At 38.5% G+C, this 144,179-nt stretch overlaps 2 protein-coding genes and 1 pseudogene across 6 annotated transcripts in view; all 3 read left to right on the top strand.

Moving 5' to 3' along the window:
• ANXA4 (annexin A4) overlaps positions 1–42,962 on the top strand; it is a 64,251-nt gene extending 21,289 nt beyond the window's left edge. For 2 of the 4 annotated variants that reach the window (XM_007476253.3, XM_056813431.1), the window contains exons 2-13: positions 4,821–4,875; positions 6,708–6,795; positions 12,744–12,838; positions 16,054–16,167; positions 19,501–19,591; positions 21,555–21,634; positions 26,423–26,479; positions 27,960–28,053; positions 31,865–31,960; positions 33,598–33,656; positions 35,564–35,686; positions 40,841–42,962. In XM_007476253.3, the coding sequence (XP_007476315.1) occupies positions 4,873–4,875; positions 6,708–6,795; positions 12,744–12,838; positions 16,054–16,167; positions 19,501–19,591; positions 21,555–21,634; positions 26,423–26,479; positions 27,960–28,053; positions 31,865–31,960; positions 33,598–33,656; positions 35,564–35,686; positions 40,841–40,900 (960 nt within the window). In that variant the 5' untranslated portion in view covers positions 4,821–4,872 and the 3' untranslated portion in view covers positions 40,901–42,962. Of the gene's footprint in view, positions 1–564; positions 837–4,820; positions 4,876–6,707; positions 6,796–12,743; positions 12,839–16,053; positions 16,168–19,500; positions 19,592–21,554; positions 21,635–26,422; positions 26,480–27,959; positions 28,054–31,864; positions 31,961–33,597; positions 33,657–35,563; positions 35,687–40,840 lie in introns of those variants that run through there. The other 2 variants (XM_007476254.3, XM_056813430.1) reach the window with 2 other exon arrangements.
• Positions 42,963–50,657: 7,695 nt separating this feature from the next.
• GMCL1 (germ cell-less 1, spermatogenesis associated) lies at positions 50,658–99,697 on the top strand. 2 transcript variants are annotated; one of them, XM_056813429.1, is made up of 14 exons: positions 50,658–51,110; positions 53,097–53,220; positions 55,861–55,957; positions 57,055–57,152; positions 58,652–58,764; positions 59,480–59,545; positions 60,688–60,772; positions 65,140–65,230; positions 65,992–66,129; positions 72,509–72,578; positions 73,507–73,582; positions 74,529–74,674; positions 75,511–75,598; positions 99,452–99,697. In XM_056813429.1, the coding sequence occupies exons 1-14, from the start codon at positions 50,851–50,853 to the stop codon at positions 99,680–99,682; spliced, it is 1,683 nt and encodes a 560-aa protein (XP_056669407.1). In that variant the 5' UTR covers positions 50,658–50,850; the 3' UTR covers positions 99,683–99,697. The 2 variants fall into 2 exon arrangements, with proteins under 2 accessions (XP_056669407.1, XP_001381661.2); XM_001381624.5 differs by lacking the exon at positions 99,452–99,697 and adding an exon at positions 78,226–82,035 and having other exon boundaries at positions 50,661–51,110.
• Positions 99,698–99,733: 36 nt separating this feature from the next.
• LOC100618262 (rRNA-processing protein FCF1 homolog) lies at positions 99,734–118,231 on the top strand (annotated as a pseudogene).
• Positions 118,232–144,179: the final 25,948 nt, after the last annotated feature.

Raw genomic sequence — 144,179 nt, 5'->3', positions numbered from 1 at the left:
GTCTTTCTTTTGAGAAACCCATCTGACATTAAAAGCACTAGCTTGTACCTCCTCATGGTAGGACATCAACTTTTCATATGTGGATTTGTAAAGTGCACTTTTTTTCCTTCCTTTTAGGTGAATTTCTCCCCACAAATTCCCAAATAAATTTCTTGGCTAGAATAAGCAATGTCTAAATAGGAGGCATCTATTCCCTTGGGTAGATTATATTTTAGGCTCACAGAACTAGAGCTGTAAAAGACCTCAGACGCTATTTTGTACAACCCTTCATTTTACATAGGAGAAAACTGGGATTTAGGGATGGTAAACCACTTGCCTAAGGAAGACAAGTAGCAGAGCCTAGGATTCCAATGCAGGCCTTCCACTTCCCAACCCAGCCCCCTGTCCCATGGGCTGATGCGTTCTCTTCATGTATTTCTTCAGGACTTCAATAGATGGGTGATCCCATCGATGTGTGGGTAGATCCTCCATAATTAGAGATTACAGCCTATCAAGCAGGATAGAATTTGGCGCCATTTTTGCCTGTGCTTCCCCAGAGGACCCGCCTCCTATACCGGAAGCTCCGTGTGTATTTCCAGGGGGGCCTCTGCAGCGCTTGGGCTGCCCAACCGTCATCTCTTCTCCTTGCTCTGTTGTTGGCCCACCTCCCAATTCTGTCCGGACTTTCCTTCGTGAACCCTTTGAGACACCTTACAGCAGGCCCATCATCATCGGAAACCATCCTGGTCCTGCCGGTGCCCACCGCCGACTTCTGCATACGGCGCTTTCTCTTCACCTGCACTCGGGAGAGGCATTAACTCATTGCGCAGTGAGGGGCATAATTTCAGATTAAAGGGGTAACAACAGGGATGATCTACATTTGAGATTAAATCAACCAACATTTATTAAACACCATACTGAGATGTGATGGCTGCATAGTCTCGTAGGGGGAGAAGATACTAAGACGGATAATTGTAATATAGAATATACTCCTGCCTAAAACCCCTTTCCCAATAGAATATAGGCTTCTGGAGGGCAAGATTTGTTTTCCTTTTTTTTTTCTGCTGGCCTTTGCCAGTATTTATTTAGTGTGAATTTAATAAATGTTCATGGATGAATGATGAGTGCATTGTTGTTCAGTTGTGCCCACATCTTCATGACCCTATTTTGGGATTTTCTTCACAATAACCCTGGGAGGCAGTTTATAATCCCCATTTTATTATTAATTAATTAGTTAATTTTAAAGTCCTCCCCTCCCCCCCTTTTTTGTTGATTTAACAAGGTTAATTTTATTTTATTTTTTAAACCATTATCTTCCATCCTAGAATCAATACTGTGTATTGGTTCTAAGGCAGAAGAGCGGTAAGAGCTAGGCAATGGGAGTTAAATGGCTCGCCCTGGGTCACCCAACTAGGAAGTATCTGAGGTCAGATTTGAACCTGGAACCTCCCATATCTACTGAGTCCCATAGCTGTCCCTAACCATCCATTTTTTTCTCTGGAGATGGATAGCATTTTTCAACACAAAGTCCTTCAGTCTTGAATAATTGTATTGCAGAGAATAGCAATGTCACAATTGATCATCAGACAACATTGCCGATTCTGTATACACTGAACTCGCTGTGAGCCTTACCTTTTGAATAAGGCTTTTATTGGCCTAGTATCCAGTCTCTGATCCCTGTGAGGTCACATTTCCCTCCCTGAAACTAAGTTCTCCAACCACCATTTTGTTTTTGTTGTTGTTTAGTTATGTCCTACTCTGGGTGACTCTGTTTTGGGGTTTTCTTGGAAGAGATACTGGGGGGTTGCCACTTCCTTCTCCATCTCATTTTACAGATGAGGAAACTGAGGCAAACAGGATTAATTAAATCACTTGCCCAGAGTCACACAGCTGGTAAGTGTCTGAGGTCAGGCTTGAACTCTGGTCTTCCTGACCCTGCAATACATGCCCCTTATTCTTCAGATTCAGGGGTAGAAAGAGAACTTAACTGGCCCGGAGGCAAATGAGGGTTTGGCTCCCAAGAGAAACCTGACTTATCAGGCCAGCTTGGCAAACATACACTCTGCAGTAGCCACACCTTCTGTTTGCTTAATGTTGGCCTTTACTAAATGCTTTCCCTCTATGATCTCACTTGATTCCCACAGTAACCCTTTGAGGTGACCAGTTTTATCATTAAGGTTCAAGTTCAGGGGTCTGGTGTTTATTAACTGGATGACTGGGCAAGGCTTATTTGCTTTTTGTATCTCAGTTAACTCATCAATAACATGGAGATAATGATATACTATTGACCTTAAAGGGTGGAAGTGAAGAAAGTGACTTCCCTATACTCCACATCCCCTAAATCCAATCTGTCCCCAGTGCCTTAGAGTTTGCCTTCAGACTGTCTCTTGAATATGCTCCCTTCTCACCTCTGATACCACCCATCATCCTGGCCTGGGCCCTCATTACCTTGGGCCTGGACCATTCTAAATAGTTTGTTGGCTGATTTCCCTGATGCTGTTCTTTCCCTATTTTAGTCCATTCTCTGTCAGTGATTTTCTTAAGTGCGGGTCTGAACTTGTTATCCCCCTATGCAATAGACTTTTGTAGCTTCTATTACTAACAAGATTAAATGTAAAACTTACTTTTATATTTAATAAATATCTATATATGAAATTATAGTTTATATAATTTATAAATAGGCAAATTTATGTCATAATTTATAAACACATAAATTTATATTTCTAAATGTATAAATTTATATTTAATATATTTATAAATATATAGATTTATATTTATTATAGTTTATAAATATATAAAATTATATTTCATGTATTTGTACATGTTTATATTTCATAGATTTATATATCTATATAGATTTATAAATATAAAATTCCTATTTAATATAGTTTATAAATATATACATTCCTAGTTCATATAATTTATAAATATATAAATTTGTATTTCATATAACTTAAAAATATATAATTTTATATTTTCTTTATTTATAAACATATAAAGTTATATTTCATATAATTTATAAAGATATAGATTTATATTTAATACAATTTATAAATATACAGGTTTGCATTTAATATAATTTATTTATATATTTATTCATAGCTAAAATTCCTATTTCATATAGTTTATAAATATATAAATTTGTATTTTATAAAACTTATAAATATATAATTATATATTTCATATATTTATAAATGTATACAGTTATATTTCATATCATTTATAAAGATATAGATTTATATTTAATATAATTTATAAATATGCAGATTTGCATTTAATATAATTTATATACTTATTCATAGATTTAGAAATCTATTTTATAGATTTTATTGAATTCATATTTTATTTAATATTTATTTATATATTTTAAATACATAAAATATATTTAAAAATAAAAACATAAACATTCCTATTTCATGTAGTTTATAAATAATATACATTCACATTTCATATAATTTCTAAATATATAAATTTGTATTTCATTTAATTTATAAATATTTATATTTACATACATTTATGTTTACTATATTAAATGTAAAATCAGTTTGGCATTCATAACCTTTCATAATCTTGTTCTTCCTACCTTTCCAGTCTTTTTACAACTTAAATCCCCCCTACATACTCTATGATCTAATGACATTAGCATCCTTACTGTTCCTAACACAAAGTTTTTTCTCTTCTGACTCCCGATATTTTCATTGGCTGGCCTTCATGCCTAGAATGCTCTTCTTCCTCATCTCTGCCTACTGGCTTCCTTGGCTTCCTGCAAGTCCTAGCTAAAATCCCACTTGCTACAGGAAGCCGTTCTGAGCCCCCTTCATTCTAGTGCCTTCGTTCTGTTCATAATCTCCAGTTTCTCCTGTGTAAATAGCTTCTTTATACATAGTTATTTGCATGTTGTCTTCCTTGGGAGCCTGGCAGCTCCTTGAGAGCAGGGATTATTTTTTGCCTCTCTTTGCATCTCCAACCCTTAGCACATTGCCTGACCCATGGTAGGTACTTAACAAATGATTATTGACTTAATTATTTTCTTAAAGTCCCATATTAATGTGAGTTATTATGAAGATCTATTGTCTTGTGACATAGACAAAGAAGAGTCTCAAGGCTAGTATTTATTTTCTGTTTTCTCTAGAAACAATCTTAAATGGAGATTAATATTCTGTCAAATCTTATGATCAACAAAATAATCTAATGCAAATGGATAGTTGTGAAAATGTGATGTATATTCATAGATATTTCATTCTATTAAGCAGACTGTGGCAAGGCACTTCCCTGTTTGTGGGCTGTGGTGGAGAAAGCTCAGGATTTGATCCAATAGAACAGGATGTTGGGTTCAGTTCCCATCCAGACAGCTATGCCATTTACTATCTGTATGACCTTCAACAAGTCACTTAGTTTCTCTAGTCCTCAGTTTCCTAAACTGTAAAATAAGGAGGTTGGATCTCTGAGTCTCCTCGCTCAGAAAGTATGAAGCCTGGAACTCTGCTCGGTCTTGACCATTTATCGAATACTTGATTTTGAGCAAATCCCCTTTGGAATAATCGTACTTCTACCGTGTACCTCCCTGAGTCATTGTGAGGAAAAGACAGTGTCTAAGCGTGAGCCGCCACTCTTGCCTTCTTGGCTCTTGGTCACAAGATGGATGATGGCTGCCATGGGCTGTCCGGCTTCTATGGCGGGGAGCTCAGCACCTCCTGAGGCAGGGATGGGTAGGGGTGGTGCTCATCCTTCCTCCTGGAGCCAGGAGGTGCCTGGCTCCTTTGTCATTAAATGCTAACTACAGGTTATCTCCCTTAATGATTTTCCTTTATCATAGTCATTTCCTGTTTGATTTATTACAGAGAAACATCTGTTTAGACAGCTTCAACCGGGATCTCTCCAGAGTCACCAGCCATGGTAAGTCAGAGGTCAGCCTTCCACCTCCACAGTTCTTGCCAAATCCTGGATGTTCTATTAACCCAGAGGTAGAACTCTCTCCCGGGGCTCAGCGCAGGGAGGGGCCGTGGAAGCTGGCTGTTGGAGAGAGGTGTGTGTCTCTCTCTTGTTTTCTATGGGCCGGAAAGATCTTTGAGGCAGATCCTCTCCTTGGAGTTGTAGCAAGTCATGCAGTTAGGTCCAGCCTTGGGTGCCTGGCCCGAGATGGGCATCCGGCTCTGGTCCCTGAGAGGTTGGCTCTGCAGTCTGATTGTCAGGACGGGAGATGGGATCCTGGAGGTTCTCAGAGTCGCAGGTGGTCTAGCGTGTGGTTCCCGCCCCACCATGGGCTGACCTCGATCACGATGGTTCCTGGTTGTCTTCTGAATACGGTCCAAAATTCTTGAGTCCAGAAGACCTCCGTTCAATCGTGCCTCTGAGGGGATCAGCTCTTTGTTCTGTGATGCGTCATTTAACTCCTGAGCCCTTTTCCCCATCTGTCAAATGGGATAAATGATAGCTGTATTACCTTTTAAAATTTACTTATGATCAATTATATGTAATAAATTGCCACACACGTTTTTCTAAGTTATATGATGGACTTATTTCCCTCCCTCCCCTTCCTTCCCCCTCCCAGTGCTAGCAGGCAATCCAAACTGTATTATCCTATTTCTTTAGGGAAAAAACCCCTAACTTTCTGTCTGAGTATCAGTCCTAAAACTGAAGAATGGCAAGGCCTTTGGGGTTGAGTGACCCCCCCAGGATCACACAGCTTGGGAGTATTTGAGACCAGATTTAGACCCAGGACCTCACTCTGCTACCTCGCTGCCCTTCCATCCCTTCATTTAAATCTTTCTCATGTTCATTTTGGAGACTGACTTGAGTTCAAAAGGCATTTCTGCACACCCTAATTCCCAAAAGCAGATCAGAAAGAGGTTTGGGGGCAGCAAGATAAGTAGCTTGTAAGTCCCCAACTCTGGTCCCCCAGCTAGGGGAAGGAGAGGGACAGGGGCTCCGCTAATCCTAGAGATAACCTTTTCAAAGATAATTTTCCCATCACCTCAAAAAACACATTCAACCATATTGAAGTATAGAGAGAGAAACGTCCCATTCTTCACAGAATGAAGTCTTCATTTCGTTCTGCTAAGGGCGCTACCATTTTGCTCTATTGCTATTATCCTATGGGTAAACCGTCACTCATAGGAGATGCAGCATAAATGCTTTACTGAACTGTTCTCCAACTCAGTGACCACACAGTCTGCCCATTCTCTTTTTCCATTTACCATGATAAAGTAGCTTTATGATATCATTTCAAAGATTACCACGAACTTTATGTCAGGATCTTACAATGTCCATTTCCTTAAAATAATAAATCATTTTAGGTCACTTTCAAAGGTTTATAGAATGCTTTGTGGCCATCGTCTCATTTAATCTTCATGACAATTCTGAGAAGTAGGTGCTTTAACCATCCCCATTTTACAGATGTGGAAAGAGACTCTGGTTAAGTGACTTGCCTAAAATTATGTAGCTGAGAAATGTCAGAGGTACAATTTGAATTTATCTTTCCTGATTCCAAGTGCAGAATTTGTATATATTCCCTTTGTCAGCAAGTGAAATTATTGGGGAACCCAACCTACAAATGGCTAATCCCACTTCCTACATGAGAATTCTTGGGAACTTGAAATAGGACAATTGGCACTTGCTGATTATATTAGTGTACTTTGGGGGCTGATCTTCCTTTACTTACTATGTGTGAAAAAATGGAGTTGCTTGGCATAGTTCTTTCTAAGTTATTTGACTTTCTGTGTATTTAGGAAAGGAAAGGAGGTGCAGTGAAGGCTGCCTCGGGTTTTAATGCAGCTGAAGATGCCCAGAAACTGAGAAAGGCCATGAAAGGACTTGGTAAGTAGGTGGCCTACCGTAATGTATGGCATAGTAAAGATGTGTAGAAATTTAGGTTTTGTAAGCCATCTAAATCCTGTGATGACTTCATGCTTTTAAAATAGGAGTGTCTCCTTTGGCAATCCAGGGGAGACTTTCTTTAAGATGATCTGTGTATCAAAACTTAGACTTTGTGAAACAAATAAAGTCCGGAATAATTATTTTAGGAAAAGATTTTTTTCAAAAGGATGACCACATATCTTAAATACATGGAGAATTTTGTCACATTTATAAGAATATAATTTGATATAAGAATATCTAATTGACAAATAGTCAAAAGATATGAACAGTTTTTGGATGAGAAAATCAAGGCTACATGTAGTCACATGAAAAAATGTTCTAAAACATTACTGATTAGGGAAAGTAAAATAATTCTAAGATATCATCTCATACCTATCAGATTGGCTAAAATAATAAAAGGAAAAAATGACATCTGCTGGAGGGGACATAGAAAAATGAGGACACTAATACACTGTTGGTGGAATTGTGAACTGAGCTCACTATTTTGGAGAGCAGTCTGAAATTATTCCCAGGAAGTTAGAAAACTGTGAATCCCCTTAGCAATGTCACTGTTGGATCTGTTTCCCAAGGTGAAGAGGGAAAAAGGAAAAGAACCTATATATTCTAAAATAGTTATAGCAGCTCTTTTTGTGGTAGCAAAGAGCTAGAAATTGAGGGGATGCTCATCCGTTGGAATGGCTGAACTGTGGTGGCATGTGATTGGAATGGAATACTACTGTGCTGTAAGAAATGATGAGCAGGATAATTTCAAAAAAATATGGAAACATGGTGGTTCAATGGCTGGAGAGTCAGACTGGAGTTGGGAGGTACTGGGTTCAAATTTAGACTCAGACATTTCCTAGCTGTGTGACCCTAGTCAAATATCTTAATCCCAATTGCCTAGCCTTTACTGCTTTTCTGCCTTGGAACCAATATGTAGTGGCGCTTCTAAGACAGAAGGTAAGAGTTTTAAAAAACAAAAGAAGATGTCTGTGAAATTATACAGAAGCAAAATGGGCAGAACCAAGAGCATATTATATATAGCTACAGAATGAATAGTGAGAGAATAACTTGGGAATGTCCACCTCCAGAAGAAGAACTGATAAGTAAAGGCTTGAAAGATATAGTTTATATATCCATATATTTTTAGGTGAATGATGCCTTCTCTAGTGTAGGGAAAGCAGGGGGGAAAGGGGAGATGGAATTTTGATGTAACTACTAATAAAAATCACAAAAAAGGCAACCACTACTGCCTGCCCACCCTCCAAAATTTTTTAAATTATTAGAAAAAATGTTGGTGGGATGGAGAGACCGGAACTGTGATTTTATCTTTGTAGGGAGCTCTTGGTGAGGAATGTTCTCTCCCTTACAGATCACAGACGTAGCACCTATTCAGCAATTTATCATCCTAAAGTAAGGGTTCCTTCCATTTGGCGGGTCAATGGATAGATTTCAGGGGGTCCATGAATTTTGAAGGGGGAAAAATACATCTTTATTTTCACTAACCTAAATGAAATTTAATTTCTTTTAAATTTATAACAACTCTACTTAAAATAACTAAATATTTAAATTAAATTACATATAATATGTTATATAATATATTATGATTAAATAAATTAAAAAATCTTTTAATTATATATTATAACAAAATTATTCTGAGAAAAGATCCATAGGCTTCATTAGACTGCCAAAGGGATCCAGGACATGTCACTGCCTCATGTACAAGCAGACAGACAAGGGAACTCAAGGAGGGCATAGACCCAAGTCCCTGCACTAAGGGAGCCTATAGAGATTCTCCAAAAGTCATTAGAGTAGAGTTTTAGCCAGATAAGCCGAGTACAGTAGAAAGAGCTCTGGGCTTAGAGTTAGAAGACCAGGTTTCAGATATCACCTCTTTTACTTATATCCTGCCTGCTGAAGGAATTATGATCTCTAATGACCCTTTCATATCGAAGTCCTATAACCTATAAAATAAAGCGCTATTTTTAAAAAGCTCTCACCATGATACTTTTATTATTTGTAAATTTTATTTTATTTATTTATATGATTTATTTGAGATTATATATGAAATATATATGAAGTTATACATATGATTTATATATTATAATGTCAATTAATAACACACTATTTAAATGTTAGTTATTATTATTTTTAAAATGAGCAAATAATTACCCATTTCTAAACAGAGCATTTTTATTTAGTCTGTATCTATACCACATTTCCTCCTTTTTCCCTTTAACACAAATGAAACAAAAGATCATTGACTCAGCAACGGGTCTGAATCTGTAGATGCACTCGAATTTACAAGTGTGGGCACAAATGCAAACCTTTAGAAGCTGAACTTGAGGCCAGCCCCTTCATAAGCACAGGCAGAAAGAACTGGGAGGCCTGCCAGCCAGGTGGGTGACTCTTTTCCTGAAAGCAGATGCAAATGTATATTTAAATAAAATAGGTACAAAATTCACAGAACCTCAGCAATGGAAGGGCGTCTGGAGGAAAGAAAGAAAATTGGATTTGGGTTTGGTCAGAGTACTTGTTTTATATTGAAGTTGTAGCTGCCATTTCTTGCATGACTGCGCCAGATGTTTAAACGCGGTAGATCTCAGTTCCTTCATTTCTAAAACGAACAAAATTGGACTGGACCATCATCATAGGTGGAGGGCTAGCAGGACCCCAGAGGCCATTGGGCCCAACCCCATAATTTTCTATAAAATGGATTCCCAAGATTCCCTTCTAGATCTAAATCAACGGTTCTAAGAACCTGCTATGTTGTTGGAAATCTGTAGAAATGCTGATGATGAATGTGGGTTTATTTTGTATCTTGCAATTTTGCTAAAGTTATTGATGATTTACACTAGTTGGGGTTTTCTTGGCAAAGATGCTGCTGTTTCCTTCTCTGACTCATTTGACAGATGAGGAAACTGAGGCAAACTGGGTTAAATGACTGGCCCAGGGTCATACTGCTAATAAGTGTCTGAGGCCACATTTGAACTTGGGAAGAGGAGGAGTCTGACTCCAGCTCTAACTGCTGTCCTAGCTCACTGCCCTCAGAAAGGAACTTAGAAGCCAGTTAAGTCTCCTCCTGGGTTCAGAGATGAGGAAGGGATGCCCTTAGGGAGTAAGCCATGGCCCAAGGCCACATAGGATGTCAAGGAGGGATCCTGTTTCTTTTGTGCACAGTTTAAATGGGGGAGGGGTGGCAGATGGAGGGATAGGAATTATATAAACATATGGAACTCTTTTGTGAAACAACCTTCAGTAATCCTTAAGATTTTTTATCCCTGTTAACTAAAAATGAAACAAATCCAATGCTCAGGATTATATCATTACTAGTGAGAACTTAGAGTTCTCTTAGTATTTTTTCTTTCTGTCAGTAATTCCCTACTAAAAATACTGAAATGGGGGCAACTGGGTAGCTCAATGGATTGAGAGCCAGGCCTAGAGACGGGAGGTCCTGGGTTCAAATTTGACCTCAGACACTTCCCCGCTGTGTGACCCTGGGCAAGTCACTTAACCCCCATTGCCCCATTATACCCCTCTTTTGCCTTGGAACCAGTGCTTAGTATCTATTCTGGTACCAAAGATAAGGACTTATTTTTTTTTTAAAGTAAAAATAATTTTCTTCATGGAGCCTACCTTGAATGCTTCTGGGATCATAAGGTTTACTTTTGGTATTTCCTTTTGTAATAATTAAAATTATGAGACCTGTTGTCGCTTAATAACTATTAAATGTTTTAATTAATTAAATTTAATTTGAATGTTTGGTGCAGTCAGGCAAGAAATGGCAGCTACAACAAATATAAAACAAGTCCTCTGACCAAATCCAAAGTAATTAAATTAATTAAAGTAAATTAAATTAATTAATATTCAGTATTAAAGTGGTTGTAGGAGAGAGGGAGAGAGGTATTGCCCTTTCTAGTCTGTGGCCTCCATCATGGGGCTCCTTCCTACCCTGTGCCAGCCCAACTGGCCAAAGACTAGCCTCGCTTCCTCCTGGGCATGGCTTAGACGCCCTTCTCTCCACCCCCTCGCTCTCAGGCACCTCTCTCCATCCCACCAAAAAGCAGTGCCTGGAGGGTGACTCTCCTGTCTCCAGATGTTTTTTTTGACTCTCGTTGCTTCCTGTCTGTTTGGTTCTTAATTTCCCTTTTTCTGGTGGCCCCTTTATCTTTACGCCAGTGACGCAGGAAAAAGGAGAAATTTACTTTAGATGCTTTCCTTTTAGGTTTTACCTTTGGGAAGGAAACCCCTTGGTTTCTAGGGGAGAAGGCCCATAGAGTTATATTGTAATATGTACTATATACCATGCTACAGCCCCCAATCCCAAATCATTTGACTTAGAGCTAGAAGAAGCTTTGAGATCATTTAGTTTGACATGACCATTTTGCAGATGTGAACACTGAGACCCAGAGAATGGAGCTGACGTCATTCCATCAGCTCCTATTCTTTGTCTATTAAAGGCCAGGCTCCAGGGTCACTCAGCCAGTCAACAAGCTTTTATGAAGCTCTTGCTACTTTCCAGGAACAAGGAAAGGGAAACAAATAAACCTCGGCAGTGAGAAGGGCTCTGGAGGATAAGCTTCTCCCATGTGGACCTGTCCAGCAGCCCATGATGTGTCTGTTGCCCGTGGGGTAGCTAAGCTAAGTTGCTAGAGGTTCCCCCAAGCTCAAAACCCACTAATAGGGTTTAAAGAAAGAAAACTCACCTTCTGTCTTAGCATTGGTACAAATATTGTTCTAAGATAGAAGAGCAGGAAGGGCCAGGCAGGGAGGGTTCAGTGACTTGCCCAGGGTCACAGCATTAGGAAGAGGTCAGATTTGAACCCCAGACCTCCTTTGTCCGGCTCTCTATCCACAAAGACCCAGATTTATGGTGTATTGTCTTCCTGTCTCACTTTTTTTTCCTTTTTCTTTTCTGAGCTTGTATTTTGGTCCTCTCTCTTGTTGAAATATTTTTCTAGCATTCGACTTTTTCTCTCTCATTTGATGGTTATTTTTTCTCTTGATTTTGCTTGTATGCTGAAGCTTACTTCTGTTCCCCAGGGGTGGAGGAAGCTCTGTCCCATGCTTGTATAGTGCCCCCTGGATCTCACGCTGAGCACTCTGCACTGTGCAGAGGCAGCCTCTTTGGACTGCCCTGTGGAGGTTTGCAGCGGTTCAGTCCCACTGGTTGGAGTTGGTTCTGCCCAGTGCTACAGAGGCTGGACCTTGTTGGACTGAGTTCCTCTCCTCTTTGCCTTTGGTGTGTTGTGCTGGGCCTCTATTCTGGCTGGATTATCCAGGCCTGCTTATTTTTTATTTGCTTATCATTTTATTTATTTATATTATGATTGATTAATTTATTTGCTTATTATTATGTTGTTTCTGCTCTTACCCTCTGAGGCGGCTCGGAGCCAGCTGTTCTCTTTCTCCTACTGCTTGTACCCTCTTGTGTATGAGCTCCTTCCTCGTACCCCAGTGAGAGAAGTCCTCCTAATACTATCCTCATCTGCAGTTCCCCCAGCAGCACAGTGCTCAACCTGTTTTCTACCACGAATGATGAATTTTGTCACTTCTCATGATTTTTTCCAGTTTGATGAAAATAGAGTGGCTGTTTCAGAGTTCTTTTGAAACAGAAAATCAAGCCATCAAGGAAATATGAGATGAAATTACATCAAAGAAGCCTTTCCCCCACTTCTTAACATTTTTCTTCCCAAGATAATTTTTACCTGGAAAGACACAAGGAGGATGACATTCCTTGGAAACCAGGAAGATAATCAATAGTAATCCTATTGTTATTAAAAAAAAATATGACTTCCCTACTTTTGGCTCACTAAACTTAATTTTATAACTCTAGTGAGCCCGGAAGGAGCCAGGCATTTATTGTCTTTTCCCTCTGTCAATAATCTCTCTTTCCTTTTTCCCTTTAGGGACAGATGAAGATGCCATCATTGATGTGCTTGCCTACCGTAATGTGTCACAGCGCCAGGAGATAAAGACAGCTTATAAGTCAACCATTGGCAGGGTAGGTCACAATTCAGTTCCTCTGGAGACCAAGAACTTGTCTGGTCCACACTATGAGAGGTGCTCTACTCTACACGAACACACGGATGAATGGAGGAAGGAATGAGCCTTTTTCCCTTTGCCAGCTCAAAGAGGATAGTCTTAATGGACTGTTTTGTCCCTCTAGTATTCTTTTTCTGTGATGTCTCACCCACTGTGAGGACTGCCTGGTCCTAATGATGGAAGATGAGCACTGAATCCGGCGTCCTCAGCCCCACATCCTCATCACAGACACAGCCCCAGGGAAGAGCCCTCTCTCAGCAGTCTGGGCTTTCTCAGCATAGTTCCCACAGTGTCTGGCTGGGAAAGGTGATGCCGTATTCTCCTACCACTTTCAATTTTGGTCTTACTGGAGGTGATTTAGTGGTCAAAGATAAAATAATTTAAAATATTTGTTTTAATGGGCATTTAAAAGCAATTCTTAGGGCCATAATTCTGATTTATACTTAGTCCAGATTATATTGTAATGTCCTTCCCTTTAGTGGCATCCAGGGAATTAATCATTGTTCCCAGCCTTTCCCATCCTCCCAAGTCTTGTTTCAGATTCTATTCAGAACTACATCTTTTTCATAGGCCCTTTATTATTCTCAGAGCATCATGCACTGGCATATGCCCATTTGGGCAGCTACTTGCTTAAGAAGAGTGGAAACAGCCTAGATTTTGGAGTCAGGAGATCTGTTTGAAACCTGGCTATGTCACTTATAAAATATTTTCCCCTATTTCCATATTTCATTTTCTTTTCTTCCTCTCCCCTCCCCCGGATCCAGTAAGCATTTCCACTGGGTTATACAAATGTTATCACTTATCCCTATTTCCATATTATTCATTTTTGCAATTTTTTAGGTTTTTTTATTAATTTTAAAATATTTTTCCATGTCTACATATTTGACTCTGTCATTTATATGTCCTTGTATCCACTTCATAGATTAAAAGCTGGGAGGAATCTTAGAGTAAATCTAATATAATTCTCTCATTTTATAGATGAGGAATTGAGGGGTAGAGAGATGAAATGATTTGCCCAGGTCATATAGGTGGCAAGAGATGAAAGCTTTCTAAGTTCAAATATTTTTCTATTTTATTATAATTAATCTGTTTGAGCCTCCATTTCCTGAAAGGTAAAATGATCACGTCAAAGAGATGAGCTCTAAAGTTCCTTCCAGTTTTAAATCCCATAATCTACCCAGAATGTACAGAATGTGGTGGGGTTTTAGAAATAAATGTGTTATATGTTGAATAGGTCCTAACCTTTCAACATTTATTCCTTCAACATTATGTCCAAACCACCCCTTTTTTAGAATGTGTTCCTTAGTCAATCAGTTTATGTATAATCTTGGTGTCTTGAATAAAGGGTAAGGTATGAGATGAGGATCTGAATTGATTTTCCAACAATATTATCTTTGCCAGGTTTTTAAAATTATGACATTTTACTTTGTTAAAAATGCCAATTTTAAACAAAGTTTTTATTTCTTCCCATGTATTGGAATAATCTATATTAGTTTAGAGATGTCTTTGAAAATTTAGGGAAATTTATCTGTTTTCTCATCTGGGTTAAAAGTTGATTCATATTGTGTTCTTTTTAATAATAACTCATTGATGGCTCACTTTACATTTTCCTCTGAGCTTCATTTCTTCTAGTTCTCCTGTCTCAATTTTGGCAATTAAAAATTAATTTCCATAAGCAATGATCCCTTTCTTCTATGATTGAGCTCTGACTTTGACTGAAATTTCTTGATTGTCATTTTGAGGGCTTTTTGTGATCTATTTTTTTTTTTATTTTTAAATTTTGTCATTTGTGATTTCCTTTCTCTCTTTGAAATCTATTGCTGATAATTTGTCAGTCTTTTTGGTATTTTAAAAGAACCAACTCTTGGTTTTATTGATTAGTTAAAATGTCTTTGCATTTCCTTATATTTACTTCTATACTGGTCTTTATTTCTCCTTTTCTATATTCCCTTATATTATGCCTTGTTACTTCCCTAATGCTTTTAGTGATAGATAATTTAATTAGCCTTTCTTTTTCCTTACTTGACATTAGAAACAGTCAGCAGTATAATTTTGCCTGTAAGAATTGTTTTGGCTATATTCCATAGATTTTGATATGTGATTAGAATTATCTTTTAAAAAAATTTTTTTCCCATGGTTACATGATACTTGTCTCCCTCCCCTCTTATCTCCCCACTCCCAGAGTTGACAAGCCATTCCACTGGGCTATACATGTATTATCATTTAAAACCTATTTCCATATTTAAATTATCTTAAAAAAATTTTTTTGCTTTAATCAGCTGAGATATACCTTCTGACCCTCCCACCCCAGCTTTTTTCCCCATTGAGAATACAAGAAAACCCAAACCTTTCATATATAGGCAATCAAAACAAATTTCTACATTGGCAATGTTCAAAAATAATTTTTGTTGCATTCTGCATTCTGAATCCTTTCCCTTTCTTTCAGGAAGTGACTAATATGTTTCATCAGTATTCCTCTGGAATCCTGGTTGGCCATTACTCTGATAAGAGTTCAGCACCCTCATATATATATATAAAAATATATATATATACACACACATATATATGTAGACCATAACTTTTTCAGCCTTCCTTAGTTTATTGGCATTCCCTCAAATTCCCATCTTTTACTACCTGAAATAAAACTCTAAATATTTTTGTACATCCTTAGAGTTTGTTTTGCTTAGGACTCATCCTTGATCCTTCAATCTCCCCTTTCTTTAATTTCTCCTTCCCCCCCTTTCTCTTCTATTTTTCTGTTGAGTAAAACGGATTTTTGTATCCAACCATGTGTGTTTATTTTTGTCATCTTTTAATGAAAACAATAGCTAATATTAAGTGTTATTGTTGTCTTTTAAATATTCAGTCATTTGTTGAATGCCTTTAAGTTTATTAAAATTTAGAGTTGCCCACATAGCCTTATATCTTTTATTCATGCTATTATTACTTCTAATTTTGTTGCTTTATTATCTATAAATATAGTATGCATAATTTCTGCCTTTTCACATTCGCCAGGACCTTTTTTATGACAAGGCATATGATCTGGGTATGCTTGAAAAGAATTTGTGCTCTCTGCTTTTTCCTTTTATTTCTCCCTATGGATTTGTTATTGGGAGGCTATCTCATGGGGTGGTTGTTGAATTAAATTTAGCCCTCCTCTCTTTGCCACTGCAGGATTTGGTCAGTGACTTGAAGTCGGAACTGAGCGGAAACTTTGAGAAAGTGATTCTGGGTATGATGATGCCCACTGTGCTGTATGATGTGTCTGAGCTGAAAAGGGCCATGAAGGTTTGTATTCAACTCAGCGGGGAGCAACTTTTGTTTTCTACCTTCAGGAAGGCCAGCTGGGCATTGTATCTATAATGCTATCCATGAAAGCCTTCAGAAATGTATTTGAGGGGAAAAGCTCAGGTGTGCGGGCATTTAACTTCCTAACTTTTGACAGTTCAAAAATGTTATCAAATCAGTAAAATAAACAAAGAGACTTTTATTTTTACTCTTTTCTAAAAAGTTACAGATTCATAGGGTCTTACTTCAAAGAGACCTGGAAATTATTTCTGACCTCCCTCCCATCATGAGGAATCTCCTCATGAGAATCTTTAAAAAATAAAAAAACCAAACCATTTTATTTGTTTTACTCAAATGCGGAAGGGGTTCTCTCATAAAAGCAATGAAGTTATCCTTCTAATTCAGTAGTGACAGTGACAGGCTCTGTTTCTGCCTTTGGCATATCATATCTCTGGACATTTTGGGGTTATTTTGCTTTGTTTCAATCTCATTTGAGGCCTATAATTTTGTGATTGAGGTGTAGCAACGCCTACAATATGAAACTGGTAGAAAATGGTTCTTACGTGGTCTTAGCTTAGTACCAATATCATGCCTAGAGAAGAATGAGCTTGCCGAGTTCTAGCCCAGGGAGTGCTCTCCCTTTTTTTTTTTTAACCCAAACTGTCCTTTTAATAGTGTAGTTTTTTACCTGATGTGGATGCTTCCACCTGTCAAAGTAAATAATGTAAATCAATACCTGCTTGATTGTTAGAGGGAACCTTACACATTGAAAGGATAGTCTGGGTTAAAAAGATTATTATATGGAAGGTTCCCTCTATCAACGCAGATCAGTCATGGCTAGGTGGACATCCAGGTGGCACTGTGGGGAGAGGGCCAGGCCTCCAGTCAGGAAGATTCATTTCCTTGAGTACACATTCAGCCATTTTGACCCTAGGCAAGTCACTTAAATCTATTTACCTCAGTTTCTTCATCTGTCTAATAAGATGGAGAAGGAAATGAAAAATTAACATCTTTGCTGAGAAAACCCCAAATAGTGTCAGCTAGGTAATATAGTACAAAAAGTGCTATGTCTGGAGTCAGGAGGACCTGAGTTCAAATGTGGCCTCAGAAACTTCCTAGATATGTAACTGGGCAAATCATTTACCCCTGATTACCTAGCCTTTGTCATTCTTCTGTCTTAGAATTACTACTAGGAGAGAAGGTGAGGGGAGAAAGAAGGAAGGAAGGAAGGAAAGAAAGAAAGAAAGAGAGAAGGAGGAAAGAAGGAAAGGAAAAAGAAAGAGAAAGGGAGAAGGGGAGAAAGAAACAGAAGAAAAGAAAAAGAAAGAAGAAATAAAAATAAGAGAAAGGAGGAAGGAAGAAAGAAAAAGAAAGGTAGAGAAAGAGGAAGGAAGGAATGAAGAAGGGAAGGGGAAAGAAAGAGAAAGAAGGAAGAGAAAGAAAAGAGAGAAAGGAGAAAAAGAAAGGAGGAAAGAAGAAAAGGGAGAAAGAAAGGAAGGAAAAAGAGAGAAAAAAGAGAAAGAAGGAAGAAATTAAGAGAGAGAGAGAAAGGAAGGAAGGAAAGAAGAAAATCCCAAATAAGGTCACAAAAGTGGGACGTGATTGAAAACAATTGAACAACCACTACCTGCTTGATAACTAATATGTTTTTAGAAGGTTGCCTAGGATCATTGACCAGTGAAGTAAGTTTCCCAGAGTCACATAGCCAATATGTGTCTGAGTTAGAACTAGAACTAGAACTCAAATCTTGACTCCAAAGCTTGCTCTCTATCCACTATGCGACATTGCCTTTCTGGTCAGTTCATTTTTAATGGTTCAGTCTCTAATTAGAATATATTTATCATTATTGGCATCTTTCCCCAACCTCCATCCTTAGGGTGACTTTCAGAATATATGGGTTTTAGTTATGTAGCTGTGGGCAAATTACTTTCCTGAGCCTCAGTTTTCCCCTAAGCAGGGTATTCTCTAAATTCTTCTTTATGTGTATATATATATATATATATATGTGTGTGTGTGTGTGTGTGTGTGTGTGTGTGTGTGTGTGTGTGTGTGTGTGTGTATATGTGTATATATATGTCTATAGTTCTAATTGAACATTTATTGTGTGACTGCCATGTATGGGGCATTGTCCTAGACACTGGAAATAAAAAGTAGAAGGATATTCAAATCCTGTTATCTAATGGTTTATGGGAAAACTTGGGTAATGGTTAGGAGAAGCTGAGCCAGCAGGAAGGTCTTCAAGAACAGGTCTTATACACTTTTATTTCCACAGATCACTAGAGTTGAAGTCAGGAACACCTAGGTTCAAATCCCAACTCAGACACTTCCTATGGACAAATAACCTTTTTCCTCTCTAGTTGCCTCATCTGTAAAATGGAAATAATACTATCTGCCTCACAGGATTATTGTGAGAATCAAATGAAGTAAAAGTATGTAAAGCACTATATAAATTTTAGCCATTTATATATCTTCTTAATAAAATGATGGTTTCTAAGATCCATTCAGATTGAGATCTATAATTTTATATTCTGTTTCTTTCATCTATAAAATGAAGATGACCTGACTGGATAGTTCCTAAGTTTCCTTAGGACAGCTATCCTTCCAGTTACCAAAAACAGCTAAACAAGAAAAAATAAGTTTCATTTAATTCTGATACTTATATATGCTAAGATCATTGGATTATAGACTTAGTGCTAGAATGGACCTTAAAAGTACATTTAGTCCAACTTCCTCATTTTATAGATAATAAAATTGAACCACCAATTAAAAAAAAAACTTACTGAAGGTCTCACAGAGAGTAAAATACTGAGCTTTGAACCTAAATCATATCAAGTTTAAGTCCTATCTACTACTCCAGGGATGTCAAACTCAAATAGAAATGAAGCCTTGTGGGCTGTATATTGACTTAGAAAACTACATTTTAAATTATCTATGCCACATTTTATTTTTATTTATTTTGTCAAACCTTTCCCAAGTAAATTTTAATCTTGCTCCAGCTGCACTTAGGTGGTCATGAATTTGACACCTCTGCCCTACACCATGATCCCATTAATGACCATATTTTAAGATTCTCTATTCAGTTTCTTCATCAGTAAAATGAGGAGGTTGGGCTAGATGAAACTCCAAGGTCTCTCCAAGCATCACATCCCATGACCCTATGAAAATTTGGATGATTCCATTAAAAATGACTTCAAAAAGAAAAAAAGAGACCCTATTGTCAATTCTTCTTTCTATTTTGGTGTGATTAGCCAATTACTAATACGCCACCATCTCTTACACTCACCAAATTTGTGATGTTTTACAACCTACTTTTTCTCTGGATTGTTCACTCAGGGTGCTGGCACAGACGAGGGTTGCTTGATTGAAATTTTGGCTTCCCGGACCCCACAGGAGATCCGACGGATCAATGAGGTCTACCAACGGGGTAAATAGCCTATTAAAGTAACCCCAATTGTGATTATATATATGTATGTGTATATAAGTATATGTGTGTGTGTATACACATATAAAACCCAGTGGAATTGCTTGTCAACTCTGGGAGGGGAAAGGGAAGAAGGGAGGGAGACAACATGAATCTTTTAACCATGGAAAATTTTTTAAAATAAAAAAGTAACTTCAATTAAGGTTTTGCCTTAATCTGAGAAGAGGGACTAGTTGTGGAGGCTAATATACGAGGGGACTCTCTTCACAGAATCAATGAGCTTGAAGGGATCTTGGGAGATCATTTGGTTTCTTTCTTTTTCTCCAGACAATTCAATGTTTTAATTATCCAGGACTAGACACTATCTTTAGCTGGAGACTCATAAATCAGATGAACTTATTTTAATATCTTTAACCTATTGAGAGTTGAGAAAATTATTCCTTAATTTCAGAGTGAAGGCTAAAATTAATTCCAGAGACATTTTGGTCTCTACTCTGTGGAGGGCATAGTGCCAGGTGCTTCTTCGGGAGGTGATGCTGTGGAAGAGATTCTCTTTGGAGCATAGATTGCATTAGATGACTGCTGAGGTCCCTTACAACTTTGGAATTCTGCATCTCTATAATGAGGGACTGAACTAGAACAGCCCCAGTAGAAATCAAAAGTGGGAAGGGAAGAATGGCAGATGTTGTACAGGCAGAATAGACAGCTTTTGCAACTGATTGGCTAATAGAAGATAGAGGGGAAGAAAGATGCTATCAATGGAGTTAGCCTTGACAGCAGCAGATCCTGAATGGGGACTCGAGTCCTCAGATAGCAAGTCACTTAACCTCTGTTTGCCTCTGTTTCTTTATAAAATGGAAATAATATCATCTGCCTTATAGGATTGTTGTGAAGATAGCTGAGATAGTGTTTGTAAAATGCTTGGCATGGTGCCTGGTATATAGTAGGCACTTTATAAATTATTTTGTTAATAAAATAAAAATAAAAAACTTGTTACATATTGTGAAACTATCAACAGACAAGGGGGAAGTAGGTAGGAAATTGCTTAATGAATAGATGCTTAATAAACACTAAGTGGATCAGGGGTTAAGTTGTGAGGAAAAGATGATGAGTTCAATTTTAGAAGTGATGAATTTGAGGTGCTAGCAGGAATTGTTTTTATTTCTCACCGTTGTGTCACTAGCTCTCTATGGAATTCCTTTTATATAATGTACTTTAAAAAAATGTTTGTCAAGTCGATTTGAAGAATGCTTTCAGGACTTTTTGAATAAGCGAAGCCCAAAATGACATTAGGATGTTTGGAGATACTCTCTGGGAGTTGTCTCCTGCAGTGCCCCTCAGTGCTGCCTTTAAGGAAACTCTGGTGACTTAATTTTGTTGATTTACTCAACAGATAATGGGCTAGAACCAGCCATTGAAACCAAGATGGTGAAGAAGTCATTTCTAGAATCAGATTCATTGAATGCCATAATCATCCTCCTCAAAGGAGAATCTAGTCCATCCCTGTCCCTCTGTCCTCTACTCTGTAGGCCCTGGGGGAATCCCCCACTGTCTTAGGAATTAGACATCATTTACACTAGAAACCAGTGAATCAGGTGGATCTACATTGCTTGGCAGCGAGGTGGCTCAGTGGATAGGGCACCAGGCCTGAAGTCAGCCCCTAGATTCAAATCTGGCCTGACATTTACTAACTGTGTGACCTTAAGTAGGTCACTTCACCTTGTTGACTAGCTCTTGCCTTTCTGTCTCAGAGCTGATACGAAGATAAAAAGTAAGGATTTAAAAAAAAAATGAATATCTTGACTTTTTAAAATTCTTACGATAATTAGGCTATTTCAGAAGGTAGTAGAGGTTGGAGAAAGAAAATAGATGTGCCTGGGATGGCAAAGGAACTGTTCATTAGTTGTTTTTTTCCCCCCATATATCCAGTATATAGCTAATGATTATTATTTTTTTGGGGGGGTAGAATATGGAAGAACTCTTGAAGATGACATTTGCTCTGATACGTCCTTCATGTTCCAGAGAGTACTTGTATCTCTTTCAGCAGTAAGTCAAATACTTTATTTTTTAAATCTTATTTTTATTGTCATGCAAAACATAGTTCCATACCAAAATTCCAAAATAAAACCATAAATACACTGATGTGAAAGAGACTCCAGCAGGTCTTTCTCTGGAGGTGGAGAGCATTTCCTATCCTCAGTCTGTCAGGATTGCCCCAGATCATTGCATTGCTGAGAGTAGCCAAGTTTTCACAGATAATCATTTTACAATATTGCTGTTACTGGGTACAATGTTCTCCCAGTTCTGTTTATTTTACTCTGCATCAGTTCCTGTAGGTCTTTCCAGCTTTTTCTAAAATCATCTTGTTTCTTGTTCCTTAGAGCACAGTAGTATTCCATCACCAACATGTACCACAATTTGTTTAGCCACTCCCCAATGCATGGACATCTCCTCAATTTCCAATCTTTTGCCACCACAAATAAGAACTGCTATAAATATTTTTGTACAAGCAAGTCCTTTCCCTTTTATTATTATCTTTTTGGGATACAGGTGCAGGAATGATTTTGCTGGATCATAGGATAGGCACAGTTTTATAGCCTTTTGGGTATAGTTCCAAATTGCCCTCCAGAATGGTTGGATTGGTTCACAATTCCACCAACAATGCATTAGTATCCCAGTTTTGCCACATCCCCTTCAACATTTATCACTTTCCTTTGCGGTCATATTGGCCAATCTGCTAGGTGTGAGGGGGTACCTCAGAGTTGTTTTGATTTGCATTTCTCTAATCAAGAGGAATTTAAAACATTTTTTCACATGATTATTGACGACTTTGATTTCTTCATCTGAAAACTGTTTGTTCATTTCCTTTGACCATTTGTCAATTGAGGAATGGCTTATATTATTATAAATTTGACTTGATTCTCTATAAATTAGTAAATCACCTTAGAGGAAAGGGATGCAGTTTTGATTGGAAGGGATACTTTTCTTTAAAAATATTCTTACAAGGGGCAGGTAGGTGGCTTAGTGGATGGATAGCCAGACCTAGAGATGGAAGGTCCACAGTTAAAATCTAACTTCAGACACCATCTAGTTGCATGATCTTGGCCAAGTCACTTAAACCCCCATTGCCTAGCCCTTACTACTCTTCTGCCTTGGAATCAAGTATTAATTCCAAGGCAGAATTTAAGTTTTTTTAAGCATTATTTTATTACAAATCTATATTCTTCCCAAATGAGTAAACCAAGTATTTGGTGAAATATTATTAACTCTTCTTAAAAGTTCTCCTGATGACTAACCGTGCCATGGAGATGACTTTGTATTCTCTCATAGCACTTAAGCTCCCTGAGGATGGGAATTATTTTCATTTTTGTCTTTATGGCCTCAGAAGCTGACATTTTCCTTATCACATTGCAGGCATTTAATAAATACTTGTGGAATTAAATTTCCAGAGGTGATAGGAGGCATTGAAAGTGGTAGGCAGAGCTAACTAACAAGGCGGTGAGCCTTTGATTATTGGCTGTGTTTGTCTTTGGATGTTTTCCTCCAAAGACCAGCCTGACCAACTCCTAGTATCCTAGCTGCTCCCCAGATCAGGAGCTGACAGAGTCCGGGGCCAAGACCCACACTTGGGAGTCCAAGGAGCTGTTCCTCATTGCCTGCATCATCCCTGTTCATTCTTTCACCTCTGGGGGCCTCATTTCTCTCCTCTATAAAAGGAGAGGGTAAGAGTGGATGACCTTTAAGAGTCTTTCAAACTCTAAATCATCTGATCTTATAAAGGGCTGCCTGTAGGGGTCAGAGAAGGAAGTGCCTATATGGAATAAATCTTGGCTTCTTTATGAATTGAATCTAGTGAATTAATTTGAAGAGGTAGATGTATCTGTAGATGATAAACTCAAACCCTTCATTGGCCTCCTAGCTCTCTGTTTAATAAAGAAGTCATTCATGGCAGAATCTATTGGAGAGAGCTTGGTTTGTCTTGGTTTTTCTGTTACTTAGCTATGTGACCCAAGAACTTCCTGTACCTCCATTTTCTCATCTGTAAAATGAGAATTATTCTTGACCTATTCACCTCACAGAGCTATGAAGTTAAACTCTCCTGTTTGTTGGAGGAACTTCTTGGTATTTGCAGAAGCCTAGAATGTTGCCATAGACATGGAAGAGAAACTTAGAGATTATCTGGTCTCTGCACTAAAGAAATTGAGAAGTTTTTTTTGTGGTGGCAAAAATTTAAAAAACGAGGGGATGCCCTTCAATTGGGGAATGACTGAACAAATTGTGGTATATGTTGGTGATGGAATACTATTGTGCTAAAAGGAATAATGAACTGGAATGACCTCCAGGAAGTGATGTAGAGGGAAAGGAGCAGAACCAGGAGAACATTGTGCCCAGAAACTGATACACTGTGGCACAATTGAACATAATGTACTTCTCTAGCAGCAATGCAATGATCCAGGACAATTCTGAGGGACTTATGAGAAAGAACACTATCCACATTCAGAGGAAGAACTGTGGGAGTAGAAACGCAGAAGAAAAACAACTGCTTGATCACATATGTCGATGGGGATGTGATTGGAGATGTAGACTCTAAATGATCACTCTAGTGCAAATATCAATAATATGGAAATAGATCTTGATCAATGACACATGTAAAACCCAGTGGAATTGTTCATTGGCTACGGGGGAGGGGGGTAGGAGGAGAGGGAAAGAACATGAATTATGTAACCATGGAAAAATTCTCTTAATTAATCAATTAAATGATTTTTTAAAAAACCCTTACCTTCTGTCTTGGAGTCAATACTGTGTATTGGCTCCAAGGCAGAAGAGTGGTAAGGGCTAGGCAATGGGGGTCAAGTGACTTGCCCAGGGTCACACAGCTGGGAAGTGTCTGAGGCCAGATTTGAACCTAGGACCTCCCATCTCTAGGCCTGGCTCTCAATCCACTGAGCCACCCAGCTGCCCCCAATTAAATAAAAATTTTAAAACCCCAATGAAGATTAAAAAAAAAAAGAAAAAGACTTCAATACAACCTATTGTCTTTGATAGAGAATTTTTTTAAAGAGCCATAGGAATTCAGGAGAAACCCAAGTGGGTGAGAGCAGTTTCCAGCATGGGTAAGATAAGGAGACACAATCTTAACAGATACAATTTAATCACAGGTCAACCCATAGCTCTTCTTTCTACAAACTCAAAGTTGTGTCGTCTGTTCTCTTAGTTTTAACCATCGCCTCTGATATGGGTGACTCTCACAGTAGTATATTTAGCTATGACTTCCCTCTGTATTCCTAGACCTGTATTGGTAACTGCCTGCTGGAGCTCAATGTTTCACCAGCAACTCAAACTGAGACTGACCTTAAGCAGTTCTTTGATCTCCCTGTCTCTGCTTTTAATGCCACCATTCTTCCCATCATCCAAATTGGAAACTACGGTATCTTCCCCAACTCCTCTTTTTCTTTTGCCCAACCATGAGCAAGTTCTTGTCATTATTTTTTCAAAAATATCTTTCCCATCCGTCTTTTCTCCATTTCTGGTGTCCATTATCTATTTCAGAAGCCTACTGTTGGCCTGCTTCTAGTTCATGTTCACCTTAGCCCATCCTACATACTGGTTAATCTTTCTAAAATTCATTCTTTCCGGTCATTTCCCCACTTAAAAGCCTCTGACATATTCCCTGTCGCCTTCAGAGTTTAAACTTCTTGGTCTAACATTCAAGGACCTTCAAAATTGAACCATAACTTGTCTTTCTGTCTTTATCTCCTTTTACCTCCATCTGTGAACTAGTGTGCTTAGTGTGTGATCATGGTTTGCATGTTTCCAATTGCCCTTTTGTTCATACAGTTTCCCTAACTTCAAATGCTCTCCTCTTCAGTGCACCCTTCAAGACCCAGCTGAAATCTCTCTTTGTTCAAAGGATTGCCATTCTAGAGCTAACAACCATTTTAGAAGACATGTAGTTCAGTCTCCCTCATTTTACAGTTGAAGAACCTGAAGCCCAGATAACGGAAGTAACTATCTAAGGCAATAGAACAGTCAGGAGCAGAGCTGGGATTTTAGTCTGGGTCCTCTGACTCTGAATTTACCTTCTTGGCCTCAGTTTTCTCATCTGTAAAGGAAGGAATTTGGACTGGATAGCTTTTGAGAGTCCTTCAAGCTCTTTATCCCTGAGCCCATGATCTTTGAAATTCACCTTCCTTCTCTAAACTTTTCATGTTACCCATTTAATATGTCTTACTTACTTGGGTAACTAATTATCTTCTCGTGGGTCATCTCCCCTAGTAGATGACCAGATTCTTGAAGTCAAGGACTATGGTCCATGTAAATTGTCAGATCCTTTAATGAAGGACTATGACTTATGCATAAAACGAAATCCCCATGAGTGCTTTATACACAATATCTCTTTAATAAGTACTCATTCATGTATAAAATAAAGATAATTTTTAAAAGAATATAAAATTAATTAAAAATACTTATCCATGTCCTGCTTTATACATGGTATCCATTTCATACTTATCAAAGAATAAAATAAAGATAAAAAATCTTTTAAAATATAAAATAACCAATCAATAAAAAATCCTTATCCATATACTGCTTTATATATGACATCTATTTCACAAATACTTATCAAATCTGTGGATAACTTACTTCACACTGGAGGCCTTGGTTTCCACATCTCTAAAGAGAAGGGATTAGGTTGGATGATTTCTAATGTCCCTTCTAACTTTTAGTACTATGATAAATGACGTTGGGAATCCAAGAGAAAAGATAAGATAATCAGTTTTGCAAGCTTTCATGAAAATCCATTTCTCTGATAATAGTTGTTTTGTTTGTTTTTAGGCTGGAAGAGATGAAGGAAATCACCTAAATGATGAACTCGTGAGACAGGATGCCAAGGTAGGTAGTTCTCTCCTTTTTCTCTGGACTTGTACCTGTTAATTGGCATGAATAATGTGTTTGCTTCTATTTTACTTCTTCAGAAATAGACTTAGGCAGATTTTGCCTAGTGTTTATCCCAGTGCCTGGCACATACTAAAGTCTAAATAAATGCTTATTGATTAGTTGATTGAGTGATGGGTGCTTCAGGGAGAAGCTGTGATGTGAGAAGTTGCCTTCAGACCAAAAACAGGGAGGAAAGACAAGATAGTTAAGCCACTGATTAGCAGTGAGTAGCATTGGGATATTGCTAGCCCTGGGCCTGGAGTCAGGAAGAGGTGAGCTTCAGGTTCAAAGCTGGCTTCACTTATTAGCTGGGTAACTAGACAAGTTTGCCTCTCAACTATGAAATGGTAACTCACAGCACCCATTTCCTAAGGTTGTTTTAAGGATCAAGTGAGATATTTATTAAGTACTCAGCCCAGTGTCTGGCACAGAGTGGGTGCTACTGCAGCTTTTCCTTTCCCAGATTAAAAAAATTCCTCAAATTCAAATTTGAATTTTTGTTAATTCAAGGCAGCTCATATTCCTACCTGCTACTTTTGAGAGGCAGTGAACAAATGTATTCTTTAATTGATAAGTTTTCAACTAAAAGAGAAGCTGGATAAGCAATGTAATGATCCAGGACAATCCTGAGGGACCTAGGAGAAAGAACACTATTCACAGAGAAAGAACTGTGGGAGCAGAAATGCAGAAGAAAAACATATGATCGATCATGTGGTTTGATGGGGATGTGATTGGGGTTTTGATGTTAAAAGGTCACTCTACTGCAAATATGAATAATATGGAAATAGGTTTTGAACAATGATACATATATAACTTGGTGGAACTGCTTGTCATCTCCAGGAGGGGAGAAGGAAGAGGTGGGGGGCAGGTCATGTAACCATGGGAAAGTATTCTTAATTAATTAATTAATTAATTGGAGGCCAGAGTGAGAAGAAAGTACATTTCAGGCATGTGGAATAACCAGTAGTGAGGTGGGAGGTAGAGTACAATGCATAACAACCAGAGAGAAGGCAGAGGCAGTCCTATGGGGCTAAAAAAGTAAAATTGAAGGGCAGCTTGGGGGGCCCAGTGAATGAAGCACCAAGCCTTGAGTTAGGAGGACCTGGGTTCCATGCTAGACTCAGACACTTCCTAGCTATGTGATCCTGGGCAAGTCACTTAAGCTCCATTGCCTGGCCCTCACTGCTCTTCTGTCTAATAAAAGATAAGAGTAAAAAAAAATAAACAGTGAAATTGAGGCTAATTGATGAAGAATTTTAAAATTTAAATAGTAGAATTTATATTGTATACTATAGGCCATAAACAACTCCTGTGTGCCAGGTGCAGGGCTTCCAATGAGCTCACCTACATTTGGACTCAAGAAAATATATCAAGTAGCCCCAGGATCTTAGAGCTAGAAGAATCTTACCCTTTCATATGTTTTAACTCCCACCAGGACCTGTATGAGGCTGGCGAGCAGAAATGGGGGACAGACGAGGTGAAATTCCTGTCCATTCTCTGTTCTCGGAACAGAAATCACCTACTTCATGGTAAAGCTCTTGGCTCCCTATTTTTAACTAATTAATTTAATGAATTATTATTTATTATTTTATTTATTGTTTAATTAATTATTAAAGATCTGATCCTAAGCATCAACAAATAATTAGACTTACTTAGTGACTATTTACATTTATATTAATTTTAACATCTACAGTGCCATAGCACTTTAGTCACTCCCAAGACTCCATCAGGATTCTTTGTTCATTCTCATTCCCCTCTTCTTGTATGATTGTAGTCGCTATATACTCTATGTTTCTGGCAGTGGCATGGTTTTATTTTACGTTATTTCATAAAGACTTTTCTAGATTTCTCTATACTCCCAACAGTTGTTGGTTTTATTGACATTAAAGTATAGCATTGATGCAGCATAATTTACTTAGCCATTCCTTTGTTGTTGAACATGCAGGGTACTTTCTTTTCTTTCTTTTTATGTGGAAACAAATAAAGGTACTAAGAAAATCTTTGATCAGAAAAATTTCTTTTTTTTTTTAAAGCCTTACCTTCTGCCTTAGAATCACTACTTAGAATCACAAGGGAGCGGTAAGGGCTAGGCAATGAGGGTTAAGGAATTTGCCCAGGGTCATACAGTTAGGACATGTCTGAGGCTGGATTTGAACCTAGGACCTCCTGTCTCTAGGCCTGGCTCTCAATCCACTGAGCCACCCAGCTGCCCCTGCAAAGAAATTCTTTAAAAATTCTTTTTGATAAATCTTTTAAGCTATATTCCTAATGATAGAATTATTGAGTCAAAGAATATGATTCTTTTTATTAACATTCACATTATACTGCAGATTTTTCTCCAAAGGGATTCCACAAGTTTACAAATCTACCATCATGGAATGAGCCTGCTTATTTCTTCAAAACCCTGCCATCATTGAGTTTTATTATTTTTATTTTTTTATCAGACAAATGGGTGAAGTAGCATGCTAAAGTTGTTTTAATTCTTTGATTATTAGTGAGAATAGACATTTTTAAATAGTTTTTGACTACCTTTTCCATATAACTACTCTGAAAAATGAATTTATTTTCACATGTATTACAATTTTTTTCCTACTTTATTCAGCATAGACAATAGTATTATAATGAAATCTTACTGGATAGTTTCTCATTTAGTACATGGAAACTTTAGAATGAATGTTACTATATGAATACTATACCAAGGTGCAGAAGAAGGAATATCACACTTGGAGTCTGATAAACTGGGTTCAAATCTTAGTTCTGCATCTCCTGTACTACCTATATGACCTTGGGCAATTCACTTAATCTCCCTAGGCCTCAGTTTCCTTATCTGTAATATGACGGGGTTAGACCATGTGCCTCCAGAGTTTCTTTCAGATTTCTTTTTAACCCTTTCCTTCTGTCTTAATATCAATTCTAAGACAGAAGAATGACAAGGGCTAGGCAGTTGAAATTAAATGACTTGCCCAGGATCGCACAGCTAGGAAGTATCTGAGGTCAGATTTGAACTCAAGTCTTCCTTGCTCCAGGCCTGGTACTCTTTCACTCCGCTACCTAGCTGCCCCTAATTTCTTTCAGAATTTGTAGTCATTATCTTCAAATCCAATGCAATGCAGAGGTGACTCAAAAGCTATGCCATTAGAGTACAAAATCTAGCAGACCTTACCAAAACTTCTCCTTGGGGGTTTAGTGATGGACTGGATGTATGTTATGTGAACATTAGCCTTGCTCTGTCTGGAGAAACTCATTATCAGGTTGGTCACAAGATGCTGAATTCTTTGGCTATAGCTGGTCTCAAAAATTATCCTTTGAGTTATTGAGAGGTTGTCATCTGCTTTAGAGGCAGGACCTGTACTAATGAAATCATAAAGCAAGAACGGTAGAGAATACAGCATGGAAATTAAAATAGACCTAGAATCAGAAATCCAGTGTCTAGCATTGACTAGCTAGGGGACCACACCGGTATGCCACCTTCCTCCTTGGCACTCCTCGGCACAGGGTTGTTGGGACAAGTGTGCTCTGAAGACTTGGTAGCACTTTCTACCATGTGTTATGTATAGCAAGAAATCAATCAGAATAATGACATTTATTATTCATCGTTAGCAGCATGAATAATATACTCACTCAGAGCTTCTTTAGTATGTGTGTTTATAGGAAACAACCTTTATAGTCAAGTCTCTACTTCGTATCAGAAATCTCAAGACTTAGTATTCTACTTTAGTTATTTTTTAAAGTGTTATTTAATATATAGGAAGGAAAATATAAATGCTAGCATGCTTATTCTTTTTTATTTTTTAAATTAAAAATATTTATTACTATTTTTAAAAAAATTCTTATCTTCCATCTTAGAATCAATAGTAGCAAAAGAGTGGTAAGGGATAGGCAGTGGGGGTTAAGTGACTTGCCCAGAGTCACACAGGTATCCAGAATTTGACCCCAGGACTTCTCCAGATGTAGCTCTCAGTCCACTGAGCTACCCTATAGCATATTTATTCTTGACTAGTACTTGTTTAAAGTAACAGAAGGAACTTCTTTAGGGGATATAGCGATGAAATTAACAGGTGAGTAATTGTAAATTTTTTAACGTGTATTTCTAAATCTCTCATCCAACTGACTAGTACAGATTCTTGTTTGATTTTGGCAGTGTGTCTTTGATTTCTTTGTAGGAAAAGTGCTATGTGATCACAAAAGAATGACTCTAATCACTGTTTTCCAATTTTGAGAGGCAAAAGAAATGTATTTTATTTTTCACTTAAGTCATATAAGACATTAGCCTGTGACAAACTTTAGAAGCACAACTCTATGGTCTTCTAATTATGTATTTTATGTAGCTTAGGGGAAACATTAACAAGTTTGGTAAACTATACACATACACAAACTAAAAAATTGAGTAGAAGCTATCCATTTTGTAGTTTCAAATTATACCACATACTTGGATGCTTCCCACAGATAATAACTGCCGCAAACAAATATTTATGGGTTTATCTGCTTATCTACTTGGAGTTCATGGGTTCTCATTTGCTCCTAGTTCAATTTTTCCATAGCATAAATCTCCCCCTGGTGGTGATGTTCCAGGAAGGCCCTTAAAGGGAATATGTTGGAAACTGGGGCAGGCCTCATAAGCTTGGGGATTGGTGAGTCAGAAAACGTCTGGGTTTGAGGACTGGGAAGCAGATGCTGTGAGAAGCATTTGGAAAGTCTAACACCACCATTTGTTTCCAAATTCTTGATGTGGTTAGATTCAGAGGGAGGATGGAAGCACTAGTAGGAACACCCTAGTGACAGCTGGGTACACTTGGCAAATAATTGAGAAAAATCTAATTATGTCTTGGTCTATTACAAAGAGTTGAAAAGAAGAGCCAGTCCTTATTGAAAAAGTAATTAATGAAAGAACTGAATGGCTTCAATTTTGACTTGTTAAGAGAAAAAAAACTGAGGCTAGAAGTTAATGCCTATGCCAAGAATTCAAACATGCGCACAAACACACATTGACCTGCCCAAGGAAGCAATGAGCCAGCAAATCAAACACCTACTTAATGACAAAATGTTTCCTTCTTCAAAAGGGACAGGTTTACTAATATAGATTTCCTGTTTAGAAGTTACATATCCTCATGTTTTTATTGGTGCTATTTTAAAAATGTAACTTATTTTTTCCCAATGATCAAACATTTATTTTCCCCCCTTCCAGATTACCCCTTCCTGGGGAAAAAAGAAAAAAAAATTAAATCTTTCATAATTTACCAATCAAACAAAATAAATCTCCACATTGGCCAAGTATAGAGATGTGTCTCATTCTACATAATTATTATTAATATTATTTATGGTTTTTGTTTCTGGTTCTAGTGTTTGATGAATATAGGAGGATTTCCAAGAAGGACATTGAGCAGAGCATTAAATCTGAGACATCAGGCAGCTTTGAAGATGCTTTACTGGCAATAGGTAAGGATCTATTCCTTTTGATAACCCTAAAGGGGAAAAAAAGACTGATATTTTCATGTGTTTTTTTTTTTCCATAATGCTAGTAGATTTTTATGGTATGGGAACAGATATTTCTTTCTTCATAGGTTGTTTAAACCATCATTGGTTCCCATCCAAATTTTATACAAGGAGATCGGTTTAGCCTCTGATTATTTCTTTAAGTATGACCTCACTTAAAATCACTATCTGTTAACTTGATTTCTGACTGCACCTTCTTCAATAGGTCAGAAAGGATATGAGAGAATCTTGGAGCTCATAACCAGTCATTTTGAAACTATATTCACCTCTGTTTTTTATTGGCTTTTATGGCCCTTTTTTTTGGTCAAGGATTCTAAATCCAGAATGGAAAGGGATCTTGGAGGTCATCTATTTTAACCTAATAGTTTTATAGATGGGGAAAATGAAGCCTAGGAAGGTGTTAAGTGATTTACTTTAAGTCATAAAGGCAGTAAACAGGACAGGCAGGATTTGAAACTAGGTTCTCTGGCTCTAAAGCCATATTCTTTCCACTGTACCACTTACTAATTAACGAGATTAACTGAGGGGGATTTTTCTCATCTGGACATTTTTTAAATGATTGTTATTTTTAAAAATAATTTTTGGTTAAAAAAATGTCCTGTGACTCCTCCCATAACAAAAAAGTGTAGTTACATAAAGTAAACAAATACACTCACAATGGCTTTGTCACCTTTCTACATTTTCCACTTTCAATATCTCTACCTTGTTGTAAATAAAAGCTGTTAACAGTCATTTTGACTTAGGGGTTAATATTTTATAAACGACGACTACTTTTATAACTCTCATATTGAGTCAAAACCTAAATTTAATTGTTACACTAACAACAGATTCCTCATTCCAGTCCTGTAACCTACAACTTTTTCACCAGGAGGGTGACTTCTTCCTGACAAGTACTTTAAACATGACCTGTCCCACTGATCTATTCATCCCCAAGGAACATTGTAATAAGGATAAAGTTTCTCTTTTAAGGGGGTCAAAAGGTGCTGCTTATTAGCTTGTCCTAGGGAACCTTTTTAAAACTTCACAAAATTTAAAGTGCTATATAAATGTCAGTTATTATGACTAATGCTATTTTTACTATTTTATCCATAATCTCTTCTAAAAAATATTTCATTTTTCACAATTATATGTAAAAGCAATTTTTCCATATTCTCTCTTTTCTTTTTACCTTCCGCAATCCCTCTTCTCTCCTACTTCCCCAAGAGAGAAAGCAATCTGATATAGATTTTACATGAACATTCATATAAAACATTTTTCTATAGTAATCATTTAGTAGAAGACATAAAGAGAAGGAGGAAGAGAGAGAAATATAGTATGTTCTGATCTGCATTTGGTCTGCATTCAGACTATCAGTTCTTTCTCTGGAAGCAGATGGCATTTTTCATCATGAGTGGGATTGTCTTAGTTCATTGTATTGCTGAGAATAACAAGGTCATTCACAGTTGGTTTTCAAAAAAATTACTGTTACTGTGTACAATGTTGTTATGGTTCTGCTCAATTAATTTTGCATCAGTTCATGTAACTCTTTCCAGGTTTTTCTGAATTCTAATCTTTTTCTACTGCCTTTTTTTCTTTCACAGTAAAATGCCTGAGGAATAAATCTGCATATTTTGCTGAAAGGCTCTACAAATCAATGAAGGTAATGAATCAGTCAACAGATACTTATTATGAACCTTCTGTGTATCAGGTGCTATGCTAGACACTTGGAGATACAAAGACAAAAATGATATAGATGCTGCCCTCAAAGAACTTTCTTTTTGCCAGGAACTTAAAACACATGCACATACAAATACAAAAAGTGTATATACTTTTAATTACAGCGTTAGGGGTAGAGGATATCCAATAATGGAGAGAATTTTGAATGACTTCCTGAAAGATGTCAGTTGACCCTTCGGTGGATTTGAGATCCTGATCCTCAATTTCCTCATCTACAGTAATCGAATCTATGGTAGCTGATAAGACTACCAAAAGAGAATGTGTAAAAAGAGAAAGGAAGAGGGCTTAGGACAGGATCCTGGTCTATATCCTAATAGAGGCAGGACCTAGATGCTGGACCAGTGAAGGACACCAAGAAAGATCACCATGACAGGAAACCTAAGGAGGCGAGAGTATCCAGGAGCAGGGAGTTAATGCTACCAAACACCCCAGACACATAAAGAGCAGTAAAGAATGAGAGGGGATCCTTGGACTTAAAATGGATGCACTTGCAAAAATAAAGTTTCTGTCCAGTGGCAGGATTGATGCCAGATTATAAGAGCTGAGAAGTGAGTGGGTGGGAAATAAAGAGCAACAATGACTAGCTAGCTTTTTTTTTTTCCCCTCAAGGAGTTTGGCTATGAAAAGGAAGAGACCTGTACGAGGGTGGTTTGAAGAGATAGTAGGGCCAAATGAAGGCTTTTTTTTTTTGACATTTGGGTATTTGACAACTCTAGGAAAAGGAACCAGTAGGTAACAGGAAGTTGGAATTTAAAGAAAGAAGGGACGATTGAAGGGGGAAACATGCAGAAAAGACAGGAGAGGATGAATTCAAGGGCCCAAGTAGAGGTTTGGCATTGCAAAAAGGGTCTCTCTGTTCTTGTGAGCTTAGAGCAGAGGAGGAGAAGATGGGGATTGAAGCTGTGATGAGGAAGACAGAGAGTTAGCTCTCATTTTTTTCAATGAAACATACATACTTCATTGAAGGATTGTGATGCCCTCTGCTGAAAGGGAAGTGCTGTAGGTGGTTTGAGAAGAAAAAGGGTTTAGAAAAGAGCTAGGGAAGAGTAAAAGGACTGATGGATGACCGTGAGAGAGGGTCACAAATTTGTAGTTGACCCAGATGGTTGTGTGCCTTCTTCCAGCTCAGTCCAGCTTCATACAAACAGGAAAAGATGATGGGATTGACTCAAGATGAGTCCTGGGAAGGGATGCATTTTGAGAGGACAGTGGGGCATGGAATTCCACATCGGAGGGCAATGTAAAGTTGAATTTGTTGACAAAGGGTTTAGATTTTGAAGAGAGGAAATGGAGGCCAGACTTGAAAGGGTGGCCTCAGAAAGCAAGCTAGGTTGGAATGATTGAAGGTTGCATTGAAGGCAGAGGAGGGATGTAGAAGTTCAGGTATCATTTTAACTTAATATTTGGCACTAATAAAGACCTTTGCCCTTTGTAAATCACTTGACATCCATCATTTGTCATACCCTCCCGACACTCCTGTGATCCAGGTGGCGTAAACATTGCCAAAATGAAAAACCCAAGGAAAGGGGCCTCGCTTGTTCAGGTCCCAAAGCTAGTAAGTGGCCTGGGAGGGAAACTTGAGTCCAGGAAGTGTGCCTGAACCTGTGCTCTATGACTACCCAAGAGCTGCTGCTTTGGGGAGAATCTGGAATGGTTGTTATTACCCTCACACAAATAAAATACATATGTTGTCATATAAAACATGGAGTATCGCATAGGCCTGGATTAATGAAGAAGTTTGGGGTTCTCGTTATTCCAGTGTGCATCCTTTACAAGCATCATTTCTGGTTTGGTTGTGGTTTTGAATGTTGTTGCCCTTGTCTCTCTTAGGGCTTAGGCACTGATGACAATACCCTCATCAGAATAATGGTTTCCCGTTCAGAGATTGACATGTTGGACATAAGAGAACACTTCAAGAGAAACTATGGAAAGTCTCTATATTCTTTCATCAAGGTAAGTCTAGGATTTTTTTCTTTTTTCTAAACCCTTATCTTCTATCTTAGAATCAATACTAAGTATTGGATTCAAAGCAGAAAGAAGGATGGTAAGGGCAGGCAATGGGGGTGACTTGCCCATGGGCATACAGCTAGGAAGGGTCTGAGGCCAGATTTGAAGCCATGACTTTCTTTCTCTAGGTCTGGCTCTCTATCTTGAGCCACGAGCTGCCCTGGAAGATAGGTTTCTAACCAGATTCATTTGAGTGCTTATGAAGGGCCCAAGAAACAACTTCTTATCTCCTTGTTTAGAGGAAGTTATCACAGAAGCTCAAGAGTTGGAAGAGACCTCAGAAATCTAGTCTAAACTCATACTTATATAGGCATCTCTTTGATAATATTTCTGTATGAAGACCTCCTTGGAAGGCATCCCATTGTTAGGAAACTGCCTCACACCATGTAGCCTGTACTTATAGGCCCTAATTCTTCCCTCTGGGGTCAAGCAGATCAAGTGTAAGTTCTCTTAGACATGATAGCCTTTTAGGTTATTTCAAGAGTATTTCATGTTCCCCACTAAATTTTCTCTTCAGCTGTTCCTCATTTGATGTGCTCTCTAGCCCCTCTTTGAACCTCTTCCAACTTATGGGTTATCTCTAATTTATCACAGATATAGACGTCTTGTTTCTCCAGTTATTTGCTTGTTGTTTCTCCCATTAGACTGTGAACTTCTTGAGAGCAGTCTTTTGTCATTCTTTGTATCTGTAGCTGCCCTGGATAGCTCAGTGCCTGGAACGTAGTGTGTGCCTAATAAATGCTTGTTGATTCTCCTAAACTATGGTGTCTAGAAACCAGAACAGTCAAGGTACGACAGGATTATCTCCTTGGTCTACAAGCAGTGATTATGAGGAATTTCTCATTCCTTTCACCCTGATTCCTAAGACTTGGCAAGGTTAGAAGCTGGAGGCTGAGGATGTTTTGACTTGTCTGCACAATGACTGTTGTGTGTACAAAGACAAAGTAGAATTTATATTTAGTGTCTTTGGAGGAGGGGAGAGTGGGATGATGTAAATTAGGCCCATATTTACCTACTGTCAATTTTTGCACACTGTTAAATTGCACCAAAATAAAGAAGAAAGTGAGCTAGACAGAAAATATTGGGAAACAATATGGTGGTGCTGATGCTTTGTAACAAAATCAGACTGTTGTAGCTATGGGTCCTTTTTTTAGGTGGGGGTAAGGGGAGCAAAAAAATAACTAGGAATATATAATAGCTTAGTCATATTGGATCCTTATTTTCCAGCTTGTCACCTACTTGAATAGAATAGAATAGAAAAAGCACTAGATTTGGAATCAAAAGACAGGGGTTGAAATTCAGGTTCTGCCTTGAGAAAATAATTTAACTTAACTGGGTCCCATTTTCCTCATCTGAAAAACAGAGGATATTGAACTCAGCGATGTGTAAGGTCTCTTCCAGCTCCAAATCCTATGATCCTGTGGATATAAAAAAGCAAAAGGGGACTAAAAGATGAACCCCACATTTCAATGCTACTTACTGCTAGCATCTCCTCTTCAGGTTGGGGCTGATGACTCCAGTGGTATCTCTAAATCTTCTCGGTATGACTAGCAATTTGGAGAGGCAGCAAGATGGGGAGTTTTTAACCTATATCTTTGTTAAATTAGTAAACCTGAATTTTATTCTTAAATTTGCAGATGTCTCTGTGCAACCAGTGAAGTAGGTTTCATGCCTTATTTATTCAGATAGAAAATATCTTTTAGTAAGATTTTTTAAGAATGAAGGATTTGGCCTCAGATATTCCTTTGCTGGGAGATCCTGGACAAGTCATAACCCCTGTTGTCTAGCCTTTACTGCTTTCATACCTTGGAAGTGGTACTATTGATTCTAAGACTGAAGGTAAGAGTTTTAAGGGAAAAAAGAATGAAGGGTTTCAACTCTAAGATTAACCTTCCATCCATCAAGTTGACAAAGATAACAAAAGATGGATATAGTGGTAGGGGGCTAGAGAATTAGAGGCACAATAATAAAATGTATGCAGTCATGAATTGGTCCAATTATTCTGGAAAATAGTTTGGAATTTTGCTTTGTTAAAAAGTGATAAAACATATTTTTTCACACAGAGGTCCCATTATAAGTCATAAATTCTAAGGAAGTCAGAGAAGGAAAGGTTCCATCTACACCAAAATATTCATCAGTGTCTTTTTTAGTAACAAAAAGCAAAGTAGATGCAAAAGAGAAACAAAGTAGATGCTCATCAGTTTGTATAAACAAATTGTCATGCTTGAATGTAATGGGATATTGTTGCACCATAAGGAATAGGAATTTGGGGTGAGAAGAATTCAGAGAAACATGGGAATATGTAAGTGAACTGAGGCTGATTGAAGTAAACAAAATATATATACTCAGTGGCTCCCTCAAATTTTCCAATGACCTGAACAGTAATCCCATCGATTTGGAAACTCTTCCCAACAATGTAGATCTCAAATCATCTGTGTATGCCTATTCCTCCTATGTGAGTTCACCAGAGGAGTCATCCAGTGGGATGGATTCTTTCCTTACTTTCCCCTGACCTCTACAGGGGACTCGTGGAGTACTCTGCCCATCCTCCTGTCATCCCTCTTCCTTACCAGGTGGCCAATTCATCTTCTTTCTTATCAGACAATTCTTTAATAAGAAGTATAAGTTATATAAATTAATTATCCCAACAGAGGAGACTCAGAGAGTTCAGAAAGTGCCTTGGTCAGCAAAAATCTTGACTTCCTTGACAAATGAAGAGCGGTAGCTGCCAAAGGTGATACTAAATTGGATTATAAACTAGTTTGGAAAATCTCACAATCTTATAATTTTGTTTTTGTTAACAACAATGTTGGAACCTCTACTTTGGGATCTTAAAAGCTGTCAATTGTGGATATGCTTATAGAATAGTCTAGGCAATCAAGAAAACAAGAAATCGAGCCCTAGTTTTGAAGTTTGCTGATTTCTGAGGTATAAATGCTCACAATGGCAATAAAGAAAACATGCCAGACTCAGCTTTTACTGGCTCTTTAAACTAATTGTTAAATTTTCATTGTGATTTCTTTATTGCCTAGACTTAAGAGAATGTTGGCAAAAATGTTAATAATGTAGATTTAAGAATAGCTAAGTGGATAGAGAGCCAGGCCTAGAAACAGGAGATCCTGGGTTCAAATATGACTAGCTACATGATCCTAGACAAGTCACTTAACCCCATTTGCCTAGCCCTTTCTGCTCTTCTGGAACCAGTACTTAGTATTGATTCTAATACAGAAAGCAAAGGTTTAAAAAAAATGCAGATTTAAGCTTAAAAGTGTGTTGTATAGTCATTCATTTCCCCTTTCCCCAAAGAGTCAGTCATTAAACATTTATCAGGATACCCCTTACTATAACAGTGTAATTAGAAAGGAAAAAAACTCCACAACTTGGTCCTGTAGAATTATGACCAAAAAAAAAAAGTCTTGAAGAAAAATGAGAAGAGGTGCCTGCCTCTATTCTTATGGATGTAGAACTCTGAATATACTGTCAGATTTGGTGGATTGCATTGGTTAGTTTTGTGGAATTGCCTTTTAAAAATGTCTTTATGTTAAGAGACGGCTCAGTGGGTACTCAGAGAGGTAGGAAGGCTATCCTGAGAAATGAAGGTGATGATATCAGCATAAAGAATTGAATCTAAGAGATCATCAAATTCAACCCCCTCATTTTACAGAGCAGGAAATTGAAATTTTATATAGTATCCCATTTTTCATTTAGCAACATAGCTGAGGCCAAGGGATAGCTTCTTGGTCATCTCCCATTATCCAGAGAAAGAAAATAACTAGCCCAAGATCATGGAGGGATTAAGCAGCAGGTCTGAGATTTGACCCCAAATCCAGTTCTCTTTCTACCACAAATGAGAAAAAGACATTTTCTTAAAGACAATTTCAAAGAGGCTAGAACAAGTTAGAGTGAATATCTTTCTTGGCCCATCCCTCTAACCATCCTCCTTGTATGGGAAGTTCCCAAATTATAAACAGGGCATGTTCCAACAGCTTATAGGGAAATTGGCCATTTGATTATTGGAACATAGTCCCCAGTTTATAAAAGGGTATATTCCAAAGGCTGATATGGAAATTGGCTATTTGACTTGAAACACATCTCTCATAGAAACAATGTCATATGATATTTATTTGGGGAGATAGGTTTCAAGTTTCAGTTGTATACTGAACGTTCAAAAGAGAATTCTTCATTTTTCTTTTAAAACTTGGACTTCCTCTAAACTTCCCTATTTTTTTTTAATAAAGTCACCACTTTCCTCCAGTTACCCAGCTTTGCAACCTCAAAAGTCCCTCAATATAGGCCAACAAGGTGGAATAGTGAAGAGGGTTCAAATGCAGCCTCAGACACTTCCTAGCTGTGTGAGCCTGGGTGAACCATGAACCTTTGTTTCAGTTTCTCATCTATAAATGAGGAATAACAATAGCACCTACTTTCCAGGGTTGTTGTGAAAATCAAATAGGAGACACTAGGTAAATGTGAGCTAATATTATTATTGTCAGTAATGTTGTAATGAAAAGATTAATGGTTTTGGTGGCAGATATACTAGATTCAAATTCCAGGACTGTCACATACTGTCTATGAGACCCCAAGCAAGTCACGTAGCCTTTCTAGGTCTGTTTTCTCATCTACAAAATTAGGATTTTTTCCAGCTCTAAATAGATGATCCTTTATTCTTCGATTCTTTGACTCGCTGTCCCCCCATTCTTCATATCTATGTGGTTGCTGAGTCTTAATTCTAGCTCCACATCTCTTGTGCCTGTTCCCTTCTCTTCACTCATTCAATCACCATCCTTTCTGCATGGATTGTTATAATTAGCTTCCTAATTGGTCTCCTGTTTTCATCTTTTCCCTTAAAACCATACAACCTAACCTAGGAAAGAGACGTGGTTACAAGGAACAGTAGTATGAGAGGAAAGAGGAATAATAAAAAGGAAGTCCCAATCAGAGAGAGGGAAGAGGGAGAGGAGTTTCCCTGGCCATTGACTGGGCCAGCAGACTGGAGAGGCTGTTTTGGTGGTAGCTATATATAAGCCTTAAATGTAAGTCAGGAACTGTCTAATACTTCTAAGAGATAAAATGTTCTGATTATGGCATTATTTCTTCCAGGATGACACATCAGGAGATTACAGGAAGGTTCTGCTCATCCTCTGTGGGGGCGATGATTAATATTCAGTCTATGCTGGATTGAAATGAGTTAAGAGCCGAAGATTTGTGCTGCTTTTATTATTATTATTTGGCTTCATTTTTCTATAAGGCTGTTTAGAATTCACTCAAAAGGCTTATATTGTCCATTAAAAATCCTGTAGTTATTTCTTACTAGGAATTACTAGCAATTGCTCAGTGATTTTGATGCATTTACAGCTCATTTTCATATTTTTAAGTTTATTAACTCAGAAAAAACTTTCAAGAGATTTTTTTTCTCAATGCTATTTCCAAAGAAATGAGAAGATTCAATAAAAATATTTTATTGATGATTTTTTTGTTTTTCACATAACCATTCAATATTGTTTGAAATTTTCCTGTTTGGTAGATGGTTGTCCATGCAGAAAATTGGGGGCTTGGTAGTCTGCTTTCATGCAGCTTTACATAGCCTCCCACTCACAACCCTCAGCCTCATCCCCAAATTCTACTGCTTCGCCTCGAGAACAGCTTTTTCATTTGAATGTTGTGGTCTAGACATTGGCAAGAAAAACCCCAAACAACCCACCATTCTATCTTTTTCACATTACTATAGAAAGAAAACTCCACTCTTGTTTTTATGGAGGGGTTGTATCTAGTAATAACACATCTGAGGGAGGACCTGGCAGAGTGTCTCCTGCCCGAATCCCTGATACTAGGGAAGGCTGAGGTTGGTGGATCCCTTTAGCTCAGCAGTTCTCAACCTCTCAATTTTAGCAATGAGAATACATAATGCATGTCAGGTATTTGCATTCCGAATCATAACTGTAGCAAAATGACAGTTTTGAAGTAGCCACCAAAATCATTTTTTGGTTTGGGGTCACCGCAACATGAGGAACTGTATTGCGGGGTCACGGCATTCGAAAGGTTGAGAACCACTGCTTTAGCTGGAGAATTCTGAGCTCTAGCGGTGCTAAAGCTGTTGAGGTGTCGGCACCAAGTCTGGCACCAATGTGGGAAATAGGAGGAGAGGTTCAAAGTAGCTTAGGTCAGAACCAGCAGGCCAAAGTTTCCCCACCAATCCATCTGTGGTAGATCTGGGCCTATGAGTGGCCACTTTTCTTCCAGCCTAAATAAAATAGGAAAAGATAGATTGGGGGCAGCTGAGTGGCTCAGTGAATTGAGAGCCAGGCTTAGAGATAGAAGGTCCTAGATTCAAATCTGGCTCAAACACTTCCTAGCTGTGTGACCCTGGGCAAGTCACTTGACCCCTATTGCCTAGTCCTTATTGCTCTTCTGCCTTGGAAACAATACACACTATTGATTTTAAGACAGAAGGTAAGGATTAAAAAAAAAAAAGATAGATTTTTTTAAAAATCTGAGTTATTGTGTTTGATTTTAAAGGCGCAATTTTGAATGTATTTAGTTTGGGAAACTTTTCAATCCAGCAACAATAATAACACAAACAAAAATCATTCCACCTCCAGACTTGTACACACACACACACAAACACACGCACACACACACACACACACAAGTCTGTCTCTGAAGATACTTTGACTAATCTAAATTCTGAGTGTGCTTCTGTCTATCATTTCATTCTGGAATTAGAAACAAATGACTAATGTTCATCAAGATGATGGTTATTTTATGTCTTACTTGATTCCATGAGGAATGAAGATTTTTTCAGAGCCAAAATTCTCAATTTCTTTTTCTTGAGACATAAAGAAAGGGTTGGGGGTAGTGGCAGTCTAGGGGACCATCTAATCACAGATATAGTCTGCCTCTTTTCCCCTTAAGGTTTGGAGAGGGAAGTGGACCTGGGAGAAAGCTCCCACAGCCAGGGAGCCATGGGGGAGCAGTACTATAGCAGCCCAGGAGGTGAACACAGGGACCAAAGTCTCCACTGGGAAAGAGGGGTGCTGCCTAATTTCCCTTTTTATGATCTCTACTAATCCTCTTACATAGTGCCTTTAGACTTTAGATCTAGTGCACATGTCTAGCTTTGTAATACATTTATGTTTTGATATTTTAACATAGAAATTGTTTTTAAATATAGTTTATGGCTTTCTTATATACATTTAATAAAACATGGTGCCTTTATCACCAAGAGTAGTCTTTTTCTTCCTGGGTTACGGTTTTCTGTTCCTGAACTATATTTATTGATCTCTACAAAAAAAACGTTTTTGGAGGGCTGTGCCAAGTTCAACTACTATTAAGAGTGACAGTGGCACCTGGGTGGCTCAGTGGATAGAGAGCTAGGCTTGGAGAAGGAAGGTCCTGGATTCAAATCTAGCTTCTGGGCAAGTCACTTATCCCACTTGCCTAGTCCTTCCTGCTCTTCTGCCTTGGAATCAATACACAGTATTGATTCTAAGAGAGAAGGTAAGGGTTTTAAAGAGAAAAAAAAAACAGAATGACAAGGGAAAATGTAACAAATAACTAGTTAGAATCAAACAAATTTTTTTAGATGCCTGCTGACCTGAAAACAAATGATCAGGGACATCAAATAACCCCCAAGTGGTCTGAAAGAAATAACACATCCACTAAATTAGCACTTAATTTAATCTTTGAACAATAATTACTTATTGGAAAAATCTATTAATCAAGTACATTTGCTTTTTTTGCCCATTTGCTAACACTTATACTTTGGATAGCTAGAACCTAGTGGTTTTTAAATTTTGGCGATAGAAGCATATTAAAGTTACCTAAACTGCTGAAATGTATTTATAGTAAAACATTAATCATTTTATAGATATTTAGAGACATTATGGTACAGAAACTCCAAAACAGCATGTAATTGCTAAACCAGTTCTATGTGGAGGCATCATATCCAGTTAGAGGTGGCAAGCACTCCCATTCCTACTGCCAGGATAGAAAAGGGGGATGGGGGTGTGTGGCAGATATGGGGGTAGTGCCTAGAGGGGCCCCCAGGGCAGTAATGGCAAACTCACTGCATATTGACTTAGTTTGAAAATGTAATATTATCTCCATTTTATTGTATTCTTATTTATTTTATTAAATATTTATCAATTATATTTTAATTTGGTTCTGGCCACAAATTGCCTGGGGTTGGCTGGAAAGTAGAGAAATCCACAGGACAAAGTTGGCTACGATGCCCTAGGGCCCTAAAGATACCTCAAAGACTGACTCCTCCTCTGCCATAATTTTTCAAATATGTCGGGGGTATTCACCAAACAAAAAATACCTTTGGATTGATTTTGGGATATTTATTTTCCTAATCTTGCTTAGAGTCTCACCCAGAACATTACTACCAAACAGTAATGGGCAGTATATAGTATGGTAAAAAATGCAGAGGCTCTAAAATCAAAGGGTCTGGATTCAAATCCCACTTTGGATAAGAACTGTGTGAACTTGGGCAAGGATGCTTAACCTCCACAGACAGAGTTCTTTACAGAGTTCCCTCATCTGTAAAATAATGGGCCTCTGAGGTTCCTTCCAAATTGATGATCTGATAACCACCCTATATGCTGCTAACCAAATCCTATTTCCACTTCTACAACAGTTTTCACATATATTCTCTCTCCTCAGGTTATAGAGCCACTATTCTACATCAAACCACTCAGGTGGTCTATTGAAAAAACTTTGTATATATTCTTTATAGTCTCATAGGTGTACATATTCTCTCCTGTAAAAGTTAAAATTAAATCTCAATAATAATATTATTATATTTTAAGAGATTTATTAATGATCATTAGAAATCAAGGAATAAAGATACAAAATAAAGACCATGTGCCCATGGGTGGTTAGTCATTTTTTAGTCAATGCCACTCACCACCATCAATGCTGATTCTACATAAGACAGAGGGAGCCTCCAAAGTCCACGCCCTTTATCCTCTCTCTATAGGAAGTACAGAGTGACAGGAAGTCAGTGGGCTCTTGGGATATGTCGTTCTTTTTTTAGGGTAACATTTTCAATCATACACTCCCCATTAGAATGTAAGTTCCTTGAAGGCAGGCAATGGTTTTACTTTTGTGTTATCTCCAGTGCCAGGCACAGAGTAAGTGCTTATTTAATAAATGCTTATTGATTAATGGACACCAACCTTCTTTACTAACACACAGTTACTTAAACGATTGGAAGATTAAAAAAAAACAAAACAAAACTAGATCCCAATACAGACCCTGTAAGACCACAGAGACCAAACAGTGAGCAGCCCTTCTAAAAATGTGTATAAATTCTCATTTACATTCCATAATAGGCAAATAGTCTGCTGGGTCTGGGCTCTCCTTTCTCTTTTCATTAGCTTCCTCCTGCAATTTTGTATGGTTCCTATAGAGCAATGCCAGGTATTGCTTTTAGGCAGTGGCAGAATTCCATGCCGAAGAAGGTCTTTCTATGTTGTTGGGTGCAACATGTTGCCACAGCAATGGCAGAGGCCTCCAAGGGCTCTCCTGTCTGGCAAAAGGTAGAATTTCCCCAGGATCAAAGTTCAAATGATGTAGCACCAAACGAGTGACTTCCCTTCCCTGACCCCTGGACTCACAAGAACTTGTCCAGGGAGCTGGACCTTGTTGTTCTCCAGAATCACTGCTACCAGCTATATATTTATATGTGGTGACTTAAAGGGCTATGCTGAAGTCAGCTTAACCTGCATGATTATTAGAATTTCACTGTGAGCATTTATACCACAGAAATTGGCAATCACTACAAATCTGGGCTGGATTTATTGTTTTGTTGATTGGGACTTAAAATGTTAATAATGCAGATTAAACTTTAAAATGTTTGCATACCACTACTAGGTCTATATCCCATAAGAGATTGAAAAAAAAAACAGGGGAGGATCTACTTTTACAAAAATATTTATATCAGCTCTTTTTGTGGTGGCAAAAACATTGGAAAATGAGGGGATTTCCTTCTGTTGGGGAATGGCTGAACAAATTGTAGTATATGATGGTGATGGAATACCATTGTGCTATAAATAATGATGAACAGGATAATTTCAGGAAGAGCTGGAAAGATCTTCATGGACTGATGCAGAGTGAAATAAGTGGAACCAGGAGAACATTGTACAGTAACAGCAATATTGTGGAATGATCAAATGTGTTAGACTTTGCTACTCTCAGGAATACAATGATCCAGGACAATTGAGGGACTTATTAAAAAGAATGCTACCCACCTCCAGAGAAAGAGGGGTTAGCTTGGGAATATAAATCAAAGTATATGTTTTTTCACTTTAGTTTATTTGGGTTTTTATTTTGGGGTTTTGGTTTTATATGAGTATTCTTTTCTAAACATGAACAACATGGAAATATGTTTTTCATGATAATATATAAGCAAGATTTAATTGCTTACCAACTCTGGGAAGGGAAAGGAAATAGAGGAGGGAAACAATTTGGATTATATAACTTCATAAAACTTATGTGGAAAATCATTATTACCTATAATTGCTAATATAAAATATCTTTTAAATAAAAGAACTAGGAAAAAATATATACAATGACAACCACTTTGTTGAGAAAACCAACTTGGAGAGACTAAAACTGTGTGGTCAGTGCAATAGTGAACCATGAAGTTGAAACACAATACTCATCTCTCAACAGAGAGGTGATGTACTTAAAAATTAACAGAAAAACATACATTTTGGGCCATTACCAATGGAATTCATTTTTCTTGGCTATTCATGCTTATGATGAGGGTTTTGTTTTTCCTTTTTTGTTTTTGTTTTTAAATTGAGGAATAGCAATGACAGGTTATAAATGTATGTAAAATAGATTTATTTAAAAAATAACTAGCATTTAAATAAAAGTTTAATGTTTATCAAAAAATTACATATGTGTGTATATATTTATGTTTATGTATATATATATATATATATATATATATATATATACTGGTATTTTAGGTTTAATGCCTAATCTCTGGGTTTATTCGCCTTGGCCTTCTTATACCCTGGGAAGCTAGGGCCATGCAGTTCAATTGGTTTTCATTGATTGACAGACCTAGAAAAATAATTCATATAATTTTTAAAAGGTACCTGCGCACATTTCCAGATCAGCAGGAGTCTAGGAGAAGGCCCAGGTAACAAAGTCATTGCACACTGGAGACGGATAATAACTTGCATTTATTTATATAGTCCTTTTAAGGTTTTCCAAGTGCTTTACACTCATCATTTCATTTGAGCCTCATGATATCGGGTGACTACATACCTTCATGTCCTCCTCCTACCTTTTTCTGGTGTCCCCCAGCAGAGGGTGCACTTTGCATTTGTTTAGAGTTAGGAAAGCATTCCAGGCATAGGCCCAGAGCTGGAAGAACCCTCCATGGCCATATAGGTGGATAGAGTGCTGCCCCTGCAGTGACAGAGACCTGACTTTGACTCCCACCCCTGGCACTTGGCTGCTCTGTGACTCTGGGCACATTGCCTAATTTTCTGGGTCTCAGTTCCTTCTCTGTAAAAGAAGAAGGTTGGACTTAGTGACCTCCAAGGTCCTATCCTGCTCTAAATCCATGAGCCTGGGAGGTTTTGTCAGGTGTTCTCACCCCAGAGGCAGTCTCTTCCTAAATACTTAAGTATCTCTCTTAGACAACTGGAAGTGATTATTCAGATTAACCTGGGACCAGGGTGAAGTGGGGGTGGGGATGAGACGTGGGAAGAGAAGCAGATTTTTCTCTAAGTGGAGGATATGTATTCCCTCAGGGGATATCACTCATTTGGAGAAGGAAGAAAGGAGGGACACAAGATTTCCACTATATAATTAGAGTATGGGAGCATTAAGGAACGTTGGAGATCATATCTAACTTCCCCATGCTACAGAAAAGGAAACTGTAGACTAGACAAGAAGTGGCTTACAACACAGCTGGTAAGTGGTAGGGGTCGGATTTGAACCCCAGGTCTCCTGAGGCCAACCTGGTGCTTTTTTCTACACCACACTACCTATCACTGAGGGCTGCCAAATAGCCTGGTGTATCTGAGGACAAGCCTAGCTAAGCTTCAAGGGGTCCTGAGGGTGGTGTAAACATTAAATTAGTTTCTCTACTAAAAGTATTATATTTTTAGAGGTTTATTAAAGATTATTAGAATTAAGAAATAAAGAAAATACAAAATAAGAAAGCACGTGCTTAGGGCACAGAGCCCTCACAGCCACTCACATCTTGCCTGTGTGTAGAGAGATGCCTGTGCTTAGAAGCGGAAGCAGAGAGAGAGCAGTAGGCGGAGCCCCTTTAAATAATAATTTGTGATCTTGCACTCAGGTGAGACTACAGGGAATTCTGGGAACTGCCAAGGACTTCTAGGGATTGAAGTCTGGGGTTCAAATCTCCATTTTTACATACCTCCGTTTGATCCTTATTGGGAAAGGCTTCCCCAAAAAGGATCATGAAAACATAATCAACTTAAAGATTACAATAATTTGAGGATGAGAGGAAAAAAGGACAAAACGAATAATTGCTAGACGCATTGACAAAAAGCCAGTTAGAGGGCAGTCCCCTTTGGTATGAAAGTATACATACAAATAAATGTTCAATCAACCACATCCAAAGTTCATTCTTGATCTTCTCGTGCAGCTTGTGGTCTGGAGGCATCTTCATGGTGTCTTCTCCAAACAGTTCAGTTTCTGGATTCAGAAAGGTAGCATGTTTCTTAACCTAAAATTCTTCTCAAAAGGAATTTAATTTAAAATTTCATTTAATGTAAAAATGGAGATTTGAACCCCAGACTTCAATCCCTAGAAGTCCTTGGCAGTTCCCAGAATTCCCTGTAGTCTGAATGCGAGATCACAAATTATTATTTAAAGGGGTTCTCCACCTACTGCTCTCTCTCTGCTTCCGCTTCTAAGCACACGCATCTCTCTACACACAGGCAAGATGTGAGTGTCTGTGAATGGGCTCTGTGCCCTAAGCACGTGCTTTCTCATTTTGTATTTTCTTTATTTCTTGATTCTAATAATCTTTAATAAACCTCTAAAAATATAATACTTTTAGTAGAGAAACTAATTTAATTTTTACAGTTGGTCTCTATGACATGAAATGTGGGGGACTCTCAGAACTCATGAAGCAAGTCACTAAAGCATTATTTAAGTGACTAGAGTGGATACAGTGCCAGGGCCTAGAGTCAAGGAGACTCACCTTCATGAGTTCAAATCCAACTTCAGACATTTACTGTGTTGACTATGGGCAAGTCACTTAACCCTGTTTGCCTGTAAAATGAGCTGGAGAAGGAAATGGCAAATCATTCCAGTATCATTGCCAAGAAAACCCTAAATGAGGTTATGAAGAGTCAGACATGACTGAACCACAAAAAGTTTATTAAAGAATTGTGATCTCTACTCATGAGATGAGCATCTACACTGATAAAAATAATGCATCCTTTATGTATTCAGGTAAAAGGTCTAGACAGATATAATAAATCAACAAGCATTTACTAAATACCATGTGCCAAGCAAGCATAATGCACTTAAGTCACTGAAACTCTCTGGGCTTGTTTCCTTTTTCATTAAATGATATAATTGAATTAAATGATTTCTAAGGTTCCTTTTAGCTCTAGAGTCTATGATTCCAACACATGGGGCTTGTCAAGAGAGGCACTGTATTACAAAAGGAAGGAGAGTAGTGAAACCTGGAAACAAGGAAATGATTTTGTCATTTAATTAATAGCTGTATGACTTCAGGCAAGTTACCTTATAGGAGGGCATGCCTTTATGTCTAAGTACTCTCCTCAGCAAAATGAGGAGGTTTGGATGGTCTTTAAGGTCTTTCACCATGAAATTTCATATCTCTTCCCCTTTTTTAGATTTCAATTTCTCTATCTGTAAAATGAAGGGGTATTCGATGTAAAAAAAGCATTGATTTTGGAGTTGGAGGGCATGGATTCAAATTTGTTAAAAAAAACAAACAAACCAAACAACAACAAATCCTGACTTGATGTCACCAGTCTTCTCTTAGAATAAGGCAAGTTGCCTGTAACTAAATTGACCTTTAAGTTCCTTTCCAAGTTTAAAAGCTACAACTATGATGAATTTATAACTATAATTAACCTTTCAGCCCCCCAATCCTATGATCTTATTACCTCATCTCTTGAGACCTCTTTTTTTTTTTTAACCTCTAAAAGGACAGGGCTGGATAAGAACTTCTACAAGGTCCTGTCTATTCTAGGTCCTATAATGGATCATCCAAAGAATTCTGAGTTTGTCTGCCAGGGTAGGATCGCATGGGGGGCAGAAGATGGTCTGAGTTAGGAGCCCTGGGCTCAAGCCTCTGCATGACCCTCAACAACGGTGTCATGGGGGCAAGTCATCCTAGAGGTTCATTGAAACGTTTCTAGGAGACTCATTTACCCCCTGTGTACAACGAGAGGGCTGGGCTTGATGAATTTAAGGATCCTTTCTAGAGGGAAAAATAAATAAATTTTGACTTGTCAATATTATAACAGTGAAGAGCAAAAAAGTCAACCGGCAAAGGCTCCAGAGGTCAACCTAGATCCTTCACCCAAGAGGCAGAGGGCAGCTAGGAAGAAAAGGCTGCCCTCCAGCCTTTTCTCCCTTCCTTGCCTCGTTCCCCTCCCCTCCCCTCCTCCTGGTCAGTCTTTTCCTCCCTCTCGCCTCTCCCCTTCGCCCTCCTTCTTCCCTTTCCCCCCCTCCCTCTAGTTCCTTCCTCTGACCCTTCCCTCTCACCTTCCCTCCCCTTCTACGCCCTGGGCGCACCCCTCCCCCGCCCAACCACTCCAACTCCTCCAGACCAGGCCCGCCCCGGGCTGAAGCTGTGGGTAGAGGTAGGGCAGTGCACGCATGCGTGAGGGGCCGGTTGCGAGGGGCGGGGCGGGGCCGGGCGGGGCCCCGCGGGAGGCGGGCCGAGTTGTGCGCTGCGGGGCGACAATGGACGCGGCGGTTGTGGCCGAGGAGGAGTCTCCCTGAAAGCTCCGGGGTCTGCGCGGCGGGGGCCGGGGCGGCAGGGGCTAGACCATGTCGGGGGCGCCGCTGGGCCGCGCTCCCTGAAGCAGGGCGCCGGCGCTGGAGCCGGCGGTGTCTCCCGGCCTCCTATGGGCTCGCTGAGCAGCCGGGTGCTGCGCCGAGGCGGGACCCGGGCCGTCCAGGAGCGGGGCTCCGAGGCGGGGAGCGCGGCCGGGCCGGGCGGCGGGGGAGCCCCCCGGGGGAGCGCCTGCTATTGCCGGGGCGGCCGCAAGCGCAAGCGCAGCAGCGGCGCCTTCTGCTACTGCGAGCCCGGCTCGGAGGAAGAGGATGAGGACGAGGATGAGGAAGAGGGGGACGAGCAGGAGCGGCTCCTCAACACCCCCCGCAGGTGAGCGCCTAGCCCCGTGCCCCCTCTCTCTCTTTCCCCTTCAACCCCCCTCCCAGGCTCCCCAACTTCCCCTTTTGGCCTCCTTTCCTAGGTGGGCAGATCGGGCTGGAGCTTCCCGGAGGCACCTGGGAGCAGCACCTGCATTCCTCCCAAGGCTGCCTCTCCCCTGGGTCCATGAACTTGATTTTGTAAAACATTTTGACACCTGTATTTCCGGAGAATAGGTTTCCTTTGTAACCTTGCATATTTTATTTTGAGCATTTAAAACCACTGAGGGGGAGGGGGTCTGTGGGCTTCCACTCGGTTGTCAAAGGTGTTTGTGACACCTCCCCCCTTCAATATACTAGCACCTCCAACTTCCTCATTTCTCCGTAACCGAGGCCCCAGAAGAAATGACATGCCTAAGATCATACAAGTCAGTGCCATATCTCCTAGTGTGATGGAAAGAGCACATTTGGAATCAGGATATCTGGGTGCCAGTTTGGTCACTATGGACAAGCCATTTATTTTCTTTGGGCCTCAATTTCTTTATCTTTAAAAAGAGAGAATTGTTCTAAAAATAATTTAGACCCCTTTCAGCTCCGAATCCCATAATCCCATGAAGCTGATTGTGTTTGTATATTATAGAGTAAAGAACTGCCAGGCAGTTATTATAATGTGTTAGTAATTGCCCCAAGCTGAGGGAAACGCCAAGCCAAATCTTCCCATAAAACATTTTAACACCAAACTTGTTTAATCACTATGTAATGTATTTTTGTCTTCTTGGAGTGGGTGTCTGCAGAATAACCAGCTATTCATCCGGTTGCCTTTAATAGTTCACAAATATAATTTTAGATATCTAGCCATGCAACCCTGTCACCCCCTCACTGGAATAGGAGAATCTGGAAGAATTATCCCTTACTAAAGTGCTGTGCTTATGTTGCTTGCAACAATTTGTTAGTAAGTCTCTGAAATACTACTTTTTTTCAAAGCTTCTGGTATTTTAAAGTGATTCTGTATAGGTGTTGTGTGTAATATGTATATGTGTTTATTTCATGATTAGTTATTTTGAAGAACAAATACATTTGTGGTCAACAGCTTAAGATACCAGAAGCTTCCTTGAATGATTGTTTACAAGTAAAGAATATAATGTAAAACAATTGGAAGGGGATGGGAGGATCATCCAACTTTTAGAACTAGAAGAGCTCATGGAAGTTATGTAATCCAACCTCATTATATAGCCCAAACCCAAAGAATTCATAAAGGTCATTGGTGGCAGAACTGATGAGGCCACCTTGTAACAAAATTTTTTCTAAAGAATTATGCTCACCTGTTTTAAAATTTTTTTAATTTCTCAGATACAACAGGAAATACTACATAAGTTGAGTGATCTGAAAGTGATGAAAATAGGCCTCTGCCAAGGCCTCGCCCCTATTGCTTGCATCTATAGGCAGCAAACTCTGGCTATTTGTTCTCTTTTTCCTTCAACAAGGGAATGTATTTTTTTTTAACTAAAAGTCATTTTAATTAGTATCTCCTTTTTTGTTGCAAAAGTAAGATGCAGCATAATTATCAATCAGCAAGTCAATAAGATGCTTGGCACTTTGAATACAAATTATAATAAGTAGTATTGAAAAATTCTTATTTAATGGTCCCCAAGGGAGTTAAAATTGTTGAGAGATCTTGACCTTTTGTACATTTTTTGCTCTTATTCTCAGAGTCTAGAATAGAACTGTTCAAAAAAGAAATCAGCTTCATTAATTTGTAGTTCTTCCCTTTGCTGGAGGTCTTCCAGGAAAGACTCAATGATTACTTTCCGAGCATAGATTATAAAGTAGGTTCTTATTGTAGAGGACTGTAGATTACTTTTTGAGGTTATCAGATGCACGAAAAAATTTCAAAGTTTTAAGACACAGATAGATGATGAGCATGATGTCTAAAGTTTGTATTTGTGTTACATCTATACTTAACTGTGTATGTGGTTGTTTTTTTTTTTTGCTTCCCCAGGAAAAAATTAAAAAGCACATCCAAGTATATTTATCAAACTTTATTTTTGAATGGGGAAAATAGTGACATTAAGATTTGTGCTCTAGGAGAAGAATGGAGCTTACACAAAATATACTTGTGTCAGGTAAGTATTCTGTTTATCCAAATGATCCAGAGTTGATCAAATTCAATTTTTATTTTAGAGAGTGTTCATCTTTGTTTTTTTATAGTAATGATCTTTTTTGATGTATAATATTTATTGAATTCAGTAGTCTGGTTGGAAAACTTGTCTTGATTGAAAAGCTATTTCTTTAAATGTAGTTACTTATGCAGAGCCTTCAAAAAAGTTTGTTTCCACTTAACCCAAAAGGGATAGAGAATTTGAACACTTTTCATTGTTAAACTAATGCAGCCTCTATTGTTATAACAACAATTTGAGGAAGGGGGAAATTTGGAATAGAAGAGCAGGAAGAAAAGTGTTAAAACTAAAGTTAGGGTTGTTAAATATATATATATGTTTGGCTCATTAGAATTCTTGATTCAACATATTTCATTCCTCTTTACATCCCCTATCCCCAAAATGTATTAGATAATATAATATAAATATGTTATAAAATATAGGAAGCTACATTATGAAAATCAATTTATATAAGGCAATTATGTTATCAGAGTACTTTTCTTTCTTTAAAAAAAAATTCTCTTACTTTCCATCTTAGAATCAATACTGAGTTGTGGTTCCACAACAGAAGTACAATAAGGGTTAGGCAATGGGAGTTAAGTGACTTGCCTTGGGTCACGTAGCTAGGAAGTGTCTAAGGCCAGATTTGGACCTAGGCCCTCCCATCTCTAGGCCTGATTCTCTTTCCATTGAGCCACCTTACTGCCCTTTCCAAGTACTTTTCTTAAAATAAAACGGTAAGGTAAATAATACCCTATACCTGTTTTTGGCAAACCTATGGCACATGTGCCAGAGGGGGCTTCTCCTCTCCCCCTGTCATGCCACCTGAGGACATTTCTCACATGACCCACCCCTCTGCCCAGTAGCCCAATGGGAACACTTCCTCCCTCCCCTGTCTGAGGTAAGGGGGGAGCAGCTCACGGGGAGCAGTTCACATGCAGTGTAAGGGTTGCAAAAGGGTATTTGGTCTCTCAAAGGTTCACCATCACCTCCCTAGTCTTATCCCCATTCTACAGGTAAGTAAACCAAACCTAAATGACTTTATCAGGGTTGACACAAGCATTAAGTGTTCAGAGAAAGCATTGGAGCCCAGGTCTTCCCCAACTTTAGTTCTTTATTCCCACGTTCTGCATGGCCTTTCGGTCATGGAAATGGTTTGGCTTTCTATAATGCCTTTCATAGATCACTTTCTCCTGAAGAGAGGATGATCCAGTGTGGCCCGGATTATTTTGATTCCTTGCTCTATGGCCTGGGGACTTTCCTTGAAGAGGAGATGCCCTGGACAAGACATGCTTGGATGCGCAGAGCGGATTTGATTGGGTGCCGAGTGCAAGATACAAAGAGGCAGATTTGGGCTCATTGTTGGGCTGCCCTGGGAGGAGGTGGGCTCCTGAGCTCCTGATTTTGCCATGCTCATTGCAGCTCTGGAATGCAGGGGTACAGATGCTAGGAAGAACATATGCCTGGAAGGATCCGTCAGTAAGCTCTGACATTGGCTGGGTACTGAACTGGCAGACAACACTCACACGACAGATAGCACCCATTTCTGACCTTGAACCACCAGACGGTACTAATGACTTTATGGGTCTTGGGATGCTGTGGCTCCAGCCCAGGAGAAGCAGGCCCTGGCCTGGCATGTCCTCAGAGGCTGGTTGCTGAGGGTGACTGATCTTCCCAAGCCTTGAGGCTCATAGGCTCAGAGTCCAAGGGGAAGGAGGTGGGAGTGGTGGGGCTTGGCCAGCCCCTCCCCTAGGCCTCGGGGCTACCTAAGTAGACTTTGTGGGGACATTGGTAAGATATCTGGACCCTCTTTCCGGGGGCACCATTCTCAGAGGAAGACTGAGACCCAATGGATGGGGAGCTGGCTAGGAGGGTGCTGCCTCCCCCCAGAACTCCTGCCTGTTGGTGGCAGTGAGCAGTTGATGCTGGCCACGACAAGGGGTGTGCCATATGGCCACAGTGACCTTTTCCCTAGGCAGCTAGAGTGGACTCTCCCTCCAATGATGGCCCAAGTCAGGAAGACCTGAGTTCAAATTGAACCTCAGACACTTAGGAATTCTGTGACTCTGGCAAGCCACTTAACCTTAGTTTCCTTCATTGTAAAATGAGGATAACAGCATCTCCCTTTCAGGGTTGTTGTGAGGGTCAAACAAGGTAATCTTCACAAAGCACTTAGCACAGTGCCTAGCTAGCACATAGTGGGCACTTAATAAATACTCATTGCCTTCTCTTCCTTGTCTTCCCCTCTGAGGACTGGAAGGTCTGGGTTTATTGGGATCATGTGGAACTGATACACCCAAAATGGGATCTCTTATGAAAAGAAAAAAAAATGTATTTTTGTACTACAAGAGAATGTGCTTGTAGATTGCACTTAAGTTTTATTTAAGCCAGGATTGAAGGGGAAATGTTTCCCGATTTGGATGCCTTCTTTATCTTCCCCATTAAATTAAGACCCAAAGAAATAACGTGATTTGCCCAAGGTCACATAGAGCCAAGACTGTAACCCAAATCTCAGTGCTTGGTCAAGTGTTCTTTCAATTTACCGTGCCTTTTTAAAAGCAATTGTATGATCATTGAGGTATAACTTGAACTTTTTATATTTTCTAGTCTGGCTATTTTTCCAGTATGTTTAGTGGGTCTTGGAAAGAATCAAGCATGAATACTATTGAACTGGAGATTCCTGACCAGAATATTGATGTAGAAGGTAAAGACATTTTTTTCCCCTGCATATGACCAATTTATTTGAAGCCAGTAAGTAGTTTTAATAATATCTCTTTTCTTGTATGCCTTAGCGTTTTAATAAATGTTTTAGTGACTGGAAGTCTAAACATTCCATTTTAAAAGAGGAGCTTAGTAACCCAAACATCTTCTTAGTGGAAAGTATACATCAACTTATATCCTTCTTCCACTTGCTATCAAATTTTGTCTCCACAGTGGCAAAAGAACAGGTTTACAACTTGACTTCTTTCTTCTGTCTGTGATAGTCTTATTGATGTAAAGGAACTCAAAAGAATGGAGAATTTAAAATTAATATGTTTGAATTATGATGAATTATAATTACATTGGTTTTATTGGTTTATTGGCTACTTTGCTAGTATGCCTACTTTTATCCTTTAATTATATGCATATTTACTGTCCTTTATAAATTGTCATGTTTTGGTCCCTTTTCTATCCACCTCCATCTTTCCAACTCACTTGCTCACTCCTTTCTAATTCACTGGTGGAGAGAGTCAGGATTAGATGGTGATTTGTTCTTTGTGTATGTCTTAAATCCAGACTCCTTGATATGTCCATCTGGTTGAATTTGTCCCATGCTACAGAGGTTATACTAATTTGTACCAAATACTAGTTTACAGATTTGTTCCATGTTTATCATCACTAAAAATAATACATTATTAGCACTTCGGTTAAGACAATTGTTTTAAATGCTTTGTTATATTAGAATAATAATAGTTGACATTTTAAAGTTAGAAAACTGCTTTGGTATATTCTCATTTGATCTTACCCATTCTATAAGGTAGATGCTATTCCTTCCCCCCCCCCCCCCCCCATTTTACAGATAAGGAAATTGTAGCTGAAAAGGGTTTAAGTTACTTGCCTAGGGTCACAAAGCAAGTAAATGTTGGAGGTGGAATTCAAATCCAGATCTTCCTTAGTTACAGTCCAGCATTCTATCTTATCATGCCAAGATTAACTCAGTCACTTACAGCATTTAGTTTTTGGTTGTTTTAAATGTTATAAAACATATTATAGAATTTATCATTGCTCTTTGGCATTTTTGATGTATACTTTTACTTTCAGCTCTTCAAGTGGCATTTGGATCTTTATATCGAGATGATGTCTTAATAAAGCCCAGCCGAGTTATTGCAATTTTGGCAGCAGCTTGTATGCTACAGCTGGTAAGTGGCCCGTTTCAGTGCAGGATCATTTACAATTTCTTTCTTTGCTCTGATGTATATGTTCTAACATAAAAATGTGTGAATGTACTGTCTAAAATTTTCTCTGGTTTAATTAGAAGTAAATAATAGCTTGTTCATAACAAAAGTAAACATATTGCTTGTTTAGCATTAGCCCTAGTCCTAGTTAGTTGCAATAAGGAAAAAATTGTTTATCCAGATTCATAAGTTTTTCATTTCTGGTTTGTCTGAAAACTGTTAAGCATATAATGTGTGGTTATCTACTTGTAATCACAAGCATGTATTCAATCCCAATTCTTTTTTTTTACTAATACATTATTTACATAAACTTCATGTATATTTTAACATCTAGTTCAATTATTGCTATTTTTAAAATTCTAGTAGTGGCTGCATTTTGTTTTTATAAATGACCTTAATTTCTACATTCATTTAACTTATCTTCAATATTAGTGGTTTTCTAAGTGTACTTTACACTGAGGTTCTTTAATTAGAAAAAAATTGTACTTAGTAATTCAGATTTTTATTTAATAAAAAAGCATACTTTATGCTTCTGGCATTCTGTGGTATCTATTCTAAATTTTCTTTCTACATTTAAAAAATATTACTTGTTAACTACTTACATTATGCATTTAAGGTTATTTCAGAAGTTTTTAATTTGAGTGAAAAGTGACAGTAGTATTTTGATATATTGAAGAAAGTTAATAAGCAGTTCATTTTAAACTTTTTGTATTAATTTTTTTAGCTGAAAAAGAATGTATTTAAGCTGTTTAAAACAGTAATTCTCTGGCTTTCAATACTTCAAAAAATAGTTCAATTACATCCCTTTTTTATCAACATGGATTAAAAATGCTTTATGACCAAATCAGTGGATTTCATAGGTTGTGAGAGGCAAAAAAAATTTTTTTAACCTAACAGCCAGTGCTCTTGACATGAGCTTCTCTGAACTTAACTAGCTGGTCTTGGGGCTTGTACCTTCCAAGAAAACTTCAAGGAGCCAGTTATTTCCCTGCCAGTTAAGGCATCAGAGAAGGACCTTATTGGGAGTGGGGGAAGCTTTATAAAAATGCATCTTGCAAATATTGATGGGGATTTTAAATTTTGACCTCCAGCCTACCATACTACCAACTATTGCATGGGGAAGAGCCCAAATTTTAATATAACAGTTATGAGAATATAAGATTTGGGGAGCTGGAAAAGAATTAGAAAGTTTATGGGGTGCTCTGGTCATCTGCTTATTGCTTCTCCCTTTCCACCCTTGCTTCCCTTCTAATACTTGAAGTATTAAAAGGAATATTTGCTGAATACTTTAGACAGCTCAAAAGTAGGATAATGAAGTATTTGCATTAATCTTATGCCTATTGTCACTCTTAATAGATTTTTTCCTTTTAGTGGCTTAAATGTGCTAACATTTAAGAGCAGCACATATTTAAGCTTGTTTTCCCATGTGAAATGGGCTTTCCAGTGCTTATTTATGTTTACAGGATGGTTTAATACAACAGTGTGGTGAGACAATGAAGGAAACAATTAATGTGAAAACTGTATGTGGCTATTACACATCAGCAGGGACCTATGGATTAGATTCTGTAAAGAAAAAGTGAGTTGTCTTCTCTCCTCCAATCCCCTACCCCCTTTGGGATATCAGCTGCTTTGATCTCTTGAAAAGATGCTTAGTTGGTAAAGGAATGAGGAGTTGACATAATGATAGGAAAGTAGAATTGCATCATATCTAAGAAAGTGGTACTTAACACATGCTCCTCCAGGGTCATCTTTTTATTTTTATTAGTTTAAAATACAAGATGACCTACTTTTTATGAAAATATTTGTGTATGTTCAAAGTTATGGTTGCTCTGTAAGACACATTTTTACTAAAATTTGTAAATAATAGAATAAAGGAGCTCATTGTAAAACTTAACAATCCATGCTTTTTAACCCTTCAAAATTGAAATACTATATTCACATTCAGTTTTTAATGGAAGCAATGGAAATGTGTGAGAGTCATAACTGATCTGCTCTTTCTTAAGTAATTTAATACAAGCCAAGGAAAAATGCTAGGAACTGAATTTTCTCACTCAATGAAAAATGCTGCCATTAATTGAGTCAAGGAAAACTCCCTTAAAAACTTCTGAGAGTAACAGTACTAAATTTCTAGTTGATAGACTAAATGTTAGCATCATGTCCTGTTAAAAATACTATTTTATGTTTATATAACCTCAGGTTATACTTCTCAAAATTGATAGCCCTTAATGAGATATTTACTATAAAAATAAATATGTAGCAGTGTACTGATTACAGATTTTAAATAATTTCAGGTGCCTTGAATGGCTTCTAAATAACTTGATGACTCACCAGAGTGTTGATCTTTTCAAAGAACTCAGGTATTTGAATTTTAATTAACTTTAAGGATACTAAAGCATGAATTGTTCTTTATATTAGTATATAGAACTTTTTTATTTAGGCATAAAGACATGTTATTTGTGAACAAATATAATATTTTAAGGGAATAAATCTTTACTTCCTTCTTGAACCGTATAATTGGTATGGAAATTCTTTTTCCACCTTTTTAAGCCCATCAAAGCTGCAACAGTACTTTAGGGACTCTTCATCCAGCTTCCCTCTCTTCCTCTTTCTATTGCTCAATTCTGTTAGGTGTTTTCAAGTCTTATCTCTTGAAACTTTCTCCATCAAACATTTTGTTAAATGACTTGAAAACTTCTGCTAATTTGATGATATTTTAATCAGTTTTTTAAAATTTTAATTTAATACTTTTATATTTATTTTACTGCTTGTGGAAAAGCTCCTAAGTTAAAAACACTGGAAAATTTAAGATTTAAATTCAGAACAGCACTAAAAAGCTTGTAAGATGGTTTAATAACCTGAACGTCAAGTTCAGAAGATTTCAGTAGATAAGAGTATTAGGCTGAATCTAAAAAGATGAATGTAAAATCTTTCATTTGAGTTTTTAAAAATTAGCTTCTAAATATAAGATGTGTTGAAGAAGAGAGGCAAGATAGCATTTGAAGAAGATTTGGGGTTTTAGAGAACTCAAAGCATAAGCTGCTTAAACAGCATGTTGATGACACTTAAAGCTAATGATGATCTTTACTTCAGCCCTCATTTTACAGGGGAGGAAACTGGGTGCCAGATAATGTCCCCTAGCTGTGTGCAAGGTGCTGTGCTGGGGGCTTGGCCTTGCTTGCATTCTGGGTAGCCGAGTGACTCACTCAGGTTCCTAAGTTGGCCAAGATTTGGACCTGGGTTTCCTAACTCCCAAGTCTAGCACTTTGCTTTGATATTCCATGCTACCAGAATGTCTTCCTGAGATTCAGTGGGAGAGCAATTGTGTCAGAGCTGTTTGGGGTACCATGCTGTTAAATGCTAGTGAAAATTAGTTTTATTTCATTAATCATTTTGTTATTATAAAGTAAAAATAGAAAAATTGTTACTAAGTCTTTTTTATGTCTTCTATTGTGTAACTATTTTTAAGAGTGGTTTGATATGGTGTTTTCTTCTTTTCCAGTATAAGCCTCATGAAACAACTGATCTGTTCTTCTAATCTATTTGTAATGCAAGTCGAGATGGATGTATACACTGCCCTCAAGAAGGTACTGGCCCATTTAAGTATTCCAGATTCCTAGTTTTGCCAGTCCAGGTACTCTTCTCTTCCCAATCAAGCCCTGGGGGACTTAGGTGCTCTCTATCATCAGAGTAACCTAGATGGCCTTTCAGCATTCTTTGTCTTTCCGGCCTGTGTGAGGTTTTCCAGCTAGGTGTGAGGAGCTTCTGCCTGATGTGATACAATTTAATTTTTACACTGTCCTATAGTGCTGCCTGGGGCAGGCGAAAGGCAGAGGCACATGGGGCCTCCTGGGTCAGGAACAGGATTGGAGCTCAGACCTTCCTGACACAAGGCCCGACTAGATCACTCTTTTTGCCTGACTGTGTCCAAAAAATGGATCAGCCTTTCTCCAGCAGGTGGGGTGAGCCTCAGCTTTCTTTACTTTATGTGGACATCTAGTATACCGTCTATTACCAGGCCTATATAAGGAGCCTGCACTGAGGGGTGAGGGGAGAGCAGCGGTAATCCCTAGCTGGAAGGCTGCTTCTCCGTTTTGGGCATCCACCTTTCACCTAATTCTCACCTCGGCTCCAAGAAGCGATAGCATGCCCATTGACCATACACCAATAAGACCACCTTGAAAGAAAAGGTAAACCAGGTTGAGGGGAATGCAAGGACTTCAGATCCATGGGCGAGGTTACCCCAGGCACATGAAAACATCCTGGGCCGGAATGGGCAGATGAGAACACTTGGTTCCAATGGCCACGAAGGTGGCTAAAGCAGGTGCTGAGGAACACTTTGATTTTGGACAGACAGAGAAGATGCCGGGGTCACCCATCACCTCTGTAGCCATTGCTGTTCTCCCTGACTTTTGCCTCACCACTGGACTCTGATGACTCTGGAAGAGACAGTGAGGCAGATGACTTGGGGCAACCCTTCCTCCCTTCAATCCAAATCATGCCCAGGGGAAGCTGTCTAGCCTTTAAGAATCTGGGCTCACATCCATATAAGGGAGACCTTTAGTATAAGACTGGCATCATGTGTATTTAAAAGGTAGAATGCAGTGATTTACATAATTCTAGCATTAGAATATTGTATGTAACTTTTAAGAACTTCATTATGATTTTCTGTGAAATGCCTCTCTGGGTTGTTGTAAATGCATCTTAATAGTGATCACCATCTTATATTTAGATGGTATAGTAACTTGCAGAGCACTTGCCATAGGGCATTTCATTTGGTCTTCACAGTAATCCTGTGAATGTAATATTCATTTTCCTAATGAGGAAATTTAAAAGAAAAAACCTAAACAGTCAGCAAGAATATATTTAACACCTACTTTGTCAAGCATTGTGCATCCCTGCCTCTGAGAGTCTCGATTCCATCTCTGTAAGTGTCCACTTGGCCACTAAGTGGCAGAACTCCAATAAGAACCCAAATCTGTTCTTGGTGCCAGATTTCCTCCAGGACTGTGGCCTTGGGAAGGGAGGCACTCATTTTAAATGTTTATAAAAGATGCTCTAGCAGTCAGATGTAGATCCTTTGGAGATGGCTGGCACTATTTCTCTTGCTTTTGAGGAGTTCTATTACTCATCTTCTATTTGAGGAGTGAATTCTTGGTTCTCTTGCCAAAACAGGTATATCAAGTCTTCTGTCAATGCTGAAGACTCCTGTGCTGGGAGGAGAGAGAGAGAGAGAGAGTCTTAGTAATGGCATTAGACCAGAGCCCCATGAATTTTCTCCATGTCAAAATATTTCTTATGCAGTATACAGAATACTAATTAAATTAATTGCTAAAGTGTTAAAATGAATGAGATTTTTAATTCTAAAAATTTTTTATAAAACTTATAAAAATTATACCAGAATCAAAGACTTCTATTATTTGGAATAATAAATTATTTTAGATGAAATGTTAGTGGTAGTCTCTTGGTGACCGAGAATGACAATTGTCTTTGTGCATTATCATCTATTGATGTACCCTCATGTGGCTTTGAAGTCCAAAGGCTGAGGTGCAAAGTTTGTGGCACATGGGGCATGGGACGCCAGTTGTTATGGGAGATGCGGTTGTGGCCTGGTGTCGGCGTTCACGCACAGCGGCAAGACGTCGACGTCGCTCATCTTCAAAGGTGGTGGCGGCATGGTGAATGTGGGTTCGCCAGCTGCTTCTGTCAGAGGCAGCGAGTTCTAGTTGCTTTGGTGTCATGCCAGCCCACTTCAAGTTGGACTTTAGCTGATCCTTGAATCTTTTCTTTGGTCGGCCTTGTTTCCTGAGTCCAGCTGACAGTTCACCATAGAATACCTGTCTTGGTATTTGCTGTGGGTCCATGCGGATGACGTGTCCAGACCATCGTAGCTGGGTTTTGAGGACCAGGACTTCGATGCTGGTGGAGTTGGCTCTGTCGAGGACTTCCTGGTTGGTGATTTGGTCCTGCCATCGGATCCTCATGATTGACTGGAGGGAGTGTTGGTGGAATTGCTCCAACTGCTTCATGTGCTTCCGGTACAGTGTCCATGTCTCACAACCATACAGGAGCGAGCTGAGGATCGCTGTGTTATACACTTTGAGCTTCGTCGCAGTGCTTACACCTCTGTGTTGGAGGACTTTGCAGCGCAGCCGCCCGAGTGCCTGGCTGGCCTTTTGGATCCTGGCATTGATCTCATGGTCTAGAGATCCATCGTTGGCGATGGTGCTGCCCAGGTACTTGAAACTGTTGACGTTAGAAAGCTGCCATCGATTGTAATGCACGGCTGGTTCGTTGGCCTCCCTGGTGCAGGTTGGAACAGCACCTCTGTTTTGCTGAGGCTGATAGTCAGGCCAAACCGTTTTGTTGTGGTGGAGAACCTGTCCACAATGGTTTGGAGATGATTTTCCTGGTGGGCCATGAGAGCACAGTCATCTGCAAAGAGAGCTTCCAGGATGAGTCTCTCTGTTGTCTTTGTTTTTGCAGTCAGGCGGCGAAGGTCGAATAGTGAGCCATCCAGTCAGTATTTGATGTAGGCGCCCAGGTCTAGATCCATCACAGAATGTCGTAATACTTGGGTGAAGGATAGGTTGAACAGTACTGGAGCGAGGACACAGCCTTGTTTCACGCCATTGGAGATGTTGAAGTGATCGGAAGTCTCTCCACCAGATAGGACTTCCCCTGTCATGTCGACATGAAAGAGCTGGATCAGTTTGACGAATTTTGCTGGGCAACCGAGCTTGCTAAGGATCACCCACAATGCATCCCTGTTCACTGTGTCAAACGCCTTTGTCAAGTCTATGAAGACAATGTAGAGACTCAGGTTCTGCTCAAGGCATTTTTCCTGCATTTGCCTCACCATGAAGACCATGTCGATGGTGCTGCGATCTGGTCGGAAGCCACATTGTGATTCAGGCAGGTTCTGCTCTGAAACAGATGACAGGAGTCTGTTGAGTATAACACGGGCGAGGATCTTTCCAGCAGTGGAGAGTAGTGAGATGCCGCTGTAGTTGTCACAGGCTGCTTGTGAGCCTTTGTTCTTGTATAGGGCTACGATGGAGGCATCTCTGAGTTCTGGGGGCATGTCTTCCTCTTCCCATATGCTGGTCAGCACTATGTGGAATGTCTGGAGCACCTTTCCATTTAAGGCCTTGTACACCTCGGTTGGGATCCCGTCTTTACCGGGTGCCTTGCCTGCACTCATTTGTTTAGGCTTTTTGGACTTCCTCTATTGAGGGAGGGACATCAAGTTGTTCAATGGTGCGGTTTTGTGGGATCTGGTCAAGGGCGCTTTGGTCAACTGAAGAGGGTTGGTTGTGAATGTAGGATTAAGAATTAATGACTTATGGTTTGAGTGCTGGTTTTCCAATGACTGTAGCTTTGAATAGTTCATTCTTTCCCAACAATGTGTTACATATAGTAAATCAGGTTTTTCTGGAGTTACAATTCTACTGCACACTCTTTCTCTGGGATACACGTGTTCAATGTATCTTGTACAGTTTTTCCTCCTCACCCCCTTCATTATTCTAGAACCTTCCCTTGAATTAGACCACCTCAAGGTTTTACCTTGTTGTGAATGTGATCTGTGTACCTAACCTGAAGCTACCCTCTGCCAATTAGGTATCCATTACCTGTTTTCTTCCTATTTTGAAATAAGGTTTATTTTTTCAAAGGCCTAACATTATCTCCAGTATGCCATCCAATATCCATTTGTTAATTAGCAGACATAAAGAATAGCCCAACCAAGTCAGGTCTTTTTAGAAATTCTTAGTTTTATCATGAAAGGAATGGAATTGGGTAACAATAATTTGTCTCATTTTTAAAATGGAGAAAAATGCCTTTCTTTTAGTGTTGTTGACTAGTTTAATGATTGGTAAGTACTCTTAAAATATAAAAACATTGAATATGTTGAATACTTAGGACTGAGTTTTTCATGTAATTTTTTTTCATCCAGTGGATGTTTCTTCAGCTAGTGCCTTCTTGGAATGGATCATTAAAACAGCTTTTACCTGAAGCAGATGCCTGGTTTTCCAAGCGTAGGAAAGGTATGCTTATTCTATTTTGTGTGAACTTAGTTTTTATCCTACATACCAGACTAAAGCTAAAATAGGACCTTCATTTTTAGAACAAGAAAATATGATTTTCCTTTTATTTACTTAACCATATTTATTTTTCCCAACATAAGCTGTACTCAATGTAAGTGGGATGATAGGAGGAATGCACAAGAATCAGCTTGCTCTAAGCAAAAACAGCATGAAACTTCAAATTTACAAAAATAATAGTTGTTTTTATGGAAGGATTGTGTTTGGGATTTTTTTGCAGAGCAAGAAGTGCTTTTAAGCCATAATACAATTTGCATACTGCTTTTTAAGAATCTTATAAAGCAGGGTATACTGAATATTCTCTTAATGCCAATATTTGTTTCTCCATATATGAATGAATGAATGAAACATTTATTAAAAGCTTACTATATGCAAAGCAGTGTTCTGAGTGCCAGGGGTACATATAGAAAGGTAGGAGTTCCTGTTCTTAAAGAAGTTCTCATTTTAATGGCTGAGAGAGCATACATGGAAGGTGTCCACTATAAGTCAGTTGAAAAAGTCCCATGATTCTTAGGGTGCAGCAGCAAAACAAACATTAATTCTTCTTTAATGTCTAATGTTACTATTTCTGGTCAGTGACCCCTTGTATTTTGTACAACTGAAATTTTGGCTTTTTTTTTTCTAAATTACTAAATGGAGAGCTACTTATAAAACCAAATTAATTTTTTGAAGAAAACAGAAAACTATTAATTTTCTGTGTGCAGATTTTGAAGAAATTGCCTTCCTTGAAATTGATCAGGGAAAAGCTTTTGTACCGGTATTCCGACACTTGAGGTTGCAGTACATCATCAGTGATTTAGCTTCTGCAAGAATCATTGAAAGAGATGCTCTAATACCTTCAGGTAAGAGAATACAAAAAAATTAATTTAACAGCAGCTCTGAATTCAATATTGTTTCTTCATGCTAGCTGATTTATAGAGTACTGTAAATTCTGTAAAGTTGATTATCCTAAATTAACCATTCTTAAAAGTTAAATTTCAAGAAAATTTATTGGTTTATTTTTGAGCATTGTAAAATTGCATGTGAAAAAATATATATCTTTGGAAAATAGAATTTTAAACATTTTGAAATTGTTATTTAACTCCTGCCTCTGACATATACTAGATCTGTGAACTTGGGCAAGTTCACTTAAACCTCTCACTACCCTAAGCAACTCCCTAAGTTTGTATGTTTCAGAATAAATGCCAGTCTACATTAATGCAGGGAATTTCCACATTCGGAAAGTTTAATGGGTTATAAAAAGGTAAAAGTGGTCCAGAAACTTAAAAATAAGTGGCTGTTTTTCAGCTTTATTTTCTCAGGTTGAAAGTAAAGTTGAATATAGCATGTGAGCTTAGGGCACCCCTACATAATGGGATCTCCTTGCAAACAAGAGGGATAGATGCTCATTCTAAAAATAATTTGTAAATTATTTCCCATTACCTTTGTGTCATCTTCACCCCAACCAATCAACAGAAAACCATTTTACATTCTTAATATACAGGAGAAGATTTCATTAGCATGAACCAGAAAAAAAAAGTCTTTGGTTACTCACTTAACATATGTCGTAATAATTACTACTTAGGTAGCTCATTAGAGGGCATATACACAAACCATCTGGGGGGTTTAAGCCTTTTCTTTTGCCATTCCCAACTGCCACTTCTTATCCTGTCTCCCTTTACCCCTACATGTATTATTCAGTCTATATCCAAAGTTTTATCCAAAAATTTTATGCAATGTACATTGTTATCCTGGAATTCTTATAGTGTCTAAAATGTTGTAGGCCTCATTATAAAATAATTCATGATTACCTGGTGTAAGATATCCTACAAATTCTTTCAAAACTCATAATTACAAGAGAAACCTGACACCACAGTTAAGGTGAATATTAGTCCTACCCTTAGCACTGCTATTATAAAGAAATTCTTTTATATGATTATTTGGGTTTGTGTACCTAATTATACCTATAGCAGAAACTTTTAATTTCTACCCAGTGCTATGGGAATGTACTGCCTTTTTTTATACTTAACATACAGTGGTTACAGTATGGCCCATTGTACTCTTTTTTTTTTTTATGTGCCCAGAATGATGAATCAATATTAAGCCATTTACTAGATCTTGATTTATCATTTATTTTCTAATTCCTGGCCCTATTGGTGGAATAATGTAGAGTTACTGTGAGTTTGTGACATGATGCATGTTAAAAATTTTTTTTTTAAGAAAAGCCATAAAAATTTAAATATAATATGAATCATTGACTCATAGCAAGAATTTATGTCTGTCAGGTTTTAATATATTATTTAGACTTATACTTTAAGTATTAAAGCATACTTGAAATTTTGCTTGAAGTATATAAAAAATCTTTTAACCTGATAGTAGATGTGAATCATTTATTAAATTTATTCAACTAAAAACAGCACATAAAATTAAAATTGGTTTCTTATATTAATAATTAATATTATTTCTTAATATTAATATTAGATGAAAAATTTCCAAAATCTTTTCCTTCACTTTGGATGTTACTTCTAAGTGTAGCTACTTAAAACTAATGTTAATTCTTTTTTAAAAAAGAATTGTTCCATTAAAGTTCCCAGGTATTTCCCACTATCCCTGTATTAGAAAAGACATCATTTACTCCACCCCAGAAGAGTGGTAAGGGCTAGGCAATGGGGATCAAGTGACTTGCCCAGGATCACACAGCTGGGAAGTGTCTGAGGCCAGATTTGAACCCAGGACCTCCCCTCTCTAGACCTGGCTCTCAATCCACCAAGCTACCCGGCTGCCCCCACTATAAGCTTTTACTACTGTTTGTTGTGTTTTCTTTTTTTTCTGTTCCATTGATTTACTTTTTTACTTCTTAGCCAATACCAAAAAGTTTTGATAATTACCACTTTATAATATAGTTTAAAATTTGGTACTGCTCAATCTCTTTCCTTTCCTTTTTCCTTTTCATAATTTCTTTGTTATTCTTGACCTTTTGTTCTTCCAAATGAATTTTATTATTCTTTTTTCTAGTTCAATAAAATAACTTTTGGCGGTTGGGATGGCATTGAATTAATTAGGATCTCAACAAAAGAAATTGTATACTTATTAATTCAACAACATTTGATCTAAAGGATGAAAGTGTAATGGTGAGAACCTTGAAGAGAAACCAAATTATTTTCTCTATATGAGAAATATTGGCCCTCTTGTTTGACTGAGAAATATACATTGCCCACTGGTTAAAGAATGAAATTATGTCACCATACAAATACTTAGTAGATTATTTTAACAGTTACCATGAGTAAAAAATTTGTTAGGCTACAAGCAGTCGGGTGATAAACCTTTGAATTTAGCTAGACCAGTCCTTGAACAACAGATAAGAGTTCAGTCAGTGAAGTTTAAAACCTTTTCAGCTTGTTACAACCTACAAAAGCTTACTACATTCCATTAATCCAAACCTTTTGAGAAAGCACATAGAGGAGCACTTGAGATGAGATGGATGATTCTGTAGAGAGCTTGGTTATCAGTTTTTAAAAGGTCATACCAATATGATTGTATTAGAGTACTGTTGTGCTATGAGAAAAGATGAGCAGGATGATTTTGAGAAAACCTAGAACGAATTACATGAACTGATGCAAAGTAAACTGAGCAGAACCAGAGAAGATCATTGCATATAGTAATAGCAATATTGTATGATGATCAATTGTGAATGACCTAGCCATTCTCAGATATACAGTTGATCCAAGACAATTCTAGAAACTCATGATGAAAAAAATGCCCTCAGAGAAAGAATTGATGAAATCTGAATGCAAATCAAAATGTACTATATTTCACTTTCTTTTTTTTTCTTTGAGATCTCATCCACAAAATTTCTACAAATTGTGTAAAGTCTATACTAGATTGTTTACCTTCTTCAGGTTAAGGGAGAAAGGAGGTAGAGAATTTAGAACCCAAAGTAAAAATAAAATCATATGAGGAAACCGGAAGTTGTCAATCACCTTGATTATTACAATATTCCTGAAATGATAAAGTTTTAAAATATCTTTTTCCCCTTGAGTGGTAGAAAAAATGTTTTCTTTATTTGAGACTAATTTCTTTTAAAAGCAATAATTCACCCATCAAATAGCAGAAAATTGTTTTAAAATTAGCTGTATTTTGTTATAAACTAAAAATTTTTTTCCCAATTAAAATTTTTTTACTTATATGTAGAAACATTTTTTGCTAATTTTTTTTACATTTTAAAATTCGTTTTTTTTCCCCTTCCTCCCTTCTTCTGCAAGGCAATGAATAATCTAATATAGGTTATACCCATACTTTCATGTTATACTTATTTCCATATTGTTCATGTTATGATAGAAGACACATATCACAAATACAATTGAAATCTCATGAAAGAAATGTAGTGGACGATGTCATGCTTTAATCTGTACTCCAACAATTTCCTTCTTTGACTGTGGATAGCATTTTTCATCATGAGTCTTTTGTGGTTATCTTAGAGATTTGCTTTGATGATAATAGATAATAGTTTAGTCCTTCATAATTGATTATTATATAATATTTCTGTTACTATATACATTGTTCTCCTGGTTCTGCTCACTTCACTTTGCATCAATCTGTATGTCTTTCTGAATTCATTCCTTTTGCCACAGTAGTATTCCATTACAACCATTTACTCCAACTTGTTCATCCATTCTCCAAGTGATGGACAACCCTTAAGTTTCTAGTTCTTTGCTACTCAAAAAGAACTGCTAAAAACATTTTGGTACAGGGGTCCTTTTACTTATTTCTGATTTCTTTGGAGTATAGACCCAGGAGTAATACTGCTGGGTTAAAGAGTATGTAGAGTTTTGTGGCCCTTTGAGTCTGTGTAACCTCCTGTAGTTACATCTTAAAATTCTCGTGGGTGGACACCTGAGAAGGAGATTGGAATCTGAGGGAAAATGGATAAAGGAGAGAAAGAGAGAGACACAGGAATAAAGACTCAGGGGCAAGGAGTTAAAAAATATGGACTACATCTTGCCGAGCTCCCCAGATGGATTTTTGAGGGTGCTGCATATGTGCCCTTAAACTTTTATTGGAGAGTTTAGGAATGTGAAATGGGAGGTAACTAATGAACATGTGACATGGCATAGGTTTTAACATTGGCTCAATTGAGAATCACGTAATCAAAAGATGAAGAGGTTAATCAAACATGTGACTTGGAAAGGAATGTGGTCTAACAAAGTGTGAGCTAGGATCCTGTGGCAAATAATGTCCTGCTCAGGAATCCTTTTGTCCTTTGGAATGAAGATTTGACAATGCAATAATCAATAAGTAACATGACCATGAGTCTGGTATATGAACACATAAAACACAATATCAATTCACCAATCATACTTTCAAGATGCTAATATGCCTGGTATGCTACAGTCTGGTTCCATATTGTTCTCCAGAAAGGTTGCATCAGTTCACAGTTCCACCATCAATGTGTTAGTGTCCCAATTTTCCCACATTCCCTCCAGAATTATTTTCCTTTTTGGTCATGTTAGCCAAACTGATAGGTGTGGTATCTTGGGGTTATTTTAATTACCATTTCTCTAATCAATAGCAGTTTGGATAACTTTTTTCATAGTTTTCATTTCTTCCTCTGAGAACTGTGTGTTCCTATCCATTGATCATTTTTTGATTGGAGAATGCTTTGTATTTGTATGAATTCAACTCAGTTCTCTATATATTTGAGAAATGAGACTGTCAGATACTTGCTATAAATTTTTTCCCCAAATTTGCTCCTCCTCTAATCTTGGTTGCATTGGTTTTATTTATACAAAACCTTTTAAATTTAATGTAATCGAGATTATTTTATTTTTCATAATGTTCTCTATATCTTGTTTGTTCATATATGTATCCCTTTTCCATAAGTTTGACATGTAAACTTTTCCATGTTCCCTTAATTTGTTTATTGTATCACTCTTTATTTCTAGATCAAGTATCCATTTTGACTTTGTCCTGGTGCATGTTTGAGATGTTGGTCCATACTTATGCCATACTGCTTTTCAGTTTTCCCAGCAGTTTTTGTCAGATAGTGATAAACTAAAGCTTCAATCATGCACAGTCTTTTTGTTTATTTAAATAGTTCTGTGCTCTTATTTTTTCATTTGTTTTGTGTTTTTAAAAAAAGTCTTTAGAACACATGTTTGATTTATTTAAAATATCCTGGTTTTGTTGATGATTTTACTTTATCTAATATAGTGTGACAAAATCATCATCCAATTATTTTTCAATAACCTTGCTAAATTGGACCTATCTGTATTTTGAACTGAACATCTGAATATGGTAAATAAAATAGTCAAATTCTTATTCACAGTATTATCCTGAAATACTTAAGATAAAATATATGAATTATGGGTATATGTGTACATGTAATCTTTCTTGCTTTTAGAATTTGTATATCTTGGGGGCAGCTGGGTAGCTCAGTGGATTGAGAGCCAGGCCTAGAGATGGGAGGTCCTAGGTTCAAATCTTGCCTCAGACACTTCCCAGCTGTGTGACCCTGGGCAAGTCACTTGACTCCCATTGCCTAGCCCTTACCACTCTTCTGCCTTGGAGCCAATACACAGTATTGACTCCAAGATGGAAGGTAAGGGTTTTAAAAAAAAAGAATTTGTATATCTTCCATAAAGAAATCTAGTCTGCCTTCAAGGTATGAAGAATTAAGGCTGAATCAAACAATAAAGTGTACATTTTATTTAGGGGCAGCTTAGTGGCTAGAGAGTTTAGTTTGGAGATGGGAGGTCCTAGGTTCAAATGTGACCTCAGACACTTCCTAGTTGTGTGGTCCATGGCAAGTCACTTAGCCTCAGTTGCCTAGCCCTTATCACCCTTCTGCCTTAAAACCAATACTTAGTAGCGATTCTTAGAGAGAAGGTAAGAGTTTTTTTAAAAAAATGTAATTGTCACTTCTTTCTGAGAATAATTTAAATAAAATAAACCTTAAAACAAAATTATAATACTGTCACTTGGACTCTACTTTTATTTCATCAGTGTGAATAGCTCACTATAAGGGACTTCTCTCCTGTGGTAGATGAGAAACTTTTCTGAGTTAGTATCTTGGAGGATTGCACGTAGAACTTTCACTATTTTCAAAGGCTTTACTATTTTGAATGTACTGGATCTGTAAAATGCAAACTAACTGGGTGATTTATTATGTGTTAGTTTCCTCATCTTTTAAGAAATGTATAAATCCTGAATTTTTCTTTCTCCATATTTATCTTTTAATTTTAGAATGGTTGGCTTCTGTTTACAAGCAGCAGTGGTTTGCCATGCTCAGAGCAGAACAAGACAGTGATACGGGGTAGGTATATGCTATCAGACTTTCTTTTATTTTTTTAATCTCTATTCCTTTTATGCTATGAGTTATGATTTACATGGGTTACACTAAAGAATCCATACTATAAGACTAAAACACACAATAAAGTTAAAGCTAAATGCTAATTTTGCTTTTTTTTGTATTTGCAACAATAAGCTCTTAAGTGCTTTTATGGCAAATAAAGCAATAACATAATGGAATTTTGTACTTATTTATGACATCATGCACAAGCTATACATAATATTTAATTTTATTAGTATGATTATAGTATTTTCACATGGCATTCTTGACTAATAAAACTAGGTATTATATATGTTTTGTTGTTTGAAGTTGCTGTGTAAATTTACTGGGAAATTAAACTAATGCTTCCTTGAGTAGATCTAGATTAATAGGTTAAAGACTTTGAGGATTCTGTTGGTCAAATGAGATTATGTGTAAAGTGCTTAGCACATAGTAAGCACTATATAAATGCCAATTATAGAAATAATTTGGATTTTTAAAGTACTGCTCTCATTCACTTGAGACTAAAATTATCCTTTTGTTTTCTTTTTAATCTGAAAGTTATGTGAGAGTAATTTAAAAAATACTAATCTCTTACCAATGTGAGGTAATATTGTTAGTAATACCTCTCTGTGTTTAGAGTTTTTTCCCTTCTCTGATTCATATAAGCCTTAGTAGAAGCAGAATAGAAATGGAAGCAATGAGAAACACAATGCGCAATATGAAGCTGTTTATTTAACAAAGATGTCAGATCATTTAATTAAATTATAGTATCCCTGTCACTCTTATTTACCACTGGGGGCCAATTCATACTTTAAGTCTAGTAGCATATGTTTCTCTGTTCTTTTACTTCAGAATTCACAGTGAGCTATTGTCTGTCATCATCAAAATCATTTGTTATATATATTTCTAGACCTCAGGAAATTAATAAAGAGGAACTTGAAGGAAATAGCATGAGGTGTGGTAGAAAACTTGCCAAGGATGGTGAAGTAAGTACCAGTTTGTGGTTTGTTTACATTCTTTTCCCAGTTATTTAATAGTAAAATAGAAAGTATAGGATTCTGCTTCAAAAGAAATTTGCTGGCACATAGGCCCCACTACCCTGGTCTTATGCTTAGAGATGGCATTATTGTCCTTTATGTTTGACAATATTTACACTGTTTTAAAATTTATAATTGTGAACATGTGTACTATGGTTCAGGCTTTCCACCTTTATGTTTGAAGTCTCAAATTATTAGAACATACTTTGAGAATCTAATTAATTTCATTGGTTTGGGTTAGGAGATGTTCTTTGAGAGTTTCTGGTCTGAACCTGTGGTAGTGAGCCTCTCTATATTTAGCAAGGAGTGTCCCTTGGACAGTAGACACTAAGACATATAAGACACATGAGACTGGGTTTATATTAGAAGCATTTCCATTTTGATAAGACCTGAAGAGCCTTGTCATTCATGTCAAGATGAACCATCAGAGTTTAGTGTTAGTATCATGTTCTAATTTACTTAACCGACTAGGCTTTTCTTAACTATGTGTTTGTTGATTAACCAATCTTCTGGTATTTGGACTTTAAAGTGTTTAGAAACCAAGAAAGCAGTATCTGATGGTCAGTGGTGGTCATTTCCTCCTAGCCTCTTGACTTCCTGGGCTGTCATATCTTAGGTTTCTGGTTAGAGGTTTATTTTTTCCTTTTAAAGCAGCCTGGCAAAGAGGAGTCTAATCTCTGGATTGATTAATAGTTATGTGGAGCTAAGAGAGTGGAAGGATTTGGAGGTGGGATATAGGAATGCACTTTTGGACACAAGAAAAAGACATTTAAGGGTAATAGGAAAGGAATAGCAGCAACCTCGGGCTTATCACATTTAAAATTTTTGTTGGCTTGCTTAGCAACATCAAAAACTGAAATGACAGTGTTTTGTTTTGTTTTTTGTATTTTTTCAGTACTGCTGGCGGTGGACAGGGTTTAACTTTGGCTTCGACTTACTTGTCACATACACCAATCGCTATATTATTTTCAAACGCAACACACTGAATCAGCCATGCAATGGATCTGTCAGCTTACAGCCTCGAAGAAATATAGCATTCAGGTAGGATCGGGGCAGGGGTGATAATTAGAACTGACAAAGCACCAATAGAGTATAATACACTTATGCTCTGTAGAGCACTCCTTCATTGAGTGTCATATACAGTAAAATGACCAGGGGGTGCCCAGCTCTACTCTCAAGTCACTAAGGGCTTCACCCAAGGTAGTTTGCCCAGGAAGGTATGTCTTTGCTGAGCTCTATTCCTGTACAACTCTCATAAAATTGTTGTGCCTAAAATGTTTTGTGTGGAACTAGTTAATTGTGTTTGGTATTTGCATTATATACAAGAGAACTTGTAATTGCTGGAGGGATAATCCTACAATATAAGAGAGATGAGTAGAAAGTAGAGCTTTATGATACAGTAGTTCACCATCAGTAGCATTGATATTGGACTGTCTTTTGTACTAATAAGACATTAGTACCAAAACCATAAAGAGAGCAAGTAAATATTCTTTCCAGTTCCAAAACTTCCTCGATAACTTCAACTCTTATTACTAGTCTTTTTCTGATTGGAAATAGGCAGACAAATTGAGACATAGTCCTCCAACCAAGTTTTTAAAAGTAAGTTGTATGGATACCACAAATTATTTTGTCAACATCTCAAGAAACGTATGATAGTAGGGGTTCATAAGGCTAAAGAAATCAAATTATACGTTGACATCAGATTAGTTGGTTCTATAAAGTCTTATGGGAAGGCCTTATAGCATCACTATTTGGAAGATGGAAAGGTAAAAGCAGTAAATGGAATTGAGATTTCAAAAAGAAATTTGAAATTAAAATTCACTAAAGGGACTTAGTTTTCAATTTATTTGATAAGGATGTTTTCTTTATAATCCTAGACTACGGTTGGCCTCTCTTGATAGTAGTGGGAAACTGATTTGTAGTAGAACAACTGGATACCAAATACTTACTCTTGAAAAGGATCAGGTAGGTTGACTTTGTCTCCTTTTTAAAATAATCTGTTTAATGATTTACATTAATAGAAAGCTGGTTCTTAAAGTTGTGCAGAAAGCATATCATTCAAGGAACATTTTCTATAAGATCAATGTGCAGATTTCAAAAAATAGTTAGAAATTAAAATATCTCCTTCATCTCCTATAGGAACTGAACTTTATTTGTTTTTTTATTTTATTTAATTAGATGATTTAAAATAATTTTCCATGGTTACAAGACTCATTTTCCTTCCCTCCCCTACCCCCACCCCCTCCCATATCTGACACGCAATTCCACTGGGTTTAACATAGGAGCTGAACTTTAAAAACTAGATCTGTGGAAAGGAAAGGCATTTCAGAAAATTAAATTCTGTTCTAGATATTTTTCCTTATCTCAAACCTAAATCTTTCTCGTTATAACTTCTACCAATTGCTCCAAATTCTGTTCTTTAAAACCAAGGAGGGAAGTCTAATATTCCTCCATATGATAGCCCTTTTAATACTTGAACACAGATATCATGTCTCTTTGAGGGTTTTTTTCCCTTTCATCAATCTAAACATTCCCAGTTTCTTCAACTGTTCCTCATATGTAATGATTTTGAAGAGTTTCATCATCCTGGATGCCCTCCTTTGAATACTACAGTTTATTAGTATCCATCCCAGAGTGTAACACCTAAATTAAATGGATGGATGGATGAATGAAAAGGCATAAATATTTGCAAGATTCCAAGCTGTCACATTGAAGAATGAAAGTGAAGATGGCCCCAGTGTTCTTGAGCTTAAATTCTAATTTAAAGAGACCACATATATTGAATGACTCAGATTCATGACAGATAAAAAGGCCCACCAGTCCCAAAGGGCTGAAGGTAAGGCCTGGAAGACTTCAGGAGGCAGTAGCTAGGGAGTGGGAAAGCCCTGAGGCTACTTCCATTTTAATAGAAGAATCAAAGTTGCTGATTCCTACTCACTTCTTCTCTTCCCTTCAGTGAGCTCATCCACTCCCAGGAATTTAGCTGTTGTTATATATGTTTGTCCAAAATGACTCCTATAACTATATATCCAGCCCTAAACTCTTTCCTCAACTGTAGTCTTGTGTCACCAATTGCCCACTGGATATTTTGACTTACCTTCCCAAACTCAACATGTCCAAAACAGAATTCATTCTCTTCCCTAAATTTATCCCTGTTTCTGTTGAGGGCACCACTATCTTTCCAACCTCCGAAGTTCATCATCTTTAAGGCTTTGTTGATTCCATTACTATCACTTGCCACCACTCCAGTTCAGGTCCTCATTACCTCTTGCTGAGACTATTGCAGCTGCCTCATTGACTTCTTGCTTTTAAAGTTTCCCTTCTCAAGTCCATCTTCCAAGCATGGTAGGGTCCCCGTATCCATAAGGATTACATTCTAAGATGTTCTACGAGTAGCTGAAACATTGGCTCGGAGCACATACTTGCTGATCCCTTGGGTGTATGCTTTCTCTCCTCACTCCTGCCCCTCTGCTCATGCTCTGCAGCCTCCCACTCCCCAGTCTAACAAAAAGAAATCCTAAAAAGTGAAAGTGGGAAAGGAGGTAGAAGTGAAAGTGGAGCACTGTCACTGTTGGACCTCATGTGCTTTGCAGGCAGACTTCCAGCTTTGGGTTGACCATGGAAAAATGAAACCATGAAGAAGAGGACCTTAGTCAGATCTCTTTCTGACTCTTATCACTGTACCACTCAGAAACTTTCAGACACTCCTGCCTCTGAGACAAAGCATACAATTTCTCAGCCGGGCATTAATGCTTTGTATAATCTGTGCTCGCCACCTTATTTCATACTGCTCCTCTTCCTGAGTGCATTCTTCCTTCCAAATGAACTGACCTGACCTCTAAATTCAGTAGTCCATCTCCCAGCACCATGATGGCTAATTCCACCGTGCCTGAAATGCACACACTCTGTCTGCCTCTTGGAAACAAACCTCTTCCTTTAGGGCTTGACTCTAATGCCATTCCTAGGACGTTTTTCCTGATTTCCACATGTGTGCATGCAAGTTGAGGGATGTGTGTATGATGTGTATACATGCTTCTATCATTTTTAATGCTTTTTCTTTACCCCAAATACTATTGTTATAACTTCAGTAGCATGTTAAGCTCAGGGAGGAGGCTCTTTTTTTCCTTTGTGGCTTCAGTATCTTGCATGAATTAGATGATAAATATTCATATTGCATTCATATTGACACAATTGCCAGATACCTCTTCATATAAGGCCTCTTTTGGAAGCTCTGTGTTTTGTCTCTAGATCTCAAAAGTGGGTTTCTTAAAACTAGACCTGCTATTTGAGATGTAGTTTCCCCAAGCCAGAATATGGTGAAATTGTTGACCTTTCCCCACCACTTGGCCTTAATTTAAACACTGAACTCCTCAATTAACTTACTAGCCCAAGATCACACTAGCTCCATCACACTGCTTTAACATGTTTCAGTGCCTTCCTATCGCTTTTCCATTTCATGGGGTAGACACTAACATTTTCATTTTTGTATCTTCAACTTCAACCTGTTGTTGACCTTTTCAGCTTAAAAATATTAATACTGTGTTTTCTGTCCAACTTACTTTGTAACACAACTTCAAATTTATTTTATATAGGAACAAGTGGTGATGAATTTGGATAGCAGACTTCTCATCTTTCCTTTATTTATCTGCTGTAACTTCCTGTATATATCACCAGAAAAAAGAACTGAAAGTGGCGATCAACTAGAGAATACAGAGAACTGAGCAATCTGGTCAAACGGAACACAGTTGCACTTTGAAAATGTTTTATTTCTACTTTAACATTATGGCCCTACTGATATACACAAATAAGGTGACTAATGATGAGAAAGGCCTTATGAACTGTAGCAGATAATACCTATAACTCCTTTTTATCCTCAGTATAATTCTATGCATATATGAAGAAAGTGAATTTTGAAGCCAAGAAATTCTGCCAAACCCAATTATGCTATGAAAATGTCAACTTGTGCTTTCTGTTTAGCGTTAGCAGACAAGAACTGAAGATTAATGGGACATTCCACATTTTTCTACCAAACTAAATACATATATGCTTTTTTTGATAAAGTGTGACCTAACCCAACGTTGGTGAACTTTGGTTATATATATCTGTAAATTTTCTATTGTTTGGATGAAAAATAACTAGGAAATTATTTGAACAGCTGGCTACAGATTTGATGATGCATCTTTAAAGCTGCCCTTCAATTTTATCATTCAATCTCTACTAATTCTGCCGTCCTCTTCTTGTCTATGTCCTTTTAATTTATACTTGATTTGAATGATTTCACATCCCATATATGTTTTGGGAAGTTGAAAGACTAACCGGAGGACTGTATTTGTTTTTTCAACTTGAGATAATTTTTCATGTTGTTTTGCCTTTATTTTAATTTTTCTAGCATTTAAAATAATCAGTCTCACTTTCCACAAAGCTTATTTTGGGAGAAAGGAATCTTTATTCATTCATCTTGCTTTGCTTCTTTAAGGCAGTTCTTTTCCCTTCCATAGTCTCTCTTTAGCATCCTGTATAGTCTTAAATTATTATTCATGTTATTTGTGTACCAAGTATTACTTATTAAGCATTTTTATTCTGTGCTCATCTATATATACATATATTTTTAAAACAATTTTTTTAAGGATCCTATTTCCTACTTAAGCTCAGGAAATTGTGACCACTGAGTTGAGTGCCTTTGAGTTTCACATTCGAATACAAACTTCTTAGTAAACCCTTGATGGGTTCATAGAATCCAAAAAAGAAGTTGATAACTAAGGGTCATTGTAAAAATTGAAGAAGTATTTTTAGTTAAAAATAAGATGTATACTGTCAATAGTCTGTATATGTTGGTTTTCTATGTTTATGTGTATCTTGAAAAACATCCTGATTTTTTTTTCCAGGCAGAGCAAGTACTTTGATTAGCACTTATTTTTAATATGTTGACGAATTAGGAGATTTTAATTTTATCCTGTTTGGTGTACAAATAATAAACACCTATTTAGTAAGAGGTAAAACAAGCTGATACAGTGGATAAATCCTTTCAAAGGAATAAGTTTTTTCACTTAATGAAACCAGAGTTTTTCCTTTCCAACCAGAAGTAATTTTATTATCTATCTGGACCTTCTTCAAAAAAAAAAGTACTTTTAACATTTGTTATCCAATTCTTTGGCAGGTTCAGAAATTTATTTTTACCATTTAAACTATTCTCTTGGTGTAAATTTCTTAAAAATCATTTTGAAAGTTCTTTATTTTTTCACTGTTCAATATTTCTCATTTAATAAAATAAAACTAAGAAGTTTCTTAATTTCAAGCTTGACCACAGGACGTCTGAAAAGAGATTCTGCATATTTTTCCTATAACTTTAACTTCCAAGATTCTTCTGACTTTGTATATTAAATCAAATGAATGTCCAGCTACTTCTAATTAATTGAATAATAGACAAAGGATTGTATTTAGGTTTTAAAAAAAAAGCTTGATGGAGGAAATGAATTAAAAATAAGCTTATTTGTTAACATTCCATTTCCTTTATGTGAATTATATACAGTACTTGTGCAGTAGAATAGAATCCTAGTAAATTTGTTCTTTACAGACATAAAATTAGACTAATTTCTAATAAGAATAGATTCTCCTGAGAGACTGAGAATTTATTCTTCAGATTGACTGTAAAGATTTTTTTTGTTTTATCACCCATATCTTTGATTTTTATAATAAAATATTTTAATGAAGGTGCTACTAGAGTCAGCAGAAGTACCAGCATATGAATTTGTCATGAATTTATTGAAGTCTGCCACTTTAAGCTATTTATTCAATGGCAATTTGTTGTATGAATGAGACCTGGAGAAGTTTTCCCTCCACCATCATCTGTTTTGCCTTTGTGTGACCCATCATTGTTGAAATCAAAAAACACAATAGGTTCTTTTTATTATGTATTTCTCCCTTTCACCCACATAATCAAATGGTTTGGCATGAATGAACCAATCTTTAGACTTCCCAGTCTGATGAGTTTGTCTGACATTAAAGCATAGGCAGGAACAGGGCAAGAAGCTAAGAGCAGATGGGTTTTTAGGTTTTGCATCTGGCTCTTTTCCCTGTCATCTGAGCCATATGCAACAAACATTAAATTCATACCATGAGGCACTTGCGACAGGGATTATAGGGACTAAATAAGGCCAATTCTACCTTGGGTCTAATGGGATCTTGTGACATACACTGCTGGTTCAAAGCAGAATGTGTGTATTGGGTATAAAGGAGTACTTTGACAACTGCACAAAACTGGCCGTGCAGACATCACCCCCATTTTGTATATGAGTAAAGGTAAGGAAGTGTAAGTGACTTGCTACAAAATTAAAAATCTGTTAGATGGCATATCTTGGACTTGGATCCAGGTCTTCTGACTTAAAAGTTAAATGCTCTTTCCATTATAGCACAGCTGCTATTTTTGTGAAAATTCTATATTGTATATACGAACATATGAAAGATAATGGAGGAACTAGAGGTATGGCAAGAGCTACTGTAGGAAAAATTAGACTAAGGTTGAGAATATAGTAGTGCTCAGTATAGAGTTCTTGTTCTTTTATTAGATAGTACATAACATTTTGAACAGCTTTGTGTAAAAATTTTCCTTTTTATTATGTATTTATTACTCCCTTTCATACACAATTCTAGCTTAGCTGAACTACTGTTATCCAAACTTGGTAATTGTATCTCCTACCTCCGTCCTCCTTTCTTAAATTATACTTTCATTTTTGCCTCTCAGAATTCCTTATCTTGCTCCGTTCAGATGATACTCTCTGTAAAGTCTTCCCTACCCTTCATTTGTTCAATCATTCCGATCCCCTTGTTGTTTTTTCATATTTATGTACATATGTGCCTCCCGTTAGATGGAAGGTCCTTCAGAATAGACATCATTTCATTTTGTCTTTTCCCCTGACTACCTGGCATAGTATTTCCCACAATAACGTTTCCTAAAACATCACACAGTTTGTTGGATAGGACCTCAGCCATCAATCTCATATTCGAAAAAAGGAATCATACCCTTATCATCCCAAGGGGTCATCAGCTTCTTGCTTTGACTCTGTTGAGAAGGGATCACACCACTTCCAAGGCTAACCTAGAGAGAGCTAACCAGAATCTGTCTAGTAACTTAGGGATGAGGAGAGTAGTGGATACTGGCTCACTGCACTTTGTTTTCTCATCAGTAGGTTGACCTGCAAGTTTTCCTTCTCATTACTGGTCATGTAATTATGCCACTTCTCATTCATTAACTATGGGCACCATTAATATTTTTGAACAGCTATGTAACCCTAAGCAAGTCACTTCACTTTCTCCGCTTCATTTTCTTCATAAAAATGGGGATAATACTGATTTCATAGGACTGTTGTGAGGAGAGCACTTTAATAATAAACCTTGATACCATATATTGTGTGATTTTATTATTCTTACTTCCTGGCTTTCATTCTCTTCAAATACATTCTCACAGTGAATAACTGGCTTTCTTAACAAGCCACCAACTGCTCTCTTGTGCAAGGGTTCAAATTCTGCATAATGTGTTAGAAGTAGAAATGAGAAGCAGCAGATACTAGGAGAGTTATTACAGGGAATTGAGTATGGTATGGCTGTTAACATAGTTAATTACCTCTCAGACCTCCAAGAGACTTGATGACTAATTCACCCCAGCAAGGTCAAGCTCAACACTCCATACTCAATCCTCAAGGATACAGGATTGTACCAGTATCTGTAGGTATTAAGATGGTGGAACTCCTGGCTAGCTCATGTCATTTTCTTGGGTCAATCCGGGTGCCATTGTTGACTCCGTGTTGCTGAGTGTCACTGAGTATGGAATGATGTGAAGGGCAAATGCTCAGATATGGCAATTTAGTAGGCTAAAAAGATTGTGTCCTTATTTCTATGAATGAGCCACCCATGCCCTTCTTTTACCCATTATTCTTGTGGCCTCTCAAAGTGGAGAGAGAAAAGAAGAGTAGAAAGGAAGAGGGTATCCAAAAAGAGATTAGAGTTCAGAGCTCTTCAAGGACAAAAGGGAAAAGAAATGTGGGAGAAAGGAGAGTAAAGGGACATTTATTTTGTTCAGGGCATTACTTTGTCAAAAAAAACTTTAAGAAGGAAAAATGAAAATATGTAGACAGTTAAGTATTAAAACTAATGATTCCTCATTTCTCTATTCTGCCTTGGCTCTCCTCATTGTAGACAATAACTAGAGTTATTGCTTGATGCTTTGGGAAAGTGATTACAGAAATTTGTATTATTTATTCAACACTATAGAGACATTCAAGAAATGTTAAGTGCTTCCTCTTTGAGAGACTACGCTGATGTGTTCCTCCAGTGACCCTGAAGTTTCAAAGAGCTTGTCAGCAAAAGCTCCTAAGTATAGTCCTAGTGACAAATTATGTATCTGCCATCTGAGGAAGAGTTTGTCTCAGCATGGAAAGTTTCATCAACTGATTGCAGGTCATAGAGAAGTAGAACTTGTATTGGAGGGATTACCTATACTGCCCAAGTCACGGACCCTTGGAATGTGAAATATTTGCAAGATGCTGCTAGGTTTTTCAAAGATGCACAAAGGAGTCATTAATCTCAAGGAATTTCAAACCAAGCAAGGACATCAGAGGTACACAAATTGCTATAGTCCAAGCTAAAATGTTCTTTAAAAAGACTTTACTAGGCCCTACCATCTTCTCAAGATATATGCCCTATATCTTTTTTCTTAGCCTCACTTCTAGAAAAAGCTAGCTCCCCTCCCTGCTTCTTGTTTCCTCTTCCCAATCCTTTGAAATCTGGCTTCCAACCTCATCAAATTGGCTGAAACTGTCCAAGTCACCAATGATCATTTCCTAATACGATAATTTTTCAGTCCTCACCCACCTTTTCCTATCTGCCACATTTGACACTGTTGAGCACCTTGTCCTCTTGAATACTCTCTGAGCTTTCACAACACTACGCTTTCCTAGTTCTCCTTGTAACTGTTCTCCCCTCCATCTCATTTTGGCTTCATAACACAGATCATGGCCCCTAAGAAATAGTGTTCCTCAGAGTCCTTCCCTAGGTCCCCTGCTCTCCAAGTCTTCAGGGCCTACCAGAAACTTTTCCTGATTTCAAATTGGTGACACTTCTCTGTCAACTCCAGAATGACATTGTTTATATTTTCTATTTCCCTATCTGTATTCATGCCCCCTCCAGCAGAAATAGACTCCAGTGCCAGGACTATTTTCATTTTTGTCTTTGAATCAAATGTGAATTGAACTGAGAGCTTATATTTTCCTTGCCATCATACTACTCCTACCTTCACTTTTTATTAGGAATTGATTGTCATTGGGAAAAATGTCTCCATTATTGGGGGGGGGGGGATCAACTAACAGATTGAGGGGGGGAAAGAATTAATAGAACCAAAAAGAGCATAGTAAAACATTTATATACAGGTATATGTAAAAAAAAAAAGAAGAAAGGCTGTATTATTATTAATAAATGTTGCTGGGGAAAACCAAGTTGGAAAAAAATAGAGGAAAATAAAATTTGAACTTCACATCTTCCAGAATGAATTTTGGTTGAAACGTAGATTTTGGGCCCTGGGCCTCTAGTCAAGAGGATCTAAGTTCAAACTGGGCATCAGACAATAGCTGGACAAGTCCTGGGCAAGTCACCAAATCTCTGTCTGCCTATTTCCTCAAATGTAAAATGGGAACAATAAGAGCTCCTACTCACAGAGTTGTAAGGATCAAATGTGATATTTGTAAAGGGCTTAGTCAGTGCCTAGCACCTAGCATAGGTATTGTATAAAGGCTTATTTTTCTCCTTCTCCTCAACCATCACAAAAAATTAGAAGAAAAAAGTATCAACTGTATATGGATGAGAGATTTTGTTTCTTGAGGAAATTATAGAGAGCAAATTCATTGAGTTCTACTACATCACAGGAAAGGGTGTTACAAACAAAAGAGTGGTTGCCTTAAACTGTGACCACGAAAATACGGTTTCAAGACTTTGAATTGCCAAAACTGCAAAGATAAATTTTTAGTGTCTTGATTTATATTAAAAATAAAGTGGTCGCCATGGGAAAAATTCCCAAAATATAAAATACCCAAGTCAGCTGGGTTTTATGGAGATTTTAATTAATACAAATGAAGGAATTAAAGGAGAGAGAATAAGAGAAGTATTGTATGAAGGGCCTAGGCCAAAATGGCCTAGGCCTGAGCCTTAAGAGAGACTAGTCAGTCTTTTATCACTCACCACAAGATCTTGTTCCAAGTAAGCTCTAGTGTTCAGAGATCCTCCAGTTTAGTTCAGGAAGCTGAACTAAATTCAGCCACCGAGAGAGAGGGAAGCCAGCCTCCAATTCAGCTCCAAAGCTGAATTAATTTTTCAGAGGCCTTCTGACCTCCTTTTAAAGAGAATTTTCTCCTGTCACCTTCCCTAAGTTTTCACATCTACCAATCACAGTAGATGTTTTCCAAAAGGACAGCCCATTCTTAATTCACACCTGAGTAGACTAAAACTTCACACCTCTTTTGTTAAGCTTGTCCCTTGCAAGTTTGCAAGTTGCCTGACCTTTTAGTGATTAATTTGACCTTCATAGGTACTTAGCACCCTTTTGTATTAGATCTAAAAATAGATTTAGCTTAAGGGCTTTTGCCTCACTATAAGTATGAGTTAAGTATTTTTTCATTGTTCAGTAAGGAGTTTACAACTTTATCTTCCCCTAAAGTATGTATAAGTATGGGTGGAGTAATGTTAGAGTTCCCACCTTCCTGACCAAAGTCCCTTCATTGTTTTAAAATGGGGAATGGTCCTAACCAAATGTTCTAAGGTAGAGTCTGAGAATTTTTAAGATTCACAAGTCTGATAAATTTTAAGATTCACAAGGGGAAAGTACCAGTGATTTAAAAAAAAGAGGGTTGTGGGGAGACATTCACAGCAAACAAATATTAGCCACTGGAAATATTTATGGGGAGTGATTAAAACATTCTGAGAAAAGGTATTTGAATACTTCCTCTTCTAATTAATTGACAAATCCCATCTATTCTATATCTACATTCTTTCCTACATCAGTTACCAATGTTTTACCTAGACAATTACAAAAATCTTTTAACCAATCTTGCTTCTAACCTCTGCTTTTCCCCTCATCCCTAAATGTTAAATGATGAACCATTTATAAAATTTGCCAGAGAGGTAACAAATACAGTTGGGGATAGCCTCTTGCCAAATGACTACATGAAAAATATTCAGTCTCTTAATTATCAAAAAAATGCCAATTTTGTACCTCATACCCATCAAATTAGCAAAAAATAACAATTGAATTATGACAGGGTTGTAGAAAGCTAGGTACATTCTTCTACCAGAATAGCAGATTGATGGAATCTTTTTGGAGAACAATCTTAACAGTTTACTCTATAAAAAATAATCCTACCCTTTGACTCAAAAATCCCATTTTAGAGACATTACCCTCAGAATGTTTAGAATAAAAACGCCATCTGTTCAATGATATTTATAGCAACTCAATTTGTCATTGCAAAAAACTGCAAGCAATTTAAGCGTTCAACACTGGGGAATGTCTGAACAAATATTCAACTGCAATTCAATTACATTCTATAATTCAGTGGAGAATGAGAAATATGAAGAGAAAGACATGAAAGATACACTAAAAGATCAGTGTATATATATATATATAGAGAGAGACTATAGAGAGTCAAAATACCAGGGTGAAAAGCCACAAATACAAATGTATAGAAAGATCACTCAATTATCAAGCATTTATTAAGTGCTTGCTACCAGATGGGCCAGGCATTGTGCTAGGCACTGATGAAACAAATATAAAAAAATTAATAATCTCTTGTCAAGGAGTTTATATTCTAACACATTACTGATCTAACAGAAAGTAGGCCACATTGCTACTGCCCATGTCTTTGCACATTAGCTGGTCTCCTTGTTTGGAATATTCTTACCTCTCAATCTCCAACTCAAAATTCTTAGGGTTTTTTTTTTAATCTTTACTTTTTATCTTAGAATTGATACTTCCAAAACAGAAGAGTGGTAAAGGCTAGGCAATTGGGGTGAAGTGATTTGCCCAGTCACACAACTAGAAATTGAGGCTAGATTTGAACCCAGGACCTCCTATCTCCAGGCCTGGTGAGCCATCCAGCTGCCCCTGCTCCCCCAGCATCTTTTAAGACTCAGTTTGGCCATCCTCCTCCTTCAAGAGGCCTTTCTTAGTCTCCCTAGCTTCCAGTGCCATCTCTGCTAAGGTTACCTTCCAACTTTCACTGCCTCAAACTTGTCTGTACTGACATAAATGGAGGAAAACAATTCCTCCATTTGAATTTAAGCATCTCTAGGACAGCAACTATTTTTGCTTTTTCCTTCTATCTTGGCTAAGAGTAACAATCAATTTTTTAAAGTTAATTGAATGAATGATGATGAAAGGAAACTGATGGAGTAACTGATAAGGCATCCGTGGAATGGTCAAGAAGACCTAGTTCAGACAGAAGCTGTGTGACCCTGAGCAAATCACTTAACCTCTGCTTCAATTTCTTCCATTGTAAAGTGGGAATTACAGCATCTACCCTGCCCCTTCCCGTACATACAGATATTTGTTTGTGGATTCTTTTCCAAAAAGTTTAGCTGGTTTTTTAAATTTTTTAATTTAATTTTAATAAATTTTTAAATTGGTTTTTATTGTTTAGAACCAAATTGATTATTTTAAGAAAAGACGGGATAATATATGAAATACTGTTTAGAACCACAGGAATTGGCAATTAATTGGATGCAGGTGATGAGGAAGCGGTAGGTGTCAGAGAGAAAATGAAGTTTTCCCCTGTGGAAGAGTGACAGAAATAAAAAGTGATGTCAGAAAAAGATGGTTTAAAGCAACAGATTATAAAACTGGGTTCAGTACATGTTGAATTTGAGATGCTGGCTCCATATTGAACTGGATATGCCCTGTCTGAAGTTGAACACAGGTCAAGAGCTCATTGAGAAAAGTAAAGTCTAGACAGAATTCTGAGAGTTATCAACACATTCCTGTGGGACGCTGAAAGATGGTAGATGTAGAGTTTGAAGGAACACTAAAGGCCAACTATTCTAATGCCATTATTTTACAGATGAAGATGCCACCATATTAAATAATTTGCCCAAGCTCCCAGGTAGTGACCAAGCTAGAATTTGAACTCAGATCCCATGACTCCTGTCTTTCCACTCTTGCTCACTGCTTCCCAAGAATGGATGAAATCAAGAAAAGAAGCAATATTAGCAGGTGTAGGTTGTCTTGAGGGCACTTGAAGCAGGAAAGGGATTTTTGATGATACTGACTTCTGAGGAATAAGGCTAAAGGGAATTCACATTCAATGGCCTCAGGCTTCTCTCTGGAGCAGATTCTACCATGCTAAGTATGAGTAAGGTGCAATTGAGGCTTAAGGAGAAAAGAAAAACGTGAAAGTTGTTTTCGGGGATGATTGTGGTTGTTCAGTTGTTCAGTTGAGGCTTTTCAGGACCCTATTTTGGGATTTTCTTGGCAAAGATACTCAAATAGTTTGCCAATTCCTTCTCCAGCTTATTTTTATAGATGAGGAAACTGAGGCAAACAGGGTTGAATGACTTGCCTGGGGTCCCATAGTGAGTAGTGTTGGTGTATAACTCAGTGGAATTGCTTGTCAGCTCCAGGAGGGGGGAGGGAAGAGGGAAAGGAAAGAAAAAGAATCATGGAAACATGGAAAAATATTTTAAAAATTTAAAAATAGAGGGGAAAAAAAGACCTGGGTTCAAAACCCTCTTCAGACATTCAGTAGAAATATGTTTCTGGGTAAGTCACCTCATTTCTCTATCTACTGGCTCTTTCCCTACTGCCTACAAACATTCTCATGCCTTCTCCATCCTTTTTTAAAAAATCTTCCCAATCTTTGGTTATGTATGAGTATGCTCTTACATCAATTACCAATATGGAAGTTTATTTTGCATGACTATAAAAATAAAATGTAAAAACAAAAACAAAAAAAAAGACCAGATTGGAATTTAGGAAGACGAGTCTTCCTGACTCGAGGCTCAGCACTCCTGTCTCCTGTGCCCTCTTCCTAGGGCTTGGGAAATGAGAAAGAAATCTGACTGCGGAGGAGCAATGAGAATGGTTATGCCTTCAAGCTCCTATTCCTACTAGAGAGGAGACAAATTCAACCAGATCTTTTTTGTTAATCCCTGACCATTAATGATGAGAAAACCCGAGTCCCAGAATACAGTACCGTAGCAATTTAAGAATTATCAAAGGACACAAGTAATACCCAATGAAATTGCGCGTCAGCTGCGGGAAGGGTGGGAAATAAAGTGAGTATTGTAACCAAAAAAATTAAATTAAAAATAAAAAAAGAATTATCAAAGGAAATTGCATAGTTAAAATGAGATTAACATTCTGATATAGTGGAAGAAGGTTGGACTTTTAGACTGGAAGACCAGGCTTTCTCTTATCTCCTTTAGACCTTGACCTGGAGCAAGTTATTCATTTCTCAGGAGTCAAAAGATGAGAGGACGATATATCTAGAGCTCTAAGGGACTTTAGCTGTCACCCAGTTCACCCTCCTTGTTTTATAGATAAGTAGCAACATTGGGATTTGAACTCAGAATCTGTAACTCAAGTTCATTGCTCTTTCCACTGGACCATGTTGCTTTCCACTCCCTTCTTCATCTCCAAAACGTGGTGTTAAGACTCTTACTACCTTCCTTACACAGACTATTGTGAAGATCAAACAGGAGGTATTAAACATCAGCACTTAGGAGAAGTTGGACGTACAGAACACTGGGTGCTCTGTAGAATGAATGAGTGAATGAAAAAGAATTTCTTAAGACCTACCATGGGCAAGCACTGTGCTAAGCTTTGGTGATGCCAAAGCAAAAAAAGACAGACTGATGGGAGGGATGGTGTCATGGAGAAGGGACTTACTGGTCTGCTAGCTTCTTCCAGGATTTTGGGCTCCCATACTTGATCTCCTATTTGCAGAGCTTCAGAAGCCAAGGCATCCCTGGCTGTCGGTCCTTTGTTTATATGCAGCTTTTACAGGGCTTGCAATAGATCTCTAATAAATTGTCTCATGTTGTTTTTAGTTCCCCCAGGTTTACCTTCACTCTAGCTGGGAGGGAATGGAGAGGCGTACTGAATCATTTTGTTTTGATGTTTCCCAACCAACACCCAAATACCACCCTCCGCCATAGTCTGTTTCTCCCTAATCTCCTTCTCCTTGTTAACAAGGACAAGGAACTCCCACCTCAACCTTGGCAGTCTGGTACTGCTATTGACTATTGCATCTGCCCTGATTTTTGTTTTCTCGCCATGTTGATTTTATTTACACCGTAGTTGTTGTGCTTGCATCTTGTACTTTGAATCCTCTGCATCGTCAGCGTCCAAGCGTTCCCCGTGTTTCCATGAAGTCTTCACATGGATCATTACATCCTGTATGATGGTGTCCCGTGGCCTTCATGGACCACAAGTAACCGAGCAACTCCTCACTTACTGAGCGTCTATTTTTATTTCTACCTTTTTATTAACACAGATAATGCTGCCAAACCCTTTTGTGCACATACGGTTCTTTTCTTGACTTTTTGGGGTATATAGTCTCAGAGGTGGAATCTCTGAATAGGATAGGAACGATTTAATCACTTTTCTCATAGATGCTGTAATCAAGGAAGAATGACAAAAAGCAAAGAAAATATGAATGTCTAAAGTATCTTTAAAAGAATCAAATGCTTCTCAGCTTTACCAGCAGGGAATTTTAGCACGCCAAAATGCCGGCAGCCTCTCTAACAAGGAATTAAAAATGGGGCTTCTTCATGAACGTGCCTCTGAGGATGAATATCAAGTTGTATTCCTGGGGTGGTGGGTGATGCCGTGATCCCCGGGACGGCGAGGAATTGGTTGGGTTACAGAACACTTGATGGGGGTTTTCCCACGCGGTCTCTGACTTAGGCACAGATCTCTTAGGATGCTATCCTGGAGATGATGCCACCTAGATTCCTAAATGACCTTCCATCTCGAATAGGCTGCAATGACCCACTGTTAGGATATGGTAGCACAAAAAGACTTTCCTTGGTGACTGGAGAGAAAGGTGAGAGAGGGAAAAATTTAGTATGATCCAAAGAGGAATCTTATTTGATCCAGGTCATGTTACTTGTGGGGATCACCATTCCCCAAGAGTCAGTGAGGTTCAGGTTTGTTCAGAACGTGGCTGGTGGATCGCTTCTAGGAGGTCCGCTCGAGGAGAGGCTGCCACAAAGTTCTCTTGCTGTGGGGTAGACTCCAGCTTGTAGGTCTAAGTTGTGGTACCCTAGAATCAAGGATGTGCTGGTAAATGTCTAATAACAAGATCTCCCAACATATATGTGCATATATTAAATATATATGCATACATGTATATATACACAAAACACACCTTAAATTTAATCTGCATTATTCATATTTTCACTTCTTGAAGCTAGATAACAACAATAAATCAAACTCTGATTCACAGATTTGCCAGTTTCCAAGATGTAAATGTTAACACTGAAAATTAAACAATTGGTTCTCATCAGCCTATTGAAGCCAATTTCAGCACATTCCTGCTTGGAAAGGGCATAATCAAAAAATAAAACTAGCTAAAGAATATGAGGGGAGGGGCAGCTGGGTAGCCCAGTGGATGGAGAGCCAGGCCAAGAGATGGGAGGTCTGGGTTCAAAGCGGGCCTCAGACACTTCCCAGCTGTGTGACCCTGGGCAAGTCACTTGACCCCCATTGCCTAGCCTTTACCCACTCTTCTACCTTGGAACCAAAAACACAGTATTGATTCCAAGACAGAAGGTATGGGTTTAAAAAAAAATGTCTATCTTCTCTGCTTCTGATTTATTTTCTTAGCTTGTTTCTTAGTTTGATTTATTTTTTAAGCATATTTTCTTAGCATACCCAAGTTCTTCTGTAAGAAATGGACTAGGAAGAGTGCCAAGCTCCTTCCTAGAGGTGGTAACTGTTGTTTTTCAGTCGTGTGGATGCTTTATTATCCCATTTGGGGTTTTCTTGGTCAAGATACTAGAGTGGTTTGCCATGTCCTTCTCCAACGCATTTTAGAGATGAGGAACAAACAGGGTTAAGAGATTTGCCCCAAATCACACCGCTAGCAAGTGTCTGTAGTTGGATTTGAACTTAAGAACAGAGCCTTCCTGATTCCAACACCAGTGCGCCATCTGTTGTGCACCTAGGTGGTAATATTTGCTCCTCAGATATCTCCTCGATGTTCTAACCGTGCCTTTTCACAAATGGTAGAAGTTTCCCGCAGGCGGATTTTGCAAAATGTACAGCATTCATGTAGGGGAAAAATCCTGGCTGACCCCAAGACAGGCTCTCCCGCCAAATCCCAGTTGACCGTCTTAAGCACAAACGTCTGACTCAAGCCTTGGTCCAGGAGTCGCAGCCTGGTAGAGCTTGGAAGGGACCTTCGGCGGCTTTCAAGTTCCAGTCCCACCTGACGGAGAATCCTTTCTCCAATGTATCTAACGTTGGGTTGCCCATAGCTGCTGGAAGACCTTCCGCCATCCCTTTGGGATGGCCAGGAGGCAGTTTTCCCTAAACTTCCACACCAGGACTCCCCTGGCTGTGTCAGCTCCCAGCATCTCCGCTTTTGATCAGGAGGCACCCCTCGGGGAAGTTAGACCCTCACCTCTCCCTGGGTACCCACCGCAGCCCGCGCACAGGAGGCATTTCCCACCCCTCCGCCTCGCGGGTGGGGCGTGGGACGGGCTGGCACTCCCAGGAGCGGGGACCTGTTCTTCTCTCCTCGCCTTTTCTTTTGGCCCCAGACGGGATGAGCAATGGTAAAAGTTTGGGAGGGGCAGCACAGATTTCATTCCATTATCTTCTCAGATATCTGAATGTTTCTAATTCTGCAGAGCATCACGACTCTCTCCAAACCCCGTGTTCTCCCCTTCCTATAACGCTGGACGGTCTTACTCCACTGAAATGATCCTTTTCCAAGTATTGTCTGTAATCCCTCAGGTGCTAACTCTGACATCCTTTTCTCCTTTTTCCCCCTTAAAATTTATTTATTTAATTAATTAATTTAGAATATTTTTCCATGGTTACATGATTCATTTTCTTTCCCTCTCCTCACCCCCTCCCCAAGCGGATGAGCCATTCTGCTGGGTTTTACATGTATCATGGTTCAAAACCTATTTCCGTGTTATTAATATTTGCAATAGTGATCATTCAGAGTCTGACATCCTTATCTTTTCCCTTAAAATTCATTTATTTATTTACTTAATTTAGAATATCTTTCCATGGTTCCATGATTCATATTCTTTCCCTCTCCTCCTCGCTCCCCTCCCTGAGCCGATGAGCCATTCCCCTGGGTTTTACATGTATCCTTGTTCAAAACCTATTACTATTATTAATATCTGCAATAGAGTAATTATTTAGAGTCTGACATCCTTTTCTTGATCCTAATCACTTCTAGGGGCAGGTAGATTCCTGCACAGTGCATAGGGCACTGGACTTGGAGTGAGGAGGATTCCTCTTCCTGAGTTCAAATCTAGCCTCAAACAATACTCGCTGTGTGACCCTGGGAAGGGCATCTGACCTGTTGGCCTCCGTTCCCTCATCTGTAAAATGGGCTGGAGAAGGAAATGGCAAACCACTCCAGTATCTCTGCCAAGAAAACCCCAAATGAGGTCATGAAAAGTCAGACAGGACTGAACAACAAAAATCTTCTTGATGCTTCTCTTCTGCATTTAACATTATTGATCACCTTCTCCTCCTAGCTGCTACCTCCTTGCTGGGTTACTGAAAATTATTATGTAATGGAGAAAGCACTGAAGTTGGAATCAGGAAGTCCTGGGTTTGAATTTAGTCTCAGCCATTTACCTCTCTGAGCTCAGTTTCCTCAGGTGTAAAATGATCTTTTCCAGCTCTAAGTTTATGGTTTTAAAAATCACATATACTTGAAGTATGTCACCTAGAATTAAAAACAAAACAAAACACCTATTTGTTCTCTTAAAAATTTGGGAAATAGAATTTTCTATCTCAAATTATTTTCCAAATAGTTTCTTCAGTGGGTTTAGAATACATTTGTTAAAATGTAAAAATGTAACACCACCTCATGAGTTTGCAAAATCTAATTAGTATGGGAGACAGATATTTACTAGATGAATTTCAACATAAACATTTTCAGAACTGGTGAATGGAATTTAAAAAATGATTAACATGATTTTTAGAGAAGCCAAAGATGAACAGCTTCCATTTGTGTGTGTATATAATTAAGGGGCATGTTTTTCTGTTTTGACACCCATTAGAACCAAATATTGGAATAAAAAAAAAATAAACTTAGAACCAGACTTTTGAATCATTGATATCCCAAAATGTTAAAATGGGATTTTCCAAAACAAGGTAAATTTAATCACATTTCTCTCCCTTAAAATATCATTATGAACAATATTTTAGACAACAAATGGGTTTTTATACCATTAATAAAATATTTTCAAAATACAATTTCATCTATATCTCTTATACTTTTATTTTTATTTTGTGTAACTTTTATAATGTGTATAATTATAATAGTACATTTATATAATTTCTTACAGTAAATTACATATATGGGAAATTGCAAAATATTTCTATTAAAGCAGGGCCTCATCAAGACATTTGAAAATCACTAGTCTTGGACATATCTCTATATTTTTTTTCCTCAAAAAGAGCCTGGGGATGGAGGGGGCGGAGCAGGAAGGTAGCATGATCCAGGCCCAGAGATGAGAGGTCCTGAGCTTAGCCTGGCCTCAGACACTGTCTAGCTATGTGACCCTGGGCAAGTCATTTAACTTCCATTGCCTAGCCTTTCTGTTCTTCTGCCTTGGAACCAAAATACAATATTGATTTTATATGTAAGATAAGGATTAAGAAAAAATAACATGAAAGACTTTGCCAAATTCTTTGTTAAAAGTCAAAGTAAAGGGGGTAGCTGGATGGCTCAGTGGATTGAGTGTCAGGCCTAGAGATGGGAGGTCCTAGGTTCAAATATGGCCTCAGACACTTCCCAGCTGTTTGACCCTGGGCAAGTAACTTAACCCCCATTGCCTAGCCCTTACCACTCTTCTGCCTTGGAGCCAATACACAGTGTTGACTCCAAGACGGAAGGTAAGGGTTTAAAACAAAAAAAATCAAAGTAAGCCATATTTACCACTTTAGTAATCCAAAAAAGAAAAGAAAGTTAATTTGGCCAAAGGTCTATTTTTGAAGAGGAAGGATGTCCACCAATTTATCACCACTTGCAGGAGTGCCATTTTGGAGAAATAAGTTGTTTCTCAACCTTCTGTCTCCATTAGGAAGGCAGCATTTGTAAGTGTCCATGCATACTGCCATAGCTGTTTATGGGTAGTTTGGAAAATATTATATTTCATATATAATCTTCACATTTTGAAAAATATTTATGCCTCTTCCATTTATATTTGATCCACCATAGGATGATTTCTTCCGCCCAATTCAATGGATAGATATCCGAGGACCTGTGAATTGGGTTTGGAAAAATGAGATCTTTATTTAAAAAAAAATTAGTTTTCTTTAAAAATAGCAATTCTTAAAAAAAAAAAAAGGATCTATTTATGTTATCCTGAAAAGGAATCCAGAGGTTTCTTCAGACTCTCAAATGGGTATTTAACACACAGAGATCCCTAAAGCCTGGGTAAGATTGGGGGAAGATGTTAGAGATTCATAATTAGTTTTTACTGCTGTTGAGATCTGATTCAATATCAACTTTCTGTTGTTTCTTTTTACTAAATAGAAGATTTTGGATTCTCACATTTGGTTCAAAAAGATGCTTTAGTCCAATCTAGAAATAATTCCCAATGTTCCATAAAGATCAGCTCTCAAAAGTGTTACTACTTGCAGTGGGAAGAACTTTTCAAAATACAAATGACATAATTACTGGCACTACGAGAACTCAATTAATTGAAAAGATGGCTTGATACATCTTATTGTTGAACACTCACCCTGTCTCAATCTCCCTATCTGTAAAATAAGAATAATAATTCTACAGTATTTTTGTGTGTGTGTATGCTAAGACTGAGTAGATTGTGTGATATAGATTAAATTCTTGGCCTTGATTTTCTGCTCTTATACTTCCAGGAAAGCAGGGATATGAATCTCCATCCCTGCTCTACCTTGCACAATGTAGGCAATACACTGAGTTGATTTCTTGTAATTTCAAGTAATTTCTTGACTTGAAAATGGGGACTATTTCAGTGGATTGTTGTGAGGAAACATCTTTCTTTAACACATAAGTGGTGATTTAATGTTTTGATGTGAAATATTAAAGTACTAGACAAATGTGAAAAAATCTTCCACCTGTGTTCAAATGAATAATTCAGTGTGAACTATTTAGAGTGATCATTAATTAAATGCTTTCTGCACTGTTTCTTTTTCTATAATGTTGACCATCTCTTTAACAATAAATTCTACTTTCACCAGGAATCAAACTTCATAGCCATAGTTTGCAGGTTCTATTTTCTTCCCTCTTTAAAAAAAAAATGAGACCAGTCTCCTCTAGTCCAATGATTTCTCTCACGTTTTCTGTGATTTTTCAAGGATTACAGTGGCTCAACAATCCCATAAGCCAGTTGTTTGTGTATGTGAGGATGGGTTAGGTAGCTTGAACTCATCAGGACCAACTAGATATTGTTCTCTTGATAAATTCTTACTTAACTTGGGTGTTGTCTCCCAGTTAGCTATTTTTGGTCCTGTCCTTTCCAATCCAAAAACCATTTTTCCTTGACAGAGAAAAGAGAAGTGATTTCCCCCCCTCAAAAATAACATGAGAGGGCATAGTGGACACGAGAAGTCCTAGACTCAGTATGGCCTCAGACATTGCCTACTTGTGTGACCCTGGAGAAATCACTTAACTTCCACAGGAGGAGGAATAGTGGGTCCTGTCCATCTTTGAATCCACTCTCTTTCCTAAGAATGTTGCTAAAATTCACATATTCTACTCTATCATCAGCCTGAAATTTTTGTTCTCATCTTCACTCTCTTTTGACTGTGTAGAGATAGAAACCTTTCCCTCTATGATGTTATTTTCTCAGAATAAGTTTAGTATATCTGCATTTCCCCCTGCATCACTGGGATGTGTGCTTTCATTCTTCCCATATGTACATATGTACTCCATACATATGTTTCTGGCTGTGTAGCTTCTGCTAGCTGTATGGTTGAATCAGTTAACTCTTGATTTAAATCATTTCCTATGAGATCTTCATCTGAGGTTGATTGTACTATGTCCTCTGCTTTATTGGAAAATGAATTCAAATCATATCTGTGGCTAATCTCATATATTTTTACTTGGTCAGACCCCCCCTCTTCCATATAGAATGTTGGTTTCAAGTCTGCCATTTGCATCCTTGGTTGTTCTATCAGTTACTAAATCTGTCATTCCATTCATCTGTTCAAATTTAACTGTTATTTCATCTCCATTACTTTGAATATGATTATTATTTTCAAATGTAATGTCAGCTTCATTTTCAGTAAATTTTATATTGTCTAAATCAGTCATTGTAGGATGGAAAGTTTTAGCTTCAGGATTCAAACTATATGTTTTTTCTAAGGAGATCTGTGCCACATAGCTATTTGAAGAATTAACTGAGTTTTGTGGTTTCTTGTGCAAATCTGTAAATATTTCCAAATCATTTACATCTCCATTAACAGTAACCTCATTGTTAACAGTAAAGTTATACTTTGTTTTTCCGTTATAGCCATTTTGCTGCAGGGAATTGAAATTTTGTTTCTCTGTATCTCTCACTAACTCTTGCTTGAGTTTATGTGACTTTTTCTGACTTTTTATTTTACAAAATTCAATTCCTGTGCCCAGTCTGCACTGAAAAAAGTTTTCCAAAAATGTTTTGACTTGATTTCTACTTTTTTCATGTGTGGTTACTATATAGGTTTTCCCCAAGTCTCCTATCTCTGTTATTTGAGAAATGATGTTTTTAACTTCATCAAGCTGTTTTACTTGTCTCTGCCTGTCACTTGATATTTTGTTTGGTTTGTATTTCTTAGCACTCACAGATTTCATTTCTTGCACTAACTTTTCACTTTCTTATCTGTTTTCTCCTAAGTTTAATAGCAGTTTGTCTTTCACTATTTTCCTCTATCTCCATGTACCAAACTTAATATGTTATAGGCCTGGCCTCATAATTCTCTTCTAACAATGTTTGGGCTTAGTCCCTGATTTTATAGTTTCTTTCATTCCCTGCAAATCTATTGCATGTTGAGTGGATTTTAATGTACAATGCTCACAAGTAAGATTTTGCTTATTGTATTTTATTTGTGTTTTTATTGTTCTTAACTTCATACTTTTTTAGAAAACAGTCTTTGATCAGGTGTCCTGTCTTATGGCAGAAAAAACATTGCCTAGTCTCTCTCTGCACATTTCTTGGCTTATGTGGGTATGTTTTAACAGTATTCAAATTCTTAATTTCCTCAATCTCCTTGTCTCTTAAAATTTTCTGTGATTCTCCCAATTTTTGCTGTAAATCTGTCACCTGTTTACTTTGCTCTGCATGACTTTCAAATATGTATTGCACAGCATCTCTTTATTCAATTAAACTCACTGTATAATATCTAGGAAAATAATGTTTGAAAAAATTTCTGAGGTGTGGTGTGCATCCCTTTAGAAATTGTCTCCTTATGTGGCTTACAGACTCTTCCATGTCCCTGTCTATGCCCATTATAGCTTCAGCTGTCTCAGACAGGTGATCAATAAAGGAAACTGGATGTTCTCCTTTATTTTGCACCAATCTATCAAATTTTCCCCAAGCATTTGGCTTTGAGCAACACATTTTTATGGCTTGGAGCAAATCCTCCCCGCATTTCCTCAGGTAGGTCATGCTGATGGGATTAGAGAAATCATTCTTTCCTTTGCTCCTCTGTAGGCCAACTTGTCAGAGCAGTTTCTGACCTAGTCCTATCAATGAACTGACAATGCTCATGGGGGCTAAAAAGTTTTGCCAAAAGAAATTCAACATCCTGAAAACTGGGTTCAAAAATTCAGAAAGCATGTTTCAGCTCCTTATGAGTGTTTATAGGGCTTGCCGATAAACCTTGGGAACCTTTTCTTCAGGGAATCTAATTCCTGGGTAGTAAACTGTCTATGAACCTTTGAATGCAACACACCAGCTGTGTTAGAAATCTTATAAATGTCTTTGAATAGAAAAATTTTCTCAGCTTCACTATTTGCCTCAGAGTCCTTGTCACTGTCATTGCCCCTTGCACTGGATTTTGCTTTCTTGGCCTTTCTGTCTTTATCCTTAGTTGCATTGTCTGCCTGACCATTTCCCTTATCCTTTATCTGATCTAGCCCTTTTGCCTTCAGGAATTCTTCAAACATGTTCTTAACTAGTCTCTAAGTTTGTATCCACTACCATGATCTTTGCTAGTGTTTTAGGGATCACACATTGGTAAATTTTTTAAAAGTAGGTCAGTATCTGTATTGCAACCATGGAAATGACGCAGATCTGTGTCAGATTTTGCCAGAGAATGGTTTCTTTTTGAAATGGCATCTGGAGTATGAACATTGTGGTGTATTGCTTATGTATTCTATAGAATCTACAGTCATTATTTGTCATTTTGCTATATAAGATATTATAAATTCAATAAGCCTATAATAGCTGTCAGCACAACTACCCCACAGATCACTTGCTTAAACATCTTTGCTTTAGGAATTGTGAAGTTCAGTCAGTCTGGGTGCCAAATTGTAATAAGTAGTCATAAGGGACTATATTGATTGGTAATTAATAACTAACAGATCAGGCAGTTATCTTCTTTCTTCTGTCTTCCCTTTGAAGCCAAGGGAGGTACTTCCTGGATCGTCCAAGGCCTTTGCCATGGAGCCTGCGGGACCCTGTACCCAGCTGGCCGGCTACCTGTGCCGAGGCCTTCTACTGAGACCAGGTGCTGGGCGGCCACACTGCCTCTCCCAGCCGCTTGGCGGGTGGCGAGGCTGTAGCGGCGGAGGAGCACCAGGAGCACCAGGGCCTGTGGGAGTGGTCGCAGTACCCCGCAAAAGCAGCCTTTGAGCGACTCTTGAGCAGAGGAGAGGCCGGAAGGTTGCTCCCGCCCTAGTGGCCATGGTGGTGGCGCGGCGGGCCTCGGAAGCCGCTGCTAGAGGACAGCACCTGGAGGCCCCGTCTGTACCTGAGCCTGCTCAGCGTGAGCCAGAGCCTGTGGCCGCGCCGCCGCCCGTGCCAGCCATCATCCCCGCCCTGGCGCATCTAAGCAGTGGCCGCTTGCCTTCGCCCCAGCTACGCTTTCAGCTGCCTAACGTGCGCTTCGCCTACGCATGCGCAGGCCCTCTATCACGGTGGCCTGGAAGCCGACCCGGAGCTGCTACTAGGCTTGTGCTCCACCTTGCTGGGCGTGGCTGGTGCACTCGGCGCCCACCACACCTTCCGCTCCACACGGAATTTCTCACTTCCACAGTAACTGCCTCTGCTCCTTCCATTCCTAAAGTGAGAGCAGGTTTTGCTACTTAGCCTGGCTTTGAAAATTCTTGGTACAGTTCTGACTGTTACTATCCAAGTTCTAAGCCATGTCCAGATTACTCGATAGTCATCTAAGCTCCAAGACAACAAGAAATCGGAAGACAGGGTTATATAAAGGTAAAATGTCTAGGTAGGCTGCTGCACCTTTCCGTCTAACAAGTCACCAAGGCAACAAGAAATAATGCAGGACTAGATTATATTTTTAAAAAATTATATATTCACTCCCATGCAGACTCATAGCAATTTGGTTTTATAAGTTTTTGGTCCCTACAATAGAGGTCATTGTCAGTCAACGCCAACCAGCAGGAATCTCTCAAGCTCACAACAATATCCATCCCCTTTCTATTCCAGTTCTATGACCAGAAACTTAGCCAAGCTTTGGCAAGTTCACCGAGGCCTGGGCTCTGAGTAGCTGATGGAAATTCCAGGTTCTAGACCGACAATAAGAGGCAGATGTCCAGGAGGTCTGGATTGGTTTTGACAGGGGATCCCTCCCTACAAAACTTTTTTTCCATGAAGACAGTGGAGTTGTGCCCAGGACAGTCCAGCATTAAAACAATACCTTCTTCATGAAAATGTCAAGCTAGTTTAGAAGGTGTTAACTTGAGCCCAGCTTCTCCCAGTTACCTACACTACTCTTCACAAAGTATTATTGAGTTTGCAGTTGGAATATAGGCCAGGCAAAGCCCCAGGTAAAGCCCTAATTAACTTGGCTATTCATTGGAGCAGATGTACTATTTAATAAGGCCAGGCAGTCTCTTTGATGCCTCTACTCAAACCAATTCATCTTTACAAGATCCAACAATACTTTAACAAACTGGTTAATTCCAAAGTAAATTCTGGAACCACAACCTTCTCCCTTGGTGGAGCCCATGGATTTGCCAGTTGGTTGATTCTGGAGGTGCAGGTCTTTGGAAGTGCCTCCCAATTTTTATAGGAACCCCTCCAAAGTGCTAGGCAGAAGGTGTCCCCTGTGAGGATGTGGCCCTATAGGGAACCTTTCCCATTCAGGAGACCAGGAGGAGTAAACCTCAGAGTCAATGTGGCAGAAAGCTATAAATAATTGTAGCTCAATGATGAGCCCTGGTCAGCTAGCGTATTGGCCAGTAAGTTGGAATATTTAGTGATCACTTAATGATCAGTCAAATCCCTGCCATTGGGGCTGCCCAGTTTGGCCCAAATCCAAGCATTTTCCTCTGGCATTTAGTGACCTCAACTTGTTGGAGATTTATGTTCTCACTCAAAGACTAGACTAGCTCATTTCTGCTTATGGGGTTAACAGTTGCTGCTAGAGGATGCTGTGTAATTAGAAATCTGTTACCCTAAAACTACATTTCCTGGGATCCCACTGACTTCCTGACGTTATGTACTTCCTATAGACAGGGGGATATATTCAATGGGGTACCTGGTCTAGTGCTCTTTGCTTCCTGGGTGGGGACTGAGGTGGTAAGTGGGGGTTTTGAACAGGTTAATTAGCCACAGGCACATGGTTTTTATTTTGTTACCTTTTTATTCCTTTCTTTCTAATGATCATTAATAAATCTCTTAAATTATGATATTTTCAATTATTGCATATTAATTAAAATTTTTACAATGCCTAGTATTGCTAGCAGATGAATTGGACTGGAACAAATTTTCTTAGATTACATTCTGCCCATAGCCTCAACAGGGAGGGAGAACTTCTTACTGCTTGGCAAAGCTTTTAAACTTTTATTCTCTCACTTCCCACAGTGACTCTTTCAAACTTTTCCACTCTTCTCAAGATATAACTTCACCCAAACTCTGGATTGGTTTTGACAGGGGATCCCTCCCTACAAAAATGTTATTCCATGAAGACAGTGGAGTTGTGCCCAGGACAACCCAGCATTAAAACAATACAACTCCTCCATGCAATGTAGATCCTAGCCTCCTACTTCCCTGGAATCAAAGCCATTTGACAAGAGCTTGCTTAGTTTTCCTCCTCTACAACTCAAAACTTCAGTTTTGTCACCCAATTCTGCTTTCTTCCTGCCTCTTGTCTTCATGGGACAAGGAGTCCTTGCTTCTTGACAAGGGTAATTCTTTTCAAAGTCACAATATCTCAGAGATAGAAGGGACCTTGGGGGTCTTCTAGTTCAATCCAGGTCTGAACAGGATTACCCTAAAATGTCAAACTCAGGGGTTGCAGGTCTCAAACAACCAGTAAAACTCCCAAGTGCACTTCCAACCAGATTAAAATGTAATTGGGAAAAGTTTAACAAAATAAAAATATAATACAATACAGATAATGTTAATTTGTGGGTTTCTAATATGAGTGCCACAGGGATCCATTTCTATTTGTGAGAATTTCCCTGATAAGTGGTGATCTGACCTCTTTTTGAAGACTTCCAGAAATGGAGAACTCGCTACCTCTCAAAGCAGCTCATTCTACTTTTAGACAGCTCCAGTTGTTAAATCTAAATCTCTCTTCCCTATGACAACTCTTCAAATACTTAAGGGCTATTAAGTTACTCCACTCAGGCACACATCCTCTGGCCTTATCCCAGTCTTTTCTCCAAGCTAAGCATCCACAGTTCCCTCAATCATTCCTCATATCAGGAAAAAGCCTTTACATTTGGCAGAAAAACCTATGACTTCCATCCCAGTCCTGGGATCTACATCCTGTATCTTTAATCTCTCTATCCCCACTGGCTCTTTTCTATTAGCCTATTAAGATGGTGAAGTTTCTTAGTACTAAAAAAAAATCTCCCCTTGATCCCTTTAACTCTTTCCATTTTCTCCAGGCTCTGACTCTCCAGACTTCATTTTTCACCCATTTCCAGAAGCCCTTTCACCCTGGAACAGCCTGTGGCCTTTTCCTCTGACTGGTCAGTTCCTCCTAGAACTTCTCCTTTAAAGAAAGTGTCCAGGCTGGCTTTAAATTCTCTCCAGGTTTTTCCAGGCTCTGCTTCTGATCCTTCAAATTTATTTCCCCACCATGTGTCCTATCCCCTGTCTTTCCCTTCTTCCCTCAGCTTCTCAGCTTCCTCTTCTGTGTTGTCTGACCCTATTAGAATGCCAACTCATTATACAAACCATTCCCCAATTTACAAATGGTCAAAGGATATGAACAAGCAGTTTTTAGATGAAGAAATGAAAGCTATCAATAACCACATGAAAAAAGTTTCAATCTTGATTAGAGAAATGCAAATTAAAACAACTTTGAGGTGCCACCTCATAACTATCAGATTGGCCAAGTATTAAATGTTGGAGGGGATGTGGTAAAATTGGGACTTTCATGCATTGGTGATGGAGTTGTGAATTGATCTAACCATTCTGGAGGGCAATTTGGAACTATGCCCAAAGGGCTATAAAACAGTACATGCCCTTTGATTTGGTAACACCATTTCTAGGTCTGTATCCCAAAGAGATTTTTTAAAAGTGGGGAGAAGGACTACTTATACAAAAATATTTATAGCAGCCCTTTGTGATGGCAAAAAATTGGAAATTAAGGGGAAGTCCATCAATTGGGGAATGGCTGAACAAGTTGCAGTGTTTGATGGTGAATACTATAGTGCTATAAGAAATGAACAGGATGGTTTTAGAAAGAGTTGGAAAGACCTACGTGAAATGGTGAAGAATGAAATAAGAAGAACCAGGAGAACACTGGACACAGTAACAGCAATATCATAGAATAATCAACTGTGAAAGACTTAGTTACTCTCAGGAATGCAAGGATCCAGGATAGGTCTGAAAGACTTACGATAAAGAATGCTCTTCAACCTCCAGAGAAAGAACTGTTGGAGTCAGAATGCAACTTCAAAGCATGTGATTTTTCACTTGATTTGGATTTTTTACTTTGGGCTTCTAGTTTTATATGATTATTATCTTAAGAAAACAAACAATGCAGAAATATAGTTTACATAATAATACACCCAGATTAAATTATTTGCCCTCTCCAGGAAGGAGGAGGAAAGGGAGGGAGGGAGACACTGGATCGTATAACTTCAGATATCCTTTGTGGAAAATTGTTATTACATGTAATTGGGAAAATAAAATAACTTCACCAAAAACCCAAAAGAATGTTAGCTCTTGAGGGCAGAGACTAGCTTTTTACTTGTATTTGTATTCTTAGTACTTAGTACTACCCAGTATATAGTAAGTGCTTAATAAATGTTTGTTTACTTTACTCTTCTAGCTATCCAATCAGACTGTCATCCCATTCTGCCCTTGTTTCACCACCAAAATTCTTGAAAAAATATTCTCTTTCTCATCACCTACTTACCCCTCAATCCTTTATACAATCTGGTTCCTGTCACCATAGTGTTATTGAAATTACTCTTTAGAACATCCCCAGGAACCTCATCACCAAATACAAAGACTCCTTTTCTCAGTTCTAATCCTCTCTAACCTCTCTGTAGCTTTAGAAACTGTCAACCATGGCCTCTTTCAGGAAATATTCTTCCCCCTTGGGATCTAAGATCTCTTAATTTTCTTCCTTCCTCTCTTCTTCATTGGCTCCTCCTTCATTTCCTATCTCTTTAATGTTGGTGTTCCCTAGGGTGCTGCTCTTGGCCTTCCCTTCTTTCTTTACACCCCCTCCCTCCCTAGATAATCTTATTCACTCAGATGGTTTCAATTAGGATCTCTATGCTGCTAACTCCCAGATCTATATCCCTAGCCCTTCCTTTCTCCCAAAGCATCAACAAGTTCTTGGATCCCAGGTGAAAAATGTCTGGTTTAGGTTGTGGTCAGTGTCATAGAGTTCATGAGGGGAGTTGGAAGTCAAAATATTGGAAGGATCATCCAAAGAATTACTTGGAAAATTAGAAAGCAGTCTGGCAGAAAACAGGCTACAAACAACTTTGTATACCATCTTTAACAATAAATTTTAAGTGGATTTGTAATTTGAATATTTGAAGATCAAACTATAAAAAATTTAAATATCTATGACCCTGAACAAATTATTTAATGTTTAAGCTAATAATGCTAGGCAACTTTCTTAAAATTATAAATTATAGAGAAGACACTAATCTATAAGACAACTCTTAAGACCTTGAACCCAAGAATCATGGAAATAGCAATGCTTTCAACCCAATGCCCTCCACTAATACAATACTGAATGAGATGGAGCTTGGCAATGCTCTTACAGGCGATATAGCCATAGCCACTGAAGACCCAGAAAAGAAAAATTCTCATTCCTGAAGTCCTTGGCACTGTCAAATGGTTCAGCATCTGAAATGGATATAATTAATCAGTGCAAATGAAATTAAACAAGAGGCTTTACTAATGGCTTTGTGGCTGCACCCTAAGTATCATGGTGACTTTCCATCCGAGTTACTGAAACCTTTTATTTATATTATCTTCCCTATTAGAATCAGAGCTCCTTGAGAGGAGGGACTATCTTTTCTATTTGTATCCTAGGACTTAGCAATGTTTTGTACAGAGTAGGTGCTTAAAAAATGCTTTTATTATCCATTCACCCATCCATCCTGAGAAATGGTCTGAAAGAGGCAGTAGAAGGTAAATTTGGGAACTAGTCTTTCTGTCTTAATTCCAAGAGCCTTGAAGAAATGGATTAATGCCCTTTGTTGGATAAGGTAGCCAAAGCTGGTTAATCTGATTTTTAGTTATTGCTAAGATGTAAGAAGGAGTAACTGAAGTAAAGGTTAGGGATGAAAGGGAGTCAGTTATATAGAGTAAGAATTAAGATAAGGTTTAGACCTAGAAGAGATGTTTGAAGTCATTTAGTACAACCTCATTGTTTTATAGATGAGAAAACAGATCCTTTGTTAAATTATTTGCCCAAGGTCACATGGTAGCAAAAAAAAGACACAAGGTTTGGACTCAAGTTTTTCTGACTCCAAATCTACCACATTATAACTCCAATAGTACATTTAAAAGATAGAGCAGATGCAGGTAAATCAAATGTGGGAGGGACACTTCTGAATCTTCAATGCAATACCAAGGGAGGAAGACAGGGATTTGGGAAGCAGCAAATTAGAGAGTGAAGCTGTTGTAATTTTTATTAATGACTTGGATGAAGGCATAGATGGCATGCTTCAGTTTATAGATGACACAAAACTGTGAGGGATATGGTTTTGTAGGATGTCTTAGAAGTATATCAGTCAAGGAATAATGAACTGAAGGAATTCCATGTGAACTGAAACAACCTCTAGGAATTGATGCAGTGAGAGGAGCAGAACCAGGAGAACATTGTACACAGAGACTGATACACTGTGGCACAATCGATTGTTATGGACTTCTCTACTAGCAGCAATGCAATGATCCAGGACAATTCTGAGGGACTTATGAGAAAGAACACTATCCACATCCAGAGGAAGAACTGTGGGAATAGAAACACAGAAGAAAAACAACTGCTTGATCACATGGGTCAATGGGGATATGATTGGGGATGTAGACTCTAAATGATCACCCTAGTGCAAATATTAATAATATGGAAAAAGGTCTTGATCAATGATACATATAAAACTCAGTGGAATTGCTATGGGAGGGAGGCGGGAGGAGGGGAGGGAAAGAACATAAATCATGTAATCATGGAAAAATATTCTAAATTAATTAAATAAAAAATTTCAATTAAAAAATAAATAAGAGGATTGAGAGAGAGAGATATCTTCATGGAACTAACTTCAGCTTTGCTTGTCGAGGACCCTGTATAAGGAAGGAGCAGCCCAGATCTAGGAGCTGTGGTGGTTTGTCTGAGAGCCTAAAGTAAGAGGATGAGGGAGCTTGAAGAGACAGGGTGCTAGGGAAAGCGTGGAGGCTGCTGTGCTCCACCTCTGGAGTCATGGTGGACATCATTCTCCCATTTGACTATGAGTTCCTTGAGAGCAGGGACTGTCTTGTGCTTTTCTTTGTATATCTAACCCTTAGCACAGTGCCTGGTACATAGTAGATACTTAATAAATGCTTTTGACTGACTAATTAATAGATTTCAGTGTTTGGATGTTTAATGGAACCCTCTCCCTGTCAAAAAACAGAGTCTTGCATTAATGAAAATTGCATTTTCCAGAAGTTCAAAGAAGTGAAAATATTGTTGTTCAGTCATGCCTGACTCTGTGACCATAATCTCTGTGAGATTTTCTTGGCAAAAATAATGGACTGGTTTGCTATTTCCTTCTCCAGTGGATTAAGACAAACAGAGATTAACTAACTTGCCCAGGGTCATGCTGCTAGAGTCTACATCCAGATTAGAACTCAGGTCTTTCTGAATTTAGACCCTGGATTTTATCCACTGAGCCATACAGCTGCCTGAGAAGTGACAATGGGGAACTGTTATTTGGGGACTAATTCTAACCAAGAAAGAGGAACTGACTACTGAAACAGAAATGATGGGAACTTGGGAGGAAATGCCTTTTCCATCTAAGAATTCTTGCTAGAGAAGAGAAAAACCAGACACAGTCTGACATTATAACCCTAGATTTTAGGAGAGCAAATGTCAAAGGGTTCAGAAAAAGGATAAGTAGGATCCCATGACTTAAATTCTGCAGGATAAATCAGTCTAGGAATGCTAGTAAGCTCTGAAGAATGAAATTTTAAAGGTTTAAATAGAAGTAATTAAATAGAAGTAAATTAAATAGAAGTGCTTTTTAAAGAAGCATTATAAAATACTTTATTTTAAAATTTAATTTCAGATATTTAACAAATATAACAGTTTAAGAGTCATTGTTATGATTCTCTCTTTAATTTTAAGAATTTAATTTCAGAATTGCATTCAACAAGCTGAAGAGCTCAAAAACATGGAGGGTTTTGAGTTCCTATTGAAAAGCAGAAGAGATAAGGTCAGATTCTTAAACAGCAGTCACAGTAATTGAAAACCACAAAACAAAACAAAGAGTGCTTGGAACTGATTTTTTAAAACTCCATTATAGTCACATACATGACTCAAGCTCACAGGACAAATCCCCATAGAAGGCTACCCTAGGTTGAAGGTGCTTTGTGGGTCATCATCCACTTAAGCCTTAGCTCATAAGCTAAATAAACATGGATAAGTTTATCTATAATAGTCATCGGAAGACACAATTAATTCAAAACAGACACATTTAATGAAGTAGCATATTAATGGAGCAATAAAACATTTCCTCCATCAACCTGAGGCACTTTCTCCCACAATTGTAAACATCATTAGTGGGAATGTGGGTACATGTAAGGAACAGGAGTGGCCAGGGCACACACAGAGGAGGTAAATTTGACCCGGGTATGTGCATGGAAGGGTATACATTTGGGGAACATTTGTGGTCAAGATGTACTTCTAGACAGGCGATTCACATATCCAGTTCTGAAGGGCCTTTGATGTCTTCAAGTGATGGTATTATTCTGCTCTCACTGGACTAGTCCTCTCTGGCATGTTTTCTCTGATGGATGAATAGTTTCTACCAGCCAGCATGTGAAATTCTCTCTTTTTCTGGCTTCAACTTGTTCTTGGTTAGTTCATTCTCATGAGAAGACTAGGTTCTGCCATGCTCTTTTACTTAAAACAAACAAACAAACAAAAAAACCAAGAGGTTTTTCTAGAACCTTTAGACAACACCCCGCCCTCTGCTTTGGATGTAGGACCAATAACAACCCTTGTAGGGGGAAAAACCCACTCAGATTTCTTCATTTACTTAATGAATGGTAAACTTCCTTTCATTGTCTTGGTTTAAAGGCATTTCATTTCCAGCAGAATATTTTTTTGTCCCAGGTGCTAACTTCATTTGGACACAGACCAGGGTCTTCCCACTAGCGAATACATTCAGGCTTAATCTTTTTTTTTTTTTGACTATACTTCCTGGTCCAGTGGGCTGGAGTCTCTCTGTTGGCAGCTTCATTCTGATTTGTGATGAGCCTCCTACTTTTAAAATTTTAGTTTAAAAAATTCTGAACTTAACACATACTGACTAAAACAAGTATTTCCATACACAAAGTAGAACATAAAAAGAAGATTGTGCAAGAAATTGTGATTATGTATAGCATGCTTTTTCCTTTTTTTATAATAAAATTAACATGTAACATTTAAATCTTTCCTGTTTGTGATTTTTTCCTCCCTGGCCTTCTGTTCCCCCTTCTATGGATTTTGACAAAAAAAAAGTTTCAATGACCTCTTTTTTTCTTTCCTTTTTAAAAAATTCTATCATTGTCCTACTTCCTTCTTACTACCCCCACTTCCAGAAACTAGGGAGGGAAAGAAAAACAAAATCCTTGTTAAAAAATATGAATAGACAAGCAAAACAAATTCCATGTTGTTTTATCTGAAAACATATTTCTACACCTATACTTTGTCATCTCTCCTCTTTTTTTCCCTCTTTTTCTCTGCAATGTAGGCCTATTAGTGATAAACCGGAATAAAAGTATATGTGTATAGTTTAGTGACATTGGGTATACCAACTCACAACTCTACCAATAAGGTGTCAAAATGTCATCTTCTTGAAGCCCCTCTGATAATTGTGATTTTGTTATCTGTACCAATGGTTATAATAGTTATGAAGTAGAATTTCAGAGTTATTTTAATTTATATTTCTCTAATTATTAGTGATTTGGAACATTTTTTTCAATGTCTATTGCTAATTGGATTTCTTCGAAATTACCTTTATTATTTTAGGGCCATCATTTCTTACATGCTTGAAATAATTCCTTATATATCTTATAGCAGACCTTTATCAGAAAATATTTTCCCCTCAAAAGACATTTTTTTGTCTTCTTTCTCTCCTTCCTTCCTCCCTCCTTCCTTCCTTCCTTCCTTCCTTTCTTCCTTCCTTCCTTCCTTCCTTCCTTCCTTCCTTCCTTCCTTCCTTCCTTCCTTCCTTCCTTCCTTCTTTTCTTTGGTCTTCTCAGTTATAAAACACTTTATGTAATAGTAATAGACAGTCACTAGTGTTTTCCAAGTTGGAAAAGGAAAATCACTTAGCTCCTTCAGGTTTTCCCCTCCTTTCCCTCAACCTCAGACAGTGAGGCGAAAGAGAAAAGATGTCACCTCCTCCCAGCACTCCGAGAAAGAGTAACTACTACTCTCTCAGAGTAATTGCCACACCCCTCAGAGTAACTGCCACTTCCAGAGACCAAGTGCCACAGAAAAACCATTAAAATCTCCCCCAAGGTCAACATTTGAAATTGACACTCTGTCTTAGATCTGTTTCAAATTCCAATTCTTTCTCAAGTCAGCTTCTTACTTCTTATATCTAAACTAATATAACAAGACTTAGTTTCTAATATCATCCTTATAGATTGGATTACTTAAATTTTCTATTTCTTGTTCTGTTAATTTGGGAATGGGAAGGATGTGCTTTGAGAGCCAAGCCAGAGGTCTCTCAAATGGGAGGGTCCTTCTGTCTACGTGTGACGATTCAGTTGAATAATGCATGAGAGGCACTGCATGCTCAATCCCATGTCAGGCATCACACAGTGCTCTGCCATGGCACAAGGTTCATTTATTATATAGGTCCAGTGAGTACATACTTTTCTGGAACACAATCAATTTTCTACATACATGTTTCCATAGAACATAACAACAGATGTGAAGCCTAAGGAGATAGTCAATGAAACATTGCTGCTATGACAGAAATAGATGAATGACATAAACAGGGTGATCTGGAGGTTAGTTCTCCCTGACCTATGTATGACTATGACTAGTTAGGAGAATTATTGTTACTTTTGGTCAGCTTTCACAATCAATCACAATTAATTAGGAGATGGGTAACAAGACATTTCATAGCTAGGTACAGGGTTAGAGGGTAATTTAATGACAGACCAAATTTGGGGTTTTCCTCAATTTACAAGTTCCATTTTCCTTGTGTTATTTTAAAGCACCTGACAATGTTGTCTGGTTTCTGTCCACAAACAGATTTAGTGGAGTGTGTCCTGTAGACCTGTGTTTGAAGGTGATTGATGTTCTTGGCTTGCCTGGTTTGTAATGGGAGTGAATGTAACTCCGTGGAGAGGGAAAGGAGGGGGATAATAGGTAATAATATTTAGGTTTTAATTCTTTGAATGTAATCTTTTAGGGTAATAATCTGGGGGGATTAAGGTGGCATATATGTGTGTTAACCCTATAAGTATTTGCTCTCATATTATTCCTCCTGTATTGGGGAGAGAACAATAACCATAACAATTCCATTAGTAAGGGAAGTTAGAGAAAGGAGTCAGACAGAGGGGGTACAGTGGTTGCCTTATTATCTGGGGGCTTTGTAGTCTCCATTTCCCCAGTCTATGACTCTGTCAGACAGGAGTCATGATGACTCTTCACAGATGTGTTCTCATATTCATTCTTTGTTGTTTGTTCTATATAATTTTGCAACATTCACTTTGTTTTAGTTATGGTACCTTTGATTTACATTGTTATAGCCATTGTTTTAGTTGTTGTTCTTTTCTATTTCCATTGTTGAAGTTATAGCATATGTTTTTTTCTTGGTTCACTCTGTGTCAATATTTCCATGTGTCTCTGTATTCATCACATTCCTCCACTCTTCTTGCAATATAGTAAGAAGCCATTACATTTAGGTACCACAAATTGCTTATCAGTTTCCCAAACAATGAGCTTCCACTCTATTTCCAATTCTTTGCTATCACAAAAAAAAAATATTGCTATAAGTATTTGGTATACATACAAGCAAGATAGGAGATTTCTCTTCTCTTCCTTCAATTGGTGGTCTCCAAACAGGGGATAGATGACCACATATCTCCTATGCTGTATAGGGAAATCTTGCTCAAATGTGTTTTAGAATCAGTGGTTTCTAAGGCGTCTTCCAAATATGGTTAGCACAATACATAGAATGTGTACCTGGGAATTTAAAAAATTTGTTAAAGTTGATAAACAATAATAAATATGGAATCATGAAGGACATTATCATTATTTACCATCAAACACACTAAAATTAAACTAAAGCCAGCTTTAGCCAGGCCCTGCTATAAACCTATAAACCCTCAATAAACCTGAATTATCCTTTAAAGAATTAGAATGAAGATATATTCCCCAAGGATCATAGTTATGTTAAAAATTTGATAAGATAGGAACAAAACAAGACTGGAGGAAGGAAAAGTCCAGAAAAGCAAAATAATAAAATAAAGGAAGGGAAAAGTCCAGGAACAGATTGCCCTGTTACTGAGATGATATTTTTAAGAGTTACTTGAGTGACCCAGGCTGTCATAGAATCCAGATCTAAGGAGGGGTGGGTTAGGGGATATTGGTTTTACATTCCAATGAAGTAGGACCCAAGACCAGTCTCTGTGAGGGACTGAGAGAGGTACTGGAAACTATATTTGAATTTTTATCATGCATCCTTAATTACTAATGTTCTTATTTTAGGGATCTTTGTAAAGCTATAATTAGCACTTTAATGTTCATTACAGTCAAACCTAGGACCTGAAGCCACTTGGGACTAATTAATTAACTGAACTTAATTTTAAAAACCATGATCAACAAAATATTTTTTAACAGTACAAACTTCAAATAGGAGACCCCAAAATACCAAAAATTTTGTCACGATAACTAGGTATATATAGACACACAGTCAATTTTCATAATCTCTTTTCTTTGACCAGATAAAGAACCAACCAATTAGACCAAAACAAATCTGATTCTTTATCTTGCTCTCCTAGAGAATAAGATTTTATTTTTACTTTTATTTGTTTTATTTACAAAATGCTATAGCATTATGCTACTCCATTTTCTAACAGCTAATTTGCTTGGCTTCATCTCCATGAAACAACATTCATCCTCTCTCAAGTTAAAAAATCAGAAATCTCATTACCAATAAGAATAATTAAGATCTTGATACTCTATACTTTTTAAAACTCATCCTCATTGCTTCTTCCCTCTGATTGGAGGGCTTGAGGGTAGAGCCTCCTGGCAAAGCCTCCTTTATATTATTTTTTCCTTTATTCACAACCTCCCATTTTTCATCAGTTGTTCTGCTCCCCAGCCGTAGGTACCATCTCTGGTCATGCCCCACCTTTCAGCTTCCTTTTGAATGTTATCTTTCCTCATTAGATTTTAAGCTCCTTGAAGGCAGGGCCTGTTTCTTTATAACTTCACATTGGTAAATTCACTGTCTGCCCTCTACAGGACTTAGTGCTCCAGGCTGGCCCTACTCTCTGCTGTCTCCAGTGTCTTTCTTAGCTAATGTCCTTGACTATGCTTTTTCAGCAAGAACTGGAACCCTTATCCCAGGACCAGCAGGAAGCTTTCTCAGCTCTGTTCCTAAAGAGTCTCAACTAAGGGGGCTGATAGTTAGATCAGTGACACCCCAGCTCTAGGCACCAAGTTCTCTTCTCAACTGTCTTGATGTTCACTGTTTTTAAACTATAAGTCTAAATCTCTCCTGTTAGTCCTGTTAATCTAGTAGGTAGTTAAAAAGCATTGAGCCAGGCTATTCATAAAAGTCAAGTAAATGATTTTTTTTTGTTCAGGATTCTTGACCTTTTTGCATGAAATGAGGCCACTCAAAGTCTGATATCTTTACAAACTGCAAATAGCTCAGCAGCTGGTTTACTCTATTGCCTTACATGTTTCAACAACTTCTATATTAAGACATTCTGTGCTTATCCTATAATTCAACAGTCTATATTTTGAAAATAAAATGAAAGTATCACATGGTTAAATTAAAACTCAAAGGAGTGACCAGCCAAGATGGCAGAGAGGGAGGAAACAGGACAGCACAGCTCTCTCAACAACTGCGCAAAGAAACTAGATGAGTGCCAGACTAGTTAACGATCAGAAATCTAAGAAGAAACCACAGTGGATCATCTTTGTAACACGAGATCACAAATTCAAAACCACGGGCAAGTGTTGAGGACAGGAAATGTGGAAAAAGAAAGATCTGGGATCATAGAGCCAAACTCTGGAAGCATAACAGAGAGCCTGGGAACTTGGACTTGGGCAATGGCCATAGCTCTGATGTGCTATTCACTCAGCCCCAGGATTAGGCTCCACAGTTTGGTCACTGGGACTCAGCCTTCAGGTGATGAACAATACCTCAGTGAGGTCACTCAGATCTCTGGAGGGGGAATTGAAGATTCAGTTCCTAGAATGTCCTCTATCCAAGAAAGAGGACCTCAAGGCCAAACTCCTAAAGCGGAAGAGGACCTTAGCTCTGTCTCTCTAACCCAGGAAAGCTGATGGTGGAGCCAGATCCTGCAAGAACATGCAATTCACTATACCGTCATGCATGCCCCTGGCAGTAGATCAAGAGGTAGTCAGATCAGGAGCATATAAAGCCCTGACAGACCTACCAGAAGTACACAGAGCTAGCCCTAACACTAAGTCCCAATCTGGGAAGTAAGACTGGAGGAATAAATAAACAAGCAAAAGATAAAGAGTTATCATGATGCCGGGGTAACCAGGACACAAATCTAAAACTGGAAATAACTCAAAAGAGCAAAAAGCAAAGCCTCAAAGAAAAAACATAGCTTGGGTTACAAGATCAATTAGAATTCCTAAAAGAAAAGATATGAGAGGATTTTTTAAAAGTTAAAATGATATTGTAAATGAAATGTGAGTTCCTTGAGGGCAGAGGCGACTATTTGTCTTTCTTTGTAATCCCAACACAGTATAGTATCTGGAACTTAGTAGGTGTTTAATATATATGTATTTTAATTCTTACTTTTCTGTAATAGTAACAATTCTTTGCTCACCCAGCATATGAAGACTACTTCAGCTGAACAGACAGAAGAAACCAATAAGAAGGTTCAATGGCTGAGATGGCAACGCAGCAAAGCACTGTGGAGTGCTCAGGGCATGTTGGAGCACAAAAGACAACACGGCCATCCAGTGCAGCTGAGGAAGTCTCCAGGTGTAACGACTTTTCGTGCCACTGGACCCAGGCTTCCAACACCAGAGAGTGGGACTGTCTCTGTGCATCGACTTTTCCACTCAAATCTCCTTCACGCACAAGTGTCTTTGTGCACACTCATCTATCATAGATGAAAACGCACAAAGACAATCGTCATCCTCGATTACCGAGAGACTACTACTACTACTACTAACACAGAAGGGCAACAGTTAGCAAATGGGGTTAAGTAACTTGCCCAGAGTCACAAAGCTAGGAAGTATTTGAGACTAGATTTGAACCCTGGTCCTCTTGACTCTAACCTAACTCTTTATCTACTGTACCACCTAGCTACCCCTTAATAAATATTTATTGACTATGTTAAGTATCTCATATCAAAATCAAGTAATCTGGGGAGAAAAAAAAGATCAAGGAGAGATACTTCAAGAAATCACTGAACAATGTGAAAGTTTAGAACTAGAAAGTAGCCTGGATACAATTTTTCACAAAAGCATAAAAGAAAATTGCACACATATATTAGGATAAGAGAGAAAATGAAAGTAGACAGAATTTACTGTTAAAACTCCAAAATGAAAATTTCTAAGAATGTAATGGATAAACCACAGCTTCTACATTAATATATATATATATATATATATATATATATATATTGAAAGCAGCCAGAAAGAGAGAATTCAGATACTGAAGTAGAACCACTGTCTGGATTCCTCTAGATTTAGAAACTATCACTCATCTCTATCTCTATCTCTATCTCTATCTCTATCTCTATCTCTATCTCTATCTCTATCTCTATCTCTATCTCTATCTCTATCTATCTTTTGCCTTTTGGAATATTGCATTCTACACTCTCCAATTCTTTAGAATTGGATATATACATATATATATATATATATATATATATATATATATACCCAAGAACTACTTACTTAGCCAATCTGAGTATGAGTCTAAGGGTGGGGAAATAATAGACCTTTCCTGAAATAAAGGCCTTCCACGCATTCCTGATGAGAAGACCAGAGTTGAATAGAAATTTTGAAATATTAGCTTGGTAAACAAGAGAAACAAAAAGGTAAATATGTTAGTAATCAGAAGGGAATTTATATATATGAATGATTTGCTTTTTAATGGATGGGGAGAATGATATAAGGATTCTTTCAGAACCATAATGTCATCAATAATCATAAAAGTCATCAAATAAGACATAGAATATGAAAATCAGATATGGGAGTGGTTTACTATAGTTTAATTGTCCTAAAAGAGGAAAACAGGAGATTATGCTGTAGGAGGAAAGAGGAGAGGAAAGGGTAAAAGAAACTCATCTTGTAATTATAAATAGATTATCTCTACTTATTATCACATAATCAAGGTGCACAAGCAGTAATTTACATGGTGGGAATACAGGATTTGGATACATAGACTTTTATTTCAGAGGCAAAACAGACAAAGCTAAGTGATAGGAGCAGTGGAATCCGTGGAGTATCCACCACAGTGACTCAGGAGGTGACTATAAAGGAAGAGCTTTGAAGTAAGAATGGATTTAATCAGGAATTCACCCTTGGTTTTGCCTTAGACTATCTACTGCCTGAGTTAAGTAAATCTATGGCTGCAGTGTTTAGCTAACCCTTGGTGAGTTGATCTTTCCACATAAGATCATAGTATATTGTGTTGCATGATCCTTTCATTTTAGAAATGAAGAAACTCAAAGAGGTTGACTTTTTAAAAATTCAATTTTATTTTATTTCATAGCTGCTCTTTTTGTGGTGACAAAGAATTGGAAACTAAAGGGATGTCCCTCAATCAAGGAATGGCTGAACAAATTGTGGTATATGATGGTGATGGAATACTCTTGTGCTATAAGGAATGACAAACAGGATGATTTCAGAAAGAGCTGGAAAGATCTCCATGAACTAATGCAGAGTGAAATAAGCAGAACCAGAAAAAACATTGTCCACATTAAGAGCAATATTGTGGAACAATCAAATGTGATAGACTTTGCTACTAACAGCAATATAGTGATCCAGAACAATTCTGAGAGACTTATGAAAAAAGAACACTATCCACCTCCAAAGAAAGAACTGTTGGAGTGGGAATGCAGATCAAAGGATATGATTTTTCAGTTGTTTATTTGGGTTTATGTTTTGGGGTTTTGGTTTTATAAGATTACTTACAACATGAACAATATGAAAATATGTTTTGCATGATAATACATATATAATTTTGATCTAATTGCCTTCCAGTACTGGGAAGGGGAAGGGAAAAGAAAGGAAGGGAGGGAGGGAGGTAAATTTGATCATATAACTCAGGAAAACTTTTGTGAAAATTTGTTATTATAAGTAATTGGTTAAAAAAAATTAATAAGGAGATCTAACCTTTGAATGCAAGCACAAGTTGGATAACAGTCCTAAGAGGAGTTCTACACAGAAAAGAAAAAGATTAATTAAAACCAAAGAAGAAAGATCCAAGCACTCTCAAAGAAAGAGAAGTCCTCCAGGACCCAATCTGCTTGCTCTTCCAATATAACAATTGGGACTCCCTTACTACATCCTGGTTGATACTAACTTTATCAACTTCTCCATCAAAGCCAAGCTGGACTTAGTGCAATCAAGGATGGAGTGTCTGTATGACAAATGCATTCCTTGCATAACTGACTGTTTAATGGCTGAAACTGAAAAACTGGGACAGAAATACCAAGTGGCCCTGAGGATTGCCAAGAACCCACGATTTGAATGTTTGCCATGCTCACACAAAGGAACATATGCAGATGATTGCTTAGTCCAGAGAGTCACTCAGCATAAGTATTCTATTGTGGCTACAGTTAATCAGGACCTTAAGTGAAGAGTCTGGAAGATCCCTGAAGTTCCCATCATATACATTTCCAACTACAGGTAGAACATCAAAAGAATGCCAGACCATTATGGAGCCCCTCGATTGTAACTTCAAGACACTGTGTTTCCTGTGATGCCAGCCTACAAAATAACCAGACAGTTAACAAAAAAGCAGCACTGTAGACCTATTATGGAAAATGGGGTTATAGGAACTTATTTTTTTATTCTATTCTGAAGTGACTTTTGTAGCTTAATGAAAAACTAATTGAACTCATTTATATATCTGAATCAATTTTGTTCAGATGTTTCTATAGACTAAGTTATACTGATTGTCTCATTCTTCTTCACTACTGGATAATGGCCTTTTAAAAGGTCCTTGCATGGACTTTCTTCCCTTGCCTATACTCCTATTGTAAAAGCTGCTGCTATGTATAACTTTATTATATTGGGAAAAAACTAAAAAAAAAAAGATCAATAAGGCAGAAGAGCAGCAAGGGCTAAGCAGGTGGGGGTTAAGTCACTTACTCAGGGTCACACAACTAAGAAGTGGCTGAGGTTATATTTGAACCCAGGACCTCCCATCTCTAAGTCTGACTCTCAATCCACTGAGTCACCTAGCTCCCTCCAACCCCAGTCCTATCTTAATGTGTTTCTGATAGTACTTGGAATATTGTAGGCTTCATGGGGTCCAAGATTTTAATTTAACACCTCCGTTCTGAGAGCATTTTAATTAGGAGAGAACCATGAAACAAACACTAGTACTTAAATATAATCAACAATTGCCATGCCTTTCCCACATACAAAGGGTTTAGGATCCTTGCTGGGGGTTGGAAAACTGGCTGCAATCCTGTCGCCTTTGAGAAGAGTTGGTTCAGCAGCGGAGAAAGCAAATCACCCAAATGTGGGGAAAGGGGTGAGTATCCTGAGGAGTCTTCTCTTACAGGGGTTCTTCTTGCAGCTCCTGGGAGCTGAGGGGGCAGTTATGGTATATTTGCATTTCCTCAAAAGGTGTCTCAATGCACCCACCTCTCAGCTCAGTCGGTGTACCTCAAAAAGAGAATGATCAAAGGTTCTGCCTCATCCCTCCTAAAGTTTTAGAAGAGGGGGGCCCTAGGTGGCAGCCTTTCAGGTGACAGTCAGAAGAGCAGAGAGACAACCAAGTTTTGTCCCAACGGGGAATGCACTTACACCCCTGTAAAATAAGCCTGTGCTTTGCAGTGTGATCACACTTCTAGGGCAACTAGGTGGCATAGTGGATAGAGTGCCAGCCAAGGAGTCAGGAAGACTCACTTTCCTGAGACCAGATCTGACCCCAGATGCTTACTAGCTGGGCAAGTCACTTAACCCTGTTTGCCTCAGTTTCCTTATCTGTCAAAGGAGTTAGAGAAGGAAATGTCAAATCAGCATCTCAGCCAAGAAAGCCCCCATGGGGTTACAAAGAGTCAGACCCTGAATAACAACACACCCCTTGCCTGGTCTTGAGTCACAGGGCTATCTCCCTTCCTAGGCTCACTTTCCCCCCTATTCCTTTTATGGGAGAGAGCCAGATTTCCTGGGGGGTTGGCTACTTCTATAAGAGATGCTAGGAGGCAGCTGTACTTCCTGTTAAAATCCTTGACCTTCCTTCTCACGATTCTAGCTCCACTCTCAGGTAGAAGCAGGGGGGACCTCAGCCTGGTCACTATGTTGGAGATAAATAAATGTTTTTTGATGAGAGAGCAACCTATCAAGTGATAGATAGTCCCATACCTAGCCACCAGGTGTCAGCACAAGACCTCTCCCTTCACAGCACTGGAATTCATTGTAGACATTAACTCGCTCTGCTTGGAGAGGGTCTCCCACAAATATACTTTATTTAGCTGGGCTCATTTCTATTTCCTCACCCCGCAAGCCTGAGCATGAACAACATTAAAGGGAAAACTCAGATTATCTCACATTCATAACCTAGCTCCCTCCTACCTTGCCAGGCTTCCTCCCTTCCCAACAAATACTCTTCCATCCAGTGATGGTTCCACAAGCAAGACTCTTCATTTCTCTTCTCTGGCCATTTTCTTTGGTTGTCCCCAAGACTTGTAATGCTCTCCCTTCTCTTGACTAGTAACTTCCTCAGCCATCTTCCTGACCCCATTTGGGGTTTTCTTGGCAAAGATACTGGAGTGGTTAGTCACTTTCTTTTCAAGTTCATTTTACAGATGAGAAAACTGAGGCAAATAGAGTTAAATTACTTGCCCAGGTACACACAGTTAGTGTCTCAGGCGGATTTGAACTCAGGAAGATGAATCTTTCTGACTCCAAGACTGGCACTCTGTCCACTGTGCCACCTCATTGCCCACTTAGTGTCCCCAGGCTTTAAATTGCAGAGCAAGTGCCAGTCTTCCTTAGTAGATGGAGAGCCTCACTGGAAACTCTTTACATGGAGATTATCACAGTATCTGTCAATAATAATAAAAAGGTGGGGTAAGTTGTTTGCATTCAAAGAACACTCTTGGAATCAGGTGATCTAGGTATGAATCCTGCTGCTGGCATTAACTGGCAAGTCACTTAATCTTTCTGAGTCTCATTTTTTTTTTCATCTAAGAAAAAAAGGGACAATAATAATTCATCTACTATCTCTCCCCCAAAATGTTCTAAACAACACATGAGAGAAATCATATAAAAATACTGTGTAAATCTTAAAGCCCTTGAAAGATATCAATTACTCACATAATGCAACACCAAAAAATGAGAAGTTAATTTAGCTTAAATTTTATTTCTGTGTTGACTTTAACCATTTAAATTTGCTTAAGGGGGCAGCTGGGTGGTTCAGTGGATTGAAAGCCAGGCTTAGAGACAGGAGGTTCTAGGTTCAAATCTGGCTTCAGATAATGCCTGGCTGTGTGACCCTGGGCAAGTCACTTTATTTCTGCATGCCCTAGTTTATTCAAATATAAAGTGGAGATAATAATAATACCTACCTCCTAGGATGTTGTGAGGATCAAAAAAGATAATATGCTTATTTCCTTCCTTGGCATGCCTTAGGGCTTCTATTCCAAGAACCTTCTCTCTCATTTGGGAAGAGAAATGAATTTGAATTCAGATAATCTGAAATCCAAAACCTCCAAATAGGATTGTCTGTGTGATCCATGGGCAAATTATTTCCCCTCTCTGGGTCTCAGTTTCTTCCTCTAGAAAATGAAGAGGTTGGACCAGATGATCTCTTTAGCCTTATGATCCCATGGTAGGATCATAAATTTAGAGTTGAAATCAATCAATCAATAAACATTTTTTAAACTGAGGTGAAAGGAAACTTTAGAGGCTGAGTCCCAACCCCCTGATTTTTTAGTTGAGGAAATTGAGTCACAAAAGAGTTAAGTGACTTGTCCAGGGTCATGGAGCTAGTCAGTCTATTGCTTTTTTAGCCAAGTTGTTCTTGAGTCAAAGTCCAGGAACCTTTCTACTTACCACACTACATTGCCTCTAGAGCTAGGCAAGTGACTACCAGGAGTTCAGCAATCCCTTTTTTTAACCTGTCATTGCTTTTAACTCTCTCCTACCAAAGGTCCTATAGTCTCAGAATGCTTAAAAGATCTTTTTGGGAAACAACGAACTGGAGGAATTCCACGTGAACTGGACCAACCTCCAGTAATTGATGCAGAGTGAAAAGAGTAGAACCAGGAGAACAATGTACACAGAAACTGACACACTGTGGCACAATCAAATGTAATGGACTTCTCTAGTAGCAGCAATGCAATGACCCAGGACAATTCTGAAGGACTTATTAGAAGGAGCACTATTCACATTCAGAGGAAGAACTGTGGGAGTAGAAATGCAGAAGAAAAACAACTGCTTGATCATATGGTTTGATGGGGATATGACTGGGGATGTAGACTCTAAAAGATCACTCTAATGCAAACATCAATAATATGGAAGTAGGTCTTGATCAATGATACATGTAAAACCTAGTGGAATTGCCCTTTGGCTATGGGAGGGGGATTGAGGGAGGGGAGGGAAAGAACATGATTTTTGTAACCTTGGAAAAATACTCTAATTTTTTTTTAAAAGATATTTTTTGGAAAAAGGGGGAATTGTCTTCCCTTCACACAGAGCAAACACTCAGTGCTTTTTTCATTTATTTCACAAATGTTTTCAATAGAAATTTATTAAGTTCTTACTGTATGCAGAGCATCAGGGTAGGGCACTGAGAAAGATAGAAAGTTTAGAGCCCCTGCTTTTTTGGACCTTACATTCAGGCAGAGAATAAGAAAACACATGTCATTATAATACATGATATTATATATTGAGAAGTACAAAATTAAGTGCTATATGGAGCTTAAGAGAGAAATTGCTATTTCTGGCTAAAGCATTGGAAATGAGGGAAAAGCTTCTTGAAGGCATTTTATTGTAACTTTAAGAGTAGGAATTTTGAGTAAGGAGGACTTTGTAGTCCCAGGGCACAGTAGGAGTAAGGGTATATGTATAGGCAACAGAGAACAGTATGATTTAGCTAAAGAGTTCCTAGAGGGCATAGACACCTAGGTGGCATGATGCATAGAGTTCCAGGACTGGTGTCAGGAAGACTCAAAGTCCTATGTTCTGGCTTCAGACACTTTGTAGCTGTGTGACCCTGGGCAAGTCACAACCCTATTTATCTCAGTTCTCCATCTGAAAATGAGTTGAAGAAGGAAATGGCAAGTCACTCCAGTATCTTTGCCAAGGAAATACCAAATGGGGTCATTAAGAGTTGGACACATTTAAAAAAACAGAGGGCAATAATATGATGTAAGGCAGGAAATGTGGTGAGGCAAGCAGGTGGTGGGTGGAGTGGAGGTAGGGAAAAGAAATTGGATTTTTACTCAGACATTATCAAGCCTGGAGAATTTGAGCAGAGGATAGACATGGCCAGGTTTTTGCATGAGGAAAATTAGCAAGAAGTATATAGAATGAAGAGACAGAAGCAGAAATAAGAGGTGGGAGATTATTGCAATGGTTTAGGTAGATGATAATGAGGACCTGCCCTTGCATGGTAGCAGTGGGAACAAAGGAGAGACAGAGAGAGAGAAGAGAGAGAGAGAGACAGAGACAGAGAGAGAGAGAGAGACAGAGACAGAGAGAGAGGCAGAGAGAGAGAGAGAGAGAGAAGAGAGAGAGAGAGGCAGAGAGAGAGAGGGACAGAGAGAGAGAGAGAGAGAGGCAGAGAGAGAGTGGGAAGGGAGGAAGAGAGAGATTGTTGGGGCGGAATTGACAAGACTTGGTAAAGGATTATATATGAGTGCTGAGAAAGAGAAGATTCAAAGATAATACGTGGGTGACTGTATGAAGAATCATGTCACTGGCAAAAACAGCATAGTCAGAAGCAGGAGCAAGCTTAGAGAGAAAGATGCTAAATTCAGTGTGGGGCATGTGAAGTCTGAAGAATTAGGCAGACAACCAGATGGAGCTCTCCTTGGATATCTATGCAGTCCATCCACTATGATGGGTTTGTATGCCATGTACCATGTCAATGGGCATTTATTATGCTCTTCCTATATACCAGTCACATAAGTTCTAGGGAGACAAAGAAAGGAGAAAAAAGGCCCTGCCCTGAAGGAGCTCATATTCTAATGGGAGAGACACCATACAAATGACTGTGTTCATACAAGATATATACTGTACAATGCAAAAGAAAGGTCATCTCAAAGGGAAGGTGCTAGAAAGATGTGTATGGGAGAAGGGGATCAGGAATGGCCTCCTAAATAAGATGGGATTTAAGTTCAGTCATATAGGAAGCCAGGGAAGCTAGGATGAAGCCATGGGGAGAGAAAGCCTCCCAGACACAGGGGAAGGACAATGAAAAGGCATGGAGTCAGATGATGGAGTCTTTCTCTCTCATTCTAGCATACACCATATAGGTAGAACAGCAAAAGCCAAGTACTCTGACCAAAGCAGACACCAGTGAACACCCCACATATACCATGATACCAGCATAGGAGAAGGTGCCCCAAGATAAACAAACACTCTCTCATGGCTACCACCATGCTTCCTAGCCTCTCTTGCTCCTTCATGGGAATTGATTTTTTGTGCCATGTACTGACATCAAGTTGCTAATCCTCCTATTAATTTCCAATACACAGTCTCTATACCGAGGTTAGTTTCATCCACTCACTTTGACATCCACCAGCAATCTTCCCACTTCTTCCTGCCCCATATATCTTCCACAAAATAATAATTAATTATTACTTCAGGAGTGAGAAATACGAATGGAGTTTTCCTATGCAGTGAATGACAGCATTTACATGTCTCATCCTCCTAGACCTCCGGGATCCTAGTTTCCTCATACCCAGAAATGGACTTTTCTCTACTGGTCTGTGTGGTGACTGCAGCCCATTATTACCCCTCTCTCTTTGTTTCTTCCTCTGTAAAATGAAGAGGTTCTTTCTTATCTTATGATTCTATTATAGATTTAGAGCTGAAATCCTGCATTCCTCAACCAGACTCTAAAAAAGAAGTAGGTATGTAGATAGATAGAAAGATACATAGACACATAGATAGATAGATAGATAGATAGATAGATAGATAGATAGATAGACAGACAGATGGAGATAGATACATACATAGATGGAAGGGCAAATGGATGGATGGATGGACAGATAGACAAATAAGCAGAAAAATAGATGGAAAAACATAGGTTAGATAGAGAGATAAAACATTTATTAAATACTTACAAGGTGCCAGGCACTGTGCTAAGCACTGAGGTACAAGAAAAAAAAAAAGTCCCTGTCCTTAAGTGAACTTGTATTTAATGGGAGGGGGGAAAAAGACCACAAAAGGGAACTGGAGAACAGGGGAGATATAGAGGTTATAATCAATCATATCCTGGCCACATAAATGAAATGGTGGTCTGGGTCAGAGACTCACCAGTCAAAATTTTGGGCTATAAGGTACACACTGCCATCTCTAAGGCAAGAAGGAATAATGGTATAGAAGAAAGATTTGTAATCAGAGGATGAGAATTTAAATCCTGCATCCCTCTTCTGATACTGTCTCAATTATATGAGCTTGGATAAAGTAGCTAATTTTTCTGGGTTTTATTTTCCTGATCTGCCCAATGAGGGGACTAGACTCTCAAATCCATAAATCTAAATTCCCTTGTTTTTTAATAGATGCCTAGTAAAAGCTTGGTTTTCAATATAACATTTTGAGACCCTTAGCAACACAGAGAACTTGATTTCCTATAGACATTTTTTTAGTACCTTTGCTGTTCAGGGGAATGGGGGTAGGGCCTAAGCGCAAAGGAAGAGCTATTTCTAGACTTTCAAATTCCCAAGAGGTCCTATTACCTTGTTTTCCACTGCACTAACTAATCCTGCATGCCAATCAGGCTGGGAGTACAAAAGCATTTCACATGCTGCAACCTGACACATTTGAGTGTCCGCCACCCTGTAGATTCCACAGAGGTTAACAAAGGCACTAACTTGGGATTCTGAAGACCTGAGTTTGGGTCCCAGCTCCGACCCATATTAAGTATCCAAACCAGGGTGAGTTATTTAAACTCTCTGAGTCTGTTTCCTCAGCTTCAAAATGAGGATCTTAATACTTGTACTTGCACTACGTATTCTCAGGGTCATTATGAGGAAGGAGTTTGGTCAATCTTGCAGCATTCCTTGAGATGTGGCCCATGAGAAGCTCTCTGGCTCATAGGGGTTTGAGTCTCAAGAGGACACATCCAACGTAAGGCCAGGATTAAAATTTGCAAGGACCTGGGAAGCCTCTGAAGATGACAAACTGAACTTATGTTCTTTGTCTCACAACTCCTTTTCCCCTCACATCTCACTGGACTCGTAAGGCTTGAAATCTGTATCTTTTCTCCTTCAAGTTCTCCTTTAAGATCTTTGAGCTCTTGTAAATTTCTGCTGTTTAAGCCCGCTTCTTCCTTTGACACCACTTTTCTCCTTTGGCTTTTTTCAGATCACTGACCTGTCTGTCCAGTTCCTATAATCATCTCGGTCCACCATTCTTCTAGCTTCCCTCTATGCTGAAATTCTCAAATATCCTTATTCACTTTTCCCAAATAGGACAGGGCTCAATCGGTGCTCTGTACCCTATCTAGACAAAATGCTAAGGTATGCCTCCCAATATACTTAGAACATTTTAGTCATTTTAAAGCAGAGGATGTGAATATATATAGTCAGAACCAAGCACGGAAAAACATGAAAGTCATGTAAGCTTTGGCTGGAAGGATAGAATGATGTGATAAAAAGTGTGAATCCAAAGATCTGGGTTTGAATCCCAACTTTGATGACTTTCTGACTGTATGACCTTGGGCAAATTACTTAATGTCTCTGGTCTTTAGATCCCTCATCTGTGAAATGAGGGGGTTAGACCAGAGACCTCAGATCCCATATTTTTCTAGATTATAAAATCGTAGGGCTGGCTTCTCCGAAGAGAGACTAGTGAGATTTCCCAGCAACCTTCTTTGTTTTTGAGAGTTATTTCATGTAATTTAAGCCAACAATTCTGAGTATTTGCTTCATGGAAAATTTTTTCCCTTTGCTTCACTGGACAAAGGGAAGGCAGCATTTAAAGATAAGATCTTGAACACAAGTATATACAATGGAGCTTTGCTATATGACAATCCACTGAGGATGAGTCCATTTCATAGTCATCCAAAGTAACGTAAAACTGGAGTCATAATATGGTTTGATTTTAAGAAAGTGATAGAGAAAGAAGAGATGGAAGCTAAGCTAATAAGGAGCAATACTGTGTCTATGGCCACATGTAGACTTTATACGTCTAGTGTTGGCTCCATGAAAGTGCTAGCTGTGCCTCTAACCACCAAGACCCAAATACTTAGCACTGCAAGTGTCCAAATATTTCCAAATGATCATAGGAGATCCCTCACCCTTTGTCCCCTACTTTCCCCTCCCACCTAAATCTTAGACTAATGTTCATGACATTAACTCAAGACTCACCTCCTATGAAGATATATCTGAATAAAATAAAATAAGAATAAGATAATAAGGCTTCAAAGCCTTATCTGACCATTATGACCCACATTTATCTCTCTCCCTTTCTGATTTCTGTAGTAGATGTTGTGGAAAGAGCATTGGGTTTGGCATCAGAAAATGTGGATGACCTTGAAGGGAAAGAGAATAAGCATCTGTGTAGTGCCCGCTACCTACCAGGCATTGTGCTATGTATTTTATAAATATTATTTGATCCATACAACAACCCTCTGAGGTAGGTAGAATTAGTATCCCTATTTTACAGTTGAGCAAACTGAGGCAGAGACCAAATTGACTTGCCCTGGGTCATGTAGCTAAGATGTATCTGAAGTAAGATTTGAATTCAGGTCTTTCTGACTACAGTGCTTTACCCACTACATCACCTAGCTGCATGTAGACCTTGATCAAACCTCTTCCTACTTTTCAGACTTTATTGTCCTCATCTTTTAAATAAGAATATTAGGCAAGATGATCTCTAAGTTGCCTTCAAAGTGTACATATATTTACATCTATATTGCACCCTTTCTTTAAAAAAACTTTTTAAACCCTTACCTTCTGACTTAGAATGAATATTATGTATTGGTTCCAAGTCAGAAGAGTGGTAAGGGCTAGGCAATGGGGGTTAAGTGACTTGCCCAGGGTCACACAGCTAGGAAGTATCTGGGGTCAAATTTGAACTCAGGACCTCCTATCTCTAGGCCTGGCTCTCAATCCCCTGAGCTACCCAGCTGGCCCCTTGAATCTTTCCTAATAGGGGGTTATGTGCAGTTAGCAGTCTGTAGGATAGAAGGTGAAGGGTTGATGAACAGACCAACTAGTTACTTTTTTCTCCCAACGTGGGCTTTGTCTTATGTTCCCAACTCCTCACTCTTCCACAACTGAACCAAAGATGCCTGAAGCAACTGGCTTTATAAGAGCTAACTCTGACTCTTCCCCTAGGGACTGCTGGAAGGCTCAGTTGTGCCTCTGCTTCTTTGAAAGATTCATTTCATCTTTCTCTGTACTTGAGAAGCTCTCAAATATGAATAAATAAAATCTCTTTTCAGTTGATCTCTAAACCCTCATTCTGGGAATGTTCCCAGAACGTATGAAAACCTTTTTCCCTTCCTGGGTACCTCACTAACTGATTTGTTCCCCAAGGACATAGACCATTACAGTGCTAATAGCTGTGTGCTCTTTGAGAAGCCAGCTTCTCTTAAAATAGTGGCAAATCAGAAAGCAAAGAGACTCTTGAATGAACATGTACCGTATTGGTAAATTGGGTTCTTTTCTCTATAGAGAATGAGAGCATAGAGAGTATATGGGGGAAAGGGGGAAGAGGTATGGGATGGGGGTGTAGAATTTTGGGGTTCTATCTCCATAGTGCCATGATCATGGTCGTCACTGAGTCCAGCTTTCACCCAGCCCAGTTCGCATAGACCTAATTGTTTGAGTTTCAGTAGCTTTCTGTCCTTGTTCACCCAAGCATCATATCAGTTGAAGCTGCTTGGGCAGAGAGTGGGGAAAGAAAACCATTGCACTTATGCTCGCTCTCTCTGGGCAGCTAGGTGGCACAGTGGGTAGAGTACCAGGCCTGGAGTCAAGAAGACTCATCCTCCTCAGTTTACATCTGAACTCAGACTAGCTGTATAACCCTGGGCAGCTCACTTAACCCTGTTTGCCTCAGTTTCCTTATCTATAAAATGAGCTGGAGAAGGAAATGGCAAACCACTTTAGTGGAAAATCTCAAATGGGATCATGAAGAGTCAAACACGATTGAACAACAAATCTTTTTCTATACATATTTTAGGGATGCTAAAGCTTCCCGGCACCATGCGGCCAGTGTTCCTCACACTTTCCTCTTGGTATGTTTGTTGAACTCTTGAAAGGTTTCAGTTCTCCTTATCCTTTGGGAAGAGGGGCAGGGAGATTTCAGACCTAGTTACAGCCTCCACGGGCTCGAGCAGACAATCATTGGGGAATTTATATCTGCCAACGAATGAATGAGTGAATGAATGGAGGAGCACTAATTAAGCCTTTACTATATACAGAACACTCTGCTTAGCATTGGGGATACATTAGAAAAATGAGACAACTCCCTCTATCAAAGAACTCTCATTCTAATGGGAGAGATGACACATATCAATGCTGGACACCCATCTCCTATGTTCCATCACAAACATACACATACATGCATGTATCTGAGGGTGGGTGTATTTATTCATCTGTGTATGTATAGATATCATATCATATTTCTTGATATGTATACATGTAGGCATACATATCTAAACAGAGAGACTAGATATACTGAAATACCTTCCAAAATACCCCTTCTCATATTTGGAACCCCTGAACTAGGCACTCCAGATTAAAGGTAAACTATGGGTTCCACGTCCACTCGAAATCATTGTTCATAAACTCCAACAAAAGTATTCACCATTCCTCTGATCAGATAAAGAACATATTTAGTGGAAAGGCATTTAGTGAAATATTATTAGAATGAAGTGAGATGGAATGGAATGGAACAGGAGAAATAAGAAAGCACAGGACTGTATAACCACGAGCCTTCATTCAGTGCCCACGCTGGGAAGAGCCTGACTGCTGTTATTCACTAGGGGAAATAATTATTATGAAACATGGCCTGAAGGAACTTTACAAAACTTCGAGTTGTCAATAAGGGCTTTTGAGTCAAGTCTACACCCAGTTGGAAGACAGGGACGGTCGTCAAAGGAAAGTGGACCAAAGTTGCTCCTCTTCCTCTACTCGTCCCCTCCTGCCCCCCAAAATATTCACATATTCACTTTCTACCAACTCATCAGAAAGACGGTTCTTGCTGTACAGCCGAACAGCCAAATACGTATCAGTCTTCATTGATGTCACCTGGCCTTGAGCCATATCATCTTTCATACTTCCTGACAGAAGCTGCCCTTTTCTCAGGAGCATAATGATACCACATCCTGAGCGCTGTCACCACAACACACACTGTGAACGTATTTTGTGTTTAGAGGAGAGAGTCAGCTAGACTGGAACACAGCCTGGAGAGCCTGGGAGGGAAAGAGTGTGGCCTCTGCCAGGGACTGAAGCATTGTTGGATATCCCATTGTGGTCACTCAGAGGATCTGTTAGAGCCTGAGGGGCCCAGATGGAAAGGCATGTTTACTGCAGATAGGTTCAACCCAGAGACTAACTGTTCCTTTTGACAGCTGCAAATCCTCTCCATGGAGGGACAGCAGCATTGTCATCCAAGGGCAAAGACTGAGTCACTGCCATTGTATACTTTAGGGCAGAGGTAGGACTATGATAAGGCTCGTGGTCAGTAGTAGCCCTTTATCACTCCGGGTCCAAATGAGGGGAAAAATACAGGACCAGGGGGAGGGGTTGGAATAAATGAGTGAGAAGGTTTTCTATCTCCAAACCATGGAGGATCAGAGAACTAGAAGGGACCTAGAGGCCAAATGGAATGTCCTCATTTGACAAAAGAGGAAACTAAGGTCCACAGAATCACCAAATTTGGAGATTGGTAGGGACCTTAGTAGACATCCAGGCTAAATCATGCCCAAAAGGAACCCTCACTACAATATGCCTGACAAGTGACCCTCCAGCCCATACGAAGACTTCTCATAAGGCATTCATTCAACTTTTGGAGAACTCTAATGATTAGATTTTTCCTGACATGAAGTCTAGGTTCCTCTATTTGCAACTTCCCAAAGAAGGAAAGTGAGGTGACCAGAAGGTGCTTATGGCCCATATCCCTACTGCCCTGTATTAGACAAACTCCAACTTGGAACAAAAAAAGGAGTGAGAGTCAGATATAGGAACCAAGAACCTCCTTTGCCCCTATTCCATTCCCCCTTACTTTTGTGTTACATTTATTTTCATACATGTGATATCTCAGGTTTATTGAGTTTAGAAACTATCATATTTTCAGGATTGGAGAAATATTTTTTTCATCTGGGAAAGTGGCATGGTCCATCTCAAGAGCCCTGGGTCTGCAGGCGGAGCGCTAAGGTTTGAGTCAGCTCTGCCCTAACTAGTCACATAGTCTCAGCCAGCTTGTCCCTCTTGATCTCTTCCTTTTCATTACCCTTTATCTCCCCTCCATCTTCCCTAGCCCACTGGATGGGAAGTCTTGTTAGTTCTAATTCCAGCAGCTAGTGATGTACTGGAGCCAGGTTGAACTAGCTCTAGACTAGAAATTTTCAGTGTGAGCACTGATAAGCTTGATTTATTGTTTATTGGTTATTTAGACTTAAGAAAGTGATAGAAATATATCAATAATGCAAATTAAACTTAAAAGTATGCCTAGGGGCAGCTAGATGACTCAGTGAATAGAGCATTGAAGACAGGATGTCCTGGGTTCAAATGTGGCCTCAGATACTTCCTAGCTGTATGCCTAATCCTTATTGCAAGTATGCCTTGGAACCATTACTTAGAACTGATTTTAAAACAGAAGGTAAGGGTTGGGGGTGGGGGGGAAGTATGTCTGGCATACTTTATTTTTTCAGAGAGATGGTTGTTAGACATTTACCAGCAGATCACTGACAGTATACCCTTCAATCCATCGGCTCCATTATCTACCCTAGTGTCTTAGACTCTCATTATCTCTTGCCTGGACTGTTATAATCATTTTTAATTAGTACTACTGCTTTCAATCTCTCTCTCTCTAATCCATCTTCCACCCAGCTGTCAAATTGATCTAACTAAAACACAGATCTGAGATATGTCACTTTCCTACTCAAATATCTTCTGTGGCTCTCTATTGCCTCTTAGATGAAATGCAGAAAGCTGACCTTGGCATTTAAAGTCTTCCCTCCACTATGTGCTATCTAGATGGGCCTCCACTCCAAGCACCAGGCTCCAACAACCACACTCCCTTCCACCCAGGAAATTCCAGGACTCCTGAGCTCTCCTCTACCTCACTTCCTGTGTCTCACCTGTGCCAATGGTGGCTCTAGCTTCACCCAGGGCCGCCCAGAGGTCTGTCCCCTTTGTACATGTCTGTTGAAGGCCATATTATCAAATAATTAAATCTTGAGCTTTGCTGCAGCCTTCCTAAATCCTGTTACCCTGAGTAGGGTGGAGATTGTAGTTTCCAAGACCTGATTCTGTCATTCCAAGTATCTCTATTGTTATTGATCAGGAAATAGCCAAATCCCATCCTCTAAAGAATGGTTTGAACAGGGTTGAGTAGTTTTGAAATTCACAACAACATAGCTTCCTTCTGCTTACCTTTCTAATGTTATTTCATATTATTCACATTCATGGATTCTCAATTCTAGTCAAAGTGGCCTCCTAGCTTTACTCCCCCAGGTACAACATTCTGCCTCCAGCCTCGTTACCTTTGTATAGGTGGTCTCCCATGTCTGAAATGCCTTCCTTCTTCACTTTACCTTTTAGTGTCCTTCAGAGAACAGTTCAGCTCCCATCTTCTTACATGAAGCCTCTCCTGATGCCCTGAGTTATTAGGATTTTTCCTTTCTTTTAATGACTTGATATAACTCTGTATATACTTGCATTTATCCATTTAGGTATTTTGTCCTCACACACCACAAGTAGATGTCCTCTGCCTCGAGAGAAGGGACTGTTTAATTTTTTAATTCACATCCCCACCGCTCTGTGAGATAATCTTCACAGAGCAATGTAAGGAAAATTCCTTGGAGATAGGTTTCTGATATTCATCTCAAACAAAGCAACTGTCCTTTAAGGAGGTAGTGTGCCCTCCCCACCTCAGCCCCTCCCAACTCTGGGGAAGGCCAGCAGCTGAGAGCTCCCACATCCAGGGGTGAAGCTGCTGACCTCAAGCTCACACATCTGTTCAGTGACAGAGTTTAAGTCTAAATCCTCAGTTCTCTGCGACTCCCAGGCCAGGGCTCTTTTCATGACGCCCTGCTGAGAAGTGTCCCTGCTGACTTTTAGCATCTGCAAGATATGAGGATTTGGGAATTTCCTTCAGTTTTGACTATTATCAGCCAGCAGAGTGTCCTGAGAAAATAAATTTGGAAAGTTATCCTTTTGAGCTGAATGCTCCCTGGGGACGCCATTGCTTTGTCAGGGTTTTGAATATCTTCAAGAATGACTTTATGTTTTTAAATTTAGTGGGAATTTCCTGTTTCCGTTGCCCATTACATACTGTCTGGCAGCAGAGGAGACAAGATTCTGAACACACATTGGTATACATCATTTGTATTAGCTCCATGAGCTCATAGAGCTGCTCCATGGATTGGCAGTCTCCATGACACAGGTGAGAGAGATTGTTTCTATGGCAACGCCCAGGAAAAGGTTGTCTCCAAGGCAATAGCTAAGGAGAGGCAGATTAATCTGGCTGGCTCTCACTACCCATCAGCTACCACCCACTGACTGACTCATCTGTTTCATTGGGACCATGGCCTCAGTCCTGTATGGAGATTTGAAGCTTCACGTCATCACATGTACCCAAACCCCCGGCTGGGCTGTCTGCCAATTTAACTGAACATTAATTTCTTGCCTTATCCAGTAGACCATGAAGTCAGGGACTGGGGCAGGGGTTGTTCCCCCTTTTTCCAGTCAGTCAGTCAGTCAGTCAGTCAATAAACACTTATTAAGCATCCACTATGTGCCAGGCACTGTGCTAAATGCTGGGGATACAAAGGTAAAAGACAGTCCTCAAGGAGCTCATAGTATAATACATGAGAAAACATTCAAACGACTATGTCCAAACTATGTAGAGGATAATTAGGAAAAATCAACAGATGGAAGGTATTAGCATCAAGGGGGTTCAGGAAAGGCCTCCTTAAGAAAGTGGGATTTTAGCTGGGACTTGAAATAAGCCAAGAGGCAGAGATGAAGGAGAGAATTCCATGTACAAGGGGCAGCCAGTGAAAATGCTTGGAATTGAGAGATGGAGTGTCTTGCTCATGGAACAGCTAGGAAGCCAATGCCACTGAACTGCAGAGAATAGATGTGGAGAAGGTGGGGAGGTTAGGTATAAGGAAACGGTAGGGAAGTTAAACCAATGGCTTAGATTGCATGCCTAGGCAAGGTCAACTTTGACTATCATTATATAGGTTTGCAGGATACCTTAGAGATCATCTAGCTCAATCCACTGATTTTACACAGGAGAAAACTGAGCTGCAGAGGGACTTGTTCAAGCTTATACATGAAGCCAAAGTTCAGTTCAACAAACTAGACACAAAGGAAAAAGAATAAATTCTGTGCCCTCAAGAAGTTTACATTCTCCTGGGGAGGAGCAACAAAGATTACCTATTAGTGTTTGGGGGAGGTTGTGACCATCCACCTACCCACCCAGAGAGGGAGTACCTACATCAATAAAGTCATAGATCCTTGAAGAGTTCAGCTATTTTAGATAACAACAACAACAATAACAACAACATTTGATTCCTGGAATATTGCATTTGTTTTGATCTAGAAAGTCTTCATGGTACCAAGCTCTGGGTCTTCAGACCTTTCCCTTATAGTCCACCAGATTCCTTCGCAGGGGAGAGCTAAGAGCAGAGTAAGACCAGTGACCAGGATCAAATGCTGGGTATTCTGAGAACTCATCATAGCTCAGAGAATCTAGAGGAAGTGGATGGCAAATAGGAACAGATAAATCAGGACTGGCGACCTCTTGGGGCCCCTGTCTCCCTCCTAAACTCACCCTTCCCAATCTCCTGATTTTAAGATGGAACCATCGCAACACAATCCTTTTCAGGTCACTTACTACCTGTGTAACCTTGAGGAAATCACCTTTCTTCTCAGCACCTGAATTTCTTCATTTGTAAAATGAGTGTTAGACTAATGATCTGTGAGGTCCTTTCCAGTTCTAGCCATCACCCTTTGATGCTACCTACTCCTTGCTACACATTCTGGACTTCAGTCAAACTGGTAGCCCCAAACAAGCACCACTAGCAGAGCATCAAGATCAGAGAAAGAAACCGACTTAGATCTGGCTCTCTAGTGTCAGACCCCTATTTTCTCTTGTCATTGCTGCCACCCTTAGTATATACAACTTTATTACAACCTACCTGGTCTGGTTCCGTAGAACTCGCTTACTGGCTTTGCTATGTCTACCTCCTTTCTCCCCTCCAATCCATACTTTATAATAATCTTTATATTTATATGGTCCTTTTATCCCCTGCTCACAAATATTCAGGCACTGACCGCTTAGAAAAATTCAGACTACATTGCCTGGAATTCGGGAGCTTCTATATTCTTTTTTTCAGGCTTCAAGATGGCAGGTGAGGAAGAGCTCTGGATCTGAAGTCAGAGGATGGGGGATCAAATCCCCCCTAAGCCATCTACTACTAGTGTAACTGTAGACAAATTCTTTTTCTCTTTCAAGGCCCAATTTCCTCATTTATAAAATGAGTGTAGTATTTGTGACCTCTGAAGTCCCCCTCAGCTCTACCCAGGAGCCTTTGACCTTATTCTCTTTCACAAATTCTATGCATTGGGTTAGTCTTAAACTGAACTTTTCTCTGGTTTCACCTCTCTAAGATTTTCCTAGTACTCATCTACTCTTGGAAAGGCCTCCTTTCCCTTTGAATTTTTTTGTTCATTTGTTTACTTTTTGCTTTTATTCCTGCCCCCCCCTCCTTCTATCTGTTGAATTCCTACTCACCCTTTCATACCCAACTCAAAACTACCTGTTCAGACCTCATGGGACCCTTCCAGCTGTACTTAACTAATACCCCAGGAGGGTACCTCAAAGCCTGGAGGCTTGTCAGCCACATGTACATAATAAACACAGGAATCTGGAACAAAGGGTTAAAGATTTTCAGCTGTGAAGTTCTTTAGAGGACTTCTGGGCCAACCAATTAATTTGCTAGATGAAAAACTGAGACCCTCAAAGGTTACATGATTTGATAGAGGTCACACATCCAGTGAGTATGTACAAGCAGACTTGAACTCAAAGCTTCCTGTCTCTATAATGAGTGCCTCATCTATAATGCCAGGCTGAAGGACCAAGTAAACTGTAACCTCTTTAAAATAAACCCTTACATTTCCCTATTATCTCCAGGAACAAATATAAAATTGTCCTTTAAAGCCCTTCATGGCCTGACCCTTCTCTACCTTTCAGTCTTCTTCACTTAGCACAATGCCTGACACAAAGTATTTCATAAATGCTTGTTGACTGAGTAATTGTTGTTAAGTATGGGAATAACTGCAAACCTTCCTGAGTTGGAGAGCTTAAAATACTTTCCAGTCAGCAGAATACTTTTGGAAGGCAGTGAGGCCCATTTGTTGGGGAGGGTCCATTTATCAAGAGCTGACAAGGTTACCACACAATGCAGCTATTTTAGAAGGCTTAAAAAAGAAAAGGGGAAGGGCAGGAGAATCAGAGGGAGGGAGGACTTAATTTAGACAGATTATTTTTATAAATAGGGGAATGACAGTCATTCAAATCACAATTTCAAATTTAACAAGCACTTATTAATCACCTACTATGCCTGAAGCATTGTGTTAGGCCATGAGCAATGTACTGGCCATCACAATATATTTTATGGCTCAGAAAGTCCTAGAAAGGAATTGTCTGAGTCAGGCATGCAGAAGAGTCCTAGAAATGGAAATGAATGTTCATGCCTTTATCATCTAGTCCAGCATCTCCTGTTGGGTTCTAATCTTTGAGGGATTTTGCATGTTTAACCAGAGGAACAATAAAAAAGAGTAGTGGGTGGGGTAGAGAGGAGGGACATGGCTCACCACAGCATGGCTCAGACCCCCTATCACTGTGATGACACCCATCCCAATAAAAACCCTGACAGGGTGGTTTTGAACACTGGAGATAGTTCAGTGGTCATAAAACTTTGTAACTGGCAATAAAGGAACCAGCAGAAACCTGCAAGGAAATCAGCTGCCCTGCTTCTTCCCATACATTAAACAATATAGGATCTCAGTAGGACAAGATTCACACCATGACAAACCTTTCAAATGCAATTTACATAGGACTTTGTTTAGAGTCATATTTTCATGGCCCCTCTGACCCACAGGAAGAGTGCCAGGTTGACAGGCATCTGCCCAATCATGGACAAATCTATATGAATTTGGGCAAGTAAGTCACAATCCCTCCAAGCCTCAATTTCCCCCTCTGTAAAAAAAGGAAAGAGTTGGATATTCCTTCTAGCTCAAAATCTATTGATATCCTATCATTCCCCCCGCCTAGAATGCTCTGTCTTGTCTCTAGTTTTGGGGGCATCCTTTAAGACTCAAGTCAAACCCTTTCACAGCCTTTTCCTCTGAGATTACTTTCTATTCATTTATCTATATTAAATATATGTGTGTATTAATATATATGTCCATATATATACACTTGTGTATGTGTGTATATTTACATATATTTATTTATATGTTGTCTTTCCTATTAGTCAGTCAGTCTGGTATGTGCCAGGCACTGTGCCAAGCACTGGGGTTACAAAGAAAGCCAAAAGACCATCCCTGCCCTTGAGGAACTCAAAATCTAATGGGAAAGACAAGAAAAAAAATATGTATAAACAAACTATCTGGAGGATAAATAGGAAATAACAGAAGGAAGGCATTAGAATAAAGAGAGGTTGGGAAAGGCTTCCTGTAGAAGGTGAGATTTTAACTGGTGTTTGAAGAAAGCCAGGGAAATGAGGAAGAAGAGGCTAGGGAGGCATAAGGAACAGCCAGAAAAGTGGCCAGAACCAGAGAAATTGAGTGTCTTGTTCTTAGAACAACAAGGAGGCCAGTGTCACTGGATTGAAGAGTATATATTGGGAGAATATAAGCTCCTTGAAGGCAGTGACTGCTTCCCCCCTCACCCCCTTTTATATCCTCAGTGTTTAGCATAGTGCTTGGTATTTAATAATCTCTTAACTGCTTCTGGACTACTTACCTATTTCTAAACTAATTGCATCATATGATTGCATAATAATAGCAAAACTTATACTACCTGGCCTCACAGGGCTTTTTGAGGACCAAATGAAATAGTTCTCATGTGGGGAAAAAGGTCTGATTGATCAAATCACAGAAGCAACAGAGAGTTAGTTAAGTCAAATGCAAAGAAGATTCTGGGCCAGGAGTTCTTAACCTTAGATCTATGAACTTGCTTTTTAAAAAATATTTTTATAACCAAATTTCAAAATAATTAGTTTTCTTTGCAATCCTTTGTATTTCAATTTATGTACTTAAAAATGTTATTCTGAGGAAGGTTCTACCAGGTTGCCAAAGAAGTCTATGATAAAAAAAAAAAGAAGGTTAAGAACAGATGGTTTAGACCTTGTGAAAGAGTTCTCTCCATGGACAGCTTGCCATTGGCTGGCAGAAGATTTGGCCACTGCTGTGATATTCCTTACAGTCAGCTAAGCCAAAAAGCATTTATTACAGACTTACCATGAACCAGGTACTATGCTAAATTCTAGGAATATAAATATAAGCAGAAAGATAGGCCTTATACTCAAGGAATCTAAATTATAGTAGGGGAAGGCAATACATAAAAGGAAGATGATAGAGAGCACTGTAACATGGTGGAGAGAAAAATCCAGAGAGGCAGGAGTACAGACTAGAACTGAGTGAAAATAAAGCCTGCTTCCCCTTCCTCCACAAAAGTAGGGTTGCCAAATCTGAAAGATATAATCATACATTTAAAGCTAGAAGGGACCTTAGAGAACATTAAGTCCTACCCCTTCATTTTACAGGTGCGGAAATGGAGCCATAAAGAGTTCAGATGATTGGCTTAGAGTTGCAAGGATAGTAAAGGTTTTTCAAGAAAATGAAAGACAGGAAGCAACTTTAAGGAACATAACTCCTAGCAGCAGAGAAGAGAGCCAACTGTAGATTTAAGGGAGAATTAGCCTTAGTGGTTGGGCCATAGACAGGATAAGCAAATCTCTCAGGTCTGGTCCAGTTCTGACATTCTAAGAATCTATATATTCTTACCTCTTTCTCCTTATACCCCTCCATCCCTAAAAAAAGACAAATAAAGCAAATTGTCAAGTCAGTGAGCATTTATTAAGCACCTACTATGTGCCAGGCATGGTGCTAAGTAGACATCTTAGAGCTTCATTTACACATGACTCCTTGAAAATTGTTAAATTTAATTGTGGTTAGACTGAATAATTAATTGGTAGTCATGAGGGATTTTATTTCTAAATCCCAAAATGAATTAATAAAGTAAATGGAATTAATGGTTGTTTATTTTTACAACAGAATGAAGATATTAAGGAATGAGAGAGAGAGAGAGAACTCCAGCTCCCTTTGAACCAGGTAGAAATTCTAAGGCCCAAATCAGGGAAAAGGAGTCTCAAGATGATGGGCCTTTCTTGGAGGTTCACATCTCCAGAAAGGGCAAGGAACTAAGTCAGCCTTTACACTCACCATGGTGATCATCTAAAAAGAAAGCAGTCTGAGGTCTCCTGCACGAGCTCCTCCTGGGGTCCAGTTCCACAGTCAAGTGTCTTCACTCCAAGCCTGAGTGTCTGTCTTCCAGGCTCTCCTCAAGTGTCTGTCTTCCAGTCCAACTCTGAGTGACTGATCTTCTAGTCTCTCCTCTGAGTGACTAAATACTTGATTGATCCTTGTGTGTCTCTGTTTCCTCTATTTAAAGACCTTTTTCTCTTGTGTCACCTCCCCTAAAGTTTTACTTCTACCAATCACAGCAGACGCTCTTCTCCAGGACTGTCCACTCTTTCACATGTGGGTCATAGACCTCCCACTCAATGCATGAAATGGGTGTTCACACCTTTTTGTGGTTAAAATGGGGTAGATTTACTTTAAATACTGAATTAACACTTTTTGGGGATTAAAATCTAAAAATAGACAGGGGATTATATTTCAATCTTCACAATAAAGGAAGAGCTAAGTACCTGTTACAATCAGGAGATAGCCAAATCCAGTCTTCACAAAGTTCTTTAAAAACTATGGTCTGGAATAGAAGCTCTCCCTTTGTATCTAGGGAATATCTCACCTTTGTTTTTATGCCTTCACCCAGAGTTTTGCCAGGAAATACCAGAATTTGGTTCATGTTGACTCTATGGAAAAGGTCAAAGGCTTTCAGCTGCCATGATAGGAAAAGATTTTATTTAACCGAAGAAAAACCACAAACCATTTGCACCTGGGGCCATAAACAGTAAAAAAACCCCAAAAAACCCAAAACCCTCTTTTCTCTCTGAGAGAACTCCACTTTCTCCAGGTACATGTGCAATTCCCCCAGACCTATATTACAATCCTGAGGTTGTGTAATCATCAAAGGGAAAGCATCCAGAATTGCTAGGCTTAAGTAGCCCACTTTGTTGATGAGCCCCATATCTTGGGTATTTATATATTCCTCCCAAATTATAGTATTGCTCTGGGTGTCCCACCATTATAAAAGAAAGAACTTGATGTTGATAGAATATCAATACCTTTTTCTTCCTCAGACTCACACAACACACATATTCAGTATAGGGCAAGGTATGAGCCTGCTTCTCCATGTCATGAAAGAATAATTGAGAAAATGGAAAATCCTTTAGTTAGTTCTAAGTGCTGGGGATAGAAATAGCAAAGCACTAAAATCCTTGCTCTCAAGGAGCTCACATTCTAATTGGGGAAACAACACATATTGAAATGGTCACCTACAGTGTAGATGAGAAAGCATAAAAGTCCTTAAGCTACATTAGCAGGTCAGATGTCAATTATTTTGGGACTTAGAGGGTGTGAGCAGATGGTAAGGCCATGAAGACTTTAGGATGAGGGATAATAGCTCTGTCAAGTCAAGGTCCTGCTTGAACTTGGATCTTCTTCTCTGGATCCTGGAGGACTGGTTCAAGAGGTTCTACTAACCCAAGAATTCCTTTGTGGCTCATCTTCTGTTTAAGCCACTGCTGCAGGGTTCATAGGAGTGACCATTTAGGACTTCCCCACTACTCAGTCACCTTCTCTAATCCCTGCCAACTCTGGGACTATGTGATTTCCTGAAGGGACCATGGACATGTGAAGGCCTTCTCTCCAGGGAACAGAAAATGAATTTCTGTGGAACTCTTTCTCTCACTATTGTCCACAGTTCTGGTTCTCTATCTGTATCCTACTATCTCTGATCTCCTTTTTAAGGCCCAAATTCAAGAATGTAGCTATTATAGGAAGTGGAATGGCTTAGTGGAAAGTGTTGGATTTAGAACTAGAAAGAAGTAGATTCAAAATCTGCTTCAGACACTATCTAATCTCTTACCCTGAAAAATGTTATAGTAATCCCTATATTACTTGTCTAATACAGTTATTATGAGGCACAAAGTTATTATGAAATTATTTCTGTAAAGCAGTTTGTATACTTTAAATATCTACACAAATGTTAGTTATTATTGTTTACTCTGGTGTGGGATAAGGGAAATACCTGAGGTCACATGTGCTCACACATTATTAAAGGTCTAATCTTATTAAGGACACAGTCAGATTCAGAAGGGTCTTTCCAGGCTCTTCCTGAGCATACCAACTATAGTAATACTTTAGAAGAATTGAGATTCTTAGCCACGAATGGAAATGATTGTTCCTATGTTGAGGTATCTTGATATACCTTCATCCTTTAGTAGGTGGTCTTTAGGGATTTTTGGAACTGAAAAAAGTCCACACCTAGTGGTCAACCCTCAGATGACGAACTCTTTTGGCACTTAAGTAGGCTAGATCTCTAACAAGAACAGCAGGGGATATAGACTATAGTAAATCCATTGCTTTGTAGGACCTGCCATAACTTGGGATCCACTGGAATTGATGAGGTCTCATAGAGGAACCTTAATGGAAGAGAGCTCCCTGTAATCTAAAAAAAAAAAAAATGGAAATCATGGTCAAAGGATATCAAAAGACAAATTAGAATACTATCATAATCACATAAAAGAACACTTCAAGTCACAAACAATTAGAGAAACCTACATTAAAACAACCTGGAGGTTTCACTTTATATCCAGAAAATTGAAGGAAAAATACAAGATGGAGAAAATTAATGTTGGAGGACCTATGGAAAGGCAGATGCACCAATACTTTGTGGATGGAGTTGAGCATTGTTCCACTAGACTGAAAAATAATCTGGAATTATGAGAAGTAGACTAGAAAGTCACCTTTAAAGCAAATATTCCAAGGATTTCCAAGACAGGAAATAGAAATCTTCTGTATATTTAAATATTCATACTGGCACTTTTTGTAGTAACTAAGACCTGGGGTGGGGGACTGGGTACCCATTAGTTGAAGAATGGCTAAACAAATTTTGGCATATGAATGTATAGTGCAATGAAAAAGACAAGCCTGAGGAATTCATAGAAACTTGAGAAGACTTATATGAACTGATATAGAATAAAGTAAGCAGAACCAGGAAAACAATATACATAATTATAGTAGCATAAATAAAAAGAAAATTAAAAACTAGCTGGATGCCATGTAATCATAATGAACAATCTTGGCCTTAAGTAAGAAAGGAAGAAATATACCTTTCTTCCTGACAGAAAGTAAACTCTACTCTTTAAGAGTAAAGACTGATTAATTTTTGTTTCTATATCTGGCATATGATAGATACTTAAGAAATTCTTGTCAGTTGATTGATTCCTTGAAGTAGGAGACAATAGGTCAAAAATGTTGTATATGCTATCAGTATGGTTGCTGCTTTAGGTAATTTGGCTTAACTGGTTCTTGTTTTAAAGGAATGGCTCACTAGGTGGAGGATGTAGTTGGACTATGATGTAAAAAATAGGCATCAATAAATTATTAAATATGATGATGATAATGGAAATTGATGGCAACAAATTTTTTTGATTACAATACCTGATTTCCTTTAAGTCTAGGCTGATTTCTTTAGGGTATATTAACCAAATGATTTTGTTTTTTAAAAAAAATCCTTACCTTCTGTCTATGGTAAGGGCTAGGCAATGGGGGTTAAATGACTTGCCCAGGGTCACACAGCTGGTGAGGCCAAACTTGAACCTAGGACCTCCCATCTCTAGGTCTGGCTCCCAATCCACTGAGCCACCCAGTTGCCCTCTAACCAAATGAATTTTGCTAAGTGCTATAACACTATGAAATTCATTTTAGTTCTGTCTAATTGGATAAACAGAGGCATCTAGGTAGCTCAGTGGATAGAATACTGAGCCTGGAGTCAAGAAAATCTGAGTTCAATCCATCTTCAGACACTTTCTAGTTGTGTGGCCCTGGGTAAGTCACTTAACCTTTTTATTACCTTAATTCACTGGAGAAGGAAATGGCAAACAGTCTAGTATCTTTGCTGAGAAAACTCAGAACAGTATGGTCCCTGGAGCCACAAAGAGTCAAAACCAACTGAACCATAACAATTGGATAAATAGTTACCTCCCTACTGTGGATCTCTCAACCCACCCTTGCATTGGCAAGATGGATCCCCAAAGAGTGGTAAATAACTTTTCCTCTCAGGATTCTAGGGCTAACACTGAATTCTCATATGCCCCTCTCAAGAGTGATCTCCCTCCAAGATCAATTAACCAGAGTTGAATAGCTTTTACCAAGGGCTATTTACCAAGTAAGTATTAGCAAGGACAATTGCTACAAACCTATTCTTCCAGAGAGGCACACTTTCCAGTTCTATAAATACATAAACAGACACAGACCCGAAAGGCCCCAGGGAAGAGTGGGTTCAATCTTGGAGCACAAGGCTATTCAAGCACTCCAATAGGGAATACATGTGGCCAACAGGTACCTCTTGGTCCTAAGAGCCTTTGATTGCTTGGAGAATTGAAGGACAAAGGTTTGGGGTTTTTAAATTTTGGTATCTGCTTACAGTTTTCCACCAAGTTAGAATCTGAGTGCAGTGTTGTCAATTCCCCTTGCATTGAGGGGAAGCTTTCAGGAAACTGTCTTGGCTGCAAAGTCAGTCTCCTGCTGAGTTGGGTCAAGCAGGCTGCTACTTAGCACTGCTTCCTCTCTAGAGGCTGCTCTTGCTCCTGCCTTGGTGGTCTGTGCTCCTGGTGATCCTCTGGCCTTTGGAAGCTCCCAGAGTCATTACCTGGTTTGTTCTGTCTCTGGCTATTCAGGCATGTGGAATCAAAAGAGAATAAGCCCAAGTAGACAAAAGGAATAAATGTGACCACACTTGTTCACTCGGCAGCTTGAAGCAATCCTCCGCACTTAAAAGCTGCCAGAAAAAACATCAAGAGATCATCTACTGGAATCTTTTGTACCCACACTTACTTCAGGCTCAGCTCGACTGAATCATTAGTTCTTCTATAACCCTAGCCAACCAGAAAATTCTGAACTTAACACATGCGCGAGCGTGTGCACGCGCGCGCGCGCGCGCGCACGCGCGCACACACACACACACAGAGTATTTGCATATACATAATAGAACAGAAAATGGCATTTTACACAAACCTGTGAAACTATGAACATTAAATATAGTTTGCTTTTCTTTTAAAATATTTAATAAATTCAACACATCATTTTCAAAGCTGTCTTGCTTGTAATGAGAAAACTGTTCCTCACCACACAAGTCACTCATGGCCCCTCATTCATTATGGCCAAGAACGGAGCCTTCAAAGTTCCACCTGTTGGACTGACTGCAGACACAAAATATTGTATACAATAAAGAACTATTGGGAAGGAC

The sequence above is a fragment of the Monodelphis domestica genome, chromosome 1 (assembly GCF_027887165.1).
Source record: "Monodelphis domestica isolate mMonDom1 chromosome 1, mMonDom1.pri, whole genome shotgun sequence".
NCBI classification, from domain to species: Eukaryota; Metazoa; Chordata; class Mammalia; order Didelphimorphia; family Didelphidae; genus Monodelphis; species Monodelphis domestica.
The sequence above is the reverse complement of the archived record's forward strand: the minus strand, read 5'-3'. Positions and strand labels throughout refer to the sequence as shown.

Excerpts from the sequence above, each read along its gene's own strand:
- GMCL1 (XM_056813429.1), top strand. The coding sequence starts at position 50,851 with ATGGGCTCGCTGAGCAGCCGGGTGCTGCGCCGAGGCGGGACCCGGGCC. Across the intron at positions 58,765-59,479 it reads TTAGATTCTGTAAAGAAAAA|GTGCCTTGAATGGCTTCTAA; the intron begins GTGAGTTGTCTT and ends AAATAATTTCAG. Across the intron at positions 65,231-65,991 it reads GTTTTCCAAGCGTAGGAAAG|ATTTTGAAGAAATTGCCTTC; the intron begins GTATGCTTATTC and ends TTCTGTGTGCAG.